At 37.9% G+C, this 144,179-nt stretch overlaps 3 protein-coding genes across 3 annotated transcripts; 2 read left to right on the top strand and 1 right to left on the bottom strand.

Moving 5' to 3' along the window:
• Window positions 1–52,443: 52,443 nt before the first annotated feature.
• On the bottom strand, window positions 52,444–69,048 carry LOC139734113 (phosphatidylinositol glycan anchor biosynthesis class U protein-like). Its single transcript, XM_071644930.1, has 11 exons — window positions 68,919–69,048; window positions 64,839–64,903; window positions 63,791–63,925; window positions 62,960–63,063; window positions 62,210–62,310; window positions 60,896–61,005; window positions 60,232–60,389; window positions 59,286–59,429; window positions 57,877–58,001; window positions 54,439–54,581; window positions 52,444–52,569 (listed from the first exon to the last, which is right to left on the bottom strand). Exons 1-11 carry the CDS (start codon window positions 69,046–69,048, stop codon window positions 52,456–52,458), a joined length of 1,329 nt encoding a protein of 442 aa, XP_071501031.1. The 3' UTR covers window positions 52,444–52,455.
• Window positions 69,049–69,109: 61 nt separating this feature from the next.
• Window positions 69,110–76,672, top strand: LOC139734112 (ER membrane protein complex subunit 8-like). The gene is made up of 5 exons (XM_071644929.1): window positions 69,110–69,313; window positions 71,234–71,310; window positions 72,214–72,283; window positions 73,952–74,049; window positions 76,107–76,672. Exons 1-5 carry the CDS (start codon window positions 69,110–69,112, stop codon window positions 76,267–76,269), a joined length of 612 nt encoding a protein of 203 aa, XP_071501030.1. The 3' UTR covers window positions 76,270–76,672.
• Window positions 76,673–84,021: 7,349 nt separating this feature from the next.
• On the top strand, window positions 84,022–139,329 carry LOC139734118 (AP-1 complex subunit gamma-1-like). The gene is made up of 20 exons (XM_071644934.1): window positions 84,022–84,108; window positions 92,484–92,586; window positions 102,107–102,316; window positions 108,799–108,923; window positions 110,131–110,272; window positions 112,373–112,469; window positions 113,016–113,092; window positions 118,907–118,912; window positions 120,930–121,025; window positions 121,572–121,807; window positions 122,703–122,816; window positions 123,200–123,340; window positions 124,237–124,414; window positions 129,409–129,498; window positions 132,916–133,043; window positions 133,836–133,940; window positions 134,515–134,647; window positions 135,015–135,339; window positions 135,911–136,074; window positions 136,463–139,329. The coding sequence occupies exons 2-20, from the start codon at window positions 92,557–92,559 to the stop codon at window positions 136,664–136,666; spliced, it is 2,601 nt and encodes an 866-aa protein (XP_071501035.1). The 5' UTR covers window positions 84,022–84,108; window positions 92,484–92,556; the 3' UTR covers window positions 136,667–139,329.
• The last annotated feature ends 4,850 nt before the right edge of the window (window positions 139,330–144,179 follow it).

The raw sequence follows: 144,179 nt of genomic DNA, 5'->3' as shown, positions 1-144,179 counted from the left end.
CTCGTCAACGTTACGCATATCACCTTCCACGTACCCGAACAATTTCGCGAAAAAACCCATTATGTTCATTGCGCCCAAGTATTGGAACGAACTCCCTACGGAACTTATTAGTTGTAGCACTGTAACCTCATTCAAACGAAAATTGAAGCAATATCTTCTTAGCAGCTACATTGTACGGCATGCATAGTGTATAGTACTTGTTGCTCTTTATTTTACCCGTTGTCTATCCCTTATCAGTATAGTCCGGCGGGATCCTAACCATAAACACTACTTTTGATCAGTCTGCCTGTTGCGCTCTTCATGCACCTATTGTTCCACTCGATTATCGAAATTCTCGCGCATGACAGCTGTCGGTTACCATGGTCACACGGCCTGCACGGCTTTAGGACCCATGCTGAATGTTACTCCTGAGATTTATTTCCCTAGTACACGGTATTGTTTACATTCACGACAAATCTCATTATCATTCCACCTTCTACTTATGTATTGTTCCTCCATTTTCTATACTTCACACCCCTTGAATCTATGCAATCCCAGTTGTTGTTCTACCTTTATATTATCCTTACTTGTAGTAGGTTATATTGCTGCAACATGTGACCTTTCTGTATTTCATTTAGAAACACTTATTTAATTTGATTTTTTTGTTTTTTTTATTTTAATCGGTTTCCCCAGTTACAGTTGGTCTTTAAAAAAAGAAATGCATTTTAAACTTCCCCTAATCTGATTTATCACGGGACCTGCGGCTGTACAAGCTAATGCTTTTACGCAGGCCCCATCATATTTTTCGTATCATAACCACAGTTCGATTCGCATGTATACAGACCTTGTGTTTATACCAAATTAAACTTTTGTACATTAAGATGAAGTCTCATCTAATTTATGTTTTGTTTAATTTTCGTATTTATATACTTTATTGTAATATATGTGAGAAATATGAAAATAAATTGAATTGAAATTGAAATTGAAAGTAGAGTGTTAAAGTCACAGCAATTATTGCAACCCTTTATGTGTTTGTAGACAAACATAGAGCCAAGCTTAAACACCGTACAAAGTGACAATGTCTGAGTTTATACTTAATGTGACAATGACAGTTGACCAACCTGTGAAATTCTCTTCTGCGAATTCAAAGAGCTGAAAGTTTAATGATCATCCTTTGTAGTAAAATGATTCTGAGTATAAGCTATAACACGCGTTTCCCATAGACACCTGCCCGAGTATTCTCGTGACTCGTCCTCAACGGATTAAATCAAACATTGTAAAAGTAGATTTCAGTCTACTGCATAAACCCCCTTAAATGACTTTTAAAAATGCGAAATCGGATGTACTAGTATGCAGAGAGTAGGCGGATGTGATAACGTGAGAAGAGAGAGAGAGGGGGGGGGGGGGGGAGGAGAGGAAGAGAGGAAAATGAGAGATTTGGGAGCTGAAATCCAGGTCACTGACCTTGACCAAGCTGAACCCAGACCAGTACTAATACCTCTTTGCGTATGATTTCTCTGCGATCATCTTGTCTTAGTCAGGTTAGAAACACAGTGCAACCCCCCCCCCCCAAACAATTAACAAATTCAACGCTATTGTGGTGTGTATTGTACCCATGTATTGTACCAATAGCCGCCCTGAAATTTTACAGCGTGGTAGGAATCACGTGACATTCTGTTCTAGGGGGGAATCCCCCCACGACAGACCGCCACTATTCGGTCTGCGGTGGATTCGTGTCGGATCCCCAATGGCGTTCTTCTCGTCTTGGTCAGACCAATCCCACGTGATTGTTCACTAATAATTAGGCCTATACTAGGTGTGTGGAGTGGATACAGTGGATGGCGTATGCACCGACAGGAAAAAGAGGGTCATTATACATGTAGGCCTACCATTATTAGACTAGTAAGATTAATATTGTAGAGTGTATCCTTCTAAATGATAGTGATAAAGTTAATCTATAAAAGAGGTTTCGTTGGGAAGTAAGTAGAGTGGCCGACAAACTAATGAGATCGTGAAATTGCTAGACATGTTTTCCGTCTCATGTACCTTCATTCTGAAAATAGCCCACAGTAATGGCATACTCATTCAACTCAACGCTGCCCCCCCCCAAAAAAAAATAAAAAATAAAACGCATTTCCCCTGTGAGTAATCATAAATTGCTCTTTATATTCTAAAACGTTTATATTAATTAGAGGAAAAAGATACATTTAAAAAGGGCAGCTTAGTCCTCTGAGCGCGGAGAAATTGATAAAAGCCTTATGGGCGTGCAGTCTGTTCAGTGACACAGCAGGCTTCATTTCAAAGGTTACCAAAAAAGAAAAGCCCAGCAACACTGCACCATTCAGTACGGTTGACTAAAATATAACATGGGAGCATTGATACAGAGGTATCAAAGACCTCTCAATCCCAGTGAGAGACCCCCCCCCCCCCCCCCCCCAAAAAAAAAAAAAAAAAAAAAAAACACACACACAAAAAACACACAAAAAAACACACACAAACAAAACAAAACAAAACAAAACAAAACAAAACAAAACAAAACAAACAAACAAACAAACAAACAAACAAAATGAATCAATCTCTTAGGAAAGGTCTAGTTTGAATCGATCTTCTTATTGCACTCTTGAGAGGTGCATTATTTTATCTCAATTCATCTTCACGTCATTTATTGTTTTCAAATATTTCACATGACGCATGTTACAACTATAATATACACGTTAATTTTTTCAGAGTGCCGAAGCCGCACAACAGTGGATCAAAGATCCGTCATAATTCGCTCGTCTCTGGCCCAGGTCGTTTTTTAGTGTCACTCACAGAGAGGATTGTTGAAAAACGAGAAGAGAACTGTCAGGTTTAGACTTGAGCTGACAGTGCTGTTGTTGCAACTCTTTCAGTGATGTGGTGCAATTACAGACAGTGAATAAAAGGTCGGTCAATGTGGTATGCAATACTCGCCTTCTCCAACGTTCTCATTTCTATTTTTACAATAACTAAAAATTCGTTCCGACGTACCCTTATTTTCACACTAAATAGCTCATACGGTTAAGTTTTCACTTGCGTTACATAATTATGAATGTGCATTAATTGTGTGTGTGTGTTTATTTTGTGAGAGTGACTGTATATTTAGCCTCGCTATCAAATGTTCATGGCCATGTTCATCTTGAGGGATAATACCTCGTCATTAACATGAAATTTAAGATTGTTGTCCATTATTCTTTTTAGTAGTGAGTATACAGTGCGGAATCGCTCATCTACAGTGCCAGTAATACCACAGAGAGCCTCTGAACCTAACACCGTTCGCGCCATGACGCAATGACGACACAAAAGTAATATTCGAGCTAGATAGTTTCGATAACTCTTCTCTGATGGTTGTCTTTAGCAAACAGATGAAATGCATCTGATCATTATTTTCAGCGCAATTTCCCACTCTTCGTTTTATCTTTGCAAATGAAATGAGTTGAACATAATACTCTTCAGGCTTCAGGTTCTCAGTGAGGAAAAATGAATAGGAAATGTTATCACCTCCGGTATACCATTGTCTATCTTCTTCCTCCCCCCCCCCCCTTATCTTAAATGAGTGACAAGCATGGATCTGCGATGCGTGACTCTATTCAATTTCTGAGCCTCTTATTAATCATGTCACAGCAGTTTATTCCACATTTCAGAGAAATTCCACTCCACAATAAAGTTGACTTTAAAAGATATAGATTATTATCATTCATGATAAGGAAATAAACATCGTTCTATGTAGAGTATATAGAGTAGTAATGATTTAGCAATGTGTGTTGTATGCCTTATCATGGCAAAAAAAAATGATCTTGAGTCATCTTTGGGTTTTTTTCTTTTTAGTTTGTTTTATTGTTTTTCGTGTCTTTTTTTGTGCTTTACTTTATGGAACAATTTGTAATATTGAGTACACAGATACAGCAGCGAAACATAGATACTGTATGGTTTCTGGGACTAGAAGAGTTAGGCTAAACTACAAGTCTGGTGCCTTGCAGTTTTACCTGGAACTGTTTGTTTGTGTCAGGGAGATTATTCCTTCATCAGGGAGATTATTCCTTCATCAGTGAGATTATTCCTTCATCAGGGAGATTATTCCTTCATTCGTTTGCTGTTTCTTCGTTCTCAACAACTTCAAGAAGCCATATTCACTGGTACAGTAAGTATTGCTCTACATCTTACTTTGGGCACACCATCGTCCTGCTACAAGTTAATCGTGATCTATATTTCGGGCTACTTTGGCTTCCTCATTATTGTTATTTCTTTTAAATGTCAAGTTCTACAAGAATATACTCTCAATTATATTCTAAAAACATGGAAACTAATTGGTCTGACCGAAGGAAATGTATGGACAACCAATGAGCCAGAGCAAGGGGCAAGGCTGTTTCTTAGGACAGGCATGTTGTTTATTAATGGAAGTGAAAATAAAGTTGAATCTTGAATCTTGAATCTTGAATCTTGAGCAGACCTTGCGAGGAAATTTTAGGTGAATGAAACTCTCTTTAGCTGTGGCAAATCAATTGAATATAAACACAAAGCGAACAAAGAAAGGCCTCAGAAATTAAAGTGACAAAAGTCATATTTGGGGGAAATGTGTTTACCCGGCATGAGGTTGTTCCATTGCATCTCCTTTAAACTTAACAGTGACAATGTAATCTAAAATGATAAGTAATGGGAATAAATTGATGATATCGACTGATGATATCGATGACAGGAAAAAAAATTTCTGGTAGCCATTACTATAATTTTCATTCTTCTGCTGCTACAGCTATACTGCTAGCAACTTATCAAGATTACTGAAAGTAGAGGAAATAAAAGTATAACAAATACGAGCGATTATCATGCAGACTGAATATTGTAATTGTTATGATTAAAAAAAACTAACAATGAACGATAAAACATTTATATCACTGTCAAAATAAACCATAAATGACTGTATGCCGTGGAACAATGGATACTCAACAATTTTTTCTGATGACTTGGTTTGCATGTATAGTTTATTAAACTTTCTCTCCCTATAAAATACGTTTTTGGGGGTCTTTTTTTTTTCTGGCCATATTGTTGCTTCACCAAACCACCTGGCAAGCAACGGCAAATATGCGTGGTAGCTTACATTATTAGTCTCCACATTATGTATACTGTCGCAGGCAAGTAACTATGGCAACCGTGTGGAATTCCGTCGAAAGCGGTGTGCGCGGAGAAGAGACGCCACGAAGACATAATCCCTGGAGGAATAATTTTGTCCCGGCCAAGGTCAGACTTGACGTACTGTTTGGCTCGATAAGGACGTCACGCAAGAATAAAATGTGTCATTTTGGGAATTATCAACTTTAATGAAGATGAAGAGAAAGGACGTCTCAACGCTAAGGGCTATCCCAAGTCGTATTTTACTCGTCCAAACATGAAAACAAACGATTTTTGATGAAATAGTGCCATTCAGGCAGTTCCGATGGTCTGAATAGTATAGTTAATGACATGCGTATTCGAGTAAAATACATTCTAATGAATCACATTCAGGAAAAGGGATTCTTTCACAACACCGTTAGTTGCTCAAAAAAATTAAGATTTTGATTTACATCTCGATCTAAAAGATCAGTTAGACCTCCTCGGTACAGGCAGAGAGAGAGAAAAAAATGACCAGTCAGTTGAAGGTGACTTTTCTTTTTAAACTTTCTCCTTTAATCTTTAAAGGGGTGTTTTATAGTTTAAAGTCTGTGGATTGGTCTTCCAAACAAAGGAAGGGGAGGGGGAGGGGTGTAGACCACTCAGCGAACTGGTGGAGTGAGTCGTATGCGAATGAATCGCACTTCGTGTCTAGACATCCGATTTTCTGAGCCATTTCACCCGACGTGCGCACTCACCGTATCTCAATGAGACGAGAGCAAGGGCCAAGCCGAGCGCGCATCGATCAAGATTCCCGCGCGAAGAAATAATCCCTCGTCGCGTGCAGACGATGTGGTCTTCAATTAAAGGGCGCCAAACTACTTCGAGGGAGGGCGCCAAACTACTTCGAGGGAGGGCGAGCGTCACTCAGGTGGTATAATGTTGTCTTGTCATGTCATGTGATATAACATGTGTTAAGTGGTGTCAGAATGGAGTGTTTCCGGATTTTGCAAAGAGATATCAAATCGCACCTTGATTTTTCATGCCTTCTTTTTTCCGTTTTCAAATGGCCATTGATGAGAAAGGTGACACAAATTGCGACTTGTGGCTGTCACGTTTTGTCCAGAGTTCCAATCTTGTAAACATAAGTACACATCTTTTTTGGTTACATCTGATATTTGTTATCCAAAGAATATACTTTTTTTATGAAGTCAACTTTGAAATTAATGAAATTAGTGTCACTGTGATTGTACAACACTATGTTAATTTACCCTAATAGGATGATAGGTGGCGCTTTGATTGATAATTTCTCCGTATCCCAACTTAAATCCGATCGATTTCATTAAATAATCAATAAATTTTAAAACGTCTTTGAGTACTAAGTTAGTTTTGGCTTAGCTCAAGTTTATCCCAGCTGTGTAACATGAGATGACGTCATCCCCATCGTTTCCAATGAATTTTTCAATGAAATATAGCTGCTTAGATGTCGCCTTTAAGTGTCTAGTGAGCCCAAAGACGGCTGCCGGCCCTACAATCACATTTTCCTTCCACTTATCTCAGGTTTGCAAGTGACCCGTGTCATTAAATATTCCAGGCTTCACTTGCCAAGTCATACTCATCATTCCGTGACAATATTTGTATTTCTCTCTTTCTCCGATAGCTTTCTTAGACTTTCATTAATCACCTTGTCTGGGGCAAAGCTGTTAGTCATTACTCGTTGGTGCTGATACCACAGAGAAAGAAACACATGAGCTTGATGCAGATATGTGATTAGTTGATTTCGGAATATTTGCCGTGGACATGCAGTCAAGTGGCAGATATATAAACAGTATAATAAACAGTATGTAAATAGTATATAAGAAAATTGTATACATATATAAATATATTATATATATATGTGTGTGTGTGTGTGTGAATGTGTGTGTGTGTGTGCGTGTGTATATATATATATATATATATATATATAAGATACTAACAATAATCGATGGTACATTTCTATAGCGCAGCTACTATTCTAGGCCTGTACAGCACTGATGCAATCGCAGACTCTTGTCTCAACAATGATATCTCTTAAGTTATGATAAAAAAATGTTGATATTGATACATTATTGTAAATGTGTATACTGTGCCACAGAGGTAAAGGAAACATACAAGAACCCCAATATACCAATACACGCACACACACACACACGTACACACATATATATTTATATATATATACGTATATATATATATATATATATATATATAAAGTCTCGACACTAGATTTTTTTTTTTAGTGGCCCAAAATGATAGGAAACAAAACAATCCATTTTGAATCTTAAGGTGCCCGATCGGGCCAGTACAAAAGATAACTTTTTTGGAAATTCGGTGGTCCGATCTATTTACATCAATTTTTAATGGCCCGGGCCACCGCTAATAATGAGCCCTGCTATATTACCATATATCATGATTCTATGAATAATAAATTAAAGCTATATATATATATATATATATATATATATATATATATAATATTGATATGCGGGAAGAGAGAAAATAAGTGAACAGATTGAATGTATGTAAATATGCATATAAATCAATCCAAATAAAGACGGAGATAAATAAGATTAAGAGACAGAGAGAGCAGAGCATATGAAAGAAAGAAATCATTGGATTAATCTCTATCGTTTGAAAGAAAGCGCAGTAAGAAATATTGTTCAGACCATTATAACTTTATGTTTTCTTTTGACTGCTTCAACAGGATGCAAAGAGTAACAGCGAGTCCTAAGGGATCCCTCTCTTTGAAAGCTATTTCTTTTGTACTCTATAGTACTATAGGTCATTGACCATGTCATTTTGTTTCGTCATGTTCGTGTTGTGTAAAGTGGGCACACTTTTTTATAAAGTTATTTCTAGTATTCATGCACTAAAAGAAAAAAAATTGTTGTAGAGTGTACAAGCTTGGTTGTGTGTCGATTGTGATGGAATATTTAAGATAAAAAGACAGGTATACGAAAGAGCGAGAAACAACATAATAGAAGAAATAAGAGAGAAAAAACGATTTAAAGATAGAGAGAGAGAGAGAGGAAAGGGGAGAGGTTAATGGCCTCCCCTGATCTAGATATAATTTAGAGTTAAAAACGAACGCACCAGCGAGCGTGTGAAGATTTTTCAAAAAAGCGTCACCCAGAAATCGACACCCCAATGCGTGCCCAAATCGCATTGCAAAGCCTGCACCACTGCATACTCTGGAATGCGTGCTCGCCGGCTGAACGCACGCTTGTTGCTCAAAATGGCAGAGATAGCACGCGCGCTAAAACAAAACTACAACTGCTCTTCCATTGAGAGGTAGTGCTGGAATATCGACAGGTTTAGATGACCTAGTAATCAATTCTCTATTGCTTCTAGCAATAAGGTGGCGTCACACTGTCCCGAATTTGACACAAAATGGCCATTACACCAATATGAAAATTTCATTTCGTGCGAAGTTTGCCCGAACTTCGTCAAAAGCCAATCAACAGCCGAAGCAAGTACGATGGCACCCGAACCAAACACGAAGGCTACACGAAGATATGAATCTTTATTAAGAAGTTTACCCGAAGGACATAAGAAGGAAACACGACGGCTACACGAAGATTGTGCCACTGCTCACGGAGTTGCTGCTGGAGGCTGAGCGGGAAACTCCCCGGGCGGCCATGCAAAGGCTGAAGATACCCACACCAATGGTCCGAATCATGTTTGTCCGAGCCATATTTGAACATTTCCATTATCATGATTGTGTCCATCTTTGCTCAATTTTTGGGACAGTGTGACGTGAGCATTTCATGCTGAAGAAAACATCAAACGTATAGATTCAAAACTTTGTTTGATTTTAACCCTCCTCCATTGCCGATACCCTATAGGAGTGTATCGATACCGCATGCCAGTGTGTGAATGTCAGGGCGACATTCGTCTTGATATGCGGGGGGGGGGGGGGGGATGTGATGCATGAACATGATGAGATTAGTATTACATACTATTCTACGAGAATATTGCATCAAGAAAGCATTTTTTATAAGAAAAATAATGCATTGCCACAATGTTAAACGTGCATCTTTTAGCTTGATAACATGCTCATATACCAAAGATTTTCACACTTTAATACCTCCGTGAAAAAAAAAAAAAAAGATCATCTTACCCAGCCGGTTAGGCTCTTACACATGCAGGGGGAATGAAGTGAAACAGATAACATATTGGTATGATTTGAATTGAAAATGAAACATATTATGAGGGTTATATGATGATACGATGACCTGCAGTTGTCTTACTCACGTGACTTGACATCCCATGCAAGCCATGTGTGATTCTTTTCTTTCTTTTTCATAAAATGTCTGTAAATCTGTACTTTCCAGATATATTCTTTCTTTTTCATAAAATGTCTGTAAATCTGTAATTTCCAGATATATTCTTTCTTTTTCATAAAATGTCTGTAAATTTATACTTTCCAAATATACTATTTTCTTTGCCAAAATGTAATCAAGATGTAAATAATTGGTATCATATTCAAGGCATGTTCTGATTACAGACAAAAATATTATGCTTAACTTATATTTTGCCACTATTCTATATATCTGAATCTATACTTCATTTTCATCGCTTTTATAATCATCGTGAGTGCACTGTATAATAATACAGTAGTTTCTAACGATTTATAACCTGATTTTAGATAATTACAGTTAAAGTTTGCTCATGGATTTTTTATTTATTTAAAAGTATGCTTTGTCTCATCGTTAACGAATATGCAAGAGTCACATTGTACTTTACTTTCTCTATTCACTATGCAACTGTCATATAGTATACTTTCGTCGGAAATTAAATAGAATGAAATTAATGAAATCAATGATTAAATTAACTATGAGAGCTGCTAAACGGTCCGTCACATGGCGTCGTTAGAGAAAACATACTTATATTCAAGATGTTGTTTCATTAGTTCTCAAAATTAGTTCGATTTCTGTTTATACTTGTGTTTTACTTTTTCAGTTGTTTTGATTTATCCGATTTCATTCCAGACAACCTTCTCGTCGAAGGAAATTTTCTCAGACTGAGCAAAACAATATAGTCATTACTCATCAGACAACTGTGCTTCTTAGAAGTCAACAAGCGTGGAGGGATTTCTAGCAAAAATTGTGTCTTTGTTCTAGATTTTTGTGCAATGAATCTATCAGGTATCATTGTGACGTCAGAGAGGAGGAGAAATGGCGACAGAAGAGGGGAGAGAGGAAGAGAGAGCAGTGTGTGGGTGTGTGTGTGTGTGTGTGTGTGTGTAAGCGAAGGACAGCAGACTTATCTGTATGTCTAGAGGATGCAATGAAGGCCTCGAAATTAACAAAACACGTACAGTGAAAATAACAGGGTAGATGTTAGCTGCTGTAGGCCTATTTTAAAGTGATCTTTTTTTACATTTCGTAGAGCACCTTTCATAATTGGTCTGCGACCGTTTGATCGCACGACAGGTTGCAACAGGCTTCAATCGCCAATGATCTCATCAGGTCGCAGAAAGGCATTCACAAAAGCAACAGCTATTGCACAACAGAAGCGACTAGAAGAGACCGTCGCACGAGAAAGTTGCATTTGCTCGCATAATGCTCGTACGAGCGTTTTACGAGTGATTGCGAGTGCTTGGCTTCACGCCAATCAAAATAGTCGCACGACCGATGGTATGGTCGTGCGAGTGTACGTGAGACCATGCGATCGCTAGCGCAATAGAACGAGACCGGTGCGAGTGATCGCGCGAGTGGCGTGGGGTATATAAACAAACAAACAAACAAACCAAAACCCCTTAACGATTGACAGGTAGCCACTTTCACGTAATAGTCAAGTTACCAAAGAAGAAATAAAGGGAGTTATTAGAGGAAGATCAAATGATCATCGAAGAGGGGTAAGCTGAGCAGCCGACAGAGCAGCCAGCTAGGGAAGTAGGCAGAGGGGGAGGAAAATGTTGTGATGGGATATGACAAACAGCAGTAGCATTCATCCTTGTTCTGAAGCTAATATCTAAAGTCCCCTATGTACCCCCGAGGAATAGTCGCATACATTCTCATATAGTCGTGCAACAGTACTACAACGTTGTAAGATGTGCTGCGATCGGTCGTGCAACAGTCTCATAGTCTTAGCACAGTCGCACCCACTCCAAGACTGGTCTCTATATAGGTCCCTGCCGCACGTGGTGCGAGTGTTGCGAAACCTCCCAATGACATTATTGGATTCGTAAGAACTCTCGCATCAAGTCATGCAACGTTGTGCAATATTTACATCGCTGGTCGTACCCGTCCAACCTATCAGCGAATCGATCGCATCTGGTAACGCCGCACCTGGATTTTTAGCATGTCCAAAGTTCAGATGCGACCAGTCACACATCAGATTCATGCGACCGCCTGCAACAACTGCGAGTGCTCGCATGACCCCAAGCGATCGGTCATGGATGAAACACCCCCCCCCCAAAAAAAAAAGAAGTTGCAAGCAGTCGCAAACTGGTCGCAGACCAAATTATTGTAAGAGGTGATGTCATGTAGACGATTGTTCCAACATGACCTTCAATCATAGAACACGTGTAATCACACACAGGTAATTAAGATGCCTGTGTCTCCACAGGATTTCCACGAAGCAAAATAGTGAGAGAATAGTATGTCATGTCAAACTTGTATCACTCATCGGGGAAAGATGGGGAGGGGGAGGAACCCCCCCCCCCCCCCCCCCCCCGTCTCCGGACGACTTCCCGAATACCAGCTTCTCAGTTTTGCTTGATATACGCGCATTCTCAAGTCACGTATCTGTTTCAAAAAAAAGTTCACACATTCTTTGTGTAATTAACCTCTCATTTATTGCAAGGATCACAAGAAAGTCATTAATCCTTAATATTTGATTTATCCATTTGCGTAATCCAATCCACAGAACTGCAGATAGGACTAATCACTACAAACGTAGTAACCACACTACATGCATAACGCTCCCATCGTACACACTAAGAAAAAAAGGTTCAATAAGGGAGCTAGAAGGGTTCGAAGTCGCGAAAATGGGTGCAAACTACACGATTTGAGAAAATGGTGGAACTTTGCTTCTTATATGGTTCATTTTGGGTTCGATCTTGCCACGGTCATTGACGGTGCAATATTACGCCCCAAACTAGTCTCAAAACAAAGGCCATCCTATGGTGTTGCTCGGCACTAAAATGCAATATTACATATCCTTGTGCTGATATTATGAACATATATTTTTTGATATCAGGAAACTTAAATTTCTTTCATATTCTATAATCATTCATCGAGAGTATATTTTCAAATTAAGTTGAGTCCATGATGAAAGGAGTCTACTAAAAAAACAAAAGTAGAATACCTGATTGCTTGTCTGGTATTGACCAATCACATTGTACACATAACCTAGGAGGTTTAACAGATGAAGTTCCAACTGGATGTAATTATTCAAATAGTCGTCAGATTTCTATTGTTGTACAAAACAATTCCACAGGTGCATTTGTGCCTTCGCTGATCGGGATTCGATGCCGCCGTCTCACTGAGCAATCTGAAGATTCATTGTGGACGTTTACGTAATTTTGGCTTTATTTTGCTTCAAATGAAATCCTATACTTTAAGATAAAAACATATAAAACAAATGTCAATGCTGAACAGAAATATTATTGTGCAAAAGTGTTAATCAGAGCTGTTTCATGTGAAAGTGTTTAAACTGTACCCTGGATAGCCGGTTTATTTTATCACTTTTCCTCAAGATTTTGACAAAGCAAACTGATATGAATCTTCAAATAGAATTCTCTATCAATAGAAACATCAGATTACTGCCCAGGCATGCCTATTAGAATAATGTTCGTTTTATTTCATTTTTTTGGAGCAATTTCTATTCGTGTATCCCCGTGTCTTTAACATTCACCTAACCTATCTCTTATTGGTTGGGATGTCGAAACGTAATTACCATTACAAAGACATATCTTCCTGTTTGTGGTTCATTCTTGCTAAGGTGCAATATTGAGCCCATAACAAGTCTCAAAGAAAGACCCATATGGTGTTGATCGACACTTGAATACAATATTGCATACCGTCGTGGTGCTACTATGTACATGTTTTTTTTAAGACATCATAAAACTTGATGTTCTCCCATAATTTCATAATCATTCATCGGAGCATTTTTAAATGAAGTTGAGCCTTTGATGAAAGGGTTTGCGAACAAGCTAACGAAGAATACTTGACTGCTCGTCTGGTATTGACCAATCGAAATGGAATATGTCACAGCATTCCCTGCATGCTTACTGTGCGACGATGGAATCAAACCCTACTACACGCTAAAGATTATCGTTGCGACTCGATCTCGGGACAGAAAAAAAAAAGTCAATATTTTTTCAAGGCCCTCAAATCTGGAATTCCATCCACTCTGATGTGAAATGTAAGAAAACGGTACAAAGTTTTAAGGAAGCTTTAAAACGTATTTTACTTGAAAGGTTTTCTGGAAGTTACCAATATCATTTTACGAATTTATAAGAGACTAGCAAGATAGGGTGTGTTTGTGAAAATGACATCTTGTGTATTGCTAATATGCGCTTGTCCATGTTTTTGTCTGTGTATGCATGTGTGTGTATGTGTGAGTGTGTGTGTGTTTGTGTGTGTGTGTTTGCCAATGTTTTTCTCTGTATATACAATGTATTTACTTTTTCCGGGATTAGTTTTAAATAAGGCCAATTGCCTTCTCACTCACCCCTTCACTTGATATCTTTTGCTGTTTGTTTGCTTTGTTTGTTTGTTTGTTTGTCACATTGTCATTTTATTCATACCATTGTCACATTTTATGTATGCATATTTTATTAAGTGAACGTAAAGGAAATGATAAACTAAAATCATTTAGAGAGCAAACTCGAGATATATAAGGGTGCAAACTACACGATTTATTTGTAAGGGTTGATTTTTCCCCCCCTTTTTTTTCATGGATTCATGCACGGTAAAGCCTAAGGGTAAAATGCATGCACATGAAAAATGCAAGCACATGTTTCCGTGTGCTTGCAAACACCACATTTTAGAATGAATAAAGACTAGCTGTGATAGTGGAATTTCTCATGAATAAATAATAAAGCATTAAAACCCTGGCTATTGTTCAACACCATTGTCAGGGTGTTAACCACATACTCCCATACACACTCATTGACCCCTGTGCAAAGTGAAAATTTTGTACAGAGGGTTGGAAATAGAGCAAAATCTGTAACCTAACTGTGAAATTGATCATGGATTTCATGAAACTAATTTGTGTTTTAAACCACCTCCAACGAAATTGTACACTATACAGCTATCTCCCATATCAATGATAGTGTTATCTGATATATAGTTACTGAATTATTAAGAATCAAAAGTGGAATTTTTTTTTTTAACGCCTATTAATCCATAGAATACATTCGATGCAAAATAATGACATGGATGTTTCCTAGAGTGTCAATTCACGGACCCAGTAGTTTGGTCACCTGGTGTGGGCATGTTCATTCTTTTCTTGAACATGATTTATGAATTCAATGAATTGTTGAGTCGTGCAAACTTATGTGCACATAAGTTGACTCCCAGATGGCTCATTACACAGCTCGTTCATGCGTGTTTGAGCTGAGCATCTAGCGCAAATTCCATTTCCATAGCAGATCAGCTCTTCTGAGGTTTTTCGTAGCGGCTTACTGCAACTCTGACTTCAAAATTATTTTGTCCACTTCATAATATCAAGACCCCGCAGATTCCTACCACGTGGAAAATGGTGAGTTAAAACATCATCGTAAAGCATGATTTGAAATATCCACAATGTTCTCGACCAAGGCCTTACTCTCGATATTACCCTTCATTAAATTTCTTGTATCTGTTATGTTTTTGGTTGTATAGCCATGTCTTATAATGTAGGCTTGCAGGCAGTAATATTAAAATGTTCATTTTAGAGTTCTGTTAAAACTGGCTAGTTTTATGCGTGCTGTTTTCTGTTCTATTTTGTTTTGTTTCGTAACCATTCTGTGGAATTAGAGCACCTTTAGCGATAAAATGTCTTACTAAAGACGTCATGGCATTCCGATTTCAGATTTCAGATTCATTTATTGTTCATTTAGGAAATTCTTTTTGTTGGTACATGGGCGTGCACATAGGAATATCTACATACATGCATAAACTCACATATATTCATGTACATGTACACATTATAAATGATACAATTTTCACTACATACACAATTATACAAGCATAATTTATACTGACAATACAGTGAACACATACATAATCACAAATTTCAAGTAATTCTTTATATTTACCGATCAACAACAAAACAAAATAGTTAAGAAAACGTGGAATCGGATATTCCTATAGGAAGTGTATCCTTAACATAACCTTTACGCCACCTCCCCCCCCCCCCCACACACACACAAACACACATCCCCAAGGATAATACATCGCGTCGTGCCATACCACATTTGATTGATAACGAATAAACTTATGGATAAATAGACTAGTGTACTAACTAAACTTATAATGGCAAACATTGCCCGCTTATCTTTATGCTGGGATAATTCTCTGTAGTCAGGTATAGTGTTAGTGGTAGACTTAAGTTCACCCTGTATGCAGCAAGGCAGTGCATAAAAATTGAACTATACATTAAGCTGCCATGGAGAGAGTTATGTAGTCACATTTACATAAGTTAGCTCTTCTGCAAAATTATTACACACGCATGAACTGTGGCCTTGAACTCATGACACTTGATTTTCCTTTTCAGGTATTCAAGCAAGATACAATAATTTGCGCGCATTCTCCTGATCACGTAAACTGATATGCAATTCTGAAGGACAGAGTGATTCCTCAACAGAATATGTAAGTTTCATTAATGGATTAATCCGTAATACATGTACACTTGTATATGTATTTTCAGGTTATTGATTCATCTAGATTTTCAGCATGTGATATCCGTGAAGTATATTATATTAAAGCGTATTATTACACATGAACGCAGTTTTATCAGTTACTATAACGTAGCCACCGTTTAGTGGGTTGCGGAAAATTTGATAAGACTATAGTGCAATTTTTGATACCATCTATAATCGAGAGATATGTTACTCAAGTGGACCATTGCGATCATTCATTCTTGCCTTTTCCGTTCTGCGTCTTCTCAGTTTTTTTGGACTTTTTCCTGAAAACTCCATGATGGATTGTAACTCATACAGGCAGCATCTCTACCCCGCAAGAATCTTCATTTTTTTTCTTTTTTTTTTTTAATTTATTTATTTATATATTATTTATTTTATTTTATTTTATTTTATTTATTATTATTATTATCTATTTATTTTTTTATTTTATTTTATTTTATTTTTTTTTTTTTTTTTTTTTGGGGGGGGGGTAAGCTTCTTTTCTGTAACCAGTATTATCAAAGTAAATCAAATCAATGTTATGAATAAGTAGAGGGGGCTATATTTTCTCTTTTTTGTGTGTGTGGTAGCAGGATTAGAGGTGTCAACCATAATGGGCATCATTAAACCCATTGCCATGGCCAGCACCCGGACCATCATCTGTGGCAAGCTCAGCAACGGCTGAATGGCCGAGGTCTATAAGTCTTACTCCTTTCCTAACTGTGTAAAATATACAGCAAACTGATGTTAAATTGGCATGTAATTTGATGTTGTCTTACTTTGTTATTTTATGTTATGAAGACTTTGAGTTGGTCAGGAAAAATGTGGGAATATTTGAATATGCCCTATGTCATAAATGTATGCAGGCCTACATAAAAGGTGTGTATTTTCATCTCAGTCCAAATTCGCCACATTTTTCTTTTCAACATGACTTTACTCAGCCTATTCCACATTTATTCTTTTTTTTTTCAGCTCTAACTTAGTGATGTCGGCATGCTGTCTCCTAATTCCCCGTCTGCCTGGAGAGGACATGCTGTATGTCTGTGACAAAGTGAGTGCTGCACTTTTATTTTTTTATGGGAGACGGGAATTCCATCTGCTTTGTGACTAGAAATATAAGAGGAATATTTCTTTGCAACATTATCATGTTTTACTTATATGACAAAGAGCTGAAATAAATCTATCCGACCGGATTTGTTTAGAAACCAATATCAAAGCTTAAAGGGATGGTATAGTATTGGTGGAGGTGAGGATTTGGGCTTTTAACTTTTTGTGATATACCAAGAACCTACTTATGAAATAATAGAGAGTATGCCATTCTAAGAGGAATTCTAAAGATTATTTGATGAAAATTGGTTTTGAAATGGATGAGCCATCCAAAAACAGAGTAAAACGCAGCGATCGTGATAAAAAGTGAGTCTTATATTATATTATTATTGCTCTGTTTTGGATATCGCAGCTATTTCAAAACCATTTCTCATTATTTCAGCAAAAGACGTTAGAAACCTGAAGTAGATCTATGCAATCAATTTAATTTTCCATTTTCTGGTCAATGGTCATAGTTGCAACCTGTTAGTTTATGTAAGCAACAAAACCGCCTATAGTGTAAACGACCTATTTCCTTCGAAATTTTATTCAGTCATTATTTATTCATGCCAAAATCTCTTTCAGAACCTGGCAGGACTAAATCCCACAATCTTCACTGTGAATGCTGCGCACTATTTGGCTGGATGGTTGTGAAATCTGCCCGAATTCCTGTATACAATCGTGTCTTCCTTCGCTACAATGTTTCCGGCCTTCTGTGCTCTGTGGCTTTCAGTATCCCAGACAAGGCAGAAACACCCGATGCATACTTCAGCAGTACATTGCAAGCCTTGATCTGAACAGGCAACTATCACGAAGAAAAACCTATGGCATTTCATTAACAATATTGTTCAATAATTGTCTTGATATAGTTTACCAGCCTAAAGTTTTCATGGTGTATACTTTTACAAGGAATTGTCACCAGAGAAATGATGTTGTTCAGCTTGTCCTTCCGTTCGTACATCAGTCTGTTATCGATTATGGCAACGTTGTATCAAGAAGGGAAATGAAACGAAAAGTACAAGTGGACAAGTTAATGCAGGGAGATTACTTTAGCAGTTGAACACATCGTCACAAATTGAGGAATATCGGAAAATCCGTTGAAGAGCTATATATACACATATATTTAGAGTTTCAGTGCCGCCATTACGAGATGAGAAAGCTACATCTTTGACGTCAACCATGGAAAATTATATAAAGAAATGTAAAGAAAATAGGCATAGTTTCACGTTTCTAGCATTACAAAAGGAGCACTTGATTTACTTCTTCCAGAAGGGGGTGGGGGTAATATTACCCTTAACATTATGGCAACGACAAATAAGGGAGGCAATTTGTACTTTTTATTTAGAATAAGATTTTATGGAATTCCCTTGATATTTTCTTCATATACGTTTCCATACATGAAAGTGACACTGAAACTTTAAAAAATGCATAACTTCCACTGGATCATACGATTTTCCATGTTCACTTATGTGTTCTTATGATATTGCTCCAATCCACGGGTACATTTGGGTTTCATTCCCCTTTAAGTACTGTTTGAGGTATCCAAATGAAACTTTGCATATGTATGTACGATTGGATGAAGTTACTTCTACCACCTTGTGGGTGCCAGCGTTCAAGGTCAAATATTGTAGGTCATTGTCAAATTCTACAATGTCATTTCGTGCTCTTTCTTTGTATCTCACCTTGTAAGCACTGTTGACATAGTATTGTGGTGTTCTTTTAATAACTTTCCACACTTTTGAGCTATATGACCACCAAATTCACTCCCCAGAACATCTAAAGATGGCTGTCAAGTGTTGATATTGGTGAAGTCCGACTCCGTCAACAGTCAAAAAGTCAATGAGCTTACATTTGAAAATCAGTGTAATCACAAATTCGATATGTGGGCAAGACATCACTTCCCTTTTACCTTGTTAGATGGTGAATATTTGTGAAGCTTCCGTTTCTAATTCATACGGCATCAGCATACCTTATGTCTGAGAATAGTGGTAAAGAAGATTAGATACTTTGGCAACAGCGTGTAAAATTCGCAAAATTTTATTTTGTGCCTTATTTGCTGAACAAACGTCGTAGGAGGACTACAACCTGCCAGGCAGTATGGCGGAACAATTACTCTATTATTAGCGTCATAGAATAAATGACAATGATGTAGTTCTGAAGCATGCTATTCATTAGATACTTTTGCAATGACTCCATGTATACTTTTAATCGAACTAGGTATATAATCACCAATGTCTTGTACTTGAATAACGACAGAATGATTTCGGTGAGGAAAGTTTTCTGTCACGTCATTTAGGAATAAGGGAACGTGTCAATATTATGCTATTTGTTCCATAGTTATTTCTGAAGTGGTTAAATGTATTTTCCTTCAAAAAAAAATCATTTTATATATACCTACGTTGCATCCAGATGCCTATTCGTTGAAAAATATGGGCAATGTATTCAAAGGACAAAGATCATACACTAATGGGCCTAGGGTATACAACATTTCACTCGTTGTTGTTGTTTTGCTTTGTTTTGTTTTGTGTGTTTTTTTTTTTTTGGGGGGGGGGGGGACACGGTTCAAAGTGTCCTGAAACCTTGTATAATACATGCATTTAGTCATGTATGATTCCAAACTGTTCCCGCTCATACAAATGCAGCCGCTTTAAGGAAATAACATAAGATTATTCTTATACTCCATGATTTGGTAATGCTTAAGTGGTTCATAAGAGTCCAGTGAAACTGTGTACAGAACAAAAAGTGGATTTGACAATGGTATACGATATCCGCAATTTACTCTTTGACGGGGTCTATCATCCGATTAATATGTATAAGCACGGTAGTCCCTTACTCAGGAAACTACAAGTTAGATAAGCTGCAATCATTTTGCACGCGACCATGGCGTTATAGCCAAAGGTGATCTGCAAATCCCTGTGTGCCTACAGAGGATTGGAAAACGTAACAACTTTCTATGTATAGAACAACGAAACAGAAACTGTTGCATGTATTATTCTCAGTCACTTTGTTAGTCATTATGATGATTTGCTCATTGCAGTTCCGGAATCTCAGCTCGAGGGACTCGAATTGATCACCCAAAACAAAATCTTAATACATAACCATGATAACTGCGATTCTGCCTAGTCTCCATTGGTAGCCCATAAGGGCTGGTATCAAGTTCGATTTTCATATTATAATTATACCTTGTATTTAGATGTTTTCATCGAAATGCCCGTATACCTGAATATGGTATGCGTATGTCAGTTAAGTATCTAAACCATAATGAATTGTAGTCGTAATCTAAGTGCCAAGAATCTCATGATTTGAATAAGTGTGAACACCAAGACATGTCGTGATAAGGACTTTAAGACAATTGGCATCGTCATTATAAAACAAACTCCTAATTGTAAGACATGTTTTAAATTTTAGATAAATTCATGTCTATGCTGGAAACATATCTTTTTGATGATTCATGATGACGTCACTGTTACATGAATATTGTACGTATGGAAATATGTAGGCCTATTCGTTTAAATGCATACAAACAACTTGTTAAATCCTCTTACATTTTTTTTTAAAGATATGGTGCATACTTTAGAAATGTACGTAGCATGCTTTTGTTTTTTGAGGCTTTGTGTACTGGCAAAAAGCATATCTTTTTCTTATAGATTATATGAATAAGTACGTATTCAAGTACGTTTTGAATAAAACGTATCCAGACAAATGTATATCATATTTTTACCTCTTCCTTCATGCAGATGTATGCTCTTGCGTAGAGGGTTTGTTTGATAGATAGTGATAGTGCTCACCTCATTGGAAAGGTAATTGGGTAAATATTTGGTTTTAGTATGTCATTCAAACACAACTATAAGTTAACTTCTACATTAACATTTCAATACTCACAAATTCCAAGCACACATTTCAGTGATTCACAGGATCCAAATTACACCAATCTTATTTACTTTGCAGAGTGCAACAACAGCATAAGTTTGATATACTGAGCAAACAGGCTTGCATTAGTTCGCACTATTCAAGGTTTAAAGTAGTTAAGTAACCAAATTGTACCTTGTTATGTATATTAAGTATATTTACCTTATAGGTATAATGTTGCAAATATGTGGTGCTTAGTTCATCCATAACTGCTGCAAAATTGCTTCTTTAAAGGAGCCAATCAGTGTCACTGCCTGTTCCTCTAGAGACGCAATATTGCCCAGTAATCTCAAGGTTCACTTGAGGTTATACTGGGCAACATTGCGCCTCTAAAGGCGTAGACAGTGACACTGACTGGCTCCTTTAAAGAAGCAATTTTGCTGCAGTCATGGATCAAATAAGCACCACATAGGTGCAACACTATACCTATATATATGGCACAAAATCGCACCCTCAAAAGAGGCTACAATCTTGGAACTTAGGGTGCTTCTTTGCACCCTCACGAAAGGTTTAAAGTTGCACCAAAAGTAGAGGCAAGAGAGGGTGCAAAGTTGCGCCGAAAATTAAAGGGAGAAAGATCGCACCCTCAAGAAAGGTGCATCTCAGCACCAATTAGTGTGGGTGGAAAGATGCAGCCTCAAGAAAAGGGTGCAACTTAGCACCACTTAGTGTGGGTGGAAATATGCACCCAAGGGAACCACTTCGCACCCTCAATAGAGGGTGCAATGTTGCACCTTCTTTGGCGGTGCAAAGGTGCACCCACAGGTTGCAAGGTTATACCCTTGCGCAAGGTACCACTTTTGCACCCATTTCTCGAGGGTGCAAGATAACACCCATAGGGAGCCACCAGTGTGACATCACTTTGCACCCTTAAAAGGTGCAAGAATGAATCATTTTTTCTTAGTGTGTAATATTACCCTGCAAAATCTATCAATGCGTGGTACCAGTGGAAAGCATTATTACTGAGTACTTGCAAATATGTTACCCCAAAAATATCGAGAAATAATCAGGTTACTGATGTGTGTAGTTTGGTTAGAGTTTGTTATTCCCAAGATCCGTTATTCCGAAGGTCCGTTAATTCGAAAATGAAAGAAAGTTCTTTTATGCCAAAGATTCGTTAAACCGAAAACAAAATAAGGTTCCTTATTACGATGGTTCGTTAGTAGGCCTATATACGCACCTTTTTTTTTCCATTATCAGGTAAACGAATCTTTGGAATAACGGACCATATTCCATTTTCCTAGTTGCGAACCTTTGGAGTAACGAACATTATTTCATTTTCGGATCATAATGAACCCTCGGAATTACGAGCCTTATCTTATTTCGAATTAATGAGCCTTCAGGAAATTTAACAATAAAAAAAACTTTAACAAACTTAATATTTAACAAATTAACAAGCCCTATTTTATTTTCGGATAAACAAACATCTAGAGATAAAGGAAAATGGTGTGTTTCGAAATAACGAACCTTCGGAATAACGAACCTTATTTCATTAGGATTAATGAACCTTCGGAATAACGAACATCAACATGTAGATTCACGTCTGGGTCAGGTTGTTGATCTCAGAAACATTCCTTCAGATTTTGATCTGTCTTGTTTCGGTAGATCTGTGTGTGTTTGTGAGTATGTGTGTGTGTGTGTGTGTGTGTGTGTGTGTGCAGAGGAAGGGCAGTAGTTACTTTTGTTACTTGTGTAAAAATGTCTGACTATTCTGTTACTTTGTCGTTTGTGCAGCAATATAACCTTACTATTTTGTATTGTTTGAATGTTGAATAAAGATTATTTAAAAAGTGTGTGTGTGTCTATGTGTGCGTCTGTGTGTCTCTGTGTGTGTCTGTATCTGTGTGTGTCTATTTGTGTGTAGGGGGGGGTGGGCATGGGTGCATGCTGCGTGAGTGTTTGTGTGTTAGTGTGTGTGAATCGGTCGAGGTTACAGTCTGCATGGTACATATTCATTTCACTTCAGGCCAACGTAGCATTAACTATAAATATAAGGCCCTATTTCCCGAAGCCGTCGTCGAAATCAAGTAGGCTTAGCGGTCTCCCATATTTTTCGACATTCATTTCCAAGAGATTAAATGACATGATAACATGGAGAAGCTATCAATATTATTTGTAAGACATAAATTATATCGTTTTATCATTTTGAAAAATCATGTTCTATTGTGTGTATGTAGACCTGATACCTTGCTTTCAGTTACATGTATCCGGTGCATGTCGTATTATTTCAGTATTATAATGTTACTTATAACTGTGTCTGTGTTTGCAAAATGCAGAAATAAAGCAATAAACCAAAACAAACCAACTACCCAGCGTTTGTCGGCATGGGAACATGGCTCCATATTGGCTTGATGTGCGAGTTTTGACGATGAGTTTTATAAGTTCGAATAATACAAAGGTTAACTTTATAACGCACAACCCACGCGGCTCGGTTTGGGCGTCAACGTGGAATCGAAACAGCCAAGTTGGGCTATCTTTTCCCTGGACATCGAGAACTCTGCTTCAACGCGTCAATAAAAAGGCGGTGACACTGAATCCAAATAGTTCGTCTGGCAACTGTCTGGGCTATATTATCCCTCGATATCTTGATGTCTGGCGTCGATTTATTGTGCCACATGCGTCTGTCTTTTTTCTTGTAGTCTAATGTCGTGTCATTCGATTTTCTGCTTATTTATTTCGTGTTAACTTTGTCCTTGTCCTTGTAAACAACGAGGTTACGCCTTTAATTAGTGCGGGTGCACGTGACCTTCCATCCCTCCTTTCTATATCATGGCGGATAGTGTGAGTGAACGTGCTCGGGCGATTCTGTTCATTAAATCTGCTATTTTGTTTCTCGTTGCTTCATCCATTTTAGACAAACCGATATCACCTGAACGAACTATCTTAATATTCTCAGCTAATTGACGGAAAATACTTACATTCATCCACATTACCACGGACAGAGAGACCTTTAAGAGTTGGCTCAAAGAAAAAAAAAATCATAACGAGTTAGTTGACTCGTAGGGGTTACTCTAGGTGGCCATAGTTCGCCTGGAAAAGATGTGGAAGGAGAACAAAAAGATTCTGTCTGGCACGCGCGCCCAGGCTAATGACCGTCATAGCAATGAGATTCATTAGCATGTAGCATGCACCAAATTCTGCTAACTGGAGCATGGCTTTACATGAGGGGAATATGGATATAAAGAGGTAATAACATGCGGGGGGGGGGGGGGGGGTGTAGAGCACGAGAGAAAAGGTAGCCGGAAATGAATGCAAAACCGATGTGCATCGTGGATTTGTGTAATCCATGTTCTTCTGATGCCACTCCCATTACTGTCAATAGACCGCTCCAAAGGTAACAACTCTTTTTACTCAATTCGCGCAAAGATTGCCTGCGTCAGTACAAAAAGCATATCTCATATCCATTAACCACACATTATCGCAGCGTGGGCTTATATTCTTTTTTTTCTATACTTGATATAATATCCCCATCACTCGAACAATGAAAAGCGATCGTGAGTGCATTGTGTGTATGCATGTATCTTTACTTTATGAGAGTGAAGTTTATCAAAAAAAAATCATGGTCTGCTTTTATAATCAACAAACTCACATGTTGCAAATTATGTTCATCCAAACAGTCATGGAAAATTTCGTTCCTCTCATCACAAACTTGTTGAATAATTAATGTTATTTTACATTCATTCTGAAGGAGGTAGGACTCGTTGTAAAGAACAACTAATCATTAATCGAGTTGTGACTCCATGTGAGGCGATAATTACATGCATTGTAAGACACTGTAATACACAGGCTGTGTGCTATCTCTTTTATTCACAAAAAAATGTAAAAACGTAGACGTAGATCGGATTTGACATGAAATGGGGGCCCGAGGGCCACAACCCGCGCTTGTAGAAGATCCCGCTTCATTCATTCATCGCATAAGAGCAGGGTGCCTATAACCTGGTGAGGTGGTCCGCTTCACATCCAACTGGACCCCATGGAATACCAGCTAGTGCAGCTAAATATAGGCTATCCAGCCATCTTCTCAGATGGAAAATGGAAACAAACATACAAACAAACAAATGACGTCCTCATTCTTTGTCGGATTTTCATGCATGTTCACTACTGATATTTAACCAAATTCCCTCGTTCACATTGAAATCAAAATGAAAACGGCATGAAAATATCCATGACAATCATTAGAAGCGTTGCTGCTATAGGATAGGAAAAAGTACGAGGGGCTTGTGTCTCTATACCTCCTTCATTGAACTAGACTCAATGCCAGCAGAATTACGACCTATTAATGAAAAGCAGCGCGGAAAATGGATATATAAAGAAAAACATCACCATGAGACAAAAACAAAATTATAAAAAACAGCAACAACAACACACAGTATAAATTATAGATACACTCAGACAAGGAAAAGAAACAGACCTTTCTCAATAATCTGCTGGTACATGTTATCATACATATCACTTCCCTGATCTACACATTCATAATACCCAGTATAATAATTCATATTCAAAGGCTTAAAACAGTTTTTTTTTTCAGTAGCAGTATTTTATTTTCATGCTTCGGCTTCAAACCGCGACTGTGTTACGAGGCTGAGTGCCGTCTGAGACATGAGTAGGAAGAATTTCGAGATCAATTAAATGATATCGCACACAATGAACAAAGAAACATACATTGTCACACCGTGTTGTTAAACGGAGACCCGCGAGACTAAATATCATTATGTTCATGAGTGTGTGCGTATGGGTTTAGAGGTGTGTGAGTGTGTAAATGTATGTGTAAGTGTGTATGTGTGTGAGTGTGTGTGTGTGTGTATGTGTGTGTGTGTGTGTGTGTGTGTGTGTGTGTGTGTGTGTATGTGTGTGTGTGTGTGTGTGTGTGTGTGTGTGTGTGTGTGTGAATATGTGAGTGTGTGTTTGTGTATTCACCGATCTTGAAAAAAAAATCGTTTAAAACACACCACGAACGAACACGATGCATGCGTGCATAAGAAGCCAAACCATTGCATATTATTGTCCACACAGCAGGACCAAAAGAGTAACCTACATACATATTGGACAAAGACACGAAAAAAAACACACACAAAAAAAAAACCCCAGATGATTTATCTGTTGCCCTACATTCGCAAAAGTGAATGCCCGACAAAATTGCATGACATTTTCATGTTTATTCCTTGTCATCTATCTATTTTGGGGCAGCGCATCTTCAGACAGATAGATGTCATTACTCGACAGGGGTGAACAGACGAGATAAAAAGTGCAGCCTGCCTTCACAATAAAAGACTCGGGACAGAAAAGGGGAAAAAACCCAAACATTAGACAGAGGAGAAGAGAGAGGGGAACGTAGAGAGAATGAACACATCTTTACAAACAATCAAATTGACATTTTTTATCGCAAAATGTACTGATCATCGGATCTAAACTTGCGTGTTCCACCTCCCCCCCCCCCCCCAATACACACACACTCGACGTAATCAAGACAAAAGCAGCAAGCGGAAAGCACTGTGTGAATAATAATACTATCAGGACACAAAAATAGCGAACCAAGAGCACCGTAATTGACGACTGAGAGACGGAAATAGTCTACACTCTTTGTGTGCATCGAAATACTTTTCTTCGGAGATTACTATTATCCTCATTCAAGAAAGAGTGGCGGACGAGACTCCGTTCCGCTTCGGAGCTCTGCAGGCAGGTGGCGTGGCGCAGGTTGTTATTCCTCCGTCCCTCCTCTTCTCTGTTTTCACGCACATCTGGATCAGTCGTTCAGCGTTGACTATATTATATACACAGTATTTGAAAATTATTGTTCTGATATGTAGGTAGAAATCAAAGTCACACTCCTTGTGTCATGGATATTAAGGAGGATCTTGTCTGACCTTTACGAAAGCTAGGTCGAACAAGAAAGTGAAAGTTCTTTAAAGGGGAAGGCTAGTAACTGATCAGTGGGAATCAGTGGAAATGCTGGGAGATGATTATTCCAATCCTTATGGGATTCATTCAAGAGTTCATTGTATATCTATTGTTGTGTGAAAATGATTTGCTTCAGAATGGTCTCATATTCAAGTAATGTGCAGTTTAATGCTTCCAGGTTAGCGTCCCTGGTCAGTGACGGAGCATTAATCTGCACATTACTTGAATATGAGACCGTTCTGAAGCAAATCATTTTCACACAACAATAGATGTACAATGAACTCTAAAATGAATCCCATAAGGATTGGAAAAATCATCTCCCAGCATTTCCACTGATTCCCACTGATCAGTTACTAGCCTTCCCCTTTAAATGCTGAAGGACACAAATGCAAAATAAAACGGTACATCATCACCGTTGTATAGGATGCAGCATTATTTTCATTCAGAATTACTAAATAATGGATATTAAGCGCTCTGCAGAAATGAATTAAAACGCTGATAGATCGATCGTCTTGTCGAATTCCGTATAGGATCACGATTCAGACGCCCCCTCCTATCGGAAACAAAAATAGAAGGGATTCAAAGTCAATTCTAATAGCATTCTCACATCCCTCGTCACATCATTATCGTTCATTTAGTGGTCCCATGAAGAGTTCGGATGCCGAGAGAAAATCGAGGGTTCTAACCTCTTACGCCCTCTGTAGTCACAGTGTGGACAATTCATGACAATTTCGCCATCGATGCCGACCCATATGTGATGTATATCTATTTGGTTTTCAAGCCGAGTTAGAACTACAGTTAAAAGAGATAGACCAATGTATCTCAAGTATTTGACTCTTTGCTGAAAAAGGGGGGGGGGGAGGATTCTGTGATTTACTACCTAGTTTAAGAGAAAGGCGATGCTTGCCAAGGACGAGCTTGATCCTGATAATCTGCCATTCTTCTCTGTTTTTGTCATGTTGTCGTTTTGGATGGCTAACGTTCGATTCGGGGATTTCCCCGGTTTGCAGGTGTGTGACAGACTTGCCTAACAGGCGTCAATGACGACAAGTCTCTTGTCATACACGGCAGCCCTCTCTTCCTCCTCCTCCTTCTCCTCTAAATTCTTCTTTCAGAGTTTATTACTGTGAATAGGACCCATGCATACATAACAACGAATGATCGGGGACTCTGGCTTAGAAACACAAAATGAATAATTGCAAGACTTGACCCTGAAAAATTAGCAGATCACAGTTGATTGTTTACACCTTTACACTGACATCGTCATTTGACCACATCAAATTGGTCAGTTTATAGGGTAGCCATGAAAACAAATAGGTTGACTATGTAGTAATGACATTAACAACTAGTTTTGACAATTTGCTTTCTTAGTTTTCCAACTCTTTTCTTGATATCTGGCTTGTTTGTTTATCTATGTGTTTGTTTGTTTTATATAAATTATCATAAGTTCTACTGCTAAGGTTATTTTAAGGTAAAGACGTTAACTGAATCTTCCCGGTACAGTGAGCATGCGTGTTGTCTGCAAGATACGGATGACGAATTTTGAAGTATGTGTTCGTGCTCAGGGACCGCAACTACGATACAGTGTATAGCGGGAAACCCATAACAAGATGTCTGTCAAGATGCACTGTTCATGATCAATTCAAAAATCATTGAACAATGTAGTCGATAAAATGGTTACAGTTCGTTATTCCGGAGGTTCGTTAATGCAAAAACGAAATACGGTTCGTTATAGCAAGGTTCGTTAGAACACACGTTCTTTTTATTCCCGTATTAACGAATCTTGTTTCATTTTCGGAGTAACGAAACATCTGGTTATACGAAATTTGTGTGTTTCAAAAGAGCGAACCTTCTGAATAACGAACCTGCTTAGGCCCCTATTTCATTTTCGGATTAATGAACCTTCGGAATAACGAAGATAACCCGATAGAATAACCCACACTCGAAAGGTTTTTCTATATTTTTCCCGTATATATAGAGCAGCCTTGAAAGGTATATTAACAGGGTATTATATCATAAGAGATGCCGACGCCGATATCTATGATATGAATCTCATAGAGAGGGATGATCCATCAAATACGAAATATCATTTCTTAAATTCAAACCCTGGTATTTATCTTCCATTCTAATGTGTGTTGAATGCTTGGCGACTGTATGTGGATTTATTTGGTCATTTCCTATGCTGCTGTACATGGCTTTGTGAGGATACCACTCTGAGGTGCTTAACCCTTGTTGACCTTTCCTTTTATCATAAGTGTGTTACTAAAACATTGCTTTCTTGTGATGTACTTGCCTTCATGTTAACATAATTATTATATGTTTGTCATATCCATTGCCGTTAGCCTACATTGACAACTCAACATCTTTTCCCATCTGCTTATAATTCTAGATTTCGGTTCATGTCATCATACCCGGATGTTCTTCCTGTACACTGATGCATCACTACATTCATCAAATTCCATATAAAGTATTATAAGTTCTTGCAATGTTTTGCCATTGTCGGTGTGAGCGTGTGTGTGTTTTGATACTTGCACTGTGCAATGTGCATGGGTGTAGACCTATGCTACTCTCTGGTTTACCGGTTAACCCGAGGTGAACCACACGGGGTTGGCATGGTCCTCCCGCTGTCCGCCCGTGTGCTCCCCTGAGCAGTGGCCAGCCGTGGCCGTGGTCCAACGCGGTGCTCCTCCATAACGGCGTATTTTGGGCAACGATTACATGGAGGGTGAAATATCAGATGATGAGAGATTTTCAGCTGGTCTACGGGTGTGTACAACACAAGCATATCGAAAGTTATTATAGGATACACGGCGGCTCAGTCTCAGTCACACTGTGTAGCACTAAACACGATTACTTGAGAGCATTTGTACCTCTTTCCTACCGAGAGGGCAATGGCCCGAACAAAGACCCACCACCCCCTCCGAGCCCTCCCCCTCCCCCCCCCCCCCCCCCCCTTCATCACTACGTCTCACAGACAGGGTGTGGCAATCTTAAATCATTTGATACATATGTCAGAATCTGGTCTGGGCTGCATCAAGTCAGCCCTGTATGAAGGAGACAGAGTCATTTCTCCGTGTTCACTTTCATCTCCGTCTCTGCCCCAGTTGAAATGAATTTGCACAAAAAGCCCGAACAATAATTAGCGTTAGCCTCGGGCATGCAAATTTTTATGTACTAGTAGTTCTTAGATTAATGTTATAAAACGACATAGTCATGTTGAGAATTTATTTTATGACAGCCCAAGGTAAATGACGTTCATAATTCGAAGTATTTTTACCATCTTATTTGTGGCCGTGCAAGCAATGACCTCTCTACCAATCACGATACCTTTAATGTCTCAAATAAACTTAGTGAAAGTTCGCTTTAAAATACTTGACGGAATCCAGCTTGAAAAGCGATTCACCGGTAAATCTTAAGCCAGAATCCTTGCCGAATTTTCCGGGAATCGCCTCTTGCGCTTCATCTGGGTATTTTTGCCTGTCGTCTGCGCGATGCCCCGTCCTGCTTTAGCGGTCCTTTTCGGTCCTTTTCCCCCGCTAGATGTACAGGAAGTCCAGGTCTAGACATTACTCACCGAGACGAATTAGCCGCGAAGCACGAAGCCGCGTACGTTTATTGTTATTGTCTGAAAGTCTGGCCAAAAATCTGAATGACACGCGATGACAATGAGTGGCCTAGCTTCTAGCCTTCAACAGACAGCCCCTTCATCGATTTGAATTGTCAGCCCCTCGGCAGTGAATAAACATCGTGTTTCTTTCTATTTGCAATTCAATGCACAAATAAAGAAGTTACAGCCAAATTGAAATATGCCAAACATTATTCTTCCATGAGTAAATTGTTGACGAAATACATATCTTTTGTATTAATATTAGCCGTGATATAATGGAGGAGACAAGTACAATGCTTGACACTGGAAGAAAACATACAACTCGCTTCAGCAACCCACCACCCAATAAAACAAACCCGACACCTCCGGTGTACACAGCAGAGGAGGCCTCAACAGGGTTTTCATTTCATGTCGTGGTCTATTAACTTACAAAGAAACGATTCAGAGAAGGCCAAATAGACTATTGTATCAAAGCTAGAAGAAGAAAAACAAATCTATTTAATTCATAAGAAATGAAAGGACATCTCCAATTAGACATCACTCAAAATAAGATAAAGACTGTACAACAGCTTATAATCTGTACGCGCTATTTGTCTTATTTCTTCAGATAGATAGTAGAGGGACAAATGATTGAGACATGATCTTCATCCTTTCCGATTCCTGAAAGACTCATAGTTCGGGAGATTTGGGGTTCTTTAGGGTTTATTCATATCTTCCTTTTTCATAAAGATGATAAGAGAGTGAAGACGCTAAATGATTCTAGCTGATAAGCTTGTGATGATTTGCCTAGAGGCAATTTCGCTAAACATGACTTTATCAGACCGTCGTGGCTCAAATATTCCGTAAGTCATCTAGCTGAACTTTACTATTATATCGTGAGATTTTGGTGATTCTGAAAGTTTGTTAATCCGAAAATGAAATAAGGTTCGTTGATTCGAAGGCTAGTTCTTCCGAAACACACAACAAAATCCCTACACCTCGACCTTCGTTAATCCGAAAATAAGATAGAGTTCATTAACAAGAACATTGTGGCGTTATTCTGAAGGTTCGTTATTCCGAAGGTTCGCTAATCCGAAAATGAAAAAAAAAAAAGGTTCCTTCATCCGAAAATGAAGAGAAGGTGGGTATTAACGAACTCTCGGAAGTACGAACCTTATTTCGTTTTCGGATTAACGAACCTTGGGAATAACGAACCTTCGAAATGACGAATTGTAACCATATAAAGCTATCTCTGCCAACAGTAAATGAAAAGACATCTTAAGATAAATACATAAAGAAACAAGAAACTTCAAATGTGACTTTACGACTTTAATAGAAATTAGGATGAGAGTTTATGTTTATAGGCAAACTTTACAGGATTTGAGAGTTGCAACATTGACAGACTATGAAGATGAATGAAGTTTACGCCGATTTTTTTCTTGTTGAATAAGCAACACTGACAAGATGACTACGGATGACGAAAATGACAATGACGAGGACGACGGCGATGATGATGTAGATGTAAATATTAGTGATGATAGCGGTGGAGGACAGTGAGAGTGTGTGATGAAGAAGTCATTAGCAAAAACAATGATGCGGATGCTGCTGCTGCCATGATGTGATGGAGTAAAACGTGGAGCAAAAGACAAGAAGAAGGAAAAGTGAGGAGGAGGTGGTGGAAATTTGACGATGGTTATGATGATATGATGGTCTTAAATAGGAATTAAAATATGCTGATATTTTATGTAAATTATTGTCCAGATGACGGGATGAGTTGAGTTCCTTATCGCAGCTACTCCAAAGATGAGGATACTCTTCGTGATGATTAAAGTGAAGACGTGCACAGTCATCATGTCATGTCACCATGGAAACAGTGACTGTCGCCCGTATGGCAGTGTCTGTGGCTTTGGGGTTGTACCTGAAGAAGCCGTGGAAGACTAAACAGTTTTTGTGGGAGATGTTGATCACAATTCACTATGATGATGTGCTAGACTAGCAAGTCTCTATTTGACCTGTACATAACCTTTCCTTTGGTATAAGGGGAAAATCCCTTTGAACGAAAATTTCATCTTTTGCATCAACCTTTTCCATAGCTTAAAGGGGAAGGCTAGTAACTGATCAGTGGGAATCAGTGGAAATGCTGGGAGATGATTGTTCCAATCCTTATTGGATTCATTCAAGAGTACATTGTTAATCTATTGTTGTGTGAAAATTATTTGCTTCAGAATGGTCTCATATTCAAGTAATGTGCAGTTTAATGTTTCCAGGTTAGCATGCCTGGTCAGTGACGGGGCATGCTGCACATTACTTGAATATGAGACCGTTATCTGAAGTAAATAATATTCACACAACAATAGATATATAATGTACTCTTAGATGAATCCTACAAGAATTGGAACAATCATCCCCCAGCATTCGCACTGATTTCCACTGATCAGTTACTAGCCTTCCCCTTTAAATAACTAAAATGACAGTGACTCATCAAACTGAAGATACGGCTGCTAAACCATGGACGAAAATAAAATAATCTACCGGTAAGTGAAATTCCAAGCGCAAGCCAAATGAACAGTTTGGGGCCAGAACATCATCTCCCTACATAGAGTAAGATCTCGGTTATTGCTCCTGATATCCCCGATGCATTAAAAAAATGAAATAACTATCATCATTTTTAGAGTATAATATGTTTGATTTTTCTCTCAGTTTATTACAGTCCAAATTGTCATGAAGCTAAGTTTCAAAGGACTGAGAAAACATAATGTACGTGATAATTTTTGTTTTATTTTTCTTCTTCAACATGTGCAGTCTTCTCGGTTTTCACAAACAAGAAACAAGCGCTCACTGAATTCAGGGTAACCTCATTCCTTTCCCATACCTCCCTCGAGGCGCAGTAGACAAACGAATCGCCAGTTGAATCGACGTCTCGCCGAAAACTCGCCCAAATACGTCACCAATTACACGCCGAACACTTGATGGAATTTGAGCTTATTATCGATATCATCGAACGCTCATCATCCCGGAATTCGTGTGCCTATTTACAGCCGAATGAATCAGGCTGTCATGAAAGACGCAGCATATGTTGAGCAGTCATATCCAGTCATTTTATCCGCAAATAATTTCATTTCTGTCTTCATTTGAGTAAATATGTTTTGCTTGTGTTATCCCGATGTTCAAAACTATCATCTGAGTATTATTGTTGGCTTTTTTTTTCGTATAAAGGAATGCTGTAAGGGGGAAATATTGCTCCGTCAAGGCTTTTTCACAGAACTGTGAAAAACAAAATCATGGTGGAATGATCTTCTGCTCAGTTATATCATCAAGAATTCGAGTTGATTGTACGATTCGTGACAGTCGAACCCCATGCAGTGAGTGGCAATGCATTCAACCAAATCGTATCCAGCCATGCAGTTTACGACTACTGTTTCTATTAATGAGAAGCCCGGATCTAACATGCGCCGATAAATTTCAAAGTTGTCCAGAATCAATTTGACAAGAGATAAAAACTTTCTATGACGTAACGTAGATGACAGGTCGGGATGCTCATCAAACGTGAAACTAGGAAATGAATAATTTTCCTCGATTTTACGAAATATAATTCGAGTGCAAGATTACTTTTTGATGTTTTAAAGAATCATCGAAGTTATAATATTACATGATACGTCTTTTGTATCTTTTTCAAAGAAGACTGGCATGCTTCTATCTATATACGATATATAAAGTAAATCATCCATTGTCAATATATTTGAGGTGAGGGGTTCATGAAAAGTATACTTTGTGATTAGTTCATTTCTCATGAGTTCAAGAAAGTTGTATAATTGTATTTTAGCTAAAACATTGAATGATGGTTGTGTGAGCGACTTCTAATCATGAATTTGTCCGTTCAGCAATAAATTTCCTTCAGTCTGCCACACTTATTGTGTAGGAGGCACCTGTATACACAAAGTGTTCATCTTTGTGAGTTGTTTCAAAGCGTCGAACGGGTAACGAAGTGATCCCAACACTATGATTATTTGAATAACGTCAGCGCTCTTGTTTTTTGTTGAATAGTCGTTAACCTTGCAATACAAACCCCTGGATACTAATAAATCAAATATGGAGTATTCAGATCTCGGAACGAAGTCAGGTGCAAGTGCACGGAGTCATTAAAAATACATGATCGAATAAAATTATCTGTTAAGGTTGGCAAAGCCTCAACACGGCTGGGGAAACGCTTTTGAGCAATTAGCACGCTATTCTTCTTCACCCGAACTACTTTTCTAGATACATTCCCTTAAATCGTCAGCTGAGAACTAGAAGGGCGTTATCATGTTCTGATATTTGAGCTTAGATAAAAACGAAAAAAAATCGATTTTCATGAAATAGATTTATAAGCATTGTTGCAAATATCTGGTAAAACAGTACCCTTGTGGTTTTGATTTGTAACATTTTACTGACAATGAAAATAATTCAAAATTGACTCCATAATGTAGAGGAGATCGAGCTCTACAAGGTGATTATTATGTACCAATAATTAAGTACCTCCCAAAATTGTAATAACGCCCTTCTGGTACTCAGCCGCGATGTATAGCTTCTCCTAGTTTGTCACTGATATTCATTTATTTTCCTTCCACAACATGACTTGGGAGTTGTAGATTTTTACTTTATGCATATATATGTACATTTTGTCTATGCACTTGTGTATATTTATGTTGACATGTTTGCCATTTGCTACTAATATCGTATAGATAGATGGATAGATATATAGATAGATGGATGGATGGATAGATACATACATACATACATACATATATCCATAGATAGATAGAGTAGATAGATAGATGGATAGATAGATCGATCGATAGATAGATAGATAGATGGAGTAGATAGATAGATAGATACACAGATGTGATAGATAGATACACAGATATGATATATAGATAGATAGATATAAATATATAGATAGATAGATAGAGATGGATAGATAGATGGATAGATAGATGGTTAGATAGATAGAAAGATAGATAAATAGATAGATAGATAGATAGATAGATAGATAGATGGTGTAGACAGATAAGTAGGTAGATAAATAGATAGATGGATAGATGGATGGATAGCTATATATATGAAGAGCTTGCAACCAAAAGGCGCTATATACATTGAAAAGTGATGAATTTAGCGCCTTTTGGAAGCAACCACTTCATATATAGGTATTGATAGATAGATACTAGATAGACAGATAGATAGATAGATAGATGGATAAATAAATAAATAAATACAGTAGATAGATAGATAAACACAGATCTGGTCCATTTTATCATCTCTTACAAAATATGAATGTGAAATACCGATGTACGCGTTTCTCGTACATAGTCCAACAGTGGTGAAGGCGTGTTTTTTGTTGGTTGGTTTTTTTTTGCGTTAGATCAAAGAACAAACATTCAACGAATTATATAGTTCTCTTGTTGTGTTTCCCCATTTGATTTTGGAACAAACTTAACGATAGACGTTTGGCAATCATTTGTTTTGGTGGAAACGATCATGAGACAATAAAATCTCACAGAGACATTAAAAAAGTGCAATTACCTGCTGTTTTTAGAGGTCATGTGAAAAGTTGCCTACTAGTATTTGGTTTGCACAGTAAAATCAACATTTTCATATCACACATTTCCTGTATAGAAATGCTGGTAGTTGTTTATGTTGAAAATGATACATACAAATAATGAGATGTAGATTGCATCTAGTAAACTAGACGGTCTTAAAAAATGATATACTTATCCTCCATTCATTATATGGGGATGTATATACAAACTACATATTTCATATTGACCCCATAAACAAACATAAGATCATGAGTCACGCTGCAATGATATCAAACGATAATCTCTTTTTTTTTCCAAGGTTCGGCCTTGACTAGCAAACATTTTGCTCTCTATTTAACGTTTTTGTGATTTTTTAAAATATATTTGAGAATGAATTAAAACGCATTGAAGAAAAGCAAAATCTGCATTTGTTATACACAGGAAGATTATCATCTAAATCCATTTATGTACTTTAACGTAGTTTTTTAAATTACTCAGATAGTTGTTTCTTTTATGGTCAAAATAATCTGTAAGATGTCAATCTTAGAAAACATTTTTGGACTTTGAACTCTTTGAGCATTGTTTTATATCTCGTATCTTCTTGTAAACTGAGGAAAATTGGGGGAAAATGTATCTCGCCTGAACATCGCCCTCTGCAAGATAAATCGAAGCAGAGTGTCAAGTATTTGAGACCATTGTGACACTATAATCATTTTATCGGTGGCTACCTCTTCCTCCTCCTCCTCCTCCTCCTCCTCCTTCTTCTTCTTCTTCTTCTTCGCATGACACAATGTGCCTGGTTGATACCATTCGTCAAAGCAACGATAGTTTCTGGCGCCAATAGATTTATAAAACTAGGAGAGTTCTCGTAGCTATATTTTCCGTATCCACGTGTCTGAATCCCGTCCAGTTGGATAGATAGTAAACTGTTTGTTGCCAATAATAATATGAATGAACACAAAAGAGAGTGATACTGGAAGAGAAAGAGAGATAGATGGAAGAGAGGGTTTGATGAGAGATACCCGTATATCATCGACAGACATGGTTACAAGCTCCAGCCACTACAGAACAAGGCAGATTCCCACGTCTCTTCCCTCACCTTGAAACCAAACGCCGTGATCGCGCAGAGAAAGCCGTCTGATATAGCTAATAAATCAAACTTTAGACGCGCTTGAGTATAACACTTGATGATCAAATTTCATTCGTGCCATGCCATCTTCTTCTTGTCTCTCCCCCGTTCCATCATCTGCTCACGATCAGGGTACATACGCCTGTGGGATGGCAGGGACTAAGTGATGAGATATCAGATTGCCATTTACGTGCTCTTTACCGCCTTTTCGCCGGCGTTCCAGTAAGCGAAATTGTTGATTTAAGACATGGAGGGATGAAGTGCACATACAGACATTAACATGGGCGTGAAGAATGGGAGAGCATTCGTCCCACTTCACTTGATGAGGGTGGGTGACAACGTACAACATATCTGTCTGTCTGTCTGTCTCCCTATCTCTCCCCACCCCTCATGCTATATCATATGACACACACACACACATACACATACATACATACGTATATAATTATGCCTATACTTTGTACCTTATCTGAATCTTTGAAAAGACAGTATACGGAACTACGCGCAAGATACCGAAATGTATTAGAATAAGAGGAGAATAAAACGAAAATGAAAATAAGAGACTGAAACATAAAAGAAGCCAGTCGATTTTGTTGATCGTCGCCGGAAAAAAAAAATGAGCGCGAATAGAGTCGCGATATTGAAAGAATAAAATGGAACGTTTGGTATAGAGACATGGTTTAACACACTATTCATTGCAGTTTGCTGCGGCAGCTGTGGTCTTGTAGTACATCTTTCATTTATGTCTGTTGTCAAAATGTCTAATCATTGAAGCTGATTCATGCCTTGCGAGAGACAAACTAATTTTGATTGCTTTCTTTTTCCTTTTGAGCGTCTGGCTTTTTACGATGTTATTCCAAATGGAGAGGGTACCAAACACTGGTCAAATTACATTTTGCAACCTTGGCTTTAACACTCACGTCCATGGAATGACGATGAGCCCCAGGAATCGGATGCCGACTGACTCTACGTGCGCACCCTTCTTGCAGGGCACGGCTACCTTGGCACAGCGCGGGAAATAAAATATTGCTTCATTTTCTCTCGTCTTTTGGGTCATTAAAGAGAGTTATCGTCTGAGCGCGAAGTACAGGCCAAGCACTCAGTCACGTTTCTGGCTCGTTGACTGGCTGATATTGGAAACACAAATCAAAACGACACTACCACAAAAGGCGGCGATAACCGCCTCATCTCGCAATTCTGCTTGAAATTTTAGGTTATTGTGCTACACGATGGTGAGGTATTCCATGAACCCTCAAAATCTCAGACATAAAGGCGAAAAAAGTGGCCCTGTGCTCTATATCATCCTCGCTTGGTTACTCGTACGTTCCAGTACGTTCTAATCGATTCAGTTGACCCCATTGTTTAGTTTATGAGATGATTTGTGACAGAATTATCATAGTCGACATTATTGATATGGCCGAAGATTACTTCATACATGCTATTTTTTAATGATTTGTCCTTTTCATTCTGTTTCTGGCGTTATGAATGAAGCGTTGATGTTTTCACGATATGACCCATGACGAGCTAAACAGCGTCCATTTACAATAATTGTCCAAAAAATAGCAACATTTGCAGTGAAAGCAAAAGCATAACGGATGAAATATGAAATATTGGACGATTAACGCTTTGCTCGCCCTTTTAGTCTGTGTTACTTAAATACTTGAAAAACATAATTGTGTGCATATAATTATCGGTGGCTATTCATGCCATGATACAACAACATGAAGAGTATTGTGGAATTGCTTAGAGTTGCTATGCAGCGCCATCTATTGTCAAACACTAACTCCAGCATAGCTCCACGTATGACATAAGACACAGTGTATTTTTGGCAAAAACAACCACAACAACAACAACTTCAAATGAAATTATTCTTTAATGTAGTATTTACCTCCGATGACTGGCTCTTTGGCCCAAAATAACATTCATGTTCATCCAAACCTTCAATTTAACATTATTATGTAGCGCATTTGTCACGTCACTGCATGTGCCAATGAAAATTTTGTTGAAATTTGACAGATAAAAGAGATTTCATATATTTTCAGATATCCTGGTGCTATCGGTCTCAGTTACAACTGAAAATTATCCGTGGCAATGATGGCATACCCCCACCCACATTTCTCCAGAAAGGCTTAAACACAAAATCTTTTTTCTTTTGACAATATTCATTATTTTGTGAGAACACTATTCATTTAACTTAACAATATTAATGAACTTCGGGATCTTTTCGAATTTACTCTTTTTTGTAGAAGAACTTACGGAGTAGAGTTTCACTTTCAAATATTCAAATGTACTGTGACTTATGTGTGTGTAATTACGCATGGGTATACATCATGGTGATGTCTTGGAACACCACAAAAATTATATTCATAGGTATTTTTTTAATAGAATAAACAAACTAATTCTGTCAAGCAAGGACAGTGAGACACCGTCAGTGTGTGAGAGGCAACGGAAATAAAACAGTACAGAAAGCATTTATTTCTGACTGCAAAACCAGTCGTGAACAGGTACGAATATCAGGTGAACATTATTTCGTCTACTATGTATAAACTAGAAACATTCACAGTCAATGGACCGTCGCTGATAATGATTTGAGGACATGGCTGCAGGAATCACCGTACACTCGACGCACTTCACGCCAGGAGTTCCCCGTGTCCCACCATCAGACTTCTTGGCCATGTCGGGTGTCTTCCGACACACCACACTGCGCAAACTCGTGAGAGCGGACACGGGTAAGTAGTTTTGGACAGCTAAAACTCCAGACCAGATGGATTTTCAGACGTTCAGATGTCATTGAACTTTCCAGATGGTCTACAAATAGATCAATCTGAAACGATGACCACATTGCTCCCTTTTTTTTGGGGGGGGGGGGGTGGTAGTATTTTACTGTTTGGCCTGTATGATATACCAATCTGTCGTCTGTTTCTCTTGTGAATGAGATCATTAAAGAGACAGTGTTTGTTTACTTCAGGATGCCCACTGCGCTCATATTCCAAAATTAACTCAGCACAAAAACACGAACTTGTCTACCTAGCTATGTGTATTTAAAATGTGTAGCGAAGAAACGTCTGCTATGTGAGATAAAGTGTAATATAGACAATAACATAATGACAATAATTTTGCATGAAAATAATTTGTCCATCTCCAAAACATAACTATGTACTTTTAACTGCTTGATGTTCTTTTGTGTATCTTCTGTATAAAACTGATTTATGATTTTTGAAAATAACTTAGATTCCGATTTTACATGATTTGTAACAACGGTGTATGCGCGCCTACAGGCCTTATTGGCTTTTTATGTGTACACCATTTTCCATTTTACTTGTTGCCTGTTGTAATCTGGAACAATTTATGACTGTAATTCTGATGTCGTTGTTGTGGTTTCTTTTATATGTTATTGTTTTTTTAATGTTCATCTGTAACACTGAATGCTTCATGTTGCTTTTATTGTGATCGAAATGGAAATAAACGAATTGAATTGAATTGAACTGCAGTCATTAGCAGCACAGACATTGTCAGAAAGAAGATTTTTTCCAATACGATAGGAAATGACTCTAAATGAAACAAAGTTACCAGACATTAGCATGCATAATAATGATGACTAGTGATTACCATTTCTATAGGTAATTGTCTATGAATTGTATTTGGCCGGAATTACCGGGGGCTGACTACCAGCAGCAATGACGAGCTGGGATTAGCCGTTAGGCAAGACGGCATACTGTGGCATACCAAGAAATGGATGTGGCAGAGATCACTAAGCATTTCGTTCATTTGTCGTTATTCCATTCTGCTATATTTGAACAAATTTTTGCGCCATACTTTATAGATTCTTTATAGTTCCCCCTTCCCAGGGAACAACCCAGAAGCTTAGAATGAGTTGTGATGTGTAATTCTCGACCGTTTGAAAGATTCGATGCTCAAGTTCCTTTACAAGAAGATAATATAGAGTATTTCCTCGTGCACGAGGCTGTTCAGTTATAATTCGGTATCATATCTAACAATGGACGTGTATAAACCATATTAATCTCACCAATTTATCATGAATCTATCTCACCCTTTTTTCTCGTCATTTTTCTGCACCCTTTGAGATGCGGGTAATACACGAGACCTAAGCAGTTTTTGTCTGGTTTTTAATGCGGTCTGGCCATGCCATCTCTATGAAGGGAACAGGTTTTTTAGCTGGTTTCAGCTGCAAGGGGTTCAATACCCAGTTGACTTGCACCATTACTCGGCAAGAAATCTCCCAGGTGTCGTTTCCGATAGCCAAAGGGGATTCCATTCGGTCGCAAACCATGCAGGTCTATACAATGGGTACAGACGAGCAAACATCTTGGGGTTTTGTTTTGTTTTGTTTTGTTTTGGGTATTTTTTTCCATGTCCTCCCTGCCATATTTTCTCAGGGGAAAGGGGGATAAGTATTTTTACGCTAGAAAAGGATAAGTAATATATTTATGTTTCTGGAGTAGTATCACCATACATATTCCGGATACACTTGAGACTAACGGCAGGGAAGGGTGGTGTACACGTGGATCAGGAGTTTCTCTTTGAGTTGCAAACGCACCCGACGGGACATTTCTTAGTCCCACGGCATCATATTCGGGTCCCCATATCTCCACCCCTCTATACCCTTTTATATTCCCATCCCAATTGGCTATTAGGTCAGGTAAAAGCGGGTTATTTGGTGCCTTGTGTCTCCGCCTGTCTAGTCGCAGAGAACCAAGCGGAAATGAATTATCAGAAAGTCAGATTTTTGTACTTTGGGAACTCTCACTATAGTACTGACTTCAGATGGTCAGAATGATATGTATCTTTTTTTTCCTTCTAGGTGTCATTCTACCTTTTCAAGGCGAGTGACCTCCACTCACGAGGTCGTAGAGGGTGTCTGCAGGAACTTAAAAAAATCAGTCGAAAAGGAATATCCCAGCACAAGTTCCTGTTATTCAATATACACGAAACAGTCGGTATCACAACTGACGATAAACGTTGAATTATGCTTCGATGTCTCACTTATGATGGCCGATGGCAACTTCTCACAAAAATACTGGAAGCGCCGAGCTGAATGTGATCAAAATAAATATTTTCCTATGATACATTCTATAATTCCTTCTGCAATTCCTGCTATTCACATGCAACGAAAGAAAGATTGACATTCGGTTTAGGTAACAACATTAATTGACAGTCATAATATGTTTTCATTGAAAGAGTTAACTTTCTATGACTGGTCCAGATGCAAGCTACCAATAAACTAAGCAGTGCGTGTCTACCGCTGATTGCAGGGCCGACTTTTCTTAGCATCTTATTTTGGCCTTCTGCTCGTCATGCCTCTATTATGTTCATTTCCTTTCAGCTTATACTTTTGAATACTTCTTGGCCACACGAGGTTTGATCTTTGTGTATCTGCTTTTGGTGTCGCATGTTACATCTAAAGGAGTGTTCCACTAAATTGTGTGCCCCTCCCTTGACAAGTTGAGGCGAATATTGTTAATAAGATTCGTCTCTTGCTACCTGAGAACTGCGACCTTCTTACGTGGTGCATCAATATGACGTTAATCTATCAGGATTATGTTCTCAGCGTGACTTTGTTATGACGGGCTATTACCGGCACGTCAACTACCTGTGATTTGTGGACCCATTTTGTTCTGCCTCACCTTACTCTTTTCATAGCGTATAGTATCCAAGGCAATACTGTAGGTAGGCCCCTATTCACTTTTCTATTAACATATTTTGGCAAGGAGCTACAAGCCCCATGTTTTGGGTGTCAGCCTCGGATGGCAAAAGAGATAGATAGCACGGTGAAGATTTAGAGAGACAAAATTTGAAAGAAAGTATATACAGAGGGGAAAAAAAACAAGACAGAGGGAGGAAGTGAGTGAGAAAGAAAATAGTAATAGAGAAAAAGAGATTGAGAGAGGAAGATAGACTAAGTCCATATACATCTAATACTTTCAGCTTGATGCTCTAATGAATGAAACAGCATTAACATATCAAAAATCAATTTCGTTTGTGCTCTTTGGATAATCCGAGAATATTGAATGCAATTCCACATGCGTGGCCTCGAATATGATTTCATTAGAACTGCAATCACTAAACATATAAACGTTGGCAATTGTCTTGAAACATTGTCAGAAAATCGACTCAGTTTTAAAGTTATCTATTTAAAAAAATAGGAGTGTCAGACAACGAGAACTTCCTTTCATAGGTTTCCTTTGGGTTTGTCATTGTGCTAAGAATATAGCTGGATGAATCAATGCATTTTCGTGATGAAATATATAAAATCAATTTATAAAAGCATTTACCGACATCGCTGTTGTTTCTTTGTCTTATGATATGCTAGAATAGTAGCTTTATCATGCAATATGTTACAAATTGTGCAGATGTATATCGCAATATATAAATGTGTATCTATTTATCTATTTATCTATTTCTCTCTCTATACAGGGATATAAAAAGCAAACAAACGTGCGTTTATTTCTCGGTTACATGTATATATGTATAAAAAACACAAACCAATTTAGGCTTTTAACAGAATTTTTCGTCTCCTCCTCCTCCTCCTCCTCCTCTTTCTCCTCCTGCTTTTTCTTCTTCTTCTCCTTCTTCTTTTTCTTCTCCTTCTTCTTCTTTTTCTTCTTTTTCTTCTTCCTCTTCTTCTTCTTCTTCGTCTTCTTCTTCTTCTTCTTCTTTTTCTTCGTATCTGGCTCGGTCAATCCTGAATTTTGATTATCTGACAGAACAAATTAATAAATTCCATCGCAGAGTTGTGATTTTTTACCCACTAGTTTTACTCTTTCTCCTTAATTCTCTCTTTCCCTCTATCTGTTTTTCTCTCTTTCCTCGAGGATTTTTTTTGAACCATTCTGTTCCTTGTATACGGTGGGCCTGCGAGTGCCCCACGGAACGTTGACACCGGAGTTCTGGCGATGAACACGGGGGACGGCCGGTTCGGACGGGCGTCCGTCCGGGCTAGACGAAAGTTTGTTTAACTTTAAATTGGCCGTGTCATCGACACGGAGGATTAACACGTCTTTTCCGCCTGACCATAATACACCGGATTACTTGGCCCCGATTTCTCGACCTATCCCCTCCATCCATCCATACTTTCTTTCCTTTTCGTCCTTCTTCTCTCTTTCTGCTCTTTCTCCCTTCCTCTTTCTCTCAGTCAGTGGCGGATCCAGAGGGGGACGCAACCGGCTCACACCCCCTTTATTTTTCGTTAAAAACAAAATGAATAAAAAGGAAAAAATGAAATGAAATCCGGAAGTGGCACCAGAAATATAAGTTGCGACCCCTTCCCTTTACAGAATTCCTGGATCCGCCCCTGTCTCTATCTCTTTTTTTGTCTTATTTTCCTCTAATTCACAGCAAAATGCAGAATTTAAACATAACAAAAACATGAGATGAAGTGCGTGTCTTTGCGAAAGGTAACACACGAATCAATACTTCAAATTTTACCCAACAATATGGTGCTTTTCAATCACTACCACTGTCAGACATTACAACACCACGTTAAACTTCTGATGGATGAATAAAATATGGTGCTTATGCTCTTTGTAGATGTTAGATAGTGTGGTGGAGAAAAAAAAAAGGTTGACATTTGAAGCATAAAACTAATCTGATCGTACGCGTCAGTCATTTCATCATGATTGCGTGAATATTATTGAAATAAATTCGAGGACTGAAATAGAAGTCATAATCACTATATATAATGCGAGCTCTATGATGAATGAGTAATCGCCATGCCGCGTGAGCTAGGAAGCGTAAGACTAATATCTCGGACAGTGTACTTTACGAGGCGCAAATCAGAACACGCCAAGCCCTGTTTCAAAATGGATTTCCTATGGGAGCTGTTAGCCTATACATTCCTCGCTTTAGAGCTTGATCGATAGCTACAATACATTGACCGATAAACGCTCACAGCCACACTACACGCGAGTTATTGTGGAGTTTAGATTGCTTGTCACAGACGATAATCATCAAAGTATTCCATCTTACTATGACGTTGGCAAATCATTCCCGCTCATTGTGTCAGGCATTTTCTCTTCATCACTAATAATATTATACGGCGAATAGTATACTTTGCACAGATGATTGAGGTTCAAAAAACAAAACAAAACAAAACACACGCAAAAAACAAGTCCATACATGCACTTGATATTTCTGGAGCTCATGCGAGTAATGATAAAATGTATTAGACCACACTAGTTCTCTCTCTGTATTTATTGTCATAAAGGTAAAACGACAACTCGCAAGAAATATTGACTGTCGTTTTATTGCCCTTTGTTAACAAAATCATAAAACATATTATAACAGGCAATAACCATTAGCGGAAGTTCATTGTATAAGCTTACAAAGTTTTTATCTATAATCATCGTCATCAGCGTCACGCCTTTATCATTCCAATATCCTGTTGTTAAATCAAAACATACATTATTACATTTGGATCTTTACTAATGAAATCGACATTGTCAACAGCATCAATAAGGTAATAAAACTCAATATATAATAATTCGGGGAAACGAAGTAGAATTCACAGTGTCCATGCAATAGACAATATTTTACGGTACCGAGAAACCAACCAAAAAGCTAATAAGCTTGTAGAGAATAGGTCTCTCAGGAGAAAGAGAGAAAAAAAAAATAGATGAAGCCTGAGATAAACATGCATTGCAGAAGACGTTATCATGAAACACATATAGGTCTAGTACGTGCATGGACATAAACTATTCACAATACAGTACACAGATATTCCTATACATCATTCAACTGAAGTATGCCATCACTGCATGCCCAAACTAGCCTGCTCCTGAAATCTGTTTCGTTTTCTTATAATTCTATAATCACAATACGGTCTGTTTTCCCCGGGGCAGCTTCCCACTGTTCTCCAGTAGGGCTAATAGCCCAGCATTGCCTCCGGGAATTAATAGGCAGCAGGGGCAGTATACAGGGAGTTGCCCTGGATATGAATATGCCTCTTTTCATGGTTCAAATAATGATAATATTGATAAATTACATTTATACAGCGCTTAATGCGGGTGTTTCTGTGGGCGTTATAACAGAAGTGAAAAGTTGAATTAAGATACAAAAATATAATTACAAACATTCTAAAAAGTATATAGCAAAAGGCACAAAATTAAGCTGCACCATAGTTAAAAAATGAAAATCATTATATCTAAAAGCTGTTTCAATGATAGACATAATGAACTTACATTCATAATGACTGTGCTAATCATATTCATGCAGTGTCAGCAAAACAGCCTGCCAAATGATGAACAATTCAAATCAATTCAGTCTTTATTTTCAACTCATGGGGTGGAACACCCTCGTCAGCCAAAGCCTGGTTTTCAGAGGGGTCCACACCGGGTAGGATTCAAGACCAGGGTCCCCCCATTGAAGATCCCAGGGCACCATTCACTACGTCACAGTGGTATATGACGTGACGTCATGGGTCACAAGAGAAAGGACGTGCGAAGCAAACTAACCCTACGCACGGTAGTAGATATTACGACGAATTGTAATTGATTGCAAGTCTTATCAATCACATAAAAAATGGCTACCCGTGTATCGAACAAACTAGCAAACTTGCCACTTGTTTATGATAGCATGTTACATAATATGTCTCAAGAAAGGTTATTTCACATTAATTCATATCTAACTGGATATACTATATTGTATACTACTCACCGACAGTGTATTATCTATCAATTAATATGTTAAATGGGATTTTGTGTTTATATCTATATGTCCATTTCCATTTTCTTTTATCATTATTTTCTAAGGTTGAATACTAATCTATGACTTCTTGCCAAATCAGCAAAATGAGCTAATTCATCTTGCTCTAAACCAACTTTATGTTAAATGTTGTAAACTATGTGTGCTTGTCTATCGCATGTCACTGTTGTGTTTCTTTTTTTTTTCTTCTAGTTATCAAATGTCGCCGTTATGCTCTAGTCGTGTTTTGACTTTCTGAATAGTCTGCTGTAATCACCAAAATGGATTAAATGATTTCATGAAACTGTCACGAATGTTTTGCTACATTGTCATGGGGTCCCCTTTATTTGGGACAATATATTCATACATGCCTGGATGATCAAATGACATTAGTATGCAAATTAGTAGGTTTGTGAGTCAGCACAGGAAGAATCTAGGTTACGAGGTCTTGCCAGTTAAGAGAACTGGTTCACAATCGATTTGACGTACCAAATGTGCCTCAAGCATTTCGGTGTTAACTCCAGTATTAGCACGTATGTCATTCGTGTACATAAGCTCCTATACAAGCCATGGGTTGAAACGCTTACACACTCATATTTGTGACGTAGGCATGGTATTATAATAGGTGACGATTTATGTTGTCTATATATATAACCCATTTTATGTTTCCAAGTAATGTCACTAGGAAAGTATATGTCTAATCATCCAATTGAAGCTAGATAGATCATTTACATTAATTAAAAAATGTTTTTCTGTCATTTGTGAAAAAAAAAGAAAGAAAAAACAATAAAGAATCGTGAAAGCAAAGCTGAATCTACTTCAAAATGGAATATCATAGGCGGAGCTTATTGTGATCCACGCGTACGAGTAACTTGTGTCAATCGTTCTATAATGAAATATACAGCTTTAAAAGCACACTTAAGGGGCTTTAACGGGACCTGAATCTTAAAGGGTGTTAACAGTTTTAAGAATATATCAGTAAAGAGGTTGAAGTGGGTTGGAACTGTTATTATTGCCAAACGTTGACTCATTCCTTATTTCAAACAAGTAACATTCTTACACGTAGCACTCATAGCTTGGTGTGTGAAAATTGACCATTCTGTACAGTGAATACATGGATAGGCACCCTACCTTTCTGTCCTTCAAAACCCAATGATAGTGCAACAGTTTACAAAGTACCCGTAGGCCCTTTTTAAGTTTTCCTTCGTGCTTGGTGCTTCTCGTTTCCAAGAACGTACAACATGTCCGTGGGGTTAACTGACCAGACATTTCCTATACAATGCCTTCATGCAGGTGAAAAACCATTCCATATATCATGACGTCAGAGTAAAATGAGGCAATAAGATTGGACGAATTTTCCAGAGAAATGCTAATATTCTCGCATAGAAAAGATTTTAAAATTTAAACCTACCAATGAGGACTTTTAAGGGGTGATGGCTGCAGTTACTGTTATACATGTTTGTTTGTTTGTTTGTTTGTTTGTTTTGACTCAACCAATCTTCTCATGTTGGGCCTACAGGAGTATACTACTATACATTGTACTATATCCATGAGAAATAATCCTATCCCGGCATCAGAAGATTGTAGAGTTGTTACCAATTACTAAATTCTGACTTTTTAAAGGCAAATACTTGTACTGGCTGCTGCATATGAAAGTTTTCAATTTTCACGCACACACAGATACAACGTAGGAGAAATGTGAAGTGATTTCATCATCCCCTCACCTACAGGGTAATTTGCAAAAGTTATCAAAATGGATCGTACACTGTACTAAGTGAAACTTGGGGATTCCACACTATTCTTTTTTTCATGTTCCATTTCAAAGACATTAAAATATTTGTTCACTTGATTTTACTATATTCTATTCTTATTGTATTACTCGAAGTCAACATGGAGAGTAGAGTGCATATCATTTAAAACATTAAGTCACAGAGCAATAGGTGCATTAAATTTTATTGCAACTGTTCTTCAGGGATCTAAGGTTATACGGGTCAATGAAGAAAATCCTTCAAATTTATTATATGGCCTTCAAAGTTTCAACAGACAAGTTTCTTAGAAATACTTTATTTGATGTCAATGTCATATCAATTTCTTCAAGTATTACAAGAAACACAAACCTTGTAAAATACTGTCCTGAATGATTTACATGTACATTGTATTACTTGTTCATTTTTATTTCTTTATGGAAGATACAGTATTCCTAGTACAACTTACATCTGTACAAGTAACATAAAATGTAATTCTCTTATGGTTAAACCTTACATACTTATTAGTGCTTTATTGTTCATCTGAATTGAAAGAGATAAGGTCAGTAGTGATATCACAAACAGGACAAAGTAAACATACAAAGTTCTCCCCCATCTTTTCTATTTCAGGTTGACACCTTTTATTCAAGAAATCACACAAAATGTACAATGTACACAATCATATTCAATATAATCTTTTTTTTTTCACCAACATGATAGCAACCCCTCCTTTTTTTAATGTTGAAACAACACCATATTAGACCATAACTCTCCAAGTACACAATCCTCACAACATGTACACTACTGACATTTGCACATCTCCTCAATATCCCTAAATTTAGGGAAAATGAACTCCATTGTTCTTTTGCAAAACAACACAAAACAAAACAAAACAAAACAAAGCAAAGCAAAGCAAAACAAAACATACTGATTTGATTTCAAGAGATCACTTTGGACAGGATTAATACAGTTCTTGCAATGTATTCAAATAGATAACATGATGTATCATATCATCCTCATTATGCAGTTGAAACTTGACTTACAGAGATCTGATCCAACAAAATACATGTATCTGAGGAACTGAACAAAATTTCCTGGTTCAAAGGACCTCTGTCAACTATATTTCCACTTTGTCTAATATTGGCAGGAAGAATTGTGCTGTAAACTAACACTGAAGAATCATTTATAGTTCATTCCCTGTTTTCATTGCTTTATTCAATATGATCAGACATGTTTAGTAACAACTTTGTTATCAAGGACAAAGGAAACTTATGCAAGTTCGGCTTTTTTCCCCCTAAAGTCAGTCAGTCACACGATTTTTCTGTCTAATTACTAATCCAACAGGAATGAACAGACAGGGGATGTTTTGACTATGTATTGTCATTGATGATCAAAACATATTTTGGTTGATTTCAAACCTTGTCTGTAAGGATGATTTTTGCTCCATTCAGAGCAGTGTTTCACAAGGTCAACCATGGGTATCAAATGTACTCCAGGAGAAAAACATCACATTGCTTAACTTGAGCAGCAAGGTTGAAACCACAGTATGGGGAGAACTCAACATAAGACGAGGGGGTCGGGAGTGGGTGTATGCTGCAGGTAATGTATACATTTGTGGATATATGTGGCGCTCTAGTGATAATGATTAAAATCTGCATACACTGTATGTAATCCTAGGTGTGTGTGTGTGTGTGTGTGTGTGTGTGTGTGTGTGTGTGTGTGTGTGTGTGTGTGTGTGTGTGTGTGTGTGTGTTTAAAAAGACGCAGGACTATTGGTTCTGTTTGTTTTTTCCTAGGAGGAAAGACAATGGGTCATAACATAGAACTCTACACACTTAAAGACTTCAATAGGTCATACATACAGCAACACCAACAGAAATGTAGACAAGAGAATTATACAGTATACTGAGCATTTTTGCTCTTACCATGTAATAACTCTGCGGTCACTTAGGCATTTATATTGAATCTCAGTATAACAGGTTCTATCCGCTGAATTTTCTTTGTTTGGAAGTTATGACATTCTGCGCATCTTATAACAGTTAATTTGTTTAAAGCCGATAAAGAATAGTGCAGTACACTGACTTGTAAAGTTGGCGAGATATTTCAAAATTATTGTACAGGGAAAATTTCCTCATAACATTTGATATTTTGTTATACATTGTATCAGCATTCATAACATAAGTTCCTATGCATAACTTGACTTGGACTCTAGAGGGCGTAATGACTACCTGTAACTACACACTATGTTGGATGATGGTAATATATAGATGTGCTTGGACTCCCTCAATAGGGGATATACTACAAAACAGTAGGTGGTATACCAAAACACAGTAGGTGACTGACTTTATGACTATTGGCTGCTTACAGCTAGTCTCCAGCATACAGACCCACTTTGAGGAATTCTGTCCATACTATGGGAATCACTAGTACACACCAAATGCATAACATAACTTAAACTCTGCAGTCATACAACAAAAATGATGCATATTTGGCTAAAAAAAATCTTGTTTGCACACTTTTGACACGTGACATCTTGCAATTCCCTGATTTCATAAACCTATATTGCAATTTTATAAAATTGCAAGGGCAAGATCCACAACTAGACAAGCACAGAAGCAGATATATACTAATTACGTACAGTATATCAAACAAAACACAGATCTGTTGTAATACATAGAGCTGTAAGGTCTGATTTGAAACTATATTTAGCATGCTATTGTCAATGATTTTGCAATGAGTCATGTAACTATGGTGTACTGATCATACGATTGCAAACTATGAAATCTGAAAAAAAAAAGACTATGTCATACCATTGTCTATGATGGCTGACTGCTGCATGTAACATATACAGTGCATCACTGTAATACTACGAGAAGTGAGTCAGACCGTCAGTAATGATCTTTGCTCTTTCTAATTTATTACATACTTCCAGGTAACTGGACATGTGCATGTGAATTTGAAAACACGCACACATATTGTACATACATAAATTATGTGTGTATGTCTCAGTGCGATTTATGAGTTCTGAGTTTACATGACATATCTGTAAGTTCTCTTGACTTCTACTCATAACTTGCTGTATTGATCACCAATTGAAGAACAAATCGTTTGCATCTACAGGAAATGATCTGAACGAAAGAAAACACAACTTCAAGTGGAAACCACAAGTATTACATCATCTTTAAGAAACAAAGTAACTGGATTGCTTCTCTTGAGCGAAAGGAATGCTATTGCAGGGGGGTGGGGTCAAATCTTGTTATTCACTGACTTGAAATTTGTCATAATTACTGATTTTTAAACATACAAAACTCCGAACTAAGACCATGCAGTTTTCCTCGAAACACCTGAAAGGAAGGCTAATTCAGTTTTCAAATGGCTTGTGACTGAATTTTTCACGATGTAGTCCCTTACCTCAACATTTTCAACTTATGTTTCATTGGCAGATGTTGACATACACGCAAACGCAAAAAACCGCACTGTTTTCTAACTTTCCTTTTCAGCCCACACTGATTTACAGTCGATGTGGAGAGATCTACTCGGTCAGAATATCTTCAGTTACGTTTGTTTTACTGACATGTAAGACCATATTGATACAGAGTAACCTGGAAACCTTTAACAACACAGCATTTACTACCACCCAAGCAATGCCAGACATGTTGAACTCTAACCACACACTGCACAATCTCAATGAACCTACATCTCCCGAGCTGCAGGCGAACCCTACACACTGCGAGGACTTCACATTAAATATGGCAACAAAGGCACTCTGGTGGAGGGCCTTCCACATTCTTGGTGAAGCAAAGGTATTCTTTAATCCACAAATCATTCCTCTACAGGCAGCATGGGGGTAAGAGAGAGACATTTCTTTTCATGCGTTCTGTCTGTCAGTCCTACTGTAGTCTGACTTCTCGCTTCTTGCCACACTCATCCAGAATTTCCATGCCGTGTTTGAGGGCGAACTCTCGTCTCAAGAAGCCAAACACCAAATCTGTGATCAAGAAGATCTGAAACAAAGAAATGCATGCAAGAAACATATACAAGATTACCATGGTGTAATGGTTTACAAACAAAGATAAAACATCAGCTTAGAGTGGCTAGACATTTCTCAAGTAAGATTATCTGAGAAGGTTAAGTGTATGATGAACACAAAAACAATCTGGAAATTTCTCCATAAGAGATTAAAGAAATAGAATATAGACATTTCTGCAAACAGGGTTGAAATAAAATCTAGGATACTGCATTTGTTTCTATCTCATGCGGACTCTCTGAGCAGAGTACGATTGCCTTAGATGGCCCTTCAACAAATATCTAAACTGTTATGATTAGAATATTGTGAAAATGTCACCTCCTAATCATAACCTACCCGTATACTCCTTTCATAGTAAAAACGTTCTAATTACAAATCTGATAACCTTCAACAATGTAATCAAATATAAATTAGAACAACATGACCTTCACAGGGAATACAAGCAGATAGTGAAAGTACTAAAATGGCTGAACCACTGGTGCCTCATACACAGACTAGTCTCAATTTGAGCTTGATGCCAACTTTTATTTCCGGAGAATTTTACAGCATCTTCTACCCCATGAAGTAAAATAAACATAGCAGCAAATGCAGGGAGGTGCCAAGTCTTTGCACGCAGCCATTAATTTGGACATAAGCACGACTTCACTCAGCCATAACTTCTGCTCTACATCTGTCAATCTAGTTGACATATATTGCAAATTTGGATGATTTACAGGTTTTTCATTAACATCAATCCCATGACTGTTAATTCTGACTTTAGAGTCTGACTACACATGTCACTTTGACCTTTAATTTTACTCTAATGTGGTATGTGGTATGCAGTTTATTGGGTCTAAATGTCATGTACGTGTCAGATGTTGCTAGATTTCCTACTTATTAGGATACAACTTCAAAAGAACTGGTGCTTGGAGGCTACTGTTGGAAAGCTCTCTAAATCAGCCAGACACTGCTTGTAAAATATGAAGGAAGAAATTCAATTGTCTGTCTCAGGCTTCCTTCTTTTAACACTTTTGCAGGTATGTTGGCAGCATTCCTGTACTGAGTGAACATTACAGAACGACATCAAAAACTTTCATATGACACTCAGTATCAGTTGTATGCTGTATCTTGCAAAAAATTTGCTACTTCTCATCTAACAGTAAGCTGCTTTTGGGACAGAACAGTCACTATGAAGAAAACTTGAATGTCTGTAAAAGTTTTTGATGGTTAATAATGATATGAGTTCTGTTGATGCTTTGGTCAGAAACAATCAAGATGTATTGAAACCCATGATCACCTTTGCCAATTGCAACAGCATTACAATACTACTTACAGTCACTGGACATCTGAGGTATTCTACATTAATTTGCTTGTGCAGCAAAATTCAGGATTTCATTTGACCACTATCTCACCTGACCCCACCAGAAATTACCCAAAGTAACCAAGTTCAGTGAGGGGTCATACACTTTGCACATAATTAGCCATATAGTAATGGCTGCCCAGTGCCAACATGCCAACTTTGTTACCCTTGATGAACTCCAAGGGCAATATAGCAAAGCAGACCGGCTCCATACTGGACTTCTACTTTATTTGCAAGTTCCTACAAAATGTTATCCCTGACACTACTGTAACACTGCCAAAAGTTTTATTTCTCTATATGTCTACTAAACTCAATGACAAATGAAGGGTAATGACCACAATACAATCCTTTCCACATGGACCCTATCTCCCTATATCTAGGCACAATGCTACAAGGTGACCCAATTTCTGTTGGACTTTTGGGTTGCAATAGTCATTCAAGCGTGTCAATGTCTCTTCTACTACCAATAAATGATACATGCAGTGCCAGTCATGACTGCAAACATACCTGGGCTGTGTTATAAATCAGGGTGAAGGCAAAGAAGAAGTTTGCGTTGGCACTGCCAGCGTAGATCCAGAGATGCCAGATGACAGGAGCTAGCACTGTGGAGAGGACCAGCATAACTCCAACCACCAAACCATTGCGGAAATCTGCAAGAGATGAAGGAACATTTCATCTTACCAACAAGAAATTTAATCTCGCTCATCTCACATCATTGTTGCTGTTTTTTTAAACTACTGTAGTACACTTTTCATTCATATTATTTTTATTTTTTATTTTTCCATATTCCACATGGCATGCAATTTTACATTCCATTTGATTTTAAGAGAGAAGTTTTTTGTTTTTTGTTTTTGTTCTTTTCATTCTGAGAGGATGGCTGGATAGCCCATATTCAGCTACATTAAGCTGGTCTTCCATGGGGTCCAGTTGGATGTGAGGTGGGACCACTTCATCGGGTTAAACACCCTGCTCTTTGCGATGAATGAATGAAGCGGGACCTTTTACTTGCATGAGTTGTTACTCTCTCATACATGGGACCTCCATTTTATGTCCTATCTGAGGGACAGAGCGTTTTGCCTCTTGCTAGAGGGGACGGTATGCTTACACACAACATTGCTCAGTCCAGACTCGGGTTCGAACCCGGGCCGCGTGATCGTGAGGCAGACGTGCTACCGACTGAGCCAACACAAAATAATCAATTTGAGATGGAAAGAAACAAATATGTATGCAAACAGGAATAACATGTAATAGGAGAAACCGAGTAAAAGACAAAAGCTTGTAGACTGCAAGTTATGATTTTAAAGAGTTTGCTACAATGTGGTATTCAGGAAGGAATTACAGGATATATTTTATTTGAGCAGGTTTCACTGCACATGTAGCAAGCAGAGATTCACAGATAAGAGGAAGTCATGATTTTATTGGGACAAATCTTCAATGCAAATTTACATGAATAGTGCATACAATTTTTTGGCAAGTTTGACAAGTTCGCTCTTTCTGTTGTCATTTGAAGACTGATGCCATCTCATTATTTTTATTCCAAAGCATGCTAAACTTACTTTGTAGGAAGCAATGGGTTTGAATTGATAATGAATATCAAAATACCATCTGCATTTCACAAGTGTATGAATGTGCATGAAACTTCAGATACTGTAAAATCAGAAACATTCGTGGCATGACAGTTTCACAAATTGGAGCCAATGGACTTTTTTGCAGCATGAAACTTACACAAATTGCCACTGGCATTCAATGCATAATGGAGACAAAAACTTTTGCATGCATTTTACTTTTGCGAATCTTTGCTCCTTGTGAAATTTGCAAAAGTTTCATGCACACGAAAATGTCTGGTTTTATGGTAATATATGTAACCGTGCATCACAAAACCAATGAAAAGTCGCATCACCTGATTTTACACAACGCTGCACACTGGCACTGGTTCGACAGTCCCTTACCAGTTAAAATCACTGTCGGACCAGTGACTTTTTCAGGAATGGACCGGTAAAACATGGAAAAATTGGGTACCTACTGGAGCGACAGACAGGTCGGACCAGCAGACAAAAATGGATTAGTGTGCAGCCCTGTCTTACATAAGGACTCAAAAAGGGTGAAACAGGTCAACCTATTCAATCTTGAGTTTTACATTACATATTCTGAAAGAACTGTTCTTCTTCTACATTATTCTTAAAGGTGCATCGTCCCGGTGTTTTAGTCATATGCGTACGCGGGCGCACGGCGCAAGTTTCCCATAGAGACCTATGCTATCGACTTCTCTTGGGCGCTTACGCTTTGGCCCACTTTCCCCGAGTCCGAAGAAGTCTGATCCACTGTGTCAGTGGTCCGATCACAGTTCGGCTCATGATTCGACTCAAGGGGATGACAGCTTTGGCAAATTTCTTTTGTGATGTCATAATAAGAAGCACATATGCACGCACCCTGGCATTACTACAGACTGCGTGATGCGCAGAGAAGACAAAGAAGGCAACGTTACTTAGCAACACCTACGCGCTTTACTCTTGATGACAGCTCAATTTCGGCAATCTTCGTATCAATGCTGGCGGTGATCGGCAGTATCATCAACAGCGCCCTCTACACTACCGGGACTATGCCCCTTTAAGTTTGGGATCATAAAACAAATGGGAAAGCGTGTTTTAAGCTGTTTTTTCTCTAGAACATGTTCTTTTTTTGTTGTTGTTAGAACGGTGTGATTAGGCATGTCTTACAGGCTTCTTTTCATTTCTTAAAAATCCTTTACACACTCTTCACAGTCAACTCTTATAAACTTTTGAAAGGATGATGTTGCTGCTTTCAAAGTTGTTATAAATCTTGGACAGAATGTGCTAATAGAACCTGCTCAATTTCACCTGAATCTGATAATCCCTTCATTGTTGTTGCTATGGTGGTCTACATCCTGTTTTTTGTCCCATTCATTGCACAGCCAGCATGGCTTGGTAAAGATTAAGCGCCTGAATAGACCCTACAATTCAGAGCCTCTCTTCTCAGTTCACATTTTTCCAGAGTGTGTGCTTTCTTTCCAATATTTAGATAGGTTAGGAGGGTCCACTTGAATTGAGCTATACATCATTTTAAAGCTTACAGTCTGCTCTTTCAGAATCTGCCTCTAACTAAAAATAAGTTTCTGGTGACTTTTTGTTGGTTTTGTGATGCAGGGTCATATATGTGACCCTGCATCACAAAACCAACAAAAAGTCGCCAGACATGAATTTTTAGTTAAGGGCAGATTCTGAAAGAGCAGACTCTAAGCTTTAAAATGATGTATAACTAAATTCAAATGGACTTCCCTAACCTATCTAAATACTGGAAAGAAAGCATACACTCTGGAAAAATGTGAACTGAGAAAAGAGGCTCTGAAGTACTGGTTCTATTCAAGCGCTTAATCTTTACCAAGCCGTGCTAGCTGTGTGATGAGAGGGACAAAACACAAGATGTAAACAACCGGAGCAACAACAATGAAGGGATTATAAGATTAAGCTGAAATTAAGCATGTTCTATTAACACATTCTGTCCATAATCAATGCCAACTTTCAAAGCAGTAGCATTATCCTTTTAAAAGTTATTAGACTTGAAAGTGAAGAGTATGCAAAGGATTTCAAGAAATGAAAGGGGGCCTCTAAGACATAGCTGATCATTCTACTCTCCCCCAAAAAAGGGTTGTAGAAAAAGTGCTCAAAACACACTTCCCCATTCATGTTATGATCCCAAACTTAAGAATAACGTAGAAGAAGGATAGCTCTTTAGAAAATATGAAAAACTCAAGATTGACACGGTTGACCTATTTCACCTTTTTTGAGTCCTCACGTAATATCAAGGGGTGCGACTTTTGTTGTTATTGTGACGCACGGTCACATTATATACTTGAGACTGTCTGCATGAAGTGTGTTAATGAAGAGAGCAGCCTGGCTGGCTGGCTGGTTATATGGGTTTACTCACAGTGGGAAGAATGGGACCAGACTGGGAGAAGGGCCAGGTAGATGGTGGTATCACCCACACCAGGGTATGACTTGAAGATTGAGATCAGCATACACTGAACCATCATCACAAACAATGGATGCTTTCTGGCCACAAGAGGGAGACAATCAACAAAAAACATCATCATGTGAGAATCAGCACTTGTTTCAAACCTTATCCGGGCAATTACCCCCAGAGGTCAATTACCCCCCAACTAAATACTGTGGTAAAAGCATTAGTGGTAAGGTTAGAGTTAGGTTAAGGGTTAGGAGTTTGGGTTAGGGTTAGGATTAGGTTCAGGATTAGGATTAGGGTTAGGGCCAGGGGAAGGGTCCGTGGTAATTGCCCAGGGGGTAATTGCCCTCGCCTGTTTCAAACTGTAGCAAGCCATCAGAACCAAAAAGTGCCTCATGCACATAAATCAAATCACTATGAAATGTATCTCTATCAAAAAGTAGAAATAGAAATGTCTTCTTTTCCATCAAAATACAGTGGAACCTGCTGTAAAGTGCAGAACAAATTCAGTGAAATAAAGGGAACATTTGGCACAGAGGTTTGGAACTTAAAATACGAAAGGGTGATATGAATGTACTGTATGATTTCAATTAGATTAGTCTTTAGAGTGTAATCCTGTGAAAACTAACAAATGATCCTTCCCTGACATTAAAAACTGCTTACTGTCATTACAATGGGTAAAGCACTCACCAATCTAATAAAATCATTGGCAAGGCACTTCTAGAATGCCAAATTTCGCAAGTCTGGTGTTATTAGCAAATTTAACAACACGTTGAATTATTAACTTTGATCTCAACATGAATGCGAGTGCACAAGAACATGTCTCAGTTCATTACTGTACTCCAAGATCATGAATCTGACCACTTGCAAAAATGTCAGGAAGTCCCGATTCACGAAATATATCGTCGCTGGGGTGACAAGACCTTGTATCTGCAATTTTGGTGAAAATGACTTTTTTTGATTAATGGTCAAGTAATGGGATAAGTGATGTCCTGTCCAAATCCCAACTGTCTTACTCCAAAAATGAAGCCACCACGGCATGTCAAAGGAAAGGCTATCCCATTCGCCACAGTGCTTTGGCCACCATGTTTTTTGGCTCTCCTGAACATTTGACATTTTGTAGATACGAGGTCTTGTTGCCCCAGCGACGATATGGCGTATACAGTAAAAATCTTTGGCTAGGCACAGCACAACTGACTGATCAGAACAGAGAAATGAATTGGACAAAAAAAATGTTTAGGTATACCCAGTTAATGCAAATCCATTGTTATACAAGAGGGAAACAAGTCAATTCAAAAGGCTTATTGAAATCAGAAATGCAAACAGGGTAAAGCTCACAGAGATATCAAACATAAGGCATGGATAGCTGATCTCACCTTAATTTCAGCACCAGTGGGGCTGTATAGATGAATGCATTGATTTGGAATACACAGAGAAAGAAAGTTCTGAAGTGGTCAAACATCTCTGTGAAGAAATACCAGAAGAGTCCTAGATTGGGCTGAAGATTTGGCACAGCCAACCTGAACAAACGACAAAAAACAAACAAAAACCATTATAAACAAAATGTAAGGCAAATATTTGTCTATGCAAGACAAAACTTTAAAAAGCGAATTAAAACTGAATATGCAGCACAGAGTTAGGTGTCTCTCTGTATATTCATTCATTCATTTATTTTTTCCATATCTAAACATATTCTGTGATGTTAGGAGTTCATTAACCCGTTGAGGATGGGCTGATTTTGCTACAACACGCATTTCCCATAGACACTTGCCTGAGTATACTCGGGACTCGTCCTCAACGGGTTAAGAAAGCACTGCCAGTTTTAGGTGTTTTAGTGATATCACTGATGTTTGGAGGAGGGAAGAAGAAAAAGTTGGATAACTTCTAAGGTGGTATACCTCTCATTTACTTGTATCTTATGCTATTTTGATGTAGGATTTTTCATCCTCATTTCATTTTATATGAAAAATACGCATTCCCCCTACTTGTTACCGACACAGGTAATATTATTCCCCCTGCTTTCTGAAAGAGGCAAGTCAAGTATTCTTTCATTATGCTAGAAAAATGAAAATATGTTGAATTCGCTTTATATTTTCTTAAACTGTTGTCCTGCGGTATTAATCACGAACTGTTGTAGTCTCCTCATTCAGCAATGGCTGCACTGAAATTGAAAAAAAAAAAATAGAACTTCTCAACGGATGTCCGATATTCCTCAAACTTCCCTGATATGTTCTACTAATATTGCTGCATTCACTCAATCCACATATATGTTGGGCTTCATTCCCCCTCAAGTTTTAAGTTTCAGGCACAGCTTGCACTCACACAAAGCCATAGGTAGACCCCAGGAACTCCCATGAGTTCAACATGAGGAAGGAGAGACCCACGAGACATGCCATCCAGACACAGAAAAAGACAACAACTCTTGCCATGGTCTTCACAGCCTCCACTCTGCGGTAGCTTAGTGTCTTGTTGCTCAATGTCTGAAGCAAATCACAGAAAAATATATCAAATTCATTCTAGTACATTATCCCTTCAACCCTTTCTTAGATCATTTAATCTGACAACCATCATTTCATCAAACAGATTGAAAATATTGAGCCAACAAGGCAACAAATCCACTAACCAAATGTAGACATCTACAAGCATTTCTCAATGATAGTTCAAAGGAAATTTTAAATGCATCACATGACACTAATCTCGATATCTCTTCAAAATACATGTTAATACACACTGATTTCAGAGTTTCAAGTTCAGCTATATTGCTGTTTATATGTCATTTACATGTACTTTGCAGGTGTATCATGTGGTGTATGTGCATATGTGTAGGCAAGCATATAACATGTGTGTATTTGTAAAAATGTAGTCGCTTCTAACTGTCAATCTATCATTCTATCATTATGTCTCTAGGTCCATCTTTCTACCAATCCACCTGACTCCAAACTTACACCACGGCAAAGATTGTTTGAAGCTTACACTCAATGCTTACCTCAAGCTTGACGAGAGCCATATGCATCGCCATGGGGACGATCATCATGGCAGGATAGAGGGACTGGTAGGAGGCACAGGCTAGGGAGAGAGTTGCCCCGCCCAAGTTTCCTACAGGGACAGAAGCAAAGAATAATGGCATTCCAAGAGGCTCCCCATCAATAAACACATGGATGTTTGCACCAAACATTTCGGATTGAAGGAGATTAATTGATACATAGAGTACTGAACATGCATATACATGTATTTAGCAAGTCTATGTTTTCACGAATCGGGACTTCCAACAATTTTGCCAGTGGTTAAATTTGCAATTGTGGAGTACAGTACTGAACAAAGAAATGTATGCATGCATGCCACATTCATGTCCAAATTAGAGTTAGCATTTCGCAAATAGCACCTGACTCACAAAATTCATGAAAATGAAAACCTAAGGAAATATTCGGCGTAAACAGTACCCTATATAAGGGTGCATCTGGATGAAAGATGACTTGGCTTAGGATTTTGAAAAATTCCATGGGTACAATTATGAACATACTACAGACATGATTACTTGACAAAGTTTAAAAGTGGAAATAATTCAAAATCAGTGAATTCCTTCTTTATCTACATTAACACTTTTATTATCAAATTGAGATCCAAGTGAAGGATGTGGTAGATTTCTTACTTTTCTCACTCATTTCAAGATGTCTGCAAAGCATGTTGCTCTCAAAATCTAGGAACTTTGTTAATGCAAATTTTCCCTTGTTATACCATGGTAAGTCATCATCCGAAGTATTACATTACCATCTCAAGACAAACATCCTCATCAAGTTCCCAGTTACAGGATAATACACATCTTATCATACTGTTTATGTTGAAGAAACACATTTGGCATTTCAAAGCAGAACAAACTCATTGACTGCTGTTCCATGCCATTACAAAGCTGCAACACAATGGAATTCATTGTGTGAAGAAGAAGATCGTACTTGTGTTTCTCATGTGGCAAAATGTTATGTTGATCAGCAACTGTATTGTGCAAGATGACAAGACATTTGCTCCTGCGACAGTTGCTCCAGTCTAATTTTCTCCACGGACTTAGGGTTAGGGCTGTGATAGGATGTAGAGTTAGTTTGATGTGAGGATTAAGAATAGGGTTAGAGTTACATTAGTGGGTAGAATTTATGTCTGGCTTAGCATGCAGATATATGTATTTCATGGGAGCAATTGTTGCAGGAGCAAATGTCATGGAACCATTGTGCAAACATATCTAGTCCCTTGATTCTACAGGCAAAATCTCACCAGCATGGTCTGATTCTATTCACACAGTGTTCCTCACCTTGTAATGTGGTCAGGAATGTGATGGCGAGAGCGAGATTGACAAAGACCACGCTGCACTGGGCGACACATGTCACAATGCTGAATGGACATAGTAGGTAGCTGCATGTTTGGTGGAAATAAGAGAACTTGAAAAAGAATCATGAAAACTTCGGTGTAAAATATGAAGTTAGTAAAATTATTCGATTTCTTACTTGTTCTCTTGTGTTAAAGATAAGCAAATTGTGATGAACAGAAAAATACAGCTTCCTACTGATAAGTTTTGGGAAAAATCATGTACATATAATGCATACCAGAAACATGATTCTGTGATGTTCTTACCTTACGATTCAAATTTGGACAAGGCTGATTTGAATTGGGAAGAAATTCCCATGAACAGGAGTAGACGTATCATTCTGTCAGAAACAGATACGCAGACACATGATTTGACCCTCAATCAATCGTGCTGAGGGGAGGAATACTCCACTACATTCCTATCTTTGAAAGTAAAACCAACCAAACTGAACATGAATCTAGGCCTGGCTGTGTTATAAGAATATTGGTGATCATTGTAATCACCATACACTGTGATAATGGTGATCACTATAATGAATTAATGATTGCTTTTGATAGAAATCATTAAATAAAAGTCATCATATATTAGTTAGTATAATAATGAGCCAATGCTGTAACTATTGGTCTATTCATATTAATAAATTCCTACACTCCAACCAACGATAAACTTACAACTTACAAACCAATGATAACTTACATTGCCAACACCAGGTCTGGAACAGCGGTCAGATCCCTGTCAGCGATGAGTAGTGGACCAACATCTGATGCATAGTTCTTCTTCTCATCTTGCTGCTGATTGAACTGATAAAAAGATAGAAAAATGGACTCTCTCACTCCCATACTCAATCTTGCCATGCATTCAGTGTTAAAGAAAGGCTTCAATCTTCAGTGCTTGCCTTGATTACCAACAAAACAGACCTGCACTGTATCTTTGTTTATCAATTGCTGTCCAATTCACTAATCCTATTATTTCTTTAATTGTGCTGTATCTGCAACATGAGGTAGAGACTACACTCTTCTGGTTCTCAATAAAAGCAATAACAATAAATTGTATTTGCACTCCCATTGATAATTAGCCACATAAGAGAAGTGTTTTGATGATGGCTGAATCAGTTATTTCTAGACAGTAGTGATCAAAATTCCATAGTTTAATCCTGATGGATTATTATCATTATCATTGTTATAATCATCATCATCATCACCAGGCATTCAGATATGCTATACATATATAGTACAACAGTACAACTATATCACAGCGCTTAAAAAAACAACAACCCACAACTATAAAATCCAATCAAATCACTAGAAGTGAGGCAAAAGATCAGTTTTTAACATTTTCTTACATGTGTGTACTGAATTTGTAGATTTGATGAAAGTGGGTTACACTTGTCTTCGGCATACAACATCATAATTTATATGGATGGACGGCATATCTGCAGTGCCTTCTAAAGTTTCCATCATGATGAGCTCGTTTTGTTGCAGCCAAAATTTATGACAACACTAGGCTACCTCCAGTATGTGTTCTTACCAAGAATTTGATGGCAATCTGAGCAGCTGACCGTAGAGTCCAGGCGGTCAAGAGGTCAGCAATGACAAAAACCAGGGGCACCAGACTGGGCGAGATGGAGCGGAGGTAGTGGAAGCTGTACAGCAGGAGAGGAGTCTGAGAGGGCAGTCAGGGAAAACATTCAGTTTTATTGGGTTTGGATTAAAACCAAATTTTTATTCTAGCTGTAGGAAATATAGATAGACAAAGAGCCGATGGATTGATGGTCCTACAATTGTACATTAATTGGTTCTTGCATACGATATAGACAATTAGTTTTGTTTTGTTTTATTTTTTTGTTTCTACATGAGTTGTAACACCAAGTGACCTCATTATTCGTATACTGAGAAACTGATGTTTCAAACAAAAATCAAATCATTGTCTTGATTTGATTAATTTTCTCTTTAAGTCACATCTAGAACCAGTTACCAGCCATGGCAGTTACTGCTCCAACAGTCGCTGCTCTTCAGGAGGCTGCAATTCCTGTTATCAGAGAGTTGGAACCTCCTGTAGGTTTCAGGGTGTTTTATTCTCTTAACCCGGGCTTCTCAACCTTTGTTTAACCTGAGGCCCACTTTGGCTCCTACATGTTTTTTAGGCCCTTGTTTAGATCAAACATGAATCTGTTTTATTTCATTATTGGCTGACATCACAGCCCACCTGCGTGCACTTCAAAAACCGGTTGAGAAGCACAGCTAACAACCTTGAAACAGGGTTGTTGTTTTTTAAAAAGTTGCACATTACTGTTTTTATTGTAATTAGAAACTCTATAATGTTGACTGCACCATCACCTACTGTCATAGCACATACCATCTCAGTGTAGCTTGGAAGGAAAGAGCTGCTTCAGAGATTATTTTGTCAAGTTTCAAGGTTCAAATTGTCTATTGCATGTCCTTCGTAACATCACTCTAATTGTTTGTCAACAGTTGCATAATATGTGCATTTATTCATACACTGCCAGTATTTCTACAGGAAATGTCAGAATCAATGCTTGGATGAGTGTAGACATCAGAACTTGTAGAAGCCTCACCTCATGAAATGTATCTCCTGCATAGGGAGAGATGCCTGCATCCAGAAGAGTAAGACCCTCCACCACTGTGGTATAGAACAAAGTCATTAGGCATTCATTGGTACAATGAGGTGAAAATATACACAATTTTTCATCCTTGGACCTTCTACCTCTCTTACCATATAGTCTGACCTGGTAATGACAGAGTCAGATTCTCTTCAGGAAAAATTTAAGAAAACTGCTCCAGAGTTGGTATCTGTCTGCTGGCAAAATTCAATTCAATTTTGAATTCAATTCAATTCAATGTATTGAAAACCAAACCAAACATCTAGTCCCCAAGAAGCACAGCTTGTGAGTGGGGCCCACTCTAACATATTTTTATAACATATAAACATTTATAACATATAAAAACATTTATAACATTTATAACATATAAAAACATTTATAACATTTATAACATTTATAACATTTATGACATTAAAAACATCTAAAACATGTACATTTAAAACATTTATAATGATGGAAATCAAGGGATGAGTTGGGATTAGCAAAACTAGACTCCACTCCAGCTCCAGAATTCCATGACCATCATGGTGCATTTATATTGTAAATTTACCATCAATCAAAGAGACATTGTAACCGGTAATGTTATTTTACACAGTTGTATTTTTACTTACATAGTTGCAGGAAATAGAGATTTAGTCACTGATTAAGGTAACTCTTAGGAGATGGTAGATATAACACATTAAATTTCAATTTTACATGTGTCTGGTCTATGGTTAACTGTGATCAAAAAGCGTTCGGGCTCCCACAGTGTAACTGTGTGAAGGAGCGCCCCGGGGTTAGTCTATGGTATAACTATTTCACCCTATTTAATTTTAGTATTGACATGATTGATATTGTTGATTAAATCTAATTTAACTTTAAACATAACAGATCAACCATTCTAACAGGTTAACATTAGTTAAAAAGATTGAGCAAAGAAAAAGATGCAAACATTCCCTTGGTTGGTTACATTTTGAAAAAGCTCGGTCTGATCCCATGAAACACAACAAAATGCTTTCAGAGTCTAGTTGGTTCTATTAAATATTATGACTGAACACTTATTTACATTTAGGGCTAGGGCTTTACAGTCCACAACGTCAACAGTTTAGATTCTAATAGAACCTGCCTCGTACACTGCATAACTGCAATGATTAATGTAAAACAACAACAACAAAATCTCATTTAGGCTCTACTACATAGCCAATACATCATGACATGCAATTATGCAGCATGTTCAGTGACAGTGCATGATCATCATGGACATGGTGCGATGATGCTGCGCTGTGTATTGCATACTGCTTGTAATTTGTAGACTTCAATTCAATTCAGTTCAATTCAATTCAATTAAAAAACAATGTGGTTTATTGTGCAAATATAAAATAACAATCCAGCAGCTCAAAGGCTGATACTGTCGCTTTACATCAGACTCATAAAAAATGATTTAATCAAAATAACACTGATAGAACAAGCATACGTAAAAATAAAAAAAGGATACTGTAAAAGTGGTTTCTTTCGCATACAGAAACATTCGCGGTTTACATCGGTGCCGACTTTTTCGCGTGTGTTTAAATTCGCGGTCGGTAATGATAGCGTTGTAACAAGCAACGAGTTCAAAACATTTTCGCGTGATGTTAAATTCGCGGTTCAACCTCAAAGCGCGAAAAGCACGAAACTAAAACCACCGCGAAAGAAACCACTTTTACAGTATTATACACATCAGACCTTAGCATCAGAAAATAAGATAGGTAAGAGTACCAGGAATTGCAAAACAGGAAAGGAGATATATTTGTGTATATAAGAACGAATATGGCAAGATGGAGAAGAGCGGGCAAGGAAGTAAAAATGTAGAAGTGGGTAAATAATTTCAATGCCCAAAAGCACGAAAACTAAAAGTAAAGAATATGATATCGACACAACATCAAGCGGAAATACATATAAGTTATCATACCAAGTCCATAAATCAACTAGATATATCGCTACGGCTACTGATATGCCTCCGCCATAATGCATGGTTCTCCTAATAGGTCTATAGTACAATGTCTTGACAATGTGTGATGACAGTTTCACACAAATGGCAAAATACTAAAATGACAGGTTTGACACAAATGTGCTGAATGTTCACTTTCCTAGAACTAGGTTCAATTGGATGAATGATTAAAATGTCAGAGTGCAGGTATTTGGGGAACTGATGATTTTTACTTGACTTTTGACCCTTTTATAAGTTTATGCATTGAGTAATTTTCAAGGTATTGAGAAAAAGTATAATTTCAGTATCAAATGGGAAAATAGCATTATCTAAACCTGGCCTTTGACCTTTGACCTCACAGTTCCAAAGAGAATCACTGTTAGGTTGAACATGCATAAATATGTAAGTTTCATGATGATACCTCGAGTTACTTTCGAGATATGGAGGAAAAAGTGCAATTTAGCACTTTCACTTGACCTTTTACCTTTTGACCTTTGACCTTTTGGCAAGAAACTTCCCCAAAAATATATATTGGGTAATACATGCCATACATCAAGTTAAAAAAAAAAACAACCTTCAGGCATATTGCATTTTAAGGAAAGTAGTGATATTTTGAGGAGTTGACCTTGACCTTTGACCCCTGACCTTTGACCCATGACCCCCAACTTCCCTAGATAATCACTGCCAATCGGTACAAGCATATATACTAAGTTCCATGAAGATACCTTGAACCATTTGCGAGATATGGAGAAAAACATGAAATTTCAATTTTTTTTTCACAAAATAACCTGTGACCTTTGACCTTTGACCCTGTGACCCTAAAATCCACACAAAGTATTATCCCCCAAGGATATACCCTCATACCAAGTTTGATGTAAAACCACCACACGGTTCTTGAGATATCGACAAAAAAAAAAACGGGACGGACGGACGTACGGACGGACGGACGGACGGACGGACGGACGGACGGACGGACGGACGGACGGACGGACGGACGACCCGAAAACATAATGCCTCCGGCCACTTCGTTGCGGAGGCATAATAAAAAAAAATGGAGCTTGGAGGATAGGAAAGGGAAATATTAAAATTCAAATAGTGGAAAAAAGGAGATGGAGATGAAAATTATTGCCGGTTGAATAATACAAATTTCAAAACCATTCAAAATGTAAAGAAAATAAAAATAAACAAGAGATAAGGGAAAACAATGTGTTTTTACATTAAAGATAATTCCCACGGTTGATGAGAGGGGAAAAAAAGCCAAATGAGATGACACAAAATACGACAGACGACTGGACAAACACATACAGAATCATATCATTAAAAAAAGTAAAACAATTCTTCAGTTAGAATCTAGACACAGTTCTTCCTTCATGTTGCCGTTATCATTAGTGTTATCGCATGAATTCAATTCAATTTTTGTCGTAAACAATTATGACAAACGATCCAGTGTCACATCCATCCTATCCAAACTCCAATGGGAAACCTTGGAAAACCGCCGCACCAAGTTCCGATTGATTGCCATCTTTAAAGAAGTACACAATATTACCCCATCAAATGTTCATCTACGTCAGAGACCCGGCTCAACACGGCGACAAACAGGTCCCAACATTTTAGAGATGCCTTCATTCAACAAGACATGTTACCAGCACTCATTCTATCCAAGGACAACCAGGGAATGGAACTTCCTACCACCAGAGACAAGAGGCGTTACCAATTTAAAGGATTTTAAAATTATGCTTGATGCAATCAATGTAGAAGAGCTGGTCAAAAAAGCTCATTTCAGAATTTAAAATTTTAAGAAATAAATCCGTTCACACCGGCTGCGCGGGATAACAGCCTTCAGGCAGTGATTGCGCAGAACCCAACCAGAACCAGAACCAGAATTCAATTCATTTCATTTCAACCAGACATACAGACCAGTGCACATGAAGCAAATCAAATGGTTATGAGTCCCCAATGCAAAGCAAAGTAAATTAAAGAAGCAGAGCTGCCTTTTGACTCTGTGTGGGACTGAGCTGTGCTGGGCCCATTATGAAAGGCAAAGCACAACAAATTTACAAGAACAAAAGATGAAGAAAGGGTAGCCTTACTCGATTTCCATGAGGTCAAGGGAGTTGCAATTTCTACACGATCTATCAGCCATTCTGCCACGAAAGAATAAAACAGAATCGACCTCACAAGTGCTCCGATTGCAATAGTGACAACGGTGGGCGCAGCCATCTTGTATCTAGGCCCTCTACGGCAACAGCATGTGCAATGTTGAATAGTCACACAAGTCAACATGGCAGAGATAAAGGTGATATTCCGAGCATATGCGAAAATGATTCTCCATGCGGCAAAATATCCACATTGTGCCGTGAATGGGGTTCTTCTTGCTGATAAGGAAAAGTTAAAGGATGGCAGGTGTCTTGTTTTCGTCGATTGTATTCCATTCTTTCACCAATCACTTGCCCTTGCTCCGATGCTCGAGGTTGCGTTAGTGCAGGTAAATCACAGTCCCACCTATTGTATCTTTCGTTGTACTTTTATTGAAGTTATTGTTTGTAGATGGTCCACAATGCACAAGTCGGTACACTGTAGACAACTCTATATAATAAACTCCAACATGCGTGCCTCTCTTCGAGATACGCTTATAGCTTTTCTCTATGTTGGTAGCATGTCGCATTTGCTTTTTTGGCAGACAACATTGCATGTTGAGATACGTGAGGAGTAAATTTAAAATCATTACATGTTGAGATACGTGACATGTGAGGAGTAAAATCATCCCCACATTAAATAATTTTTACATTTTAAATTCACAAACGTAGAAATCTGATCTGTGTAGCTCTGGCCTCTGCTAAATTTAATTTAACTTTGTTCCACAATGTAGCAATCTAGCATTGAGTGCCATGCCACGCACAGTCGGTTTGACTTGAATTTGACCAATTTAACTAATATTAATTAGTGAATAAATTTAGAACCAACTTGCAAGTCTTAAGTTGCATCTACAAAGATTCTAGTAATTTACATTTCATTTGTTCTGACAAGATCTAGAACCCCCTAAGTATGCAAGAAATTTGTTGATAGATCTAACGTTAGAGGTCCTTTTTGTGCATGCCTATTATTTGACCTGTATGGTAAGGGTACCGCCTATCGGCAGGGTACCTTGACATCAGTACCCTGCGTATCACTATCATGGCTCTTTGCGTATAGAATGAAAAGGTATGCGTGGGATTAAGTGCCATTAGCTATGAAAACAATAAAAACGAAGAAACAAAAATCAAACTCATAGTCATAAACAAACTAACAAACCAAACTAAACACGTTTCAATTACACATCCGCTCAGTAACGACGCATGACTGTGAAATTCACGTGTATTACCTATGCATATGGAGGGAGGGGGTGCCGATCATGAGGTACCCGTTAAGCCGCGCGAAGAAAATGTATCGCATGCACTAAAATTGCGTTATTTCACTATGGAGATTCAGAATCAAGAGGATGGTCACGACATTCAAAACTGCAGTATTTATGGCATGTTTGAGGTAAAAATGAGGCAAATTTGTTTTATACTTTTTGAATAAACAAGCTGCTGATCCTTAGGTGACGATAGGTGGTACCCTCAATCATAATTGTTTGTGGGAAGTTCTCTTCTTTGTTTCTTTTGGTCATGAATGAATGTGGGGAAAAAACAGCACACAGCCTACAATATACTACTAGGGCACTGTCAAGAGTGTCATAAGTACATAGCTATCCAACCCTTTGCATACATACATTGTCTATTACAATTAGCTCTTGCTGTCTTGGACAATCTGATTGATTGGATCTCTACAGCTGTAAATTAATGTGGGATATTTGAGAAATGTGTGGTTCTGGACGTTCTGGGCACAACCCAAGGATTATAAAAGACACTGTTTAACATTGTGATGGCTCACAAAATTTGTGAAACTTTGCTGACTGAGCACTGAGTTTTATGATGATGTTCACACACATGCAAAAAAAAAAAACCAAACCAGTCTACCATAGTTGAAGATTATGCTATTGTCAAGAGATCATTGAACAAACATCACCAAGCTAATACTGTATTACTCTTTACTAAATGACTTATTCCAACACTACTGTCTGTGGGAATTCTGACTATGGTAAATTATGATCTTTCACTAAATGTCATATTGCTTTTTATAAGAATCCACCAATTGTGTTGAACCTTATTTTTTCCCTCATAGCTTCAAATTTACACATTCAGAGTTGGACCATGTCCATGCAGCTCAAATTTGTTTTGTTTTGTTTGTGTTTTTTGTTATAACTAGAAATATTGGTAAACTGCAAGCTTTCTACATTCATTGATAAAAAAGCAAAGAGAATAAAACATGTAAAAGTCAACTAAAAATCATCTGGAAGAATGTTGTGAATGTCCTTTACAAACAGGTGGATGCATACTGCCAGGCAAACGGTCTGAAGATAGCAGCTTATTACCAAGCCAATGAGCTCCTCAAAGACACAGAGTGAGTCAGTTCATCCATGTTTCCTATGCATCATTGAGAGGCAATGAGGGAGGCGTGATTTCTAGGTGCTGAAATCATGAAAGCACAGTACAAAGCAGGGGCGGATCCAGGAATTCTGTAAAGGGGGGGCGTGACTAATATTTCTGGTGGCACTTCCGGGTTTCATTTCATTGTTTTTCTTTTTATTTCTTTTGTTTTCTACGAAAAATAAAGGGGGGGCGTGCGTCGGTTGCGCCCCCCTCTGGATCCGCCACTGCAAAGAAATCCATTCCTGAACAATCCAGCTTACTACACATGGCTTAGTAAATCTATACTTATCTGGTTTTGCGGTTGCCTCATCATCAGTGAACAGTCCATGCAATTACTGCATGTGCATTCCTTGATAAACTGACTGGTTCTATTATTATTATTATTTTTTTTTGGGGGGGGGGCATGGCATTGTGTTTTAGAACATCCCTGCCCTTTATGGACAATTCACATCCTACTGGAGAAAAATGGGAAGACTTAACTTTTACCAACTTCAACAAGAAGAGACATGTAAATTGTATTCTATGGTCATTTTATAGTATGGTCACTTTATAATGAATTACAATTTTCCTGTGCATTTATATTGCGTATCTATTTCTATGAATGATGTGAAAATGACATGAATGTACGTATTCAGATACGTTCTTCATCTTCTTCTTCTTCTGGTTCAGTCTGCCTCCTTCAAACTTGAAGATTCTTGCAAACTTTGGACGTGTGTGTGTGTGTGAAACACAGTGGTTGAGATGCATGGTTCAGAGTATATTCACGGTGCGAGTAAAACCATTTTTTTCTTTCTTGTATAGTTCTATAATGGAACTTCTATTTGCTCAGTGCCTTTACTAAATCATTTTTTTTTCTACAATTCTCCTGCAACAGACCTAACTCAGTAGCTGTGAGGATAGCTGACAGACTAACTGACAATTTTCAGGATTCATGTCTTTTCATGGTAAGTCAACAAGAGCATACCTTGAGTTAAAGTATTGTTGGCTGTGCACAAAGTATGACAGTAGTGAAAGGCCATGTATGAATCATTTACCCCCATTAAATGTTGTGTTTGGACGCCCTTGTTTGCCTTTATTTGATTTCCTTGTCTCCAAATCCACAGTTTCTTATATACTTTGTAGGTCAGACATACTATTAAGAAAGTACAGTAGTAAAAAATGTAATTTCTTTAGCACTGAAGAATGACTACAGAATTGATACTAATGTAATAGAGCCAAAAAGTTTACTGTATACGCTATATATTTCACGGGGGTTTTATTTTTGCGAATTTCGCGAGTCGGGAGCTATTCGCGAAATTAACAGCACACGAAAATATTACCTTCCAAAATGAATCCCTTGCCTTGATGATACGAACATTTCAGTACTAGTATACCATATCACGGCTTACCGAACAGACCATACTGGCTAAGCTTGTTTACGCACGTCCACCTCTACTTACGAATACTGTAAAGAGCCAATCCATTATCGCAAGGGGACCACTCGTCAGAAATCTAGCGTGATGGACTTAACCACTTCAAAAATGTTGAATTCCAACTTACTAGTTCGCAGGGTTTGGTAAGTTTTTTTCATGCAGTGTATAACTAGTATCATTCTTATTTGCTAGTAAGTTGAAAATTCACACTTTCTTTGCCACTTCATATTTTCTCTGGTCCCCCAATCGCGAATTTAACCACTCGCGAAAATGTGTGACGGCGGCAATTCGCGAAAATTTATGTACGCGAAAATTATAGCATATACAGTACTTTGTTTACAATTTTGTGCCTGTAAAATTGATGATGAGTTCCACCTTCAGCTCCCTCAAAATCCAAAGAATCATTTGAAAATGAGATTGTACTATTTGGTCCACTTCTCATGTAACATAGAAACTTTCTCCTTTACATTTAAAGTATTCAGTTTAATAGATTTGTACTTCATAATTTAAGACACATAACCTGGTATTTGACCTTGACCTGCCTGCTGCAGGCTTAATTTTGATTAAAACTTTTTCCTGAGCTTAATGTTGTAGCTTGTTCTAGTGAAATTGTGTTTGATAGTATTAAAGTATACTTGAAAATTGATTGTTTATGTCAACTAACTCACAATTTCAAAACTAGTGGTGACTGAAAAGCTAAAATGAAACATTAATCTGCTGACTGCTTGATTGAAAGTCTTTCCTTTTTATCTCACAAAGTGGCTTCTCTCATTAATCTTGATGTGGCTTCTCTCATTAATCTTGACATGGCTCTTTTTGTTAGTTCAGCAGTGCTCTCATAATTTATTTACTGACTTTGTCCAGTCATCATCCCTGCCCTGTAGTACTCCACATTGATTATTAGTCTATTTGTGACTATCACACTGCAGAAAATTCCTGCATTTTTTTTCTTGTCCCCCAGTTATGTTGCATTCTCTACAAAGTCCTCCTGTTTTTTTTTCCTTATTCATGCATTTAACTCTTTCTGTGCCATGGACAGTTTTGACAACACTGTGGGATTTTTCTGTACCAATCAGCTCTCCAAGCTCACAAAGGGTTAATGCATTGTGTCTAAGATATTATTGATGATTTTTGAATGCATTGAAAGCCTTGGACTTTGTAGTTGATGCATCATTATTCCTGATGTCCACTTATCTCAAGATTGACAACTCAAAGGTGACCACAGGCTGTGAGAAGTGCGCCCTCAAGCTGTACGCCCTGCAAGATGGCAAATGGATTCACCGAGGAGCCCAGACAAGGTTTGTGTCTCTTTCAACGCTAGCCTTCATTTCTTCACCTTACATTTCCCCTTGCCAAGAGTAATTGATGAGCTTTAGATCTGTGACGCGAACGCTAAGACGAAGCTAATTAGGCCCAAAATGGTGTTCTGTACATGAGCGAGACACCTGTGTCCATTGTCCAACCTGGGAGGGTGCGTCATCTTAGCGTTCACATTGCAGATCTAACTCTCGCTGTTTATACTTTCTGCAGACAGTGATATATGTAAGGAGGCTGGTTTAATTCCTCAGTACTTTCAGGGCTGTGCAAAAGCAGTTGCTATTAGTACATTCTACTCCTTGATCATGGTAGCTCTGATGAATACAGTAGAAATAAACCCCCCCCCCCAAAAAAAAAAAAAAAAAAATATATATATACTGGCTTGCGGCAAAAGGGAGTTATCGTAGGATGACATAAAATAAAAGTACATTATAGACCAAGTTAAAAAAAAATGTTAAGGCAAGTTGTCTGTATGGTGTGCAGGTTATGTGTCCCAGACTTATCAGAGCTTGATTTTAAAAAAAAATTATAGAAAAAATACAATCCTTAATTTTTTTTTCTGAAAGATTGTACTTACAAGAGGTGGAAGGAAAACAATATTGCAAGTTTGTGAGCATTTTCCAACATCACAGCTCCTTCAGTAGCTTTCAGTGATACTATGAATCCTGTACTGTGCATGTAGATATTTGTATGGTGTAATTTCTTCATTTTTTTAAAGCAATATAAATTCTTCTTGTTGAATGTAGCCACTGAAGGATGCAGATTTTGAAATCAGTTGTTCTGCTGCAAGTTCTTGATTTAAAGCTTTGGATACAATGATTTTAAATTACACAGTCCAAACAATTATTACCTTAAGTAGTGTTGTACAATGTGCAGTAGCATGTACCAAATTCATATCAATTGCGTGTTAAGGCTACCTTTCCATTAAATTTGTTTTGCATTTTACTCAAGATTACATTTTTTTGGGTAAAATCATGTGATAATTAAGTGCAATTTCTTCAATGCATTTAATGATTCATTCATCCCAAAGCTTATTAAGCTGTTCTGCCAAAAAAAAAAAATGTTTCTCTTTTTTTTTCTTTTCTTTTTTGAGTCAAAAGGGGCCTGAGCTTTCGATCCTAGCAGAATCTTCGTTAGAGGCAAAATGACAAACAGGCAGGGAAAGCAATCACATATAAGGACTTCACACAACAAGAACAAGCAGGGACAGGCTAGGGACACAGAACAAAGAAAACAAAAGGAGAGGGTAGGAGGTCATGGGCAAGGAGCCCAACAGGTAAAGTGAGGGGTATTAGAGCAGGAGGGTGGACAGACAAAAGGCAGAGGAGGGTCAGTAATGATCCTCAGGACCAAGGGGGCAAACACTGAAGGAAGAGGATGAATAGGGAGGCAACATCAAACACGATAAGGAACAACAGAGAGATAAAGAAAGGAAAAGAGTGAAATAGCAACAGCAAGGGAAGGGAGGGGGGCTGAGGAAACAGCAAGCCCTAAAAAGGTACTGTACCAAGAGGAGGCAACAAGATGAAAGTGAGAGTCAACCAACAAATGCAAGTAATCAAACATATAAATCAAAATATATATACACAATAATGGTGATAAAAACAACAATAATGATAATGGTATTGATAAAAGAAATTAAAATGATAATAATTAAAGCACATAAGAAAAAAAAAAGGGGGGGGGACACACAATCCAAGGGAGAGAAAATGTATATGTTGAAAAGCAGGCATAAATGGGCATAGTAAACACAATTATAAACACAAACCGAAACAAGTGTGTGTATGTGTAGGTGGAAAAAGGCTGTATAAAAGAGACTCTGACAAGAGGAAGGAATCAATCGGGAAAAAAAGGGTCTGCAATTGGAAAAAGCGCAAAGAAAGAAAGAACAAAAAAAAAAATTGACACATAGAATGAAAAAAAAAATGTTTATGGGATAAGTGTCATTCAGTGCAGGAAGATTGACGCCACATCATGAGTAATGCTGCAGTAGTTCATTCTTTGATGATTACAATGTCTTTTTCTTCCCTTTGGGCAGTAATCTCAAGTTAGAAAACAGCGAGTCCACCCTCAAGTTTACGTCAGACCTCCTGCGGTCGAAGGCCTACCAGGATCTGGTGGATTTTGACAACCACTTGGAGGACATTACGAGAGAGTGGCAGAACCTAGACCTCAACGCACAGATGGAGTCCTTTACATGATGCAGGGATCATATGCAGCACACTGTAGGGATTCTAGGGATATGTATTTAAATATTCTCAAGAATGTAGGGAAGAAACATGAAATGAAATTTGTATAGACAAGAAGCCTGATGCAAAGTGAAGTCTGTCTGGTTGTGGCAGGCAAGGTTTTTGTATGATGTCGGTGAATACACACTGCCTGTTACAAAGTGAAGCAGCTAGAGTTTTGTTACACCATCATATAAATAATGGAGGGCAGGAATTATTGCAAGGATGTTGAATTTGTGCATGTCTCAGGAGAAGTGTTTGGGTGAATTCTAGGAATTCTCACATTTGGTTACTAAGTGTGTGTTGCTCTCTCATATCAAGGTTTGATAAGTGCATGATTACTGGCTACAAGTACATATGCCAAACTTCAATTCACTACATGTCCCATATTAGAGTAAGGTCAGATGGAACTTGTTAATTTCATTAAATCTGCACAAAATTAGAATGAAATTTTTGAAAAAAAAATTTGAAAGAGAAACAGGAACTCTAGTCTTCTATAATGTACCAATTTCAGAAGCGGTTATAAAGTTATAAATTAAGAGGCTTTTGAAAATTATGCAATGGAAACAAATACATATCAACAACAAAGAGCTCATGTGATTTTTTTTTTCTGTCAAATGAAAAATAAACAATGACTCGTGAAAGTAATAAAAAGATACAACACAAAACCACAGAAATTTAGTTTATGGACTTGGTGGGGGTATGACTAATTCTTGAGATGTGACATAAGTTAATGTAGCAGTAAGTATCATAATGATTTTGACTCTGGCATATTACATTGATGCTATTATTGAACTTCATGGTAGCAATTAATTATGTTGTTTCATTTAGGTTATTGTGATTTGTGCCAGCTTGTTAGCAATAGGTTGAGAGAAATGTGAGAGCACATTGTCAAGACTCACAATTGGTCATTTCTAGACACGGTCAATCTGTTTTTGTTGAAACTTTTGTCATAACTTGAAAGAATGCACAGTGTCAGATTATCATATAATTGAGAGCACATGAAATATATCTAGTATTTATATTCTTAATTGCCTCGGTTGTGGTACCATAGACTACATTTAATGAAATTTTCTTGCCTAAAATTGTAACAAGCACTGTGGCCGTGGGGAGACATTTAGCCTTGGTGGCATCACTGCAAGAGAGCAATCCCAAAAAGAATGTTTTTTGTGTAGTTGAGAGAAAACAATGTTGCTCTCTGGCATGACCTGCTGTAATATACCCTAATAAGGGTCAAAGTGATTTGTGTAAATACAGGTAAAAGTGCACAAAGATATTAAATCGATACCCTCAAACTTTAATTTGTGTTTGTTAAACTAAGATTAAGTTATAATTCCTGGTGGAAAAGATATGACTCAAAAGTTCTCCATCAAGTAAAATCTTTATGTCGTTTTGCTAAAGTAGGACTGAATTTTGTACAGGCGACTCCCATTATAACAAAGTTCTGGGGACAGGCAGTGTTCTTTTATATCAAATTTTTGTTATATCTGAAACAAATTGAGTGTATAAAGATGTCTAGATGATAGTTTGAGCCCTGAATTTTACTTGGTTGTATCCGAAATTTTGTTATAACAGTGTTCGTTATAACGGGAGTGCACTGTATTGCATTACTGTATGCAAGTGAAATATATTTTAATGATGCAGAATATTCCCCATTCGTTTGTTTGAATTCAAAGGTTTTTCTAAGATTTGCCTTGTATGTCGTAAATTTGCTGCAATTTATTTACAGTCTTGGAGGAGTCTGACCTAAGCTAACGTCTCGGCAAACAAAGAGTATCTTAATTGAAAATTATGAACACTAAGATTACACAATTCTTAAATTTCCTAATTGCAAGTCATTTATCAATTAACCATCAATATCATTAATTTTGGTTGTCACAAAACCACATGTCATATCTTTTTATGCAATACCTATGCCACAAATGTTGTTCATATATTCAGGTATGTCTCAAAACAGTGCAGAATGAGGACAGCTTCCTCTGCTGTCATGTAGTTTGTCAAATACATGATCATTGCGAGCATGGAGCTCTGTGTGCATATGATGATAAGTACTTGAATATGCTTGTATATTATCATACAGGATGAAGAATTACTTCCCCGTGTTTTTAAAGATTAGTTTCTTCAGTGGATAATGCCCAATTTGTGGAGCGGGGGTGAAGTCCAGAGGGAGGGGTGAGGTTAAAGGCACAAAATGGCTACTACAGGGAACCTTTAACTCTATAGGAAGTAGTACAGTGTATATAGTTCCCCTCTTTCTATATTTGATTTGTATTGTATATGTGTGCTGCTTTATCCAGGGCAGTAACAGTATACATAATTAAACTGTAATGATTTCAACTTCTTTCATTTGCAACTAAAGAGGCACTCACCATGTCAAGTCCACGAGATTGTGTGGTCAAAGAAAGACCCTCTCTCTGCCTGACCCTGCTGGAGATAAGAGGATTAAACTGTTCTTTCATGTTGTGAATTAATCCTCCAGGTCAAATCTGGTTTAGAACAAGATCAAGGCTATCAACCTGCGAAAGGATTATCACTCTGTGTTTAATTTATACTGTCAGGGGATTTAGGGCATTCCCAAAAAGAGTGTTACACTTTTATTAACATTCTTCAAATATCCTTAAACCATTGAATCAAATTTTTCTCAAAACAGTCAGAAGAGGAGGGTATAGACAGTTTTGAAAACTTTGATTGTGTGGGGGAAAGTCTTTCGAGGCAATTTGTATGAGGTAGGATCTTAACTTTTTCTGCGCCAGGGACTTTGGACAGTGTGTATAATGGTATGGGTTTTTTTGTGTCAATCAACACTCACAGCAAACAGAGGGTTAAGTGATGTGTCCGTCTCATTCACTAGATTTTAGGGCTAATTTAAGCATCTGTAGTAGACTTACAGAAGATCAAGTACTCTACCTGGATTAATTCTTTTTCTTTTGAAAGTGATAAGATGCAGTTATAGCAGATTGAGAGAAAATCATGTGTTTTGTGTTGTTGCTAGGCAAGCAATCATATACTGTAACACTAGATGCTCAGTCTTGCCCCGATATTCATCAATTGCTGTACGAATGCTAAACACTGTACTCTGAAAATTGCTTGGAAATTCGGAGGTTGTGCAGATGAGGCAGCTACCCTCATGCATTTCCTCGATTTGAACGTGTGCAAGACAAACTTTCTATCACTGAGATGTCATTAAAAGAGATCTCCAACCAAACATACAAAAACGAAGGAGTAAGCAAACAGACCCTGAAGACATTTTCTTGTTGCCACTTTTCTTTCCTGCCATGCAGTAATGCCAAATTTATTGGTCTCTGTATTGAGCAAAATAGTTTACCATTTTTTTTAATGGCATTAACGGTGAATGGAGTATGTAATCCTTTGCAATGAATATATTGGTTGAGTTTCTGTTTCATTCCATAGTATTATTATACCATGTGTTCAGTATACACTATGTTTCCCCAAGAATTATGGCAGTTACATGTACATGTATGTTGGTTTACACATTAATTTTCAATGGTTGAATGCAGTCAGGTGAGAAGTAAAAGGGTGTTAATGTTGTACCTTTAATGCAGTATTAATGCCATTCTGATAGTCAGCTGCTGATTTAATTCATGCTATGATAAGGATTGTATGCATACAAATTAAAGTCATGTCTTAATCTTTCAAGGGGCATGACACAATGATGTAATATAGAACAACATTTATGACAAATCAAACATTTCTTTTTTTGCATCAAACAATAATGAAAGTGTGCTTTGTGATGTTGCACATTTGCATTATAGTGAAATTGCAACATACCCAAATCAAGCATTTGCATCCCTAGGTGTTCAAACTACATAGTCTCAACAGTGATGTATGTATATGTATGTTATTCCTCAGAGCACAAACTTGAGAAAATTGATTGAAGAGTTGCTTTGTATAAATGACATGTCCAGAGACAGCCATTCCTATGAATTACTGTGCCAATTGTAAGAATTTATAAATTTTGGTATTTCTTTTGGGCATTGATTATACAACCTGTTCTTGTAATTGTTTGAGTATTTTCTTCTTCTTCTTCTTTTTTTTTTTAGAAATGTATAGTCTCAATTGATTAGATTCTACATTCAATCGTCTCTGGAAGAGACAAATGATTAGCATTCATGAGAGAAGTTTTGTATATTATATATATTTCTTGTCTCAGAAATATACTTTTTGTGGCACCAAACTGTCTGTCATCTTGTGTGATGTGTTTGGAATGTACATGAGAGAGTCTAGGACTGAAACACACATATATATATATATATATATATATATATATATATATATATATATATATATATATATATGTATATATATATATATATATATATATATATATATATATATATATACAGTGTATTCAATTCAAATTCAAATCAATATATATATTCCTGACCCATTGCTTTATATGTATTAGGCAGGAATGCTTGAAAGCAGTACAGTGCACTCACGTTTTCACAAACACTGTTACAACGAAATTCAGGTGACAACATTATCTGCTCTATGTTTTTTATTGTTTATTTGTTCGGTTATAACGAAATTTCGATAAAACGAAAGAAAACTGCCACTTCTGAGAACTTCATTAAAACGGGAGTCCACTGCATCAAAAACGTTCTTTAATCATTCAATTTTTGTGAAATGTCAGTTGATCAAAAAATTAACTTTATTTTAATACATGATATGAAGAAATTACTTTTCAAATAAATGTCTGCAATAATCTTTAGAATCGACGATTACAATACAGAGAATACAATGTATTGAATTTATGGGTAAAGCTATTATGTTTGTTTCATTTTCCCAAATCCATGTTGAAAAGTTGGCTTTAGATTTATATGTACATTATCCATTTGTTCCTGTCCATAGCGATCGATAAGAATGAATAACCTTTCATAAACCCGTAATAATGATAGTGAGTTTTAAAACAAAAATCCATGTAAATGTTTAAGTAGGTTGATCAGTGAGAAGAAGAGTTAACCGAAGAGGGAGAAAGAAAGAGAGAGAAAGAGGGAAAGACAGATTTTAATAAGCAACAATTAAGTCTGTTTCTAGATAAATTTACTTAGGTACGTTACTCGGTATTCCGTTTACACAATTTAGTCATATTTTCTGGAGAGAGAATGTCTGCTATGGCATTCAACGGATTCGCATTCCATCACGTTTCTAGCAGCACGTGTCAGAAATATGCTCGGAGCTCAGAGAGAAGCCTCCGTCAAACGGACTGTCTGACGAAGGAGGAGTATCCGGGTAATAACGACTCACACACACGATCATTTTTTAGATTATGTCCACAGCTAAATGTTTGTGTGAAGGAAGCATGAAAATATTCGTGATACCAGCCTATATGGGCCACATCCACTTGATACGTATACGTTGGTATGAATGTTGTGGGCATTTCAGAATGCGCGGGCTTTTCTAAGCCAAAGACGAAGGATACGTTACTAAAACGTAAACATACATTAATGGATCGAACTGAATTGTGCATTTAGCATAATAGCTGTGATGGTTCGGCAATAAACATTGCATAAATGCAATGTACCATCATGACTTGGAATTGACGCAACTTTCTACAATGACATTGTCAAGATGATTATTATATCATGTATAAACAAATTATTTGAATCTATAGAAAGACAATCGAGAAATATCTGCGACCAACAGTGAGTGACTAATTTAAACAACGATGCAGCAACCATCTCACTTCTTGTCAGAACTATTCCCTCTAAACTTATCGATCGCGCTCGCTCGCAACTTGCGACACCGATTTTATTGTGTTTATATAACATATCAAGATGCAAGATATAGCGTAATAAATATGGCTGAAAAACTGATAATGGAGTCAAAATACGTAGGGCCTACACTTTTGCCCAGATGAGACACCATGTCACACTTCCATAAAGATACGACCCCCGACAAAAAGAAGAAGAGAGAGAGAAAGTGAAATTCGGAAAAGAAGAGAAGTCAAAACTGACTAATGTAGGATTACACGCCAAACGCAAAGGAATTCAAGAGTAGCGTATTGGAACACAGGGCTCGATGATTAGCGGTGGCCCGGGACCACTAAGAATTTATGTCGGGCCACCAAATTCATCCAGAAAGGTTGTCTTTTGGTGCCCAAGTCAGGCAACTAAGATTCAAAATTATGCATTTACATTTATTTTTGGCCACTACATCTTTTTTTTTTTTTTTTTTTGCAACCAAAATTGACCTTTAACGAGCTTAATGGCTGATTGGCGGGCCATGCATGCGCCAGCAGAGGGGGAAAAAAAGTTAGTGTCGGGTCCTGACATAATTATCTTCATAACCCATCCATAGGCCTATACAGCGCGTCATCGTTAAATCCAACAACAAAAAGTAAACGTGTTCCTTTCTTTATTTCTTCTCAACGAATAGAGTTATTACGTTGTTAATTTCTGTGAATAATGGTTGACCAATGATGCTCAACAAAGGACGAAAAGTGTGAAGTAAGCGGCTTATATCCCATTTTTAGGCCCTCCTTCCTAGCCGATCAGACGCCGTGCGAACCTCCGACACTTGCGTATATGCCACAGCGACAGGGCTATATCATTATAGGCCCTTCCGAAAACCAGCCTTTGGCTGTGACGAGGGAGATCTTTCATGAGAGATAAAACTTCGGATAATTTACACTTATTTAACAATCTTTCAATGTAAAAGATACATGATAGACTCGTTCTTGCAGCTCACAAGAGTCAAAGGAAAATGCACACTAAACGCGTATGAAGAGCCACCACTTTTATGATCATGACAAGACAGTATAAGATTTTCAATAAATTTGCTGTAAGTCGGTGAGTATTCTTGTACACTGTAGGAAGTAACATTTCCTCTACAAAATGCGTTATTGTTTGAAGCATGTCCATTTTCAGAACTTAACCGGGGAGTTAAATGTGATAAGATATACAGTACTGGAAGAGGAAAAAGCAAGCAAGCGTACAAGCAAACAAACAACAACAAACAAACAAACAAACTGAATAAATAAATCGTATTTGGAAATACTTCCGGAACAGTATCTGTTGAAAGACATTTCCATCTGCGTAACCATGTATTGCTAGGTATTCATTTCATTTTGAGGGGATGGAAAAGAACGAGCATTTTTGTATATTTGGGTCATGTTTCATGTTGGGGAATACGAAACGAGGGAAACTCCCCCAGTCTCTCTCCGGCGCTTTTCCTCCAGCTCCTAAATGCTAAAATATAAATGAATTATGTCTATTTTTTTCCCCGATACATGCTTGCCAAAAGCAATTACGGCTACACGAACTTTGAGGTCTGTAACATCTATCAGCTCATGTAGGAGTCAGTATGATATCTAGAATAATAAAATGAAATTATTTATAACTGCAATGATGAAAACGAAAAAACATGACCATCTCGACAAAATCTCTTCGCGTGTGAAAAGGGGGAGGGTACGAGAGGGCGGACATCTGAAGAAGTGACGTCACTCATGCCACGAATGTATCCGCTAGAGGACATTGCGTGTTCATACGCGTAATAGAATAGTTCCACATTATCAATATTTCGGAGTATGCATTTATTTGAAAGGTTTGAATGAGTGAATATACAAACAGATATGTACATAATTTGAAAGATATGAAAAAATAAGAGTATCTGTCTTTTAATGAGTGTCAGCGGATGAACACAGGGAACACTTTTTGCGATGCGGTCGCATGTCCACCATATTGCCAAACTGTATGGGTGAACTGTACACGCGACTATCAAGGGGTTCAATGCTAGGAAATTAACGAAACCCTGGCAGAAATTGACGGCAAAATCATTTTCTAAAGGCAGGTAAGATCTCTTGGGATGATTACAAGTCAATTGTAAAGGTGCATTGGTATTCCTGCGATTTAGTTCTTTATTTTGCTGTGCATGGATCCTGAAGTGGAATTCTAGGTTCCTTTTTGTATGCGGCCGTGATCAGTAACGCCCGGTAGTGTTGCGCTGGGCCAATGGCAGGTGCTAGGTGTGGGAAGGGTGCCTGTGCTGTCTGTGTGTGCATGTGTGTAAGGGGGCTGAGGTGGGAAAGGCCGTGTGTTATATTATTGGCACAATCTGACATCGTGTAACTTCCTTCCTGTTGTCTTCGGCATGATTATAAATGAAACCGTTAAATACCTGCTGAGCGGAATAAAAACAAGTCCCTCGGCAGGGTCAGGACAATTCTTACTACCGTAGGCTACTGTTGTGTTATAGACTAGTGGTAGTGCTGTGGAAGCCATACCACCCGTTTTCCTTTTGAATAGTGGCGACCGACAACCATTGGCATTTAGGAACCTATCTGTAGACTGTAGTGTACCGTATCATTGTATGAGACTCGGTGTACCTACCTCCCAAGCTCCGATGTGAACCAGTGCCAACCACAGACAAGATAATATGTAACCTGTTAGTTAGCTAACCCCGGGACGCTCCGTGTAAGTCACAGTTATACTGTGGGAGCGTCCTGAGTCAATAGAGTGCTGGAGTAAAATATCCCGTTTGCGGCAGTTTAAGCATTGTTAAGGGTTTTACCAACTTGTAAACAAATGAGGCAAATTATTTTCAACCATTTCATATATCATAGACAAGATTATTCATTAACGCAATTGTTTTCATAAAAGAAATTTACCATTGACCAATGCAGTTTTCATGATTTACCAGGGCAAAACCCGGCACAATTTTCACCGATAAGGGCGATATGCGACGTATTTCTGCTTGCGGCACGATGTACAATCCCTATGCAATACGCGCGTGCTCCGCAATCTTTAGCTGATCGCCTTCACATGTCTCGCGAACATTGCGTAAGCGCCAATTCCCATTGCGAAAGCACGTGAAAATAGCGGGCGCACATACATTGGCCGCAAACAAGATCGCAATTCTGGCGGTGTTGTTGATGTCTTTCTCGTGTTTTTCTGAATTTTTTCGATGGTAACAGCCACTTTCCGAACAAAAATGGCGGCCCACATCGGCTCGCGAAAGTTTTATTTTATATGAGGATATGTTTTCAAAATCCATGAGCATCGGGAAAACTACAAAAAATCAAGTTTCTTGGACCATCATTTCTTAATTGTTATGTTAAGAAGTACCGAAAATTTTATTTTGGATGCGATATGTTGTCATTTAGGTGAGAAAATTTTACTTTTGTCAGAGATTGTGCCCTTTTTATCGGTTGGTTTTTGTTGATTGCTAGTGTGTTAGCATATGTGTAGTGTGCATGTAACAGTGCAATGCTGTGTTTAGCGGTATATTACCGTGTATGTTGTACCTGCCGCGAACGGCTGCACGGCCGCTTACTGACGCAGTTACTCTATATCGGTAAGCTTGAAAAACGTACTCGGTCTGTCACAGATTTTCGCGCCTCCGTAAGTTTTGAATATCACCAGAAAAAAAACTTACTTTTATAGTATACATAAGATTCTTATCTAATTCCTACCATTCAATCACCTTGTTCTTTTTCACACTGGTCCAATGATCTTGAAAAAACGTTTTTTTTACAGGTCCATCTCCTAGCTCCCCATCCCATTCACCATTTTAGAAATCAGTATGCAGTACACTGCGCACGTAAATATTCATGTGCTGGCGGAGTCGCAATGCTTTTAGCCTTCTGACAAGGCCTGTGCGCGCGCACCCACACAGAAAGCAACGCAATATACAGCGAGAGGGTTTGCCAACAGTATGATAAGGCCTTGCCATAAAGCTAATGAATTGACGGCCAGCGCATGTGCACAAATTTCGAATCCATTGACTTGAAGATGTCGTTCTCCCAAGTTCCTTTCGACCGAGTCGCATTTAACTCATTAATTCGAGCAGAAAGGGACTATTGGCAGAACCAAAAGTTGAACGCAGTCAGTCTTTAACATTACAACTTCACCTGTAAGTCTTCATATTACAGAATTTTTGCGATTTCATATTGATTTTTAGGCGCTATACTTCGTCTGTCATGATCATGTCTGCGACAATGCGCAGCCCCAACACGCAGTGTTGGGGCTGGTCGCAGTTAGTAGTTAGCTAGCTAGTAGTAGCACTAGCAGCAGTATGCAAGAGCCTAGAATTGAGCACTTCATTCCTTAACTATACACAGCCCAGTCGCTGTTTAAACGCGAGAGGCAGGGCTGAGTCTACCAGGAAGGTGCCAAAACACAAAGTGAACATGTCGATTGCGTTGACTTGAGTTTGAATTTGATTCTTGACATCATTTTTGTCACAGCACAATCTTCATTAATTAGACTTCACGTTTTTGTTATCAATATTGACATACACAATTGACAACTTAACCGAAAACAAAGATTTTATGCAGTATGTTCAAGTGGAACACACACATCAATCTTTTTCGCATGGCCATATTTGAATAATCAGGAATGCGATTGGACTTTCAACAGAGGTCACGCTGTCGACTAGTAGTAGTACTACTGTCGACCTTGCTGCAACACTCAAGTGGCGCATGCCACAGAACTCTATGTGGCGCACGCACAGATTTGGTCTCACATTTGCACACAACTAGTCTGGTTTCCAAACCCTTTGCCAATTGGACTCCTGATTACAAACTGCGCCCTCCATGGCGATGAAGGCAGAGCCAGACAAAATCCACTTAAACCTGCTCCAGTTTTTTACGTTAAGGGCGTAAATATCCTGTATAGCTAAATAATATGAGCGGAGGGTCTGGAAGCCAGACAAGCGCACAACTTGCATCGTTCAAATCTGGTACATGTATTTTCAATTTCTGCAACGATGAACTCTGACGGTCAGGGATTGTGCTAGAAAGTGCAATTTTTTGTTCCATGGACTTTGCGTGAGTATAATGTACAATTCTTGGTGGGATGTATAAATTTCAATTACAATTGTAGTTTTGTAGTTGTGTTGTGGTTTTCACTGTGATGGGGTAGCCTCGTTTGTCTGACGCTGTGCTGGCACACGGAGTGCTGAGCACGGCATCTGGTCGGGCTATGCATTCCTCTTCATATTCATTCTTACATGCACACTGCTTTGTTGTGACAAACTTGCCAAGTCCTGATAAAAAAACCCCAAACAAACAAACAAAAACAGACCAAAAAGAAAAAACCTGACATTTGTTTTTATAATGATATGATTTACGAATGCACTTGTCAATGTAATGACTCATCCCACTACCCCCGGACATGGGTGCGTCATTTCCGTGTTTGGTCTGTCAAATTTGTGACCCGGGTGTGCGTCATTTTCCCAGGTGTGTCCGTCAAATTTTTGACCCAGGTGTTCGTCAAAATCCCATCATTGTCAGTCAAATTTTGACCGAGGTGTGCGTCATGATACGTCACTTGACTATGGAAAATAACACGCATTATTCTGGACCGAAGGGTGCGTCATGGTACGTCACTTGGCTATGGAAACTGCACGCATTTTTGCACGCAACCAGTACCGGATACACGTACCGCAAGTACTGTGAGCGCTTTCCCGTGGCAAGTGAAAATAATAGTTGGGAAGCGTCTTGGAATAAGGGGGAAAAATGCTTGCCCGAATCTGGCAAGCAAATGATTTAAAAGCCACATTTTTCCCTCACATTTTCCCTCCAACAAAACCATGAAATAATGCAGTTTACAAGCTCAAACCTGAATGACTGTTTAGCGATGTAACCTTACTCAGCTCACTGTCATGTCGAACACTTACTTGAAGAAGCCCTAGTGCCTGATGCATATTGCGATGCAACACCACCACTCATCGCTATCGAAGAAAGTTCATTTATATTCCAGTACAATTTGCGTCTAAATAATGTTCTTTGGTGACAAAGGCGAATTTGTGACAGTAAAAGAAGCGGCAGCAGAAGAAACTGCCTGCCGCATGCCACTTTCTGCCGTGGCGTGGCGTGCAGACCTGCGCTGCAGTAGCATGGTGCGTGACTCGCTGTGAGCGGCGTGCTCCACGTGTACGACGGTATGTAGAACCAGGGAGGTGGGAGACATACCTCCATGGTAGAACACCGCACTACTGCTAACGTTAGACTCGACGTAATTCAGATCATAGAAATGAAAAAAAAAACAAAAAAAAAACGCGCAGTTAAAAGTACAGTATTTTTTAAAGAGTCATGTTTAACATGCCTATAAACAAATGTTTCTAGTCTGAAAGCAGACAATGTCATGGTAGGCCAATCAGCATTTGAGCAGATGAGGTCTCTCACATCCAGCAGTGTCATACTTTTGATTTATAATCAAATGTCAATAGCATGCTGACGAAACGCAGGATACCTGTAACAAGTCATGTCTGTATATTCTGTCTCTGGATATAATTCTCATCATGTGACTGAAAGATGATGATTGCTGATTGTCATAATCAGGGTCAGAGCCCCGACCCCTCGACTGAATTAGCATACTTCCGAGGCAGTTCCTGGAATTGCCTGGTGTGCAAGTTCTCGCCTTTAACTGTATGCAATGTACTGTATAAGCTGTTACAAGACTGTACATTGTATAAGCTGTTACAAGAGCGAATTTCATGGATTACTGTTGAACTGCATAATTAACAGCACATGGAAATGTTGCCATGTAATGTGGCTAGGGTAATAGTGCACTTATGATAACCTTAATGTCAATTTGCGAAAACAACATCTTGTGAAAATGTCTGTGACCTCATTTGTGAAAATATCTGTACGTAAAAATAACATTTTATACATTAACTCTTGTCGATGTGTGTTCTTGATGGTATTACCTTGGTAAAGCGATAAGCACCATAAAATGCTCCACTATGATGTATTGACTATCCATAACTTCACAGAATGAAATACAGCCCATACATATGGACAATGTATTGCACTCTCATTCACTTCTCTGTGTGTGATGAAGTAGCCAATTATGAAGACTTTGAACTGACTATCCAGTACTTCATGACCCATCATAGCTCTTCTACAAGAGTAGCTCACATTTTCCAGGCATATTAAAAATGTTGAACAGAAGTAGCCAAAAGAGCTTTTAGCAGCAAAAATGTGAGAAGGATCAGGCCTAAAACTGTATCAGTGTGACTAAAAAGTAATGGAAAGTGTGATAAGATTGTCTGATTTGGTGTAGTATACACTGTACCACATGGTTCATTCGTATTTATCTAAAAATGTACAAAATTTTAGTCGATGTCTCCATAGACACTCATTTTGATTTATGATCCTGCAAAAGATGATAATTCTAGGAAGTTGTGTACTTTTTGCATGTCTCCTGAAGACAAAAACTGAGCTTACTTTAAGTTGAATCAGTAAAAATTTACATTCATATGCTTTCTTAATTTCCTTTTTCATTACCAGTGAATAAAACTCAAGTTCAGCAAAGTACATGATCAAATTCAAGCCAACATGTTCTCACTCATACACTTAATGTGCTTTTCAGATCTACTATTCCCAAGTTTTACCCATTAACCAAAATTGTGCAACTTAGGCTATTTCCTTATCATTTGTTCCTATCATTGACGATGGCATTAGTCTCATGTGTACATTTCCATTGTGCCTTTCTCGAATTATCCTTTGTGCCAGAGACTACTTGGTTGACCAGAATGTATTCCCACTAACTATTAGAGCAATGTTTTGTCTCTCTTGCTGAGATTATATCTTATATCAGACATGGATTAGCATAACACTGACTGCTACAGTTGTATTTCACACAAATGATTTATGCACGATACTGTATCACATGAGAATAGATGTCTGTGCTGGTGATAAATAGTGCTGCATCGTTGGAATCTCTCCCAAGCTAAAAGAAAAAAAATGATATTATATGATTTCAATAAAAAACAACAACATTGTTTTATGTACAAAAAAGAGTGGAGGGTGGATAATATTACAGAGGGTGCTTTCCATGTGAGTTGCTACACACCAGTGTCCCTCTTAAAAGCATAAAAAAGGATGTTTATCGACATACAGCATCATTGATGTTTTACCTGATAAAGTGTTATTTTTTTTTTTGCCATTTAGAGGGGTCCTATTTCACAAAATCAGTTTGTTTTAGTCATTCAGTATTTGGATTATATATTCTTAATCAAATCTGACATATGTTTGTATTTCAGTAAAGTATCATTTTGTTGTTATTTCCCATGTATTTTTGCAATTTTAGAGATGCAGTCTAGGGTATTATACTTGGTACAGAAGGAAAATATGCCATTTAAGATATTGTAATAAATACCATAACAAAATACACCAAAAGAGTTAGTGAAGTCTCTCTGGTAAACACAAGGTCGATGAAAGTGCAATGAAACACTGAAGGGTCTCAGACTTACTGAAGAACTCATTCGTACATATATGTTCCTGAAAAGTGGTTAAGCATTGTAGATTGTTCAGACACAGCAGTAAGTCTTTCACTGACCGCTAACTGCAAACAACATTCCATATAACAGCTTTGTCACAAACTCCATAGCCTCTCAGAAAAGATTGAACTCACTATACACTTGTAACTTGCAATAGTTTGTAAATGTACGTGTATGCACACAACGGTAGAAGTAAAGACAAGGTCAAGTAAAGCTCCACTGTCTCAGTCATATTTTGGAGGGCTAACTCAGATGGCAAACACACATGCAGAATAAAATGAAACTCAGACAAATAATACCTCTGAACTATTATGATTGCCCAGACATGATTAAAAAATGTCTTTAAATAGGAAAAACGATTCAAGCTTGATTTCATAAGAAAAGGTTACCCCACGTAAGTTGATTAACATGAAAACAAAAACAGACGAACAAACTAGTTCTTTCATCAAGTGTGGAACATCTCGCTGGCACTTTATACCTTCTCGAATGCAGGCGTGCAAATGTGTGATGTGTATTGTTCGCAATTTAAGAAATGCTAGGACGCGTCTTTGCGAAGCCCATGTGTCTGGAAAGCTGTTTTCACAAGTGACGTCCTGGTTCATAGCAGAGTCGCCTCTGGCATGTCTGTGCTTGTGTTCAGTTGATTAGATATTTTATGGCATAGTACACTATATAGGGCTGTATGCTACTGTATGCTGGGGCAGCATTAAGACTTTCTGTGGTGGAGACTTGTGGCCCTGTCTAGTGGAACAATTACTTAAGGAAAGCTGAACGAGGACATTTCGAACATATTTTGGCACATGCAGTGGTAGTTTCAATGGAGGTTTAACACACCTATTTTCTGAAGTCAAGTATCGGTACTAACATTTTTGACATTTAATGGTTTTTCAGAATGCTTGCGAAAGAGGGGTATAATGATGTTTGCGTTTTCACATTTCAGTTACTTGATTGAAGTGTATTTGAAAGATAGTTGATTCTTGCAGTTCATAGAGTTGGTGGCTTTGTAGTTTGTGTCATGAATTGGGATTTATTAAATTCAACTGATATTTGCTGCGGGGCACTAAATTACCGTATACAGGGAAGGAAGGCCTAGGATGATACATGTATTTTAGATTACATGTAAATACAGTATGAGAGCTATTTGCAGAACAGTGCTTTTTCAAGGAAGATTGTACCTGGGAGGAGTTTTATGATGGTAGCAAGGATGCCAAACTCAGAGACTTCTGGGGTCATCTTTGATAAGACATGTGTGCTGATTATAAAGTGATTTTACTGTGATGATTGAGTATTTCTCAAATCAAGAATGTGTAGTGAAGTTGTATATCAGAGTTTGGAAAACTTCCTTTTCTCCAAGAAAGTTAAGATTATAGATTAAAATAGATTCAGATTCATGCAGTCATTATGTGCAGTGGAACTGCTGACAACCACTATTATTCACTTTGTGAATTTGTGAGATATGTTTATTTTTTATGTAGATTTTTAAAAGATATATAATTTCTGTGTGCCTTTGATTTTCATATCATACAATTGCAGTGTGTGAGATCTACATTAAAACAAGACTGCCTCGAAGAGACCAGTCAGAACTGTCAGAACAAGATGATAGACTAACTCAAATCTTTGGTCTAAAGATGAATTCAAGTGAATGTGTCTGTAATAGCACTCTTGACATAATGTAAAAAGGTGTCAAATTTGAGACCAAGACCAATAATTGTGTTCATGGTTGTAACTCAGCCAGTGATGGAATAGTATTCCATGATTACCATGATGGAATAGTATTGCAGGTAATATGTTTAGATGTTGATTGCTCTCCCCCCCCCCCAAAAAAAAAAAGCTACAAAGTACAAAATTATGTGACATTACTTACCTTTATTCTTTGATTTTTGTTTTCAGTTCCAAGTAAATGATACATTTTGTTTTCTGTTTTTTTTTCTTTACTACAGGTCTGTATACAGTAGCAGCCTGAAGACTGAAGAATATTGAATCAAGCAAGTTGTGCAAGGGAATTAAACCACCATGTCAGTTCTTCAAGCAATTGAAGAGAAAGTAAGTGATAGCTTTAATTGGTTTAGTGGTAGAAGGAGTCAACTTTGTGTGACCTGATAATGAAATATGCAATGCTGAATGCAGTGATGATAAATGATGCCATATTTGGTATCCTGGGGAACCAAATGAAACTTTGCCATTTTGTTGATTTTTTTTTCTCAGCCCTGTACCCTGGGTTACCAAAAAATGTGTAAAACTAATTTTTAGTATTGATATGCACAAAAATGTTTTGTTGTTTGTGATTTAGCAACAATTAATGCATGCAAATTATGATTTTTTTTTTTCATTTACATGCTCTGTTGTAATCTTCAGTTCACTGTTTGATATCATTGCACATGTTATTGTAAGTACTGATTTTTATTGTGTTGACTTTGAGTGAGACTGGAAATTAAAGTTTGTTTATTATCCAAGGCAGTGTTAGTTTCTTTCACAACATGGACATGGAAGGAAAATTGGCATTGGGATTGTTAACGCCGATTTATGCCGCCGCTGATGATGAGAAAATAGTCGCCATGACAACATTTCATAACTGTATTATCATGGACACAAGATGGCGCTACACAACGCTGTACCTTGGGTTACGATTGTACCACGGGGTACGGCGTGCCGAATCAAATGATAGAATGAGCTGCACCATTACTAAAGAGTATCAATGTTCAAGATATACAGTGTCATGTTGGTTCACATACTATATGTACAGTATAAACATACACATGTATAATAGATATGTGACGTCATTTAGCGTCATGTCTCTGGAACATTAGTATGTATGTAGTTAATGCATTTGCTGAAAAGGTGAAACATTTTCAATACATTACTTGTTGCTACACGTCCACATTCCACAACATGCCATGTACTGTGCCAAATGTCAATGATACCCAAGAGACTTGTGGTACTCAGTCAATCCATTCTACTGTATGTAATGCAAACATTGAGTCACCGGATTACTTTGAGTCGTTTGATCACAGTGACATTGTATAGACTGTATTCCATCCTTGTTAGCAGCGACGTGTGCAGCCCTATTTTTTTAGCCTCAAAGTATCAACCTTCCTTGGATGTCTGGGTCTCGCAAAAAAAGAAAAAAAGAAGAAATAAAAAATGGTAGACAAATGACTCGGAGATTTAGTGTGATATTCTATACTAGTGAAAATAAAAGGTGAAAATTAAGCTTAGGAAAAATCAAACTTGATATTATTTACACATGAAAGGAAGAACAATGAACACCATAGAAGGGAGGGAAAATTCCATGCATTTGGAGATTAAATTTAAATTATTATTTATAGGACCTAATGACATGCTCATGATAAACAAGGGTAGGAATAGCTTTAGAGTAAGTTTTCGTGTCATGAAATTGCCCTGAAATATCACTTTGGACTTACATTGTACTTACATAGGGTTTTAGAAATCCCCATGTATGAAGGAGGCCCCTCAGAATTGAGGTTAGCTTTTATCACCAGAGCAAAATTAAGTAAAATGAGCAAAGATTAACACTATTAAATTGAAAGATGACCAAAAAAAAAAAACACTTCGAATTTTATCAGATGGTTTTTAACATTAATACATACAATTCACATACCAAGTTCTTGCACTGGTTTGTATATAATGTACATAAGTGTATCATTTGTATAATATGAGACAAAAGGAAAGAGAAAAGAGTGCATAGCTTTCAAATTATTTTTCCTCTTTAGCAGCTCTTTAGTACTGCTCCTCTTTTATTGAAAAAAAGTGCACGAGTTGAAAAATTGGTTTCTGCCGGGAATTGAACATGGGTCTTTTGCATGGAATGCCAATGCCTTAACCACTCGGCCATAGGGACTTCATAGCAGTTGAGGTAGACCCAAGATTTTGATGGACCAAGTCTGCAACCCTTTAGGTGCATATTCCTTTCTGGGGCGAGAATCATGATGTTGATGAAAGCTGGATGATATTAAGCAGCAATCAGAAAATTCACATTTTCATTATTAAAGGAACTGGAATAGATTACTTGAAAGATATCATCCAGATTTGCTGGAATCAACCTTACATGTAAGTGTAATAGGTGCAGCTGGGTCATAGAAGAAAAAGAAAAAGAGATGCAGAGAGAAAAAAGAGAAAGAAAAGAAAAATAGCTTCTAAATTCAGGTATCCAGGACGGTGTAAACCAAGTCTGTGTCATAGGTCTGTGCCTTGACAGGTGATGATGACACAGGTCCTTATGTCTGAAAGTCTATTGCGCCTGTCTCTTGTGCCCCTTTTCAATTGAACATGGCAAAGTAACTAAGTTAAAAGAGAATCTATCATTTCTGGCAGAAATTACAGCCTTTGATGTCAAATATGTTTCAGTTTTATTTCTAAATGTGAGGAGTATTTCTTGCCTAGTTTTTGACCCTGGGGTTCTGTGTAATTGCATTTGGTCAAAATGATGCTTGAGAGCCCTGCATAAAGAATCATTTGGTAAAGATGACTACAGCTGTAGGTATATTTTCAACTTTTTCCACTGACATTTAATGTGTATCATGCTTTCTGGCGGACAGCTTAATAGAATTTCCTCATCCAGGATGGATTATATCCCAATACTTATGCTGGTATACATACATGTAAGTGACACCTTATAGAGTCATTTCTTTAAAGCAGCTCCATTAAGCATTGCCTCTGTCAAGTTAGGTATTAACATGGAATATCTAAATGTGTGGAAATAGAAAAAGAATATGCTCTACCAAAGTGGCAGAAAAATAAGACATATATTATTTTTAGAGATATCAAAAGTTGGGGCAAAGAATATTGTTTTCAGCAAAACTGTTAGCAAGTGAAGTTCACTGAAAGTGGCCCAACACACCCACACACACAGACACACAGACACACAAGAATTGTATGAAATATTCCATTGAACAGTATTTAATGTCTATGCACAGTGTTGTTATTATTCAAAGTGTGTTAGAAGTGAATACTAATGTAGACATGAGTGATTGCAAGCATGAATAACCTCAGGCATAAATCAGTAAGCATTGATTTAGAACTGTGGAATCCCCCTAATTGTGGTAATAATTCATGTCTGTTGTTTTTAGAGGAAAATTTGGTCTACGATAGTTTTTGCGTAGGGGTGAAAATGCATCCTGGAAAAATTGCAAATGAGGAAATATGAGTTTGATGCGAGCCAGAAAAACCAATGATGGCAGTAATCGCATTCATGTGGCTAAGTGCATAATCCTGTGTCAGAAAACAAAGCAATAAATCATTATTTATACATGTAGCAATCAATTGTAGGTTTTAATTTCTTGGTTCTGATTGTTCACAGGTAGAAGAATAGGAAATTATTTGTTGGTGGTGAGTAATTGAATGGTAAGCTTAGTTTAGCAGGACCTAAAGCATCATAGACTGGATCTTGCCAGATTTGATGAGACTTATCCTAGATAAAAATGTCTAAATTGATGTTGCTCTCTGCAGTAAATCATGCTGACTATTTATGAAGTTATTGTAGGCCAGATTAGCAGTGCTACAATTGTAGTATGCAGCGTTTATGATTTATTCCAAAGAGCAAGGTCCAACAAGTTGATTTAATATACAGTAGATCATTAACAGGCGCTACTGGGATGTCTTATAACTATTGACTACAGGGTGCTGCATTACTCTTTTTTTACCACTTGCCCAGTCGGGCAAGCAGATTTTCAAATTATTGCCAAACACTTGCCGAACATGAATTTTACTTGCCCGTAAAGAAAGTCCAAAGATAAAAATGATACAGAAATTCACTTGTAAGTCAGGAGCTTGATTAAACACAATAATTTGAATAAACAGCACATGGTAGCCCACACGCTTAAACACATAATAAACTTGGTTTTATGGAGTGTTGGTGTTACATTGCATTGGGACTTCTTCACCTATTTAAGTGTTGGAAAATGCTGAAATGAATATAAAGTGCATTTTTGCTTCTGTGTGGTTGACTTCATGGATATGAAGGGGGGGGGGGGGGAATGAAAATAGGGTGGCTTCAAAACTTTTTGCTTTCCCAATTTGGGCAAGCATTTTTTTCTCATTGTTCCAAAAACACTTGCCGGACTTTTCAATTGCTCCAAGCAATCAGGCAAGTGCTTACAACTGTACATGTATGTAGCACCCTGGACTATATTTGTATTCCTAGCACAAATAATATTTGTGTATGAGTATCATAGTATTCATGCATACAGTATAGCCTTTTTTACACTTGTGTTTCTTAACCCCATACTTTCTCTGACCCAAGACTATCGTTAGTCCCGTACCAATTTTTTCAGCTTTTTACACTCGCCAATTACTCCCGCACTAAGCCTCTAGTCCGGGGCTAAGGAGAAAATTGACCTTTTAACACTCGTATTTCTTAGTCCGGTACTTTCCAAACCACATGAATATTCATGATTACGCTGTGCACTGTACACGTACACGCACGCACCGGCAGCACTTGATTACCTCGTTTCTGATTGGTCAGTGGGGGTCGGACTTCGTCTCCTTCGCTTATCCCAGGATTATTTTTTCGTTCTGTTTACACTCGCTTGCTTGGCACTGCAATTGCGAGGTTAGCACCGCAATTCCTGCTATTTTGCAGGGCCAGATAGTACCGGACTATCGGTGGGGCTAGCCCACTTTGGCAAAAACGAGTGTAAACAGAAAGTGGGCTAAGGATAGTCCCGTACCAACGATGGGGCTAAGGCCCCCCCCCCCCCTTAGCCCCACCGTTGGTCCGGGATTAAGCAAAAATTTACATACTGTGTGAAAAGCCCTTTTGATCAGTGTTTAGGAGTGAGGAGTGATTTATAGGGATTATTTACTACAATGTAATCACTATACTTGCTACCACTATGCACTCACCCAGGTGATGATGAGGACAGTTAAGTTGATCTTGAGAAAAATGCTCATGAATTAAAAACCTTTAAATTTTCCTTGGAGAGCAATGCGAATTCCAGTCTTTGACCTACCGTGTACATGTATGATTGCCACTAGTATAAGATTGAACTAGGGAATTTCTAATGTTTGTGGATGTGTGTATGTACTGGAGCAGTGGGAGGGTTATTGCAGATACATTGTATACGCCACTGTATTCTGCTCTCATATGTGGGTATATGGTGTCCAGCCTTTATAACACACTCAAATTGACTTACTGAAGATTCAAAAATAAGCTGATTAAAACTGTTACATTTTACTTTGGAGAAAAACACCCAGATATTTCATACACAAACTATAAGTTGCAGTAAGCAATATTTGCAAAAGAAATATGAGTGGAAATTTCTTTTTTTTATCAAAACCAAATCAATGCATTAAAATGACAAGCATCTACACTGTACACAGTACATGCATTAAGATGACAAGCATTCAGACACTGTACATAAAGATGACAAGCATCTACTCTGTACATGCAAGTGAAAAGGTTAATCCTTTCTGAGTATTAAAGAGATTTTACTATGTGGTTGCCAGGCAACAGTACCAAATGGCTTGAATGGGTCGACCACAGAATAATTCCTAACCTATTTTGAATAAAATTCTTTTGTTATTGACAGGAGAAGTATTCATCATTGCTTTTAATAATGATCCAGATGCAAGTCAATACAAATATACATGTAGTCATCGTATGTAATCCCTAAACAGTTTATAGAATTTAACCTTGAGAGGTATACAAATATGCTTTATTTCAGTAAGGACATTATCAAAGATCTGCTTGCTTTGAGAATCATGAAATTATGATTTATATCATGTATGCAGATCTACATTTCCCTGAGTGAGTGTACACACCCAAACATTCCATGTTGCACTGCGTATGTGTACTGTATGGCACTTGAAGTGTTTGTTGTGTATCCAGTGTCAGGTAAATTCAATTACAGGTATTTGGTTGCATTCTGTGTGTGTTTCTGGGTCAGTTGTCAGAAAACCCATTCTGTACGAAGTCTCTACAGCCAAGTTGTGCCTCTTCCTAGACATCTAGGAAATACATACATGTACATTGTACAGGGATAGTACAGTATTGGTGGAGATGAGAATTGGGCTTTTAACTTTTTGCGAGATACCAAGAAACCACTTACGAAATAGTACAGAGCATACCATTTTAAGAGGAATTCAAAGTTTATTTGATGAAAATCGGGTTTGGAATGACTGAAATATCTAAAAACAAAGTAAAACAAAGCAATCGTAATAAAGTGTAGGTCCCACACTTTACTAGAATCGCTCTGTTTTGGATATCTCAGCCATATCAAAACCAGTCTTCATCACATAAACGGTGAATTCCTCATGGAATTACATGCTCTTTCATATTTCATAAGAGGTTTCTCATTATCTCACCAAAAAAAAAATGTTAGAAACCTGAAATTAGGTCTCAACCAAAACTATACGAACCCTTTAAGAATGTAAAGACAATGATTTAGGAAGAGAAGAAACTTGCCATTACCCAAAATAAACCCAGGTCTAAATTTGACATAGACTCTGACACCAAGTCTTTTGATACCAACTGTCCTTACTCCAAATAAAATTCCATGAATATTGAAATGGTTTCCTATTCCTAGAAGAGCTACAGAGTGTACATGTACATACTGTATATGCACCGCATGTACAAATGTAACGCAATGGTATGAATAAAAAAGAACATGCACTGAAACAGAATTATGTATTATTTAAAAGCTCTGATTAACTATTTGATTTTTATTGTTTTAAGATTGCACTTGTAAAAGGAGATGTTAAATATTTTGTGTGCAACCAAGTTCAGACAAGAAATTTCCTTGTTACTATACCTTGTATATTGTTTTGTTTGTAACATATTTTGTTCAGAACATGTGTCTGTTTGTATGTTTGTGCTTCAGATACATACCTGTTGACTTGTGTAGTCTTAGTGGTATCAAACAGTTACTGATGTTTGTTTGGGTTTTTTTTGGAGGGCAAACAAGAATCTTATAAAAATATTTTAGAATCATTGGATGACATACGTAATTTATTATCTCCCACAAGAGAAGCTGTCACATCGTGAAATATATTGTAAAGCCAGCTTCAATGCAGACCTATTCACAACTGTTGTTTATGGGTGAGGTTAAAATCCTGTGACTCTGTCAATGGTCTTTGCATTGAATAACAAGATTCCTACTCTTTAAGTTTCAATGAAACAAAAGTTTGAATGTTTGAAGAGGTTATGTTTTGTTTTGTTTTTTTAATTAAAATCCAGTGACTTTGAATGAAACATGATGGCGGTTCTGTTTGCCCATCTTTGTAGCATCCAGCAGCATTGCATTGAGTTTTGCATGAGTTTTGGATTAATATACAGCTGTAAGTAATGAGGTGTAACTGTGTGATGGCTCAGTTTATGCTGGGTACGGGAGACTCAAATGTACAGTGTACCCAGAGGGATGCAGTGCTTAGTAGTCCTGTTCTAAACAAGACACTAATCACATAGCAGTCAGCAACGTCCATAGAGCTGTGAATCTTAATTACTTTGCCATAATGATGTGGTGTGTACTGTCTAGCTGAGCTGATGAGGTTTGTGCTGTGTGGCTGTCATAATTTGCCGTTCATCTAGGTTGTAGCATCGGTGGGATATATGTGCCATTAAAAGGCATGTGTGTGGGTGAAGTGCACTGAGTGATGAGGTCAACAGGTACATTATGAAAGGTAATGATCTGGTGTGAAAATTGTTACCTTGCTTCCCAACAGGTATTGTACACGTGCAGCTGTAGGTCACAAATGCTGCTGAAAATAATGATTTCAGTGTTCATGACTAGCATTGAGTGTGCTGTGACTAAAATTTGTAGAAAATATGTCATGACAAGTTGTCAGACTAATAGATAATCATAAATCAACATGCAGATAGTGATATTTGAATAATAAAATTTGCATGAATAGCCTCATTATTATGGGTAATTTGTAACTTTAAATCACATCTTTGTATCATAATGAATTTAGATTTGGAAGTTTTTTTCTCAGTGCTGGTCTGTGCATGTGATGGGAGTACACGTAGTCTTCTTGCTAAGTTGTGACTAGCTCTATGTACAAAAGTTGTACAGTATTAGCAAGATAAAAGACTTTGATTTTTGAAGGTTGAGGCAGCCTGTGATGAATGCATTGCAGTTATCAGACTGATTTCCTGAAGATTTAAAATCAATTCTAAGTAATAGAGTTGTTGGATATCAAAGCAGAGATCTTTATAGCCTTGGTGTGAGCTGCAAGGAGAGCCAAATTGGTTAAGCCCACCTCTTTTAACCTGTTGAGGATTAGCTGATGTTGCTATAACACGCATTTCCCACAGACACCTACCTACATTGAAGGTATACTTACAACTTGTAGGACTTGTCCTCAGTGGTTTGAAAGGAACCTAACAATTGGGTACATGACAGTGTAAACTCTTTGGTGCACTAGGGCCTACTGCATTTTGAAATCATACATGTAAATGTTTTATCTGACTAGAAACTTCACAGGAGTTGACTTGTGTCAAAACAATTTAGGACTTCAAAATCATAACCCTTTTAGTGATATTTTATGCCTATTGCAGGATTGTGATGATGTCAAAGCCATAACAAATAAAGCTTAAAGGCATAATTTACCATTTGCAGATGAAACAAAAACCCAGCATTAGTGCTTCAAAATAGTTCTAAAACGTGAGTTACTGTAGGTATAGAAACAACCAATGTGAGAATTTGAAGCAGTATAATCAATATGAAGTATTGTTAAATATACAAAATGTGAACAATAGTTATAATAAAACATTGTCCAGACTAAGCCATCTACAGTTATGGTTTAATGAAAAAATAGTGATATCTCCTTACATTTTAGGCTTTTTTGCAAAAAATTTATATGGTAGGATGAACATTTTGTGATACAACTGACCTACACATGCATCAAAAGTGATATCTTGAACATTTTTTAAATCACTACTCCCAAAGGTAAACAGGACCTTTAAGATTAAAACATGCAATGAGAGGGTGACTTGTTCAAACTAGCCTTTGAGGAAAGGCTTTGTGGGTTTATAGTGTCTTGCGAGACTTACAGTGTGGCAGGAGATGGCAGCGATATGCACTCCCCATAGGGCCTGTATGGACTTGGGTTTGAATTTCTTAAACATCAACCTGTGTTTTCTCCTCAAATTCTCTACCAAAATGGGTAGCGGCCAGTCAGCAAGCTTATCATTCCAATGACATGAGCCTGTGTACGTTGGGTACATGCACATCTCGCACAACTGACAATGACATGTTACATGTATACTGTTCTCATCAGAAATGGCACATGAGTCTTCTCACTGGAGACAAAAAGAGTGCTTTACATTGTATTGATGCAAAGACAAGTATTTTAAAAAAAATGAAGAAGAAAGTTCTACAAGTATTTAATGTTAATCTGCTGTTTGAATGGTTACAATGTGTTGGTATTGCAACCTTTTCAGGAAGTAGGCCTGGATGTCAGTCCAAATCTCTTGCCTTTTTGTTGATGTCATGAATTGTGTACATTCCATTACAATGAGATACTTGTGCTCGCTTACAGCATCAAAGAGAATATGAAGCAAATTTCTTGTTAAAAGGCTTATCTTATCTACTTTTATTCTGCACAGCTTTCCAAAATGCCGGCTCCGATCCGGTTGAAGGATCTGATCCGCAACATCCGAGCCGTGCGGACGGCAGCGGATGAGAGGGCACTGGTACAGAAGGAACTGGCCCTGATCAGAGACATGTTTCGTGATGAGGATAATACCTACCGCTGCCGCAACGTTGCCAAGGTTCTCTACATACACATGCTGGGCTACCCAGCCCACTTTGGCCAGGTAGGTGTGGCAGAGAACATTTGTCATGATGATTTGCATTTATAACTTTTTTTTGTGGAAAAAAAATGAAAGAATAATCAGAGAAGGTTGCTGGTTAGCAGTGCGTCATAAACCGCCTCAGTTTCCATCAAATAACTGAAATCACTCACAATACACAATAGAATTACGATAGGTTTAGTTGTGAAATGTGTATTTGTTGGAATTCCTCAGCTAATCTTTCTGTATAGGGCAAGTTGCATGGTTGGAAGAGCTGTATTCTAACTTCAGCCCCCATTGTCAAACCGCAAGGATTCTGCATTAGTTACTGTACCTTTTCTCCAGAGTGAATGTCGGATGGCATAGTGTTACAAGAGCCATTTCAGATTTGCACATTATCACATGTAGCTTGAATCAGAATAATTTTCACAAATGGAATAACACAATGCTTAGTGGTATTGGTAATCAATATTTCTGCTGCAAGATATTAGTAATCTAGACATTTCAAAGGGAAAACATATTTGGCTTATAGAATATTAGCTCAACCATGCTGCAATGGAAAGGAATTTAAATCTGACGATAAAAGTGCTAAGTAATACAATGTACCACACTAGGACATTGACTGATACACCTCTGCCACATTAATGTAAGATTTATGTCACTTAGAGTCAAATGTCTGCGTATAATATCATTCTGAGAAATAGCTGTGATAGTCCCACTTTACTCAGCTCTATATTACAGCTTATTTTTTCCTCTGCAATATTCAGCATGCTTGTATGATTTGTTTTAGTTTTGAAACCTTTAAGAATGTATGAAGACCTGAGCATTCAGTGAATAAAGACATTTTATTAAGCTTTTTTCAAAATCAATTTTCTACTTCGGCTCTGAAGGAGGTTTTGTGTTACTGTAGGCCATTAGGGAGACTCCCACAGACAGAGTATCAAATTCTGTTCTAATGGAAATGTTTCCTAGGAAAAAAATGCAACGAGTCTTTTACAAGAATACCCAGAAGCAAATTTTTTAAGATGTAAGGGCCAACACAGTCTTTCTTTTCACACTAGGGTCTTTGTGTTCACACATTAAAGCCATCAACTAAATTAGATTTATAGCAGGAAGGACGTTCTACCAAAGAGCATTTGAAACATTAGCATTTGGAGGAAATTATTGTCTTTGTGGAAGCATTAGAAAGGCACCATTAATCCAAATGTTAAAGCCCCTTGCTAACATTTGCAGACAAGAAAAGAAAAAAAAGCTTTAGTGCTTCAAAATAGTTCTAAAATGTGAGTGAGGGATTAAGATAACCAACATGAAAATTACAACTTAGCTAAAAAAAGTTTTATTACAAACCGTTTTTAGAAAAAAGAAAACATCTGAAAACTGAAGAAAATTAGTGTTATCTCCGTATATTTTCAGCTTTATTGCAATTTTTTTGTACAGTAGGGGGTTTTGTCATACAACTGAACTATACATACCGTATGCATCAAATGTGATAATTGATAATCACTGAACACTCCCAATGTTAAATAGTGGCTTTAAGTCTACAAAGAGCAATGCCTGTTTAACGATGACTGTTTGTAAAGTTCTAGTGATTCCCATGCTGTATTGATTTAATTCAAATGGCCCCAGTGATGGGTGGAGTTTAGGTACATACTCTAACCTTTGGCACTGCAACAGAGCTTTATTCATTGGTTGTTGCAATGTCTGTTACTGTCATTGATATTACATGTTTGCATTCTTCAGCAATGTGTATAAGTACAGTAATCCAGGCATGTGTATTACAAAGAGATGAGTACAAATATACTGTATATATGCCATATCCTTAATGAATATGATCATTGGTGAGTTGGGACTTACTGTGCATATAAATTTCCTGAGTGGCAGACTTCGGGCTAGAGAACCATAGTGAATGAAAGAAAAGTAAGTATTATCCTTTTCTGTAGGAAATTTTTGGTTTTCCATCTTGAAGATGAAACATACACTTTCATAGTGCTTTTGTGTCTATACAGGTGATTATTTTTTTCACGAGTTGTTGATTTCAGGAATATCTGTTTACTGGCAAAATTTGCAATAAAACACTGAAATATACCCCCAATACAGTATTAACCACTGAATCTTCACTTTGTTGGATGTCAGTATTAAAAAGTCGGTTAGAGCTGTATCAGAATTTGTTGTCAGGCACAACCACAGGCTGTATGTTTTATACCTCTCAATACATCTGAGCATGGTATGCTTTTTATGCCTCCGCCACGAAGTGGTGCCGGAGGCATTATGTTTTCGGGTTGTCCGTCCGTCCGTCCGGACGGACGGACGGACGTGTTAACGAGAGTATGCTTGTGTGGCTAGGAGAACAATAGTGCACAATAGATGGCCTTTATTCCGTCAGGCTTGTGTGGCTAAAATTTTTGCTTGTGTGTCTATTTTAACAAAAGGGAGAACAAAGGGGGAGACACACGAGTATATCACTGTAAGGTCGTCCGTCCGACCTTACGGTGATATACTTGTGTGTCGCCCGTCCGTCCGTCCGTCCGTCCTTCCGTCCGTCCGTAATGAATTTTGTGGACAGGGTAACTACCAAAACCTTTTGAGGTATCCTAATGAAACTTGGCATGTATGTGTATTAGGGGGTGAAGTTGTGCCTATCAACTTTTGGGTGCACATGCTCAAGGTCAAAGGTCAAAAGGTCAAGGTCAAATGCTTAAAATTTCATTATTTCCCCCATATCTATGCAATGCCTGAAGATATTTTCTTGAAACTTAATGTATACATGTATTACCCAATTAAGATTCTCTGGTGAAAGTTTGGGGTCATGAGGTCAAAAGGTCAAAGGTCAAAAGGTCAAGTAAAATGTTAAAATTTCACTTTTTTTCTCTGTATCTTGGAAATTGTTCAAGGTATCTTCATGGAACATAGTATATATGTATGTACATGTACTGACTGGCAGTGGCTATCTAGGGAATTTAGGGTTCATGGGGTCAAAGGTCAGGGGTCAAAGGTCAAGGACAATATTTCAAAATTTTACTATTTTCCTTATATTTATGCAATGCCAGCAGGATTATTTTTTTAAAACTTGATGTATGCATTTATAACCCAATAGAGATTCTCTGGGATTTTTTTTTTGTGCCAAGAACAGGCCTCGAATTAACCGACGGCCACCGACGGCCATGGCCGTCGGTGCCCCTCTCGTTGGCCGCAATGCCTTTTGTTTTTTGATCAAAGTTATGGCCAAAAAAAATGTGCCCTTTTTCTTGGGGCCGTGGTGCCCTTTTAGAATGAAAGTTATTATTTATGACGAATAACATGCCCTTTCTCAAAGTCTCTTTAATAAGCTTGAACAACTTTCCTGATCTCAAATATCATACCTTCAGTTCACTCGCGTCCCGATATATCTGATTCAAACTCAAAGTATCTTTCCGAGATACGAGACGATGTGTACGTACATGTACGCCCGACCGGCTTTTACCGTCCCGACTGCCTCCGCAGCGCAGCGGCCGCGAGTTATGTACTAGCTAGGCAGCGCATATTCAGATAGAGTAGTAAAGAGTGAACTCCAAGTTCACCAAGAAAAAAGAAAAATCCCACGATGCCAAGGTGTGCCAGACTGGGGAATGGGGAGGGGTGGAGAGAGAGAGGGACCAATCAACAGAAGAAACCGCGCGTACTGGCGCATTCTTGGAGGTCATGAACTGTCTGTCACAGACTAATCATAGCAATCTACACGCGCGCAAATTCCTTTGCCTTGTGGTTTTGCCAGCCAGCTGTCGGAATGTGCTTTGAAGTTTCATGGCAGTCTGGCTGGCCTGAAAGGGTGTCGAGTTTCAATCAATACCTACTGTTGTTTTATTCCTGTTTTAAAAAATGTTGTTTCACCTGATAGAAACGTTACAGCTGTTACAGCTGTAGGGAAGAGGTTTTTGTTGTGTGTTGCACTTTGTGTGTGTGTGTGTGTGTGTGTGTGTGTTTGTTTTTCTCGGTTTGTTTTTCTTCTTTCTTTTTTCATAAACACCAAACATGCCCTTTCTAATGTGGCCTTGGTGCCCCTCTGACTGACTTATTAAAGTGCCCTGGCCTCTTGGAAAAAGTGCCCTTTTCTAAATGGCCTTGCCCCTCCAAAATCCTATTTCGAGGCCTGCAAGAAGGTCAAAGGTCAAAAGGTCAAAGATCAGGTGAAAGTGCTGAACTTACTTCTTTCTCCATATCTCGGAAGTGGCTCAAGTTATCTTGAAACTTAGTACGTGATGTTCTGCCTGACAGTGATTCTCTTATAAATCAAAGGCCAGATGAAAATGATAACAATTTACTGTTCAATACAGAAATTGCACTTTTTCTCCATACCTTGAAAATTACTCAGTGCATAAACTTATGAAAGGGTCAAAGTTAAGTTAAAGTTCTTAAATCCCCAAATACATGCTCTCCTATTCATCCAATTAAACATAGGTCAAGGAAGGTAAACATTCAATACATTTGTGACAAACATGTCATTTTAATATTTTGCCAATTTTGTGCAAATGTAATCACACATTGTCCACATGTACTATAGACCTATTAGGAGAATCATGCATTATGGCGGAGGCATACCAGTCGCCATAGCGACATTTCTAGTTAAATACTGACTTTGTCTGAATGTTCCTAATACGTACATGTACCCCTCCCTTTTTGGTAATCTTCAAAACTAGTGAGAGTTCGTCACAAGAAAATACCATAGCCTTACAGGGTACAATGTAGTGTACACTTTGTAAATTCTGACCACAAGAGGCACTTGAAATTTCTTTGCATCGTGCATTTATATGTTAATTAGATTCCTATAGTAATGAAATCTAAGCTAATTTGTGATTTCTGCTTCTGGACATGTGATATGGATCTGTACTTACATAAAGTGGAAAAAGTGTAGTGTAAGCCACTGTAGTAAATATAGTATGTTGTTGTTGTTGTTTTTTATGCCTCCGCCACGAAGTGGTGCCGGAGGCATTATGTTTTCGGGTTGTCCGTCCGTCCGTACGTACGTCCGTACGTCCGTCCGTACGTCCGTCTGCTTTCGTTTACGCGATAACTTGAGTAATGTTGACTTGAATTTTGCCAAACTTGGTCCAAGTATAAAGTATGATGGGGCAATTAGTTGATTAGATTTTGGGTGAAATCTGCCAAAGGTCAAAGGTCAAAGGTCAAGGTCAAATCATGAAATTGTATCCGTTTACGTGATAACTCAAGACTGGATGGAGCAAATTTCACCAAACTTTGTCGGAGGATGATGTATGATTGGACAATTACTTGATTAGTTTTTTAGTGAAATCGGACTGAGGTCAAAGGTCAAAGATCAAGGTCAAATCATGAAATTTATCTGTTTACGTGATAACTCAAAACTGGATAAAGCAGCTTTCACCAAACTTGGTCCAAGGATGATGTATGATGGGACAATTAGTTGAGTAGATTTTAGTGACATTGGCAAGAGGTCAAAGGTCAAAAGGTCAAGGTCAAATGCTAAAAATGTTGCTATTTCCCCAATATGCAATGCCCTAAGGTATTTTCTTGAAACTTGGTGTAGACATGTTCTACTGCATAAAGATTCTCCAGAGAGAGTTTCATGTCATAAGGTCAAAGGTCAAAAGGTCAAAGGTTAGGTGAAAATGTTGTAATATCACTTTTCTCACAAATGGTTCAATGTATCTTCGTGGAACTTGGTACATACGCATGTACTGACTGGCAGAGATTATCTAGGGAATTGAGGGGTCATAGGTCAATAGTCTTGGGGTCAAAGGTCAAGGTCAACTCCTCAATATTTTAGTATTTCCCTCATACACTAGTATATGAAATGCTTGCATTATTAGTTTTCAAACTTAATATATACATGCAGTACCTAATGGAGATTCTCCAGGAAATTTCCAGCCAGAATGTCAAAGGTCAAAGGTTAAGGGTCAAAGGCCGGTTTCAATGCCCCCCCCCCCCCCAAAAAAAAAAAAAAAAAAAAAAATCTATTTTGTACTGTAATTGCACTCTTTCTTCATACCTTGGAAATTATTCAATCAATGCATAAACTTATAAAAGGGTCCGTCAGAATTCAAGTAAAAATTCTCAATTCCCCAAATATGTGTACCTGCACTCTTCGACAATTATAGCAAACCCAGTTCAAGGAAAGTTAACATTCAAGTCATTTCTGACAAACCTGTCATATCAATATTTTGCCAGTTATGTGAAACTGTCATGGATCACACATTGTGAAGACATTGTACTATATGCCTATTGGGAGAATCATGCATTATGGCGGAGGCATCAGGCGCCATAGCGACATTTCTAGTTTGTTTTTTTTTTGCCATGCAGTTCATAGCTCTGTCAACATTATCATAAATTTATGTTTGACTTTCCATTTTACATAGCAAAGTTAGATTCCATGGACTATCAAGAATTTGCATTCATGCAACCTTAAACCACTGGAGTAGTTGTATACCTGACAAGACATTCTACTAATTGGATGTCAAAAGTCATTGATAAAATGTATGCCTATTGTGTTACAGCTGGAGTGTCTAAAGCTGATCGCATCACCTCGGTATGCTGACAAGAGGATAGGTTATCTGGGGGCCATGCTGCTGCTGGATGAAAGGCATGATGTTCACTTGCTGATGACAAATTCCATGAAGAAGTGAGTTCATCCAACATCATCAATCTCTTTCAAACAAGCTCTATGTACTACCACGGTATTAGACCAAATCACTTATCATCCATGTTATGCATTTTTCTTCCCTGTATTCCAGGGCGACTGCAGTGTACTTTCATCTCTCTCTCTTTTTTTTTAAAACTATATGTATAATGCTGAAATTGCTTGCCTTTGTGACATGTTGCTAGGTTTGATCTAAACCCTCTGGGAACCTCAGGCAACCTTCAAGGCTGCCTGCCATGAATGATCTTTGTAAAGGGATTATGAATGTGACTACAGTATGCATACATTGATTAAATGGTCCAAGGCTAATAACAGATACAGAGAGAAATCATGTGTCATTATAACATATACTGTAAAAGTGGATATTTTTCGCGCAACTAATTTTTCGCACTCGGCCCGGTAAGAAGAGTTTTGTGTGTTTTTAATTCCGCGGAATCAACGGGAACATATGGCAAGCAAAAATATTCACGTGCTTTTATTTTCGCGCTAGTTTCTGATTGCGCGAAATGCGCGAAAATCTCAACACCGCGAAAATTTCCACTTTTACAGTAATTTTACTGTATATTGGAAACTTTTTTGTGTGTGTGTGGGGGGGGGGGGGGGGAGTCAATTTTGCTGAATTTGATTTGTCTATGATTTCCAGGATGAAGTACATCTCAACAACAACAACAAATATTTTGTGTAGCTATTTTTTGTGCAAGAACTGAAGAAAGAAAAATATTCACACTGTTGTATTCCATGTTCATGGCATTATGTTTTCAAGGGGTAGCACCTGTAACAACATTTGAAATCTGCTTACTCTCATCAATATGTCTTTATTAATAGTATGATAGAACCTTCTAAAGTCTACTGACCTCATTCGCAAGAGATTTAACATGCTTTTATATGTGGCTTTATCATTAACTGAGAATCTTACGTCAGATGGGTAAAACTAGCTCTTATAGAAACCAAAACTGAAATAAACATTTAAATGAATGAACACTACAGATGTAACTTCAAGAAGACTGGCAAATGAATTACAGAAAAGTGCATTTCTGCAGATTTGTGTCCATTTTCTGCTGATTGATTCATTGTAAAGGGTCACAGTTGGAAAAAAAAGTAAACAAACACGTTTGATATGTGAAGTAAAAAGGTTTGTGCTGTGGATTTCAAGTAACGATGTCTTTAATACCTTTTGTTACCTCCACAGCGACATGGGACACAATACACAATACATAGTGGGTCTATCTCTGAGCTGTCTGGGTAGTATTTGCTCCCCTGAAATGAGTCGAGATTTGGCTGGGGAGGTGGAAAAGATGGTGAAGACATCAAATGCATACATCAAGAAAAAGGTACGATATGTGTCATGCTGTTTAAGTCTGTTTGTTTGTGTGTGTGTGTGTGTGTATGTGCATCTGTCTGTCTGTATGTATGTCTGTACATAGGAAGTGTAAGTATGTGTGTAAGTGTGTGTACGTACAATTGTGACTGAGGACATCATAAACCAGAATGCTTTGGAGATGTTGTCCTTGGTAGATTCCACAAATTCTAGAAGACTTTCACAATGCTTTATGTGTTACACATAGTTGAATCTGTAGAGAGACTCAACAATTGTCACATCTGGGAGAAACTTATGATAATTTTTCCATTTTCCAGTGACATTCATGACAATACTCAAAACAGCTGTGATGAAACCACTCTGTGCATGCATTTGTTAAACCATAATGTTTCTCTCAGAAAATACATCAAAATAGGGTTTGCACGAGAGCCACCCATGTGGTTGCCTCAGGTTTACAGATGTGACTCCCCTGGCACATGTAAACATCATTCTATGTGTTATATCAAGGTATTATGGGACTCTCATTGTACGATATTAGTCAAACCATCCAAGGGAGATGAAAAAGTGGTTGTTACAGACAGGTGGCTGCTATAGATAAGATTGTGTACAGGGCTTTCCACAAGGGATGGGGGTGGGATTGTCTTGTAGTGGCCATATACAGCAGGTGGTCACTAAGGCAGGTTTGATTGTATATTGATGGGGGCAGGTCTGATAAATAATACATTTATTTAGTCTCAACTACGGGCTTTACACGTACATCAAATGACGCATGCTATGGGATTATATGAATATTCAGGGTTCAAATGTTACCTGAATTACACAAGGATAAAGATGTGTTTATAATACCAGAACTGTATGAGGGTTTTTGCTACATATAACAACTTTGAAGCTGCATCCATTGGTTATAGATAGCTCTTTAATATTGACAGCCTGATTGTCCCCTGAAATGCTCTACCTGTGGGGTGATGGAATCTGTGTCTCAGCCATTTGCAGACAGAGGTAGTCAACTTTGCAATGTATACCATTTTCTGTAATAGCGCACAGCACTGCATATGAATATCTTATGAGACAGTAGACTATATGATACTTCATATGGTATCAAGTTTTCTTCTAAAAGTTGAACAGTATAATGATTTTATACAATGTAAACATCATTATGATGATCATCAGTTGATTCAATGTGGCATGGTGCATGTCTGAAACCATTTCAGCCAATTTCTGTAAGATTTTGTATTCTCTCTTCAGTGTTGTTTGTGTGTGTATGTGTCTGTGTGTGTTTGTGTGAGATATTTAGAGAGGGAAGAGAGGGGGAGATACCAAGAGGGGGGGGGGGGGGGGGAAGAAAGAGATTTGTTGACTGACATGTCTGAGCAGTGTTTTTGTTGCAGGCAGAGGAGAAGTGTTTGTGTATGTAAGAGCCATAAGTCTGCAATGGTGTATTGTCCTCCTAGCCGTGGGGCTGTATGGGACATGTTTCACCGAGTAGCCCTGACCTTCTTTCCTCTCCTCTTAGCTGCATAAAAGTAACATTATTGATATCTCTGAAGGCGGCCCTACTTAACATTCCATACACCCAGTGCGGCTTGAGGCCACACACGTCTTGGGGGATGGGTAGGTACAGTAGTTCATGTGTGGGTTGACATTAGCATATTTGTTAAAAGCATGAGATATTGACATTTAAAAGATCAGGTCATCTGCATTTATCTTCAAGCAAATTCAGACTGTATTGATACCCTGCAGATCACATTAGGAGACATAGCCAGGAGGGAGAAAGAAAAAAACCAACATTATTTCTGTTACTTGGAGCAAGGAGTACTTTCTTTCTTCACTGCGAGACCATCAAATCAATATAAAAGGCTACTTCAGCCGTCCTTAGCTCGTGTCATGTTTCTCATTATGATAAATCATGTGCATGGCTGAGGGAATTGACAGTGACACCATTGATCTGATGCTGACTGGAAATATGTGTGCTGTGTATTAAATTTGTGGGTGATTACAGTATCTCAAGTTCCAATATTGTGGCATTCCCAGCCGAACTGGAAATGATTATAGACAATCTTGACAGAATGTCACCTTGTAATTTGTCTTTTCTGTGCACTTTGCTCCCGTACAGGCAGTACTGTGTGCAGTGCGGATAGTGAGAAAAGTTCCAGAACTCATGGAGATGTTTATCCCTTCAGTTCGAGCCCTCCTCAATGACAAAAATCATGGTAAGAGAACTTTAAACAAACCTGTACGCTTACTTATCATGTTCTTAGTCCCACATACACCATTTAATGTTATGTATGAAGATAATGAATGTGTTTGAAAGTGTGCTTGTGGACATCCCTTAAAAATGAAAGAACAAATATAAGTCACTTATTTTAATGCTTACACACTGCATTTTGATTGTGTTGGGCTGATACATGTGACTTTAAGAAGATACGAGATCAATTTTATAAAAATTGATACCAAGAATGCTCGTAGAGTCATGGGCTAATGATTGGTATAATAGATCCTGTAAGGTTTCTTCATCCTCATAGACAAGGGTTGAAGTGAAAATCTGCATTAGAAATTAAGTCATATCAAAAGTTTGCAAGTGTGCAGCTCCCAATTTCCCATGTATGTCTCTGTTTTGCATAGAGGTGTGAAATCAGATGGAATCCTGTATTGACTTGTGCCAATGATGATGTTAATGATTAGATCGTATATATGCCTGTGACCTTTGACCCCTAAATGTTAACCATGTGACTGATGTTATGTGTTTTGTGTCCCAGGTGTGCAGCTGACAGGAGTAGTCCTAATCACAGAGATGTGTGAAAAGAGCAGAGATACTCTCATCCACTTCAAGAAGGTTGGTTCGATATGATTTACTTCTGCTTCCCTGCCAAAGAGCTCACGATTTCCATGCACTCACAGATTGCAGTGCCAATAGTTTGTGTGTGTAGTCCCACGCATTCATCTGTTTTGCGGTGTATCTCTTCTTGCTTCAGAATGCATGCGAAGTGAAATAGGAGAAAGTAGATATTGTAGTAAACTTCCCTACAGCGGGATCAATATATCCTCTAAGACAGGCATAAATCAATTTTTCATTCCTTGAATTCATGCCTGGAATGCCAGTACATCTGTGCTTCAGATGAGTAGCAAAATATCAGAATATTCTTTTACCTATTGCAGAATTTCTTCCAGTCAGTATACCAAAAGCCTCGTAGATCCACAATGATACACGCAGACATTTGATTCTCTTCTTTTACGGTTTTATAGTTTGACAGCAGTCTTTCTTTGTTATGATAGCAGTAATCAATGTCACTATATAATACCATGATAGAAGGGGAGGGGGTTATATCCTGAACTTTGTTTTGTAAGTGCTGTTATTTGAAGGTAGATATATTGGGTCAAGTAAATGTTTGACTAACAACAGATGTCAAATTTTCAGGAAACAACCCTAGGATTTGTTCCCTCTTTTCTCAGTTTGATTTATATGGGTGAGGAATTGTTGTGTTTCTTGTAGGTTAAAGGCATAATTTACCATTTGCAGATGAAACAAAAACCCAGCATTAGTGCTTCAAAATAGTTCTAAAATGTGAGTTAGGGCTAGAAACAACCACTGTAAAAATTTGAATCTGTATAAGTGTTGTTAAAAACACAAAATGTGAACAATAGTTATAATAAAACTGTTTCTGGATTAAACCGTCTACAGTTACGGTTTATTAAGAAAAACACTGATATCTCCTCGTATTTTAGGCTTTATTGTAAAAATTTTATATGGTAGGATGTTTTATGATACAACAGACCTACATATATGCATCAAATGTAATTTCTTGAAAATCTTTTAAATCTCTACTCCCAAAGGTAAACTGGACCTTTAAGCGGTAAATGGTATTCAAGCTCACTTACCAACAGAATTTCATCTGGCATAGATTTGATAGGGTGATTCACAAAACTACTGTAACATCTTTAGGAATTTGCCAAAAGAAAAAGAGGCATGTACTCTTTGTGTCTGTTGTAAGACAAGTAGAGATGTCATTGATATAAGGGGATCTCTGAGTTATCCTTTGTCATGATCAATGTTCCTTGGCAGTGAAGAAAAACTTAATGTTCCCTTTTTTGGAAACACTTGCCCAAATTCATTGTGGTAGTTTGTCCATAGATTATGCAAATTTTATATGCATAAATGTGCGTGACAGACTGTATGTCAGCAAACATCCAATAATTAATGCTGGCTGGTATGCATATGTGAAAGGTATGTTTATTTTGTGTTTGTTTTAGTTCATTTTTTTAAAAGTACCTTTGTGAATTTGGGCCGGCAAGTCTCGACTTTGAGGTAGAACTTTGACTTGATTATTCTTTATGAGGCACCAGGGGTTTGAATTTCACTAGACATGAGCCACTGGTAGAAGAAATATGATTAAATCATAATGGGTTTGTTTTGTTTTGTCTTTTTTTTTTTTCAAGTTAAAAATAGAGTACTGTTGTTGCCTGTAAGTTCTCCAAGGAATTTCTGCTTCACAGAAATTGAACAAATGAGACTGAAAGAAAAATGTCATTTCATGAAAGCCCCTTGTCTTTGTTCTAAGTCAATACCTCAAAGGGCAAGCAGATTAGGATATTCGTCAGTGTTGTTTAATACTGCATTGCTTGTCATAAATATTTGGTTGACAATATAAATTCTTATCCTAGGGGAAAGATCACAAGGTTAGAAAGGGCGTGTTCAGTCTAACAGGATAATCATGATTAAAGCATTTACAAGATGACTGGTAAATTCAAATATGAGAATAAAGAGGCTATGTTGTTTTGTCCTCTGGGCGCTGTGATGTCAGCTGTTTTGTGTCTGCATCAATTTCTGTCAAATTATGAGAATTAAAACCCTTCAGAATGTATTTTAGTTTAATAGGTGGGTGATCTACAGTAACACCAGAATACGATAAAGCTGAACTGCGTTTTCTCAATGTTTATGTTTCAAAATATCTTGAGGAGATTGATGGCGAAAATACTTTTTTCATGCAGAAAGATGAAACTGACTACAGTTTACATATAAGGTTAATGAGTGCTAATTTCCAAGTGATGTAATGGCTACTCAAGTAGGCAACTTTTTCACTTTTTTAGGGCAGGTGATTTACTGCCAATCAATTAGACCCTGATTCTCTTAGCATTTGCTCTATTGCTCTCTAAGATCTATTGAATACAGTCATCTTTTTATGATTTTTCAGTTTTCACAGAATGGATTTTTCCCAGGGGTATCTCTGAATCACCTTGGAGTAGAAGCTAGGCATGGACTACTGTCAAAAGTTCAGCCAAAGGACAGAAAACACATGTCTGTTTTTAGATTTATAATCCAAGCTTTTCCTGGCTGCATTAACAGTGACTATTATATGGAAACTAGAGTAGATTTCCTTCTTTCTCTCCCCCCCCCCCCCCCCCCCCCCATCCCCTGCCATACTCTTCCTCATGTAGTCTAGACAGTGATAAGAAGAGGAAAGATTCTCAGAGCCATGCCACTGTTGAGAACAAATGACTTAACCCTTTGAGGACAGACTGACTTTGCTACAACACACATTTCCCATAGACACCTGCCCAAGTATACTCTGGACTCGTCCTTAATGGGTTAAGCTGTGACACCTGGCTATCCCTCCTGATATATGCTAGGTTGAGAGTTAGCTTCCCTAAAAGGTTTTACTTTACTTATCTGCAGGGTGTGACTTTTCACTGTTTCCAATCATGAGATAATCCCTTTGTGAATTCAAAGAGAAGTGAAACGGTCATGTTTTCAGCTTTAGCTGTTTTTTGGTTTTTTGTGTTGTTGTTTTTTTTCCATCAGACATGGAGGTGGCAGAATGTCTGGTCTGCATCACATTTCTCAACATGCAGTGAACAAGTTTGGTCAAATATGTCTTGGCACCTAGACTACGGGTTAATAGTTTTTGTGTGTGTCTACAAACAGAGTGTGTCTTTCTATTCTGTGGCACAATTCAAATCCACTCTGCTCTTTCTATGTGAGCTGTTTATAGTTTAGTGTAATGAAAGTTTTGTGGCATATGATTCATATGAACTGCCATTCTAAAAACACAGACTTAAAGAATCAGATCTTAATACAGTGTACTCCCGTTATAATGACCACGGTTATAATGAAATTCCGGTTATAACGAGGTAAAAATTCGGGCCGTAACGTTATCCACTTTATGTATTTTTATTGTTTATTTGTTCAGTTATAACGAAATTTCGATATAACAAAAGAAAACTGCCGGTCCCGAGGACTTTGTTATAACGGGAGTCCACTGTACATGTATCACTTTGAAGATGAGAACAGGAATATTGTATAAAATGTTTTGTCAGTGTGTGTTCAAGACTTGAAAAGAATTAAGTAGGTAGAGATTAGACCAGATCTAGAAAGCAAAAATGTAGAAGAGCATAGAAGACTCTGTTTGAAGCAGAACACCTGAGATATTTCTTCCTATACTGTTCTTAACAGTTGTGCATTTTGCCCCATGATGCTCTTGTATGCTAGGTGTGTTGAATCTGCTGCCCTCTTTCTTAATATGCTTTAGTATTAAGGGGCTCAATACAGCACGTCCCCAAAAAAATTACAATCTGATTTTTGCAATGAAAATTGCCAATATGATTAAACTGTCTAAATGCTACTTCAGGGTCTTAAAATATAATTCACCTAAGCTATATTTTGCAGAAAACCCCATTCTATTTGGTTAAGTTGTCACAGAGAAATGTGGATCTTTATAAAGCATGTCATGGGTCTGATTCTTCCAAATTTAGCACTCATGGATGCTCTTGGTAGTGCATAATGTGTGAGCACAATGGACAGAACTTTGAGGGAAGGGATTCCTGACATGCTCTACAAAACCCCGCATTTCTCTTTGACCACTGAAGCAAATTGGATGGGGTTTTCTGTAAGATGTGGGTAATAAGCTATAGTTTCATACCCTGACATTGTATTTGGATTGATTCACTACTTCTAAAGTTACCATTGTGTAGGGTCCCATTGTAATTTTTTGGGGACATTCGGTATATTCACATATCCCAGTAAGTGTCATGTGACCTGGTGTGGTCGTTTGATCAAGGATGTTGACCTTGTCTTAGCCGATTCTCTGATGAATAAATCACCCTTTTTGTGAATGCAGATGAAAATTAACACTGCTATCAACCCCTATTGTAAGCGGGAGATTGGGGTAAGAGAATTGTGTGTATTTTATGCAATATGTGTGGCCCTAGTTACATTGCAATATTTTATTTCACTTCATACCACAATAGATACGTACAGGGCCTAGTGGGTTAGTAGTGGCGGCTATCACAGCTCACTGTGTATGTCAACCTGCCTTCGTCAATGTCTGCTATTCAAGTGCCTTAGCTCTGTGATCTTGCATATCGCCGATCACTCTAACCAAAAACATGAATAAATGCAAGAGAGTATATGACATGTTATTAAATTTGCATGGAAATAATAAGTATTAAAGGATAGACATGGATTGGTTCATATCCATTGCATTGATAATGTGCTTGAAGTGTTGCAGTGATATTTCAACATCTCTTTATACCAGATGGCATTTACATTCAAACACAGTGAAATAAAATTGAACAGAAGTCAAATGCACTGTTGTTTTTAATAGATGATATAGGATAAAGAAGATATGAGATTCTTGTGATAGAGCTAACACAATGATAGACATTTCTCACTCAGGAGTTGTAAATGTGTTTATACACAGAATGAATCAAACGAGTCACTGTTCTCAGCTGTTCCTTAACACTTTTAAAATGCCAGTGTGCCAGTGTTTACTATGGCTATCTAGTGGCACAGATGTAGAAACGTAGGAATGTGCTACACTTGGCTAACCATTGTCTGTTTCACATTTCATTACAGAAAGTGTCTCATTACCATAAAGTTTTTTGTATACAGTGCACTTTTTTTTTTCATCATGAAAAATGTCAAAAGTTGGGGATGCACCTTACTGACAGGTACAAGAAAATCTTGGCAGTGGTTGGTTTGCCAAGCCTGATGTACGGACATGTAAATCCTTTCTTAGGAAGTCAGTGCAGTGCTAGTATTGCATGTACATGTATGATTGTGTTTAAGAAATGTAAGAGATATTGATTTGAAATTTCATAATGCTGCATTTACAATTCAGCGAATCAATCAATACTACTGCTATTGTTTCATCTTGAATTTGGCAGTTGCGGTGAAGAATTTTGCCAAAGGCTGTTGTGAAAATGGGGCTGGAATGATTAGTAGCATATGATTCAGATTCAAATGTATAATCATGTCCATAGTGTCATGGGAACCATCACCGTACTTGCATCTTGGGCCTCCACATTTCAGTGATGAAAGTAACCCCTTCTCACTTATAGTAGAAAACAAAGGGAAGCATTTTGGAAAATTAGCACAGTTTGGCATACAGTAGGAGTACTTCCATCATCTAAAACACAAATTTTAGTCGAAATTTGTATTATCATTTGTGCTTTTTTGTTTTTGCAGACTTTCAAAGTTAGGGTGTACTGTATATACAAGAAACCTTAGTGCACTGTTTACTATAAACTTTGCAGTATACATTTTTCACACTTTCATTCATGTAGTAAGTGTTGTTACACTGTTTGATACATTAGATTGAGTTTTCCCCTATATTTCCACTTCTTGTCTCATTCTCATCAATGCCAATCACAGTTGGAGGTATGTTGTTTAATCATTCCATTGGACCCATTTGCAAATTTTGTATATTGTAACCCAGTTCCCATCTACTCTCCCTTTGTCTTACTATATGTTCCTGGGGCTGAGTCAGTACATTTAATTAGTTAACTCAAAAAAGAGACAAACACATCAGTACATACAGTGAGAATACATATCTCCTCCCTCAAGGCATCTAAGTACTCTACAATTGTAGATCAAAATCACAAGAAATACATGTTTAGTCTCACATTCACTAAAGCTCTGTTCAAATCTGCTCACCTTCTACTTCTGCCTATGTTCATGTCACAAAGAGAGAAGTAATATTTGACTCAGCCCCATATATTTTCTTTTTGCGTATTATCTTTTTGCTGTATTATCAACAGCATTCTTCCAAACTTGCTCAGTGACCATCCCTTCTATGTTCAGATATGTTTGTTGATGTACTTATTTATGGCTGTGCCTGTCTTATTGTTTGTTTCCTGGTAGTCATGTTAGTGAACACAACAGTACCATTGTTTTTTTTCCTCCCATCATATTCTGTTTTTCTTGACTAGAGATAGTGTTATACCATGTCCTCTTTGGGACAAACTTCAAACATTTGCATGATTTGTGCTTTAGATCACCTAGTGAACTTTAAAAGTTAATTTTTGTCGTAAAGTTTAGAAAATCATCATCGATAGCATGCTCTGTCTTTATATAATACCTTCCATTTGTCTGTGCAAAGATGTTGTCTATGGGAATTTTGCTTATTCTGTGTTAGAAATGTGCTTAATTCAGACATATGAAATCTGTATGCAGGAACTTTGGTATGTTTTTCCCCATCAAATTTGCACTTTTTCCTCTGCAGCACATCATACTTACATGTTTGTATTGTTGTTAAGTGATTTTCCCTTTACATTTAAAAACATTATTTAACGTAATATTCCTTCATGATTCAATGCTGCTTTTTTCCCCCAGTATATGAGGAAGGTGTCTCTCCTGTATTCGTAAATTCCTGAGCTACTTGTGTTGTATTTAAAGTACATTTTATGTGGGGCACGTTTTGTGTTGTTCATAATTCATATAAATGCAAAGTATATTGTGATGTTGATTTTAAGCTCTTGCACTATTCCTTGATATTACTTAAACCTACAGGTCATGACCATTTTCTGTATTAACTGCAGCTTTACAGTATATTGGGTCTCTGATTTCTCATTTTAAATAAGAATCTTGAAACAATAAGTGCATTACAAAGCAGAAATGAATTTTTACCGAAATCCACCATTGTCCACTAAGAAATCCAGGCCAACTAAAAGCTGCATGTGTCATACAGTTAACTTTTTTTTTAAGATTATAAGTTAAGTATGTGTCCATTAAACTGGAAATCCTTAATTTAACTACAAGACATTTCCCGAGTCTTTACCCATGCCCTGAATCTTGCTAGGATGGTGTACTAGTAGCTTCCTGACCTTAGTACCCAAGAAGTGTTTCCTTGTATTTTGTAGCCGTGATGTCCCATTTGTGTGTGTGTGTGTGTGTGTGTGTGGACACTTCCTCTCTCTTTCTCTCTTTCTCTATTAAAAAAAGAGAAAGAATAATAATAATGAAATATATGCTCTCGAGAGCTGCTTTGTACCCAGTAACATTGCATATGTTTGAATTTTGCATTTATTAAAATGTATTTATTGCTTGTGGGAATACTCTGCTGAGTTTTCAGGTCTCAAGATAACTCTTGTTTTCATAGTGTATTGTTGCAGTGCATGAAAATTGATTACATTTTATTTCCATAACTTGTCCAGGCTAGTTTGTTCGCAGTGACCCTCAGGTTGACCTGAATAATTCCCCAGCATAATTTGTACTCATTACTGTTGCCACCAAAGAAGTATAGGCTTCTTCCAGTGCATGAACTTCTGAATATATGATGATTGAGGATAGGCCATGGTGGAAGATGCAATTTAATTTCATCCATCTGGCATGGGAAGTTTCTGTAAATGCTCAAGAAGACTGATTGTGAGTGACAATGTGTTCTGTGCATTTTCAGTTGGTGCCCAACCTGGTACGGATACTGAAGAACTTGATAATGTCTGGCTACTCACCAGAGCATGATGTGTCGGGAGTCAGTGACCCATTTTTACAAGTAAGTATATATGAGAGTGATAAGCAGACCATTTAGGCAAACACTAAAATAATCATCAACCCTCCTGTAAACTTTGCCATGACAACTGTGAAAACGTCAGTGTATTTTTTTTTTCTCAAAGGAAGGTTTATTAAAATGCAAAATATTGTCCCAATCACACAAAAAATATCAGTATTGCAAATTTTGATTTCTTTGAACTGATTATACACGTGTTTGAAGCCTGGAAAGATTTTAGGGGGGTTCTTTGATTTCTCTAGACTTTCAATATACCTCAAGGGACTTGGATGTGTTAAGCATGTAAACATTTACCGAACACACCTGTTTATGTCATCTTCCTTCACCCTCCTATTTCATTCTGATTTTTCCCAATCATACAAATCCATCGTCTTTCCCCTCCATTGATTTTGCCCCTCTCCTGCTCCATTTTCTCGTACCATACCCTATTCACTCTCATCCCCTCTTCTTCCACTCTTCCCCTTTCCCCTCCCCCTTGCCCACCCCCCCCCCCCCCATCATCCTCATCACTGCACCCTCCCACCACTCCAGGTGAAGATCCTACGACTGCTTAGGATTCTAGGGCGGGGCGATGCAGACTGCAGTGAAGCCATGAACGATATCCTGGCCCAGGTAGCCACCAACACAGAGACCAGCAAGAATGTTGGCAACGCCATCCTCTATGAGACGGTTCTGACCATCATGGACATCAAGTCGGAGAGTGGACTTCGTGTCCTGGCCATCAACATCCTTGGCAGGTTCCTCCTGAACACAGACAAAAACATCAGGTGAGAAATATACAATGAGACAGATGGGTACTGTATACGCCATATATTTAGCAAGTCTAAATTTTCGCGAATCGAGACTTCCCGACGATCATGGAGTCCTGTACTGAACGGAGAAATGTATACGCATATGTCACATTCATATCGGGATCAGAGTAAATATTTTCGCGTGTCTTTGATTTTGCAAATAGCAGCTAACTCGCGAAATTCGCGAAAATAAAAACCTCGCGAAATATTCAGCATATACAGTATATAAAAACCACTCTAAGCAATAAGTTAACTTTGTTGAAATAGAATAAGAGTATCATCTTTGCTTATAATTAATGGTTGACCATAATTTCAGGATCAGGTACTTTTCCAAAGATTTGATAGAATTTGCTCTGAGGTTTGGAGTTCCTGTAATCCTAAATGTCATAAGTATAGACAAATTTGTATTATAAATGTTTTGTGGGATTCATTTTTATATGTGCTTAATATGTTATTTTGTGTCTAAAATGACAATCTGCCATCTTGTGCTGGTAAATACGAGAATCTTTCCAGATTTTTTTTCCCAAAATGAACTTTCAGAAGATAAGAGTAGGTAATACCTATATGTACATCAGTCTTTGCACAAAGGTATGGACCTCCTGAGTAAAAAATTGAACTAATTATTCTCTGTAAATGTAGGAGGTTTGGTAAAGATGTTTGTGAACCTCTGTGCTTTCAGATAAGAGGGGTTTATGTGACGTGATTGCAGTAAGGATTGATATAGTAATTTTAAATAAAGCAGAAGAGAAGAAGATGCAGCTATTATCAGTATACAATGGCAACCTTATATGTGATGAGGGTATAATGATGATGTTACTGGCATGGTTATGTGTTGTCATGTTTTTTTTTGTTTATGTGCATTTCTTTCCAGATATGTTGCTCTGAATACATTGCTGAAAACAGTGCTAGCAGACATGAATGCAGTCCAGAGGCATAGAAGCACAATTGTGGATTGTTTAAAAGATCCAGATATCTCCATCCAAAAGTAAGATCTTACCCTAAACACTCATTATGTATACTCTTCAAGTTTGCTTGAGAAGTGGCAGGCTATTTGTGTGAATATAATTCTTCAAGCATGAAGGTGCTGCCTCAATACAGCTACATATCAGAACAGAGACAGAAAAAGAAAAATCATCAAGTCTCCTTTAAGATGACCAAACTGTGGTATATTTTTAAATTTATTTGATTCTAAAAACTGGATGTAATGTCAGGATTTGTGTCTTGGCCAGAAACATGAAAGTAAGATTATATTAAACAATGACATACAGCAAGAACATTTTGATGGTGTGACCAACTACTACAAGAAAAAATTAGACTTAGGTGTTCCAGACTCTAACCTTTCTTGAATGCATGTGTGTTTGATTCCAGGAGAGCAGTAGAACTTTGCTTTGCCCTCATCAATAGCTCCAACATCAGGACGATGGTCAAGGAACTCATCTTTTTCTTGGACCGAGCTGACCCAGAGTTCAAGTCCTACACCTCATCCAACATCTTCCTCGCATGTGAAAAGTAAAGTCTTCCAAGTCCTCTTGAGTTATACCACCGTCTCAGACACTCTTTGCTTCTCACAGTATCGTCACATTCCTTATTGCACTCATTTCATAGACATGTCACAATAGTCAATTTATGGTGAGCAAGAAGCACTTGATGACTAGGCTTTATCATTGTGAAGTAGAGAGAAGATGCATCAAACACTGGAGGAAAGAAAGAGCAAAAGAAGGTTTTATTGAGGTATACTTTCATTTGTTTGTACTTGGCAAAGGACTTTGGTAGTTTTAGCATTGATTGCTACCTTCAGATGAACTTTGGGTAGATTTTAAAGACTTTTGAGTGTGGTGCTACCTCCAGGGGTAAGACGTGGCCCAACTCAGAGTGATGTAGATTGCATCAAGAAATGTAAAGCAGAAATGTAATTTTAGTGAAAGTATGATCTCCCTTCGACTGCTCATCCTGTATGTTGATTTCATTCATTGAGATTTATTTTGTAGGAACATATGTCAGTTTATTGTGTGTTAAGTGGCAAAGCCATGCCTTGAAACTGGTTCACAAATTGCCCCCCATCAACATAAATAAGGAGCAATTATTCAGTATTTTAGTAGTAGCCATTATAACAAATCATGGACATACATAACTCTGGTTGGATCCAACTTGAATCAATCCATGCCTGTACTGGTGATATGTTGGAAACGAGGATTGCATTCTAAATGCTCTTTTTGTGTGTCTGTATTTCTGTCTTCAACCTGTCGTTCTTTTATAAAGAAGAGTAGCTTACTTTATGTGATTGTTTCCTGTTTTCTGTTTATTTAAACCCATATGTTTTACACAGGTGTGATTAGGAATAGTTGTTGTGGTTAAGACAGCCCAGAAAGTCCAAGATAATATACTTTCCTATGTCTTCTGTCTAGGTATGCTCCTAACAAGAGGTGGCACATAGACACCATGATGCGTGTCTTGTCGGCGGCCGGTAACAACGTCCCAGACGAATCGGTGGCTAGCCTCATTCAGATGATCTCAGAGACATCGTCGTTGCATGCCTACACTGTTCAGCAACTCTACAAGGCCTGCAAGGAGGACATCAGCCAGGTGAGATCGTCTGCTATCATCTCAACTCTTACAGCCAGAGTATCATGCTTTGGCCAATTTTTAGCTTCATATCTTCTTTTTTAACCCATTGAGGACGGTTTGATTTTGCTACAACATGCATTTTCCACAGACACTTGCCCAAGTATACTCAGGACTCATCCTCAACGGGTTAATGACAAGTATGAGTAGATAATTTATAAAGGAGATTATTTATACCACAAATATTATAGACGATAGTATATCCAACTTGAATACGTTATACCATGCAAGCTTCTTCCCCATTGAATATTCCACTAGTAGACCATCCAAAACACCTTGTATGTCATTGTGAGTGTGTCTCTATGCATCATATAATGGAAACCACAGTGGTAAACCTTTGGGCTAGATCTTTGTTTTATGCTGTTACCTCATGGCTTTTCATGGAAATGATAGAAAATGCTTAACTTTGTAAACCTGGGGGCATTTTATGAAGCGTTATGTCAGATATTTCTTTTTCTTTTTCTGACAAACTGTTGTAAGCCGCTGAAATCCTTGCATCTGATTGGCTGAGAGCAAATTTGTCCGACAAAATTGTCAGACAAAACATTTCATGAAATGCCCCCAAGGTGGCCAAAACATGTTTGCCTACACTAACTTTCAGATAGTGGGAAAGCTTTCTCCGAACGTGTATCCACCTTTATCTCTGTCTTGATGTTCTATCTTCCTGGCTTTAACTAGAAAATGTAGAGAAGTGTATGATTCGTATATTTCATTTGCTAATGAATGGTACATAAGTACAGTGCTCACCGCTTAATCAGGAGGGGTCGGGAGACAAGTTTTTTTCTCCCGTTTAAGCAGTGCTCCGCTTAAGTGATGGCTTATATTGACCCATGCAAACCACACAACATGAAGCCCAGCATGTGGGCATTACACTAAACCATGCACATTTATCAAACCCGCCGATAACAAGAGCAAGAAGTACACACGAGCTACGACACATAGACACAAAATGATGATGAGAAAAGACAGCAGTCTTTAATTTTGGCAAATGTGTCATCGGAACAAACTTTCATTGATCATTCATTTTATCCACAAAATAACCCTTTTTTAGAATTCAAAGTACATAAAGTCACGATGCAGCTATGCTAACTTTCACACGCTGTCATAACATGTTAGCAACGTGCACGCTACGACGACACTGATTGCAGCGATCGTACGAACACATTTTTCTCATATTCATGCCCCCTTGTTATGCTTTCACACGCAAACACACACACTGCATGCATGCTATGCACGAACGGGGAGAGTATGAGCCGCACGTGGGGAACGTGACTCTCCGTATCGCACTGAAGGGGTGGTACAGTGTTAAAGTGCATGAGTAGAAGCTGACGACGCTCAATAAGATGACCGCCTCTGCACTACGTCTCACTGTCTGACGGCAAATGTTTAGATTGCAGTCAGCATCATCTATCGAGAACTGGTTAGAAAATGATCTTTCTACCAAGGAAATTAAATCTGTGCAATTATTTCTAAGGATTTACTTATCATTTTTATAAGTGGAATGGAAGTGTTTCAGCAAGATTTGTCCCGATAAAGCGGTTAATGGTTCTGATTAAACGGTGGAAATAACGTGAAAATTTTGTTACATCAAGTTTTGTGGGGTTTACGATTAACCGGTGAGCACTGTACTAGGGAACTGACTCCATATAAGATTCACTTTGTTAATGAATGATACAATATACCATTGATGCTAAAAAAAATGCCCCCCCCCCCTTATGAGACATGGTTCCTGTACTAACGTTATGATATCAAAGCTTAGAATTGTAGCACCATGTACTCCTTTAGGTGGATATGTACTTTTTTCCACTTTATTGTAAGTCATGAGAACCATCAGTGCTGATAGCATTAACAATTAAAACCGTTTGATTTGGCACTTATTGAGCAGGTAACCTGGTATAAGGTAAACAAAATCTGATCAGCTACCTCAGTATCAGTCACTACTTCTGTTTTTATTTGGATAAACTTGGTGGAATGATTATCCTTTTACCATCCTAAAACTATTCAAAGTAGTCAAAAGCTCTAAAAGAGACCAAGTGAAAACCTATGATATAAGAAATATCTTGCTTCTTGCCAATGGAATTGTGTGTCAAGAAGGGGCACCTTGCTTAAAGAAGTGTCTTTCTTTACTTGTGTGTTTTCCTCTGAAAGAAATTCTTATATGGAATGTACCATTGTCAGAATGCCAAAGTGTTGTACTGTTGAAAGTATTCACTGTTGTCAAGTGCATGCACCTGTTCTGTGTTAAGTGTATTAAGTCAACACCATTAAAACTCTGCATGTTGTGTTAGGTGTAAGATATTGTCATGTATTTAAGCTGTCTTTACACCTGTGCATGCACATGTGTCCTACGTATACTTTCTAGTCTGAACAGTACAAGGTAGTAGATGGGCTACAGCACTGGAGTTGTCCTGGGGTTAGCCTTAAGCCATACCGTGAAATTCACCGAGTGAGTATAGGGTAGGTGCATGGCTGCCTGCGCCCTGCCCTCACCTCTGCTTTAATGCAATGCATGCTATGGTGAACAGCGCCCTCAGGGGCCACAAAAACCACCTGGCCATGCATGGCTGCCTCGTGGTTTTGAGTCTTGTCACAGTTGCATGGGAATGATAACATGGAGTTCTAGCAGATTAACGAGACAAGTATTGCACCTGAAGCTCTATACTCCATTTCAAATCAGCAGTATACAAGAGAATGAGGAGAATACTTCTGAGCAACCTCATTGCTTGGGGAGAGGCAAATGGATGTGGGCGGAAAATTCAAAGATCATTTTTAAACTGTCATAGAGAATCTGACAACGTGAAGCCCCATGAGTGTCGGTAGATAATTTATAACAGACTTTCCTCTTAAAGCTCATTACATGTCTGTTTGCTCAGTATGGTTAGTGCCATGCTTTGTTGTTGATACTTACATTCTGCAACTTCTATGATTTGCCAAGCAGTCAAATGAAACTTTAGAATATACCATCCTTGTCCTGCTAATTGACATTGCCAAGTTTGAATGCTAAATTAAATGATGAATTTTTTGAAAATCAAATCAGTTTTTGCATACTATATGCAGTAAAACCTTCTAAAAGGAAAACTGCTGTGTATTGTGTGTCGTGCTTTAAATACTGAATTGCAAAGTTAAAGGTATCAAAGTAGAAATTATTTAAAGAAGATAGTGTGAGGTTTTTGCGTGTGCCTTCTTCTAAAGTATGTAGTATTGAGTTTGAGCTTGGTTTTATTGAAGCATCTTGTTTTAATGTTATTTGCATGATATCAATTTGAGTTAGTTTGTACTAACAAGGATTTTGCATTGTCAGTTGCAAACAGAGATATGTGTATATTTTGTGTGTGTGTGTGTTACAAAGCCTGATAAATGGAAGATGTATTTTTTGATAAAATTTGTGCAACATTACTCATTCTTGCGAGAACTGAAAATTGCTAGTCTGTCTTAAAACAGAAAAAGCCTGTAAAGTGGCTTATTGTAGACTTCCTTAACTCTTGTAATTTCACCATATACCATTATATACCTGGTATGATGATAGTTGTCTAACAATTATGTAAAATGAGATTGTGTACTGATATTTAATTCATGACATTCAACTACTATCATACACCTTCATACTGTACACCTAAACATACATTTACACACACACACACACACACACACACAAACACACACAAACACACATTCAGTACCTTATTTATTTGCATGTTAAGATTGGGTTGCAGTAAACTTCTAGGCTTTTTATAAAGATTCGTTGAATATACAAATATATTCCTGAATATTGAGAGAATCAATTAGTATGTCATCTACAATACACATAAAGTTCAAGGCATTAGTCTGAATACTATTAAAGCAGATTTGATTTGCACTAACCACATTGTTTTGATATCACAAAATACTATCATTCATATATATGTGTGTATACATATTGTCTAAATCAAGCAGTTCCTTTATAGATTTAATGATTTAGTGTGATCTAATGTGGAAAAAACATTTCCTGGCTACAGTTTTCCATTTCTTAGTCTCTTGATATAAATGCAGACTTTGAATCCAGGTTTTAAGTTGTTTTCTTATCTGATTTTGGGGGATACAAAGTCATTTGTTTCTTTAGTTTGGCATGTTTCTTGTAATACACCCATTCCTTAATGCTACTGAAGATGAATGGTTACTAATGGGGATTCTCTTATTTTTGTTGCAAGTAAAGCATTTAGGTTTTTGAATATTGAGTTATAAGGTAAACAATGAGAATGTTATTTTACAGTGCTTACAGACTACTTCCAACCAATGAGAATGTTATTTTACAGTGCTTACAGACTACTTCCAACCAATGGAAAGATGCATGCAAAGCATGTCTATGACTTTCTTGGCAAAGAGAAACAGGTTGATTAAAACTTTTTATATTTATTTATTTGTTTTTTAATATTCATTTCTCAGCAGATGAATACATTGACTAATTTTTTTTTGTTGAGCTGTGAAGAAGCAACATCATCAACAAACTCAGGAATTCTGGAATGACTTTGCATGCCAGCTATGAAAACATAACAACTTCAGCTTGCTTTTGCATTGAACATTGACTAGGGAGTAGATAATTAGACCAAATATGGGGAGAAGTTCATGTGATTTATTACAAGGGTCATACTCACCCCTGAAATTTTAATCTGTGCCAGAAAAATTCTGAAGTTGCCCGATGAAAGCATCCATATTCAAAGATTCATACATGAGATGGAATTGTGAAATGTTGCGAGAAGGGGATTGGAGATGATGAGCAGGTATAGTAAAGTCTGAGCCCAAGATAATAAGGATTACACTCTTGTGTTGTGTCTGATTCCATTGGTAAGATGAAATGTCTGTTCTTGATTGTAAGCCTTCCTTACTCACTGTGATGACTCTAGTCAATTAGTAATCATTTTGGTTTGATTTCTCTCTTCTCATGTCTTCGTCTGTACCGTCCATCTTGCATCCGATAGCAACCGCTGGCGCAGGTGTCCGCCTGGTGCATTGGGGAGTACGGCGATCTCCTGGTCGCTGGGGTGGTCGACGAGGAAGAGCCGATCCAGGTACGTACCTACTACCTCCCCGAGTTCAGCGTTGACCAGCTCAAACCACGCTATGACCCAGGCCAAACAGACACATTACTGGAGGTGTGTACTGGTGCACAGACCTTTGTTACCCAAAGAAATCTGCAAAAAACAGAAATGCAGTTGTAGTTCAGAGTAGCACAGCCCTCTAAGGTAGTAGCCCTCGATCCACAAAACATAGTGAGAAATATTAGGTACATTGGCCAGTGTAACCTTGATCAAGAATTCATCAGGAAATATTTTTAATAGTCATTTATCGGTATAGGTTGAAGAACCTATGACACAACTAGAATTGTCAGCTTTAAACACATGTTCCTAGTCTTTCTTTAAGACTTTTTACTTAATATGTTTCCCTCCTTTTGAAGTGAAAGATGAAAAGTTCCACATTATGTGATTTTCCATTATATTTTTGAAAAGCATCTCATTAATATCCTAGACAGTAGTGTTCACTAACAAAACATGGGAAGAGGAGAAGGGGGTAGAGTAAGGGCACTGAAGAAGGAGGATTTCATGAGCTTCAGATGAAATGATATCAAGTTGAAATGCAGTCTACTGCTAGTCATTTTCTGTCGTGCTGCAGTGCATTGGCTTCATTTGAAAGATTACCCAAATAGATTGTAAGGATCAAATGACCATACTGATGCTTGTGTATGCAAGATAGTTAATCCCAATTCAATTAAGGTAATTTTATATGCATATCAAAGTAATACAAGGTAATATATATAATGCTTACATGAATAAAGAATTTCAAATCATGCAACCTTCAATAATACATAATACAATCATAATAATTTTGTCTTTATATTTCGAGTAATGAACTAAGTGAAACTAAGTAGGCAGTCAAAATTCTATTGTTTAACTGTATATGAAATGGATCTAGAACATAACACATACTATTCTAGCGCCTATTGCCATATTCTAATTCATATGAAAGTTTGATGATTTTAAGGGTTTGTGAGAGAGGGCTACAACCTATAACACACCTTGCTGTCTCTTATCCTAGAAGCTAACCCCCTCACTGCTACCCTCGGAGCTAATCTTCCACTTCCCTGCTATATACCTCTCTCATGTTATCAGTCTGCTCTTGGCATATCCTGGACCTATGCAGGAGAAATTGTTACAGCAGGGCATTGTGTCACACCCTATCCTATCTAACTGAGATTAGCACCCTTTGTACAAGACCTAACACCCACTGACCTGGATAACGGCTTGTTTATATCAGCCCCTCTCAACCGAAGGGCCACGATGTTGGCCAAAAATAAAATGAAAAAGATTTGTATTCAGTCTAACTGGGCCTTGAAAATATTTGTAGGAGCCCAAGTGGGCCTCACAATTAAAAGGGTCGAGAAACACGCGTTTGTGTTGTCAGGAAAATGCTGTTGTTTTGTTGAAGCTAACTTTTAAGCTGTTCTGCCTCTTCAGCAGCAAAAAACAAAAACAAAAACAAAAAGCAAAACATATATTACACTGATTTTTCTCCAGTTTGGCACCAATTTTCCTTTCTACCATTGTGCAAAGCTGCAATCAATTGCCCTATTTATCGGTACATACATTCTCTCGTCTTACGCATTATGTGCTGTGTTTAAAAAAAAAGTGGCAAGTGCTAGACCCACTTGGTCACTTGTTTTGCTTTGTTCTAACTTTCCTTTGATGTGTTTTTATCATGTCAAACTTAACTTTTGTTTTCTGTCTCTTCTAACATCCTAACATTCTATTGTTCACCGTGTGGGGAAGTATTAATGAAGTCTTGTTAACTTATGTGTCTTTCACACATCTTGATTAAACAGAAATTGACTTACAGGCGTGAAGAAGGCCCAAGAAAAGTACATGATTATTGTTTGTTTGGTGTCCCGTGTCTGCCACATTAATATCGCTGACATCCATGTCTGTTCTATATTTCATGTTTGATTAACAATAACAAGGAAAATCCAGTGCTATTATCAATTCCAGGAATTGTTTAGTCAATGTCTGCAAATGTCCTTGAAAATTGTTCCCTCCCCTTACCTTGATTGTCCCAAATATCCATCAAACTAACACTTGCACTGGTGTATCTTAAATGAATGTTTGATAAATTTGTTGACACCATACAAGATTTACTTGTAACATATCATGTGCAGTGTGGCTTGAGTCTTTAAAAATCACCCAGAGGTTAATGCACAGTGTTTGAATTGTGGCCTGAGGTTTCCATTCATGTCTATCTATATAAACCAGCATGGTGAACAGGAAAGTTTCCCTCTCATTTTAAAGAACAAGTTCAACTTCATATAAATAAGGATTGAGAGAATGCAGCAATGTTAGTAGAACACATCGGTGAAAGTTTGAGGAAAATCGGATAATCCGTTCAAAAGTTATGAAATTTTGCAGTTTCAGTGCCACCATCTCTAGATGAGAAGACTACTACAGCTTGTGATGTTACATGTGTTGAATGATATAAAGAAAATATAAAGAAAATTCAACATATTTTCGTATTTCTCACTGAATAAAAGAGCACTTGTCTTGCCTCTTTCAGTAGGCAGGGGGAATAATATTACCCCTAACATATGCCAGTAGCGAGTCAAGGGAATGTGTACCTTTTTTTTTTTTTTTTTCAAGAAATGAAATTTTGTGGAATTCTCTTTATATTTTCCTTATATCATTCGATGCATGTGACATCATACATTGTAGTAGTCTTCTCATCCAGCAGTAACTGTGCAGAAACTTTAAAAATCCTTAACTTTTGAACAGATTGTTTGATTTTCCACAAACTTTCACTGATGTGTTCTACTAATATTGCTGCATTCACTCGATCCGCATGCATATGATGGTGGACTGTTTCTAAATGGAATTACCCAGATGATTGTCTAAGGTGATATCAGTAGATGCACCTTGTGTGGATGAGGATTTGTAAAAGATCTGATAATAGTATGTTGTTATGTGGATTTTGAAAATACTATCATGAAAGTTAGATTATCTAGAGATATACATGATTGGTTTGCATCCCTTTGCACCACGAAGACTTTCCATTTGATGTCTTCTTCTCTCCTGAGGGAAAAAAAAATGTATATCTGTCATGAATTCCTTGAAGTGTATGAACTTTCCCCCCTCCTATCACAATTTGATAACAGAGCACAGAGCACAAGTGTTTTAATGTTAACTAATGGCTGTACATAAAGGATCTTGACATAACCACAACCATGTTTAGCAGTGTGCTATTTGATTGATACCCCAAAGCCACTCTCAGGTTTATATTATCTTGTCTTTATTACAATTGTTTGCCCCATCATCACTATCCCAGTGTTTGCATCATGATAAGCACCCTATTAAGGCCCAAGGGGGCATGTATTGCATCATGTTTTACCCCCATCTTACCCTGTCTGCATCCCAAGTGTCCAACCCATGTTTCTTCTCACCTCCCAGGCCTCTGAAGATGATGTCCTAGACCTTCTGGAGTCCATCATCCAAGCCACATCCTCCACCCAGATCACCAAGGAGTACACCCTCCTGGCCATCCTCAAACTCAGCGTCAGGTTCTCAGAAACAAAAGAGTGAGTGATGGCATGGCTATGAAGCAAACATGCAGGTGCTGAATCCCAACAATCCATTGCATACTTTCAAGTGGAATACAAAGAGATATCCATTGACCAATTCTGCACCAAGTGATGAAAGAATTTGAAGACATAAATATAAGAAATTTTCTATCCAGTGCTCTCGGTGCTATTCCCAAAATGCAAACCAAACTTTGCTTTTAATGCCTTGGCTTGTAATAAGTAAACATCAAGGGTCTTGATTGAAAGGCTATGCTGACACAGTCTGTCAAGTGAAGGAATGATCGCTGACAACGATTTGTGACTACTTTATATGCTATAAATTTTGCAGGGCTTTATTTTGATAAGTTTTGTAGGGTACTGGACATGAATTTAAGAACATGCACAAATATTAACTCTAATCTTGGCATGAATGCGCCATGAATGTGTATGTACTGAGGCTCAGTACATGAAAAAGGTGGGTGATAATACTGCACTTTATGATCACAAATTTATCTTGAAGTCCCACTTTGCAAAAAAAAAAAATTAGGCTCTTTCAGTGCATGGTATATCGACATACAGCTTCTTCAATAATCTTGTGAAGGATTCAAATAAAATGTTAAAGTTTGCTTTTGCAAAGTAAGAATGATGAGGTCTTTTCCTGTAAAAGGAAAACCACTTGGCATTCTTATCTCTCCGCAATTGTAGTAGTTTCTTTGTCATTTCTTACCATGAAGTCTTTTTCTTACTGTAGTCATGTGATGAAGATATTTGAAAAGTGTTTGGTGTTATGTTTGTGTTTTTGTCATGCAGGAGGATACAGAAGATAGTGAAACCATATACACAGTCCCTGGACATGGAGTTACAGCAGAGATCAGTAGAATTCATGTCACTCACAAAGTCCTACAGTCATATAGCGTAAGTCTTAAGTAGTTGAAGCAGTTAAAGGAGATATGAAGTATGTTTATCTCTTTTATCTCAAGCTCATTTTGACCTTAAGATGTATGGTTTGTGCAAGCTGCCAAACACTCACTTCAACTGATAAAGCTTTCTTTTCAGATTGACGATTCCAGCGTCAAGTTCTGTCTTAACTACAATTTGTCATTTTCAGAATATTCAGAAAAATGGTAGACTACAAGTATCTGTTCCTAGTTGCACCAGTACACCTATTTGTGGCAGGGGCAGTTTCATTCGTTGATGACACTGTCTAGTCAGGTGTTAGAGTACTCTCACTTCCCATAACATGTGCCACTAACTCCCACTTTTGTTCTATAAGTGAGACTAAGCACACTCGACACTCTTTAGCTACATTATCGATGAATGAAACTGCCCCTGTCGCAAATAGTCACCCTGCCACAAACAGGGATGATTAATCTACCTGTATGTAATGAATGGTTGTCCTTGATGATCACACATTCCTCAAACAACAGCAGTGGTGGTTTAAAAAAGGCTATGTGCTGCTATTTTTCCTGTGATACCTTCTTCCTCCCAGTGGACCATTATTAGAACGAATGCCACCCATAGACCGAGAGAAGAGGGACGAACAGCCACAGAATAATGGAGACATCTTTGACGATGAGCAGCCAGACAGGACGGGGCCCAGTCTAGCACCTACTAATGATGAGGTGAGTTGCAGTGGTGGCGATAGCTTTTTGTGATGTGACATATTGTGCGGAAATTGGGGGGGGGGGGCCTCCAAGATCTAGTTGGAGTTAATGTCATCACTACATTGAAAAGCATGTTTTGGGAAACCCTTGTGATGGGTTGTTGTTACATGCCACACTGAGTTGAGCCTTCTGCATTTCTGTTGTTGGCTGCAGATCTTCAGATTGAATGTTGTTCTCCATTCTTGTGCAATTATTTATCTGTTCCCCTTAATCTCTTATTTTTGCAAACCATAGATGCTCATTTCAACTTTTCATGGATACATTTTTAATGTTTTTTGCAAAGTTTAAAGTCATTTCTATATGCTCTTGCCCTCCTGTTCACCAGGGATCCAGTCTGGTAGACCTTCTGGGAGGAGGGGGTGGATTCTCCTCCCCCATCATCACAAACTCCGTGCCTCAGCAGCCCATTAAAGGGGATCTTGGTGGTGGTGGTGGGGTGTCCAACACCGGTGGTGATGGTCTTCTGGATCTCCTGGGCAACCTGGACCTGAGTGCTCCCGCTCCATCCCTTGCCCCAGCCTCAACGATGCAGCCAACCCCTAACCCTGTCATCAACCTGATGGATGGACTTGGGTCTCTGCAGCCAGCTGCCCCGACCCCAGCCATGGGCCAGAATGACCTACTCGGTGGATCTCCAGTGAACAACATTGGTGAGTATTTGTGTTTGTTGCCTATTATTTGTAGTAGAGCATGGGGCTGCTGCTACCTCTAGGTGAGAGTAGTTTGTTGATGTATGTTCCAGAAAAGGCTGCCTGTTTTACCCTGCTCTTGCTCTGTCAAGTGACAATTTGGTTTGTAGCAAACTAGCTGTATTTACTTTGGACCATTTCTATGGCTTACGACCTATCAAAAGAAGAAGTGAAATATTAGATCAATTAGATTGATTTTATCATTTGAGTTCACAGGAGACATAGGCATACCATGCAACACTGAAATCTTACCACAATTTTTAAGTCATGTTTATGTGGGTAACTTTCCTGTTGAATAGAAATTTAAGTTTTTAAAAGGAAATGATAAAGGTTGAGGAGAAGGATTTTTATTGTGATACACTTTTGACAAACATGCATTTTCCTCAATCTTAAATTATATACACTAGACTGTTCCAAATATTCATAGCACTCATTTTTTCATGTGAAAAGAAGTGAGAAGTGGACATAACAGCATGAAAGGACAGTGATGGTGATTTCAGGTGAACGACAGTGGCTTTTTGTCACCCTACAGGTGGCTCGCTCCCAACAGTGACAGGAGTAGAAGGGCGAGGCCTCAAGATTGACTTCTCCTTTGAGAAAGACAGCACGTCGGGAGCCGTCAACATCACTCTTCAAGCTTATAATGGCACCTCGTCTCCTTTCACTGGCTTCTTATTCCAGGCAGCAGTACCAAAGGTAGGCTTTGAGGGGCGTGTTTGATGTACAAGATAATGCAGTGGTAAATCTTACTCAGAGACCAAAGCGAGAAGTAGTTCCATTCATACAACAAGTCTGATATCATTGAATGTCAAGTTGTGTTGCTGAAAGATCACTTCGTATGGTTACAATGTGGCATGAGCATACCTACGTGGTAGTGGAAAGGTTATAGATTTATGGTGAATATTGGTAAACTTCTATTTCAGTGATAGTACCTGACTGATCTATTCTTTGCAACAGCTATCGGGAAGCATAAATAGAGTTACTTTAATGAGATGTTAATGTTGATCATTGGTGTATAAATGTTAGAAGAAGAAGAATGTATGAAATTAGTCAATGCTGCCTTCTCATTCTCCTAACCCTCCAGACATTTGAGCTCCAGATGCTATCGCCCTCTGGTGACGTCATCCCACCCAACAACTCGGGCACCTTGACCCAGACGATAAAGGTCGTCAACAGAACCCCCGGCGCCATGCTCAGGATGAAGTACAAGCTCTCCTATGTGGCGGAAGGCAGCCTAATCAACGACACAGGCGAGGTCAACAACCTCCCAGGCAACCTCTTCACGTGATACAGGCCATAGCATGTCGCCATGGATACGCATCAATTCCCTTATATTTTTGTTTGTGTATGTTAACTCTATGTCAAGAGGAGCAGGAAGTGAGCGAGAGAGACTGCTTTTTTGAAAAACAGCAACAGAGACAAATTTGTGATAAAGGGAAAGATTATGTGAAGTGGGAGAATGTCAGAGAGAGAAGTCGGGTGAGAGAGAGAGAGTGTGTGTGTGTTTGTGTGAGAGAGAGAGATAGTTAAGAGAGGATAGGCAAAGAAATGAGATTTTTATTCTAATCTGTATTGGGGTTTATCACATATTAGATAGTGTGTTTCTTGTCTTCAGAAAGAAATGTGCAAAGGTCAAAGGTTAGCAAAAGTTGGAGTCCTGGGGGTATTTTTTGTGTGAATTTGTATTGTGAGTACTTTTAGAGTGATCCTTCGGAGAATGTCGTCCAAATATGAGACATTCCTAGGACTGGCTGTTCTCTCCTGCCTTCAACCATAGATCAATTCGACTTCTCCCCATTAGGGGGTTCTTTTAGTCTCCCCTAAACTTCACAAGTTTCTGAAAATGAGCATTACCAAACTGCTTTTTCATTTATGATGTGGGCCATATGCTTCTTTCATACCTAGGGCATCGATCTTAACATTGAATCTAATCATGATGAAGAATATTTTGATATGCACTGCGCCACAATAGTGAAAAAGTGCATTCTGAGGTCATGAGAAGTGTCCAGAGCTATATTTCAGACAGCAGTCCCAAATTCATCATTTCTTCTTTTTCTGTAGCAATGACCTGATGGAAATCACAGGATTATTGTAATAGAACAAACTGAAGTCGAATACTGCCGCACTGTGCAAGTATGTAGACATTGGACAGACTCAGTAGCAGGCTCAGCTTGTGCTCAATTCAGTTGTCTTGATTATAGTCTCTACTCCATTTGCACTGAGGATTGACCATCTTCACAAGAACTGACCTGTTTAGTGCAGTCATACCATCTAGTCCCTTTAATGGGAGAAGTGCATTAGTTTTATCAGATATGTCGTGTCCCTTTAATCTTAGTTCTGGTAGTCTTATTTATTCAGATTAACTTAAGTGACACCATCTTATGTCCCATTGGTACCTTCATGAAGAGCCGAGAGGGAATGGGTGGATTGGATTCAGGGGTAGGAATGGTATTGAGTGTAGGTGAAGAGGATCTTATAACAGGTCCCAGGTCTTCATGATAGTCTTGAAACCAAACCCAATTATTGGATAATCAAAGAATGCTTCTGGAGTTTGAAAGGGATGGGTGACGAGTGAGAAATGATTAGATGTCTGCAGCTACTAACTGCCCGCAGTGTGAGATTGGACAATTGATTGCTGATGTCCGGTAGTGGCATGACCAATGGTCAAAAGAGTGATGTCAGAAACGGTCAAGACTGGTCAGATTTCACCACCCAGAGAGAGAGAGAGAGGGAGAGAAATTCTCATGCATTCAAATACAGGTCACATGGGCTGACTGCCTTTTTGGCAATCTTAAGGCATGTACAATACATGGCTGTCAGATACAAAAGTGTTCATTTTGCAGAATGCAATGAGATTTCTTTATACTGAATGATGGAATGTTGGAGAGCGCACAAATATGTGCTCTTTGGAGAAAACTTTGTTGAGTATCCAGAGAATAATGCACAATTTGTCTAAATGTCATCATGCGCATTAGTTTATTTGTAGCAGGTTGGAATTGTTAACTTTCTGTTTGGCCCTAGACAGTGAAACTGGAGATTACAAACCAGCACTACTATTGTATAGGCCAGGTTTAAAACAAAAAGGGATGAAGAGTTTGACGATCACCACCTTCACACATAAAGTACATACTGCTATTTGCCACTAACATAGGAAAAACATTACTAATAAGAGATAAATGCAGGACGCAAGTGTTTTAACTTATAGCTGATCCCATTTTATGTAGTATCTCAAGTTCAGGACATATAGTGTCATTTAGCGGCAGGAGTAGGTATTTGTATTTTAGGCTTTTAATGGTTTCCTCGATTTCTCTGGCCTATTAATAATTAAACATTCCATGGTGAGATGAAGAAGAAATCTTAAAGGGAAAGACAGAGAAAAAATAGGAGAAAATAGAATTTTGCTTGGAGTGGAATGAAAACTCTGAAATGCTCTTGTCACTCTATATGAAAATTGCACTTCAGTTATTGTAGGATGTTGTCTTGTTCTCTTTTGTATTAGTTTCTATACCGTAATCTTGCTCTCTATTACTCTCGGCAGTGCTTAGTGAGGTCACTGTATTATTTTGTACCTTTTTCGTATTCATCGGATGTTGCAGAAAACTTATTTGTGTTTATATATAGAGAGAAACTTATATCATTCTTGTATAGTTCATTATGTGATGTGTAACTTGAAACACATAATGATTTCATATTGACCCAGAAAACAACCTTTCTTTCTTTCTTTTTTTTTCACTGCGATACATTGCTAAGCAAGCATTTGCATCCATTTCTTTTTACCCCTTTACTCTGCATTGTATTAAGCCCTGTATTTCTTGTACACTGGTAACAGTGAAGCCTATGACAAAGACATTGGTTGGCATATGCATGACGAGTCTGTGCTATGGTTTTATCTTGTGATTTGACTCATTCCGTGAAGATAATACACATATGCATTCTGCTGCCAAACGCTCTTTTGAAGTACACATTGTGTAATCAAGCTTTCTTACCAATCTCTCTTACATAAGGACTAGCTGGTTTCAAAGCAGAACTGAATTTGATTGCCTTCAGTGCTCTGTGTGTGTGATTTTGTCCTGTAAATTGATTTTACCTGTCTATAAAGACCACTTATGTTATATTCCTGGGAGTGGTCTTTATAGACAATTGGACTATGTATGATTATCATCAGGGTGAACTAAAATGAAAGAAATCATTACCAGGTACTGTAAAAGTGAATATTTTCGCACAAGTAATTTTTCATGCTCTACTGAGTAATATGAATTTTTTATACCCGCAAAATCAAGGTATTACATAATGGTACATATAGCAGGCAAAAATATTTGCATGCTTTCATTTTCGCACTAGTTTTTGGTTGTGCGAAATGCGCAAAAATTTCCACACTGCAGAAATTTTCACTTTTACAGTATTATGTTTCTTGCACTGCAATGGTCACAATTAAGCATAAGATGAAATGTTGAATGTGCATCTTTCTTTCGTACTTCATTTATGGATTTGTGCTATCAGAAATGGACTACCAGTTAAAGGCATTCCCAAGTACTATAGACGATACACCAAGTTCGTGGAATACAAGTCTCATTTATCAGAGGTCATCCACCCTTGCATTAAGTGAGAAATCCTTGCTTAAAGACTATTAGGACAACACCTTTATGCAAAGTTCAGAGCTATATATTGCACACTTGTCATGAGCTGTCCTTTTCCTTTAGTTTTGAAAAAAAAAATATCTGATATGAAATCAGTAAATGGCATCCCTTGATCTAAACTGAGAGGAGACAAGCAGGCAGTCCCTTTGTCCGGGCTCAAAATCGAAATAGGTATTTTTGTTTGTGTCTTTTTACATTATATGCAGCTGTAGTATGTTACTGCTGTGTCTTCAGAGATGTAGATGATCTTAGATGGACTGAATTTTGTCCCTAGATGTGTTTTGCCTTGACTCTTCAGCACTTTTGCAATTCTCGAGCCTATTGTTCATATTAGCAGCACACACTGCCATTTTTCATACTGATGTAGTAGTTGATGAATCACAGAATTAAACTATAGAAACAGTTTTTGTCTCCAGTCACACAGTAAGAGTCAAATACTAGATCTGTACCTTCCCCAGTCCCTCCTCTTACAACAACAGGTGTGTTATTAAAGAGTACCAAGTTCTGGTTTCATGTATAGGGTAAATATGGTGCACGGTGTGGCTTTGAGCATGACAAGGAGGCCTAGAAATGGACCAGAGAAGTATTGGAAGTGGGCTGGTTGTTTATGTGAATCCCCCACGTCTCCTCTCTATTTACTGTCAAAGTGGACATTTTCGCTCGAGTGATTTATTTTACCTCGGCGGGGTAAGGTGAATTTTGCAAGTTTTAATTCCACAGAATATCAAAATATGTACTAGTATTACATATAGGACGCAAAAATGTTCACGCTAGTTGCACTTCACGCGAAATGCACACAAATTTCCACACCATGAAGTTCCCACTTTGACAGTATGTGGAACTGTCATCGCCATTTGTTCATCAGTGATTAGTGTATGGATCTCATGTTGGGATGTATTTCTCCACACCACAAATAATTCTTCAGTACATTAACTAGAGCATTCATTGTGGCACCCTTGGAATGTTGCCTCTAAGTCTTTAACCTGTTGAGGACGGCCTGATTTTGCTACAACACGCATTTCCAATAGATACCTGCCCGAGTATACTCGGGACTCGTCCTCATAGGGTTAATAGGAGGTGACCAACAAAATTTCATTCAACATTGCATAGTAGTGTTTGTTGGGAGATATCTCCCACTTCTTATAATCCAGCTGCCAAAAGGATTATTTCTTGGTATGTCCACAACATGATTCACATCATACTCCATTAGTAAACTAGAGTGACATTTACAGCATTCTTTATTTATGACTGACACTATGACTTTCTTTCTGTATGTTAAATTGACAAATTATACTTCTAATTTATTCCTTTCTTGCATGACCCAAAAGCAGGCATGCTCATTCGTTACAAGCCAACTAGAATACAAAGTGCATACAAGGACAGGAAAGATACGTAGGAGGGGAAATGTGTATTTAATAAGTCTTGGGCAGATGGTGTGACTGATCATCTTTGCAGAAGTTGGCTCGGAGACTAGGGAATGAAAATGGCACTTGTAAACAAAGAACATGTGATTTCAAGGAATGAAGTACTTTTTGCTTATAAATACATGTAATACTAACTGTTCACATTGATGAAATCAAGTTGTTGAATGTGAGGATAATATTATCAAAGGAAGATGAGTACAGAGTAAAGATTTGTAAATAAAAATCAAAAGTGGTATCAAAGAAACAAGTGTGTAATGAGGTGATATGTCTTGAGTGCTCTTCTTGACAGAAAGAATGAGACTCCATTGAATAGACTATTTGAGTCTCCATTGAATAGACTATTTGAGAGTCTCCACTGAATAGACTTTTTGAGAGTCTCCATTGAATAGACAGTTTGAGAGTCATGAAGTGACAATTGTACTGCACCAACACATTGTAACCTTGAAAATGCTACAAAAAGTTTCATTTCGTTCCTCCTCTGATTTGGATATGCATGGACAACATACGGTTTAATTTGCCCAAGTATTGTTTGAAGTTGAATTTGCATTCTCTTTCACTAGCTCGTATGGATTCTCACATAGGTTTGTGAGTATGCACCAGTTGAAGCAAGGACCTCTCGTTCTGTGTGAAAAATCAACAAACCCAAACAAGCAAATTCCCCTACACCCACCCCCCCCCCCCCCCCCCCCACCCCAATGTAGCATAGGGATACCATAAAGTGGCAAGGCAGCCCTGGCTATGATATACAGTGTATTCAAGAATCCTTATAACAAACTGTGTACAGCTTTATCACTGATCTCTATGTAACTACACATGGGTGAAGGAGCTTGACTGGGGAGTTAACAGTTACTGACGAATGTATGCTGCCATGCACATAAAACTGTATACGCTAACTGGTACTACATTGTATTTGTGGTTTTCAAATGTACCCCAGCAGGCAGGGCAGTGAATGAATCAGGCTACCCATGAATACCCTGCTACCACATTTTGAACTCGTGATGCACAAATATGGGGCTGCAATTTCATGAAACGGACATCAGTTAAGTACATGTAACAGACTTTTTTAAAGGTTTTCTGATTCTTAATCTCTTACTAGGAGCCATCTGGTTCTTTCCTTCTAAAAACAGAAATTTCTCTCCCTTGTAGAGAGATCTCTGTTTATCTACTACAGTAAACCTCGCATGAGTCGAAGCTCTCGGGACTGACAAAAATGCGTCGACTTAAGTGAAATTCGACTCTCGCGAGAGTCGATTTTTTTTTCGACTCACAGTTATGTACATGTATTATAGTACATTTGCATGCATGTGTGTGTGTGTGTGCGTGCGTGTGTGTGTTTGCATTCAAATTTGTCTGTTTTTGAAGATAATGTTCTTATTTTGTTCTAAATTGAACATGGAATTTGTATCAATCCTAGTAGTTAAACGTAGTTCTGAGAATGTCTGCGCTAATGTGGCAATGTGCATGTGCTATGTCTATGGTGCAAGATAGGTAGCCATCTCTGTCAACCTACCCTGAGACAAACACTCTCCCAGGCCCATCCCACCTCCATTGAACAAAAGTATACAGCCAGCCTTGCACGCACAAACAAGCTCCGCCCACTTGGCCTGTCACTAAAATATTAAAGCAGCGATTGGTTGACCAAGGAGTTCTGGCTTGACATGGATAAAGTATGGATGTGCTGTGTGTATGGATAAAGTATATGGATCGATGTGCTGTTTGTATACATGTATACATATATGTGTATGTATTCGACATGCGTGCAGAGCGGTACGGTGAGTGTGCATGCTTTCCTGCAGCAGGCCAGGGACGGGGTTCTGCGACATGCCGATTTTTTTGTTCTCCTCTAAATGTAATGAGAATGCCAGACAAATCTTCTTCGGCTCAAGTGATGTAAACTACGTGTATTTTGTACAAAAGGGACTGAATGTTTTACTTCGACACAGCCGAAATTCGACTCTCGTACTTCGGCTTATCCAAATATTTCTTAGAGAAAATACATAGGGAAAAATCGGGACTTTTCATTTTGCTTCGAGTTAAGTGATTTTCGACTCACTCGACGTCGACTTATCCGAGGTTTACTGTACTTTATCCCAAATATGAAATGTGAAGATACAAGTCATATCATTGGTTTATATCTGTAATAGTGTACTGCTGGTGACTGCTTGTATGTGATGTCTTTGACTTCTTGAGAAAATGGGACTGAATGGGTTAAGTTCTAATTCATGTAAGAAAATACACACACACACACAAACATACACGCACCTACAGATACAAACACACAGAAACATAAATATCCTCTGACATACACACACGTAAGCACGCACACACACACACACACACTCACACACACAAAGGATTTATTCTTGATTCATTTCATGCAGTGTGCTGTGTTTTAAGAAAAGTATTTCTATAAATCAAAAGTGCTATGTTGATTTTATGGCCTTGTGCAGTGGTTCTGACATAAAATAAATAAACTTCAAGCTTATCCACCTCAAGTAAATACAAAAGAGAGATTGACAAAATATTTTCTGGGGCAAAAAGTAAGACAACTTTTCAAGTTGAATTATTCCATGATTTATACTCTTCATGATACCAACTAATGCACCATACGCTGTATAACTATCTCAGAGAGGTAGACATAAAGAAGGCAGTTAATATACACTGTACAAAGCACACACTAAGGAGAATTATTAAGAAGTCTGGAAGATCATACACTACATTAATTAATCACTACTAAAAT

Source organism: Diadema antillarum, unplaced genomic scaffold (assembly GCF_040938485.1).
Source record: "Diadema antillarum isolate AM-2024a unplaced genomic scaffold, OU_Dant_1.0 seq00000511_RagTag, whole genome shotgun sequence".
NCBI lineage: Eukaryota > Metazoa > Echinodermata > Echinoidea > Diadematoida > Diadematidae > Diadema > Diadema antillarum.
This window is presented reverse-complemented; position numbering and strand designations above follow the sequence as displayed.

Bases quoted from the DNA above. Each gene is read 5' to 3' on its own strand.
- LOC139734113 (XM_071644930.1), bottom strand. From the start codon at position 69,048: ATGGCTGCGCCCACCGTTGTCACTATTGCAATCGGAGCACTTGTGAGG. The intron at 63,064-63,790 runs GTAAGAACACAT...TCTTTTTATCAG, and splicing joins AGATTGCCATCAAATTCTTG to TTCAATCAGCAGCAAGATGA. The intron at 59,430-60,231 runs GTGAGTGCAAGC...TCGTTTGTTCAG, and splicing joins GGGTCTACCTATGGCTTTGT to GTTGGCTGTGCCAAATCTTC.
- LOC139734112 (XM_071644929.1), top strand. From the start codon at position 69,110: ATGGCAGAGATAAAGGTGATATTCCGAGCATATGCGAAAATGATTCTC. The intron at 71,311-72,213 runs GTGAGTCAGTTC...CTCCTGCAACAG, and splicing joins GAGCTCCTCAAAGACACAGA to ACCTAACTCAGTAGCTGTGA. The intron at 74,050-76,106 runs GTTTGTGTCTCT...CCCTTTGGGCAG, and splicing joins CACCGAGGAGCCCAGACAAG to TAATCTCAAGTTAGAAAACA.
- LOC139734118 (XM_071644934.1), top strand. From the start codon at position 92,557: ATGTCAGTTCTTCAAGCAATTGAAGAGAAA. The intron at 108,924-110,130 runs GTGAGTTCATCC...TTACCTCCACAG, and splicing joins ATGACAAATTCCATGAAGAA to CGACATGGGACACAATACAC. The intron at 121,808-122,702 runs GTGAGAAATATA...ATTTCTTTCCAG, and splicing joins AACACAGACAAAAACATCAG to ATATGTTGCTCTGAATACAT.